Genomic DNA, 144,179 nt, shown 5'->3' on the forward strand with positions numbered 1-144,179 from the left:
TGGCGCGGGTCACGGTCGTCCCAGCGTCCGCCTCCATGTCCTCCTCCGTGGCCGTAGCCCCGGTCGCTGCGCTCGGGGCGTCGACCAAAGCGTCCTTCTCGTATGGCTCTGAGCTCTTGACAGTCGCTGGTGTTGTGGGTGTTCAGGTTGTGGAAGGCGCAGAACTGTCGACTATTCTTGGATGACTCGGGCTGATCTCTGCTCCGCTTGGCGTCGGGCTCCGCTGCTAGCACTGCTGCTTCCTTGCGCTTCACGTCCTTGGCCTTGGCTTTCTTCTCCTCTGTGCCCACGGCTGGCAGCTCAAGGAGAGGGAGGCGCCCCTCCTCAGCTCTTGCGCACTTGGTCGCCAGGTTGAACAGCTCCTGAGACGTGCAGAGCTCCTCATGGATGGCGAGCTCTTCCTTCATCTTGACGTCGCGGACGCCGTCAGAGAACACGGAGATGATGGCCTCGTCCGTGACCTTGGGGATCTTGAGGCGGGTGTTGTTGAAGCGCTGGATGTACTTCTGGAGGGTCTCTCCTGGTTGTTGCTTGATGCGGCGCAGGTCACCCGCGACCGGAGGGTGGTCGCGAGTGCCCTGGAAGTTGGCGACGAAGCGGTCGCGCATCTCATCCCAGGAGGAGATCGAGCCGTGCTGCAAGTTCAGGAGCCAGGAGCGGGCTCCATCCTTGAGAGCCATGGGAAACCAGTTCGCCATGACTTTCTCATCGCCGTTGGCTGCTTCGATGCTCAGCTCGTAGAGCTGCAGGAACTCCGCGGGGTCAGCGGCGCCGTCGTAGCGAGGAGGCAGGTCCGGCTTGAACTTGCCTGGCCAGGCGACGCTACGCTGCTCGGGGGTGAAGGCGCGGTAGCCAGCCGTGGTTGCTGGGGCCCGCTTTGGAGGGGGAGCTTGGTCTTGACGAGGTCCGTGCGGCGCCGCCGCTGGCCGCGCACGGTCTTGACGAGGCGCCGCGAGAAGCGTGGGTGCCGCTTCTCGCAGCCGCGGGATTTCTTGGCAGCTTCTCTCTTCGCGCGCGGGCATCAGGCGTGGCGGATCACGCCGCGGGGCCGCGCGCCTTGGTGCCAAGGCACCATCTTGGGGCAGAGGTGGTGGAGGCGCGCCATGAGCCTCATTGCCCGTGGCTGGCTGAGGGTGAGGTAGAGAGAGGGACGGCACCGGGGAGCCTCCTGCGGCGCGGACAAGCTCGGCTACGCGGTCGAGCCACTCCTCATAGAGGTCGTCGACGGGGCGGTAGCGCAGGAGTTCGTTTGCGGCGAGGAGTGCAGCCCGCGCCTCCATGGGAGCGCGGTGTGCGTGAGACGAGGAACCGGGTGGGGTCAGCGATGGAGTGGCGGTGCGGCCATCCTGCCGCACTGAAGGGTGCAGCGAGGACACCTGCTGCTCGTTCCCCGCCGGGCCGGTGGCAGCGTTGGCGGCAGGAGACATAGAACAACCAGGTGGCCCGCCGACGGGAGCCGTCTGAGCAATGCGGGCGGTGAGGGAAGCCCGACGCTCAGCTCGAGCACGGCAAGCGTCTGCCATGGAGACGACGGAGCGATGGAGCGATGAACTGATGGAAGGGAAGCTACGGCGCACCCCTACCTGGCGCGCCAAATGTCGGATGTGGGGTTCCGGCAAACCCTTAAGGTTCGAACACTGGGGTGCACGCGAAGTCTTTCCCTCCTACCGATCTACGCCCTAGCTCGCTAAGATCTCGCGGACGAACTCGTCGAACTTGCAACACAGAAAGACACGGGGTTTTTACTGGTTCGGGCCACCGTTGTGGTGTAATACCCTACTCCAGTGTGGTGGTGGTGGATTGCCTCTTGGGCTGATGAAGAACAGTACAAGGGAAAGAACAGCCTCCTGAGGTTGAGGTGTTCTTGTGCTTGGTGTCTTGGCGGGTGAGAGCTAGGTGAACTGCTCGATGCCCCTACTGTGGTGGCTAACTTCTACTTATATAGGCCCTGGTCCTCTTCCCAAATATTGAGCGGGAAGGGAGCCAACAACGGCAGGCAAATTTGAAGGGGGACAGCCAGTACAAGCTATCCTGACAAAAGTGGTCTTCGCCTGCGAAAGGTTATGGTGGTGACGCCGTCTTGGGCTCCACGATGACCTCCATCTTGCCGTCCTCCTGGTCTTGGTCTCGTTGCACCGATATAGCAACCTTTGCCTGATGCCTCGGTACTCCTCGCCTACGCTGGCCTCCTTAGCACCAAAGAGTAAACAAGGACGCTGCACGCGCTAGCGCTCGGCTGGTGTCGATCGTCATGGCTCACGTCACGAGAGCCTCATGAGGTTTTCCCCGCCTTGATATCTCCGCTCCTCGTGAGCCTGCCTGACTAGGCCACTCCCGAGGAGGTCTTGCGTCGTCCGCCTCGCGAGGGTCTTTGATGCCTTGTTGATGAAGATGGACCATACGGCCTGCTGACTTAGCCACGCCGCGGGCCGCAGGCAGGCAAGTCTGGGGACCCCCGTTCCCAGAACGCCGACAACCGTGAGCTCTGGCCAGGCACAGCAACATGAGCGGAAGTAGGGGCGGATGTAATTTTTTACATCCGCGCCCTACGCGGTAGAACCGCTCCAGGCTTGCGGTAGTACCGTGTCGGATTTTTGCATCGATCGGAACTCAGCGGAAGTAGCCACGGATGTATTTTTATATGTCCGTGCCTTCCCAGTCTAGACCAACCTTGCCTTGCGGTAGTACCGCAAGGGGGAGTGGTAGTACCGCGCCAGCGGTTCTACCGCCCTCGGCTTCTTTGCCGCAGGTCTGGGTTAGCTCCTGCCGCGCCAGCGGTAGTACCGCAGGGCCTTGCGGTAGTACCGTGGGCTCGTGCGGTAGTACGGCTTGTTGCGTGCGGTAGTACCGCTCGTCGCGGGCTGAGGATAATGGTTGGATTTGTTCTATCACTATATAAGGGCAGTCTTCTTCTCCGAGTTGACCACCTCTTCCACCCCCCAAGTTCTATTGTTGCTCTATGCTCCATTTTCGCCCGATCTCTCTGCCTAGCCAATCAAACTTGTTGATTTTCTAGGGATTGGTTGAGAAGGCCACGATCTACACTTCCACCAAGAGAAATTTGATTCCCCCCACTAATCCCTTGCGGATCTTGTTACTCTTGGGTGTTTGAGCACCCTAGACGGTTGAGGTCACCGCGGAGCCATATTCCATTGTGGTGAAGCTTCGTGGTGTTGTTGGGAGCCTCCAATTAAGTTGTGGAGATTGCCCCAACCTTGTTTCTAAAGGTCCGGTCGCCGCCTCCATGGGCACCAATAGTGGAATCAGGGCATCTCGCATTGTGTGAGGGCGTGAGGAGAATACGGTGGCCCTAGTGGTTTCTTGGGGAGCATTGTGCCTCCAGACCACTCCAACAGAGACGTACTTCCCCTCAAAAGGAAGGAACTTCGATAACACATCCTCGTCTTCACCGGCTCCACTCTTGGTTATCTCGTACCTTTACTTGTGCAAGCTTATATTGTGTGGTATCCCTTGCTTGGTTTTGTGCTTGTTGTTGTTGCATCATATAGGTTGCTCACCTAGTTGCATATCTAGACAACCTACTTGATGCAAAGTTTAAATTGGTAAAGAAAAGCTAAAAATTGTTAGTTGCCTATTCACCCCCCCTCTAGTCGACTATATCGATCCTTTCACCCGGTGATCGAGGCCACTTCAGAGGAGGAGGTGGAGGTGCCGCTGCAGAGGAGAAGGCGCTTAGTGAAGGGGAAGGATGTTGCACCGGCTAAGAGGGGGAAAGGAAGGAAATGATGCATGTGTCTTGAACTATGTAGGAAACTTTGTGGTGAACTACGTATGAGACTTGATGCATTTGTGGTGAACTATGTATGAAACTTGATGCATTTGTGATGGTTCTCTTCCACTTAATGTTCTTGAAGCATCAGCAAAACTCCAGCAACAACAGCAGCAGTACTCAGCAAATAGCCAGTAAAACCCCAGCAGCAGCACCAACAAATAGCCAGTTGACAGCATGACGCCCTGGGGCAGGGCGCCATGCCTGTTGACTGCAGAAACGGCTAAGGACCCAAATGTTTGCTCTCTGATGTTCAGGGCGTCATGCTAGTTAAGTCGGCGCGCCATGTATGGCGCCCCATGGTAGGGCGCTGTGCATACTCACATGACACCCTGGGTCCGGGCGCCATGCCTTTTGACTGCAGAAACGGCTAAGGACCCAAATTTTTGCTCTCTGAGGTTCAGGGCGTCATGCTAATTAAGTCGGCGCGCCATGCATGGCGCCTCAAGGTAGGGCGCTGTGCATACTTACATGACGCCCTTTCCCAGGGCGCCATGGTACTGCACATTTTTTTAATTTGGTTTCTCGCAGATTAAGAACTTAGTTTGATCCATATTATTCAACAGAAATAAGACATCAGATCATACATAAGTTCACACATAAATGCGGGGACATAGAAAGTTTCATGGACATACAAACGGTTCATGTCACACATAAATGCGGGACATACAAAAGGATCACGTCATACATAAGTTCACACATTCCACACACCTAACATGACCAACACATACATAAGATTCACGCCCCAAGCCAATAAGCAAAGCCACGTCCTCGAGCTCCACCTTCACCACGGCCACGTCCTCGACCTCCACCGTCACCACGGCCACGTCCTCGAGCTCCACCATCACCATGGCCACGTCCTCGACCTCCACCATCACCACGGCCACATCCTCGAGCTCCATCATCGCCATGGCCACGTCCTCAAGCTCCATCATCACCACGGCCTCGTACTCGACCTCCACCATCACCACGGCAACGTCCTCGAGCTCCATCATCACCACGGCCACGTCCTCGACCTCCACCGTCACCGTGGCTGACACCACCATCACCATCTCGTTTTGATCTCTTTCTTTTGCCCCGTGAGCTACAACCTCTACTATTGTGCCCCTCCTTGTTACATTCACCACAACGGCTGATATCACGAGGCTCTGCGAAATGTTGGCTCCCCCATTCCTTACAGAATCCACCACCCGAATCATCCATGTCACCCAAGAAACGCTTTGTCTTCCGTCTTCTACATGTCACCACCTTCATTTCCAAATCAGGGTATAGTGGGGGTCCATGGTATTCCGGCCATTTAGATTGGTCTAGATAGGGATGAAACCTCGCAGCCCATGTATTTTTGACCGCATCGATCGAATACTCCTCCACTCTTACACTGTTGGTCATGTTGACACTCATATTTCTAGTGTGAGATGTAGCCATCAAGGGAGAGCATGGGAGATGATACAATGTAGGCCTCTCGCATGAACACGCGCCCATCTTAAGATAAACCTTGAAGGAGCCACCTCCATATGGCACGCCGTCACGCGACATTCCACCGTGCTCATCAACTTGGTAAATCAATTCTATGTTATCAAAGGACTGGATTTTGTGTGAATCCACCTTCCTTGCTTGGTATTCCATCCAATCGTCGACCTTTGGTGGATACTTGTACATCTTTTTGGCCTTGTTTTTCCCGGACATCAAGTTGGATGTTTCTTCACTATACTTTTGAAATATACATTCAACTTCTGGAATGTATACTCTACTATTGCTGTCACCGGCAATGCACGGACACCCTTTAGCACCATATTGAAACATTCAGACATGTTGTTTGCCATGTCACCGTACCTCGCTCCATCGTTGTCAAAAAGCCCGTGCCCACTTTCCTTTATCGGCAAGATTCCTATTTAGGAAATCTTTGCCACCATTATTTGCTTTGGCATACACTTTGTCCCACAATTTCTCGAAATGTCTAGTGGTGAATGCGAGACAACAATCATGAAGAAGGTCAGACAATTCCTTGTCTCCACATGCCCAGTAAAAGTTAGACACAAAATGCCTCATGCACCACCTATGGTGCACGCGAGGATGTCCTGGAATGTCAATCTCCCCTGCATTGAGTATCCTGGGTGGCGGTCCGAGATGATGCAAACCTCTCTTTGAGGTCTAATTACCTTGGTCCTCACTAGACTAAGAAACCACTCCCAGTTGTCATTGTTCTCCGCCGACACCAAAGCGAAAACCAATGGAACCAATTTGTCACCACCATCATTAGCAACGGCGATCAACAATGTGCCCTTGAACTGGCCAGTCAGAAATGTGCCATCCACGGACATAACCATCCTTGAAGGCCCTAATGCATGGCACAAAAGTCCAGAATGCACGTCCAAATATTCGAACGGTTGCATCGTTGTATATCCTTGTGTTGGCGATTGTAGTAATAATTCAAAATATTTCCTACGTGTCACCAAGATCAATCTAGGAGATGCTAGCAACAAGAGAGAGGGAGTGCATCTTCATACCCTTGAAGATCGCTAAGCGGAAGTGTTACAAGAACTCGGTTGATGGAGTCGTACTCGCGGCGATTCAAATCGCGGAAGATCCGATCAAGCGCCGAACGGACAGCGCCACCGAGTTCAACACACGTACAGCCCGGGGACGTCTCCTCCTTCTTGATCCAGCAAGGGGAGAGGAGAAGTTGAGGGAGAACTCCGGCAGCACGACGGCGTGGTGGTGGAGCTTGCGGTTCTCCTGCAGGGCTTCGCCAAGCACTACGGAGAAGGATGAGGTGTTGGAGAGGGGGAGGGCTGCGCCAGGGGAAGGTGTATGGCTTCCCTCCCACCCCCTCACTATATATAGGGGGAAGGGGAGAGGGGGAGGTGCCCTAGGGTTTCCCCTAGGGGGCGGCGGCCAAGGTAGATTGGATCTCCCTAGGGAAACCCTAGGGAGACTTGCCCCCCAAGCTAAGCCAGGTGGTGGCTTGCCTCCCAAGTCAGGTGGAGGCGCCCCACATTCCAAAGCAACGTGGGAAAGGGTGTGGGGGTGCACAGCCCCTTAGTGGGCTGGTTTGCCCCCTCCCCTGCGCCCATGAGGCCCTGCAACACTTGCCGGGGCCCCCGAAACACCTTTCGGTCATGCTAGCCATAGCCTGGTACCTCCGGAACACTTCCGGACTACGATACCCTTCGTCCAATATATCAATCTTAACCTCCGGACCATTCCGGAGTTCCTCGTCACTTCCGGGATCTCATCCGGGACTCCGAACAACCTTCGGTAACCACATACTATTCCCATTACAACTCTAGCGTCACTGAACCTTAAGTGTGTAGACCCTACGGGTTCGGGAAACATGCAGACATGACCGAGACACCTCTCTGGTCAATAACCAATAGCGGGATCTGGATACCCATATTGGCTCCCACATGTTCCACGATGATCTCATCGAATGAACCAGGATGTCGGGGATTCAATCAATCCCATATACAATTCCCTTTGTCCATCGGTATGTTACTTGCCCGAGATTCGATCATCGGTATCCCCATACCTCGTTCAATCTTGTTACCGGCAAGTCTCTTTACTCGTTCCGTAACGCATGATTCCGTGGCTAACTCCTTAGTCACATTGAGCTCATTATGATGATGCATTACCGAGTGGGCCTAGAGATACCTCTCCGTCACACGGAGCGACAAAACCCAGTCTCCATTCGTACCAACCCAACAGACACTTTCAGATATAGCTGTAGTACACCTTTATAGCCACCCATTTACGTTGTGACGTTTGGTACAACCAAAGCATTCCTACGGTATCCGGGAGTTGCACAATCTCATGGTCTAAGGAAACGATACTTGACATTAGAAAAGCTCTAGCAAACGAACTACACGATCTTGTGCTATGCTTAGGATTGGGTCTTGTCCATCACATCATTCTCCTAATGATGTGATCCCGTTATCAACGACATCCAATGTCCATGGTCAGGAAACCATAACCATCTATTGATCAATGAGCTAGTCAACTAGAGGCTTGCTAGGGACATGTTGTGGTCTATGTATTCACACATGTATTACGATTTCCGATTAATACAATTATAGCATGAACAATAGACAATTATCATGAACAAGGAAATATAATAATGACCATTTTATTATTGCCTCTAGGGCATATTTCCAACAGTCTCCCACTTGCACTAGAGTCAATAATCTAGTTCACATCACCATGTGATTAACACTCATAGTTCACATCGCCATGTGACTAACACCCAAAGAGTTTACTAGAGTCAATAATCTAGTTCACATCGCCATGTGATTAACACCCAAGAGTTTACTAGAGTCAATAATCTAGTTCACATCACCATGTGATTAACACTCAATGAGTTCTAGGGTTTGATCATGTTATGCTTACGAGAGAGGTTTTAGTCAACGGGTCTGCAACATTCAAATCCGTGTGTTCTTCGCAAATATCTATTTCATATTGTAGATGTTGCTACTATGCTCCACTTGGAGCTATTCCAAATGGTTGCTCCACTATACGTATCCGGTTTGCTACTTAGAGTCTGCTACCTCTTGAGCACTGCGTTGGTTTTCCCTTGAAGAGGAAAGGGTGATGCAGTAAAGTAGCGTAAGTATTTCCCTCAGTTTTTGAGAACCAAGGAATCAATCCAGTAGGAGACCACGCTCAAGTCCCACGTACCTACACAAACAAATAAGAACCTTGCAACCAACACAATAAAGGGGTTATCAATCCCTTCACGGCCACTTGCAAAAGTGAGATCTGGTAGAGATGATAAGATAATATTTTTGGTATTTTTGTGATAAAGACTAAAAGTAAAGAAAGCAAAATAAACGGTAATAGAAATAATGGGTGATTAATATGATAGAGAATAGACCCGGGGGTCATAGGTTTCACTTGTGGCTTCTCTCAAGAGCATAAGTATTACGGTGGGTGAACAAATTACCGTCGAGCAATTGATAGAATTGAGCATAGTTATGAGAATATCTAGGTATGATCATGTATATAGGCATCACGTCTGTGACAAGTAGACCGACTCCTGCCTGCATCTACTACTATTACTCCACACATCGACCGCTATCCAGCATGCATCTAGAGTATTAAGTTCATAAGAACAGAGTAACGCTTAAAGCAAGATGACATGATGTAGAGGGATAAACTCAAGCAATATGATATAAACCCCATCTTTTTATCCTCGATGGTAACAATACAATACGTGTCGTTTCCCCTTCTGTCACTGGGATCGAGCACCGCAAGATTGAACCCAAAGCTAAGCACTTCTCCCATTGCAAGAAAGATCAATCTAGTCAGCCAAACCAAACTGATAATTCGAAGAGACTTGCAAAGATAACAAATCATACATAAAAGAATTCAGAGGAGATTCAAATATTGTTCATAGATAATCTTGATCATAAACCCACAATTCATCGGATCTCGACAAACACACTGCAAAAGAAGATTACATCGAATAGATCTCCAAGAAAATCAAGGAGAACTTTGTATTGAGATCCAAAGAGAGAGAAGAAGCCATCTAGCTAATAACTATGGACCCGAAGGTCTGAGGTAAACAACTCACACATCATCGGAGAGGCTATGGTGTTGGTGTAGAAGCCCTCCATGATCAATGCCCCCTCCGGCGGAGCGCCGGAAAAGGCCCCAAGATGGGATCTCACGGGTACAGAGAGTTTTGGCGGTGGAAATAGGGTTTCGGCTCCTGTTCTGATGTTTCCAGGGTATGTGAGTATATATAGGCGAAAGAGGTCGGTCAGGAAGCTACGAGGGGCCCACGAGGGTGGGGGCGCGCCCAGGTGGGCAGGCGCGCCTCCCTGCCTCGTGGCCTCCTCGTTGATTGCTTGACGTCCACTCCAAATCCTCTGGATCACGTTTGTTCCGAAAATCACGTTCCCGAAGGTTTCATTCCGTTTGGACTCCGTTTGATATTCCTTTCCTTCGAAACACTGAAATAGGCATAAAAACAACAATTTGGGCTGGGCTTCCGGTTAATAGGTTAGTCCCAAAAATAATATAAAAGTGTATAATGAAGTCCATTGAACATCCAAAACAGATAATATAATAGCATGGAACAATCAAAAATTATAGATACGTTGGAGACGTATCAAGCATCCCCAAGCTTAATTCCTGCTCGTCCTCAAGTAGGTAAAAGATAAAAACAGAATTTTTGATGTGGAATGCTACTTAGCATAATTTTCAATGTAATTCCTTTTATTGTGGCATGAATATTTAGGTCTGAAAGATTCAAGATAAAAGTTTAATGTTGACATAAAAACAATAATACTTCAAACATGCTAACCAAGAAATTATGTCTTATCAAAATAACATAGCCAAAGAAAGCTTATCCCTACAAAATCATATAGTTAGGCCATGCTTCTATTTCGTCACACAAAATGTTCTCATCATGCATAACCCCGATGACAAGCCGAGCAATTGGTTCATACTTTTTAACGCGCTTCAGCCTTTTCAACCCTTACGCAATACATGAGCGCAAGCCATGGATATAGCACCATGGGTGGAATAAAGTATAATGATGGGGGTTATGTGAGAAGATAAAAAGGTAGAAAGTCTCACATTGATGTGGCTAATCAATAGGCTATGGAGATGCCCATCAATTGATGTCAATGTGAGGAGTAGGGATTGCCATGCAACGGATGCACTAGAGCTATAAATATATGAAAGCTCAACAAAAGAAACTAAGTGGGTGTGCATCCAACTTGCTTGCTCATGAAGACCTAGGGCATTTTGAGGAAGCCCATCATTGGAATATACAAGCCAAGTTCTATAATGAAAAATTCCCACTAGTATATGAAAGTGACGACATAGGAGACTCTCTATCATGAAGATCACGGTGCTACTTTGAAGCACAAGTGTGGAAAAAGGATAGTAACATTGTCCCTTCTCTCTTTTTCTCTCATTTTTTTTGGGCCTTCTCTTTTTTTTTTTTTTGGCCTCTTTTTTCTTCTTTTTTTCTTAGTCCGGAATCTCATCCCGACTTGTGGGGGGATCATAGTCTCCATCACCCTTTCCTCACATGGGACAATGCTCTAATAATGATGATCATCACACTTTTAATTACTTACAACTCAAGAATTACAACTCAACACTTAGAACAAAATATGACTCTACGTGAATGCCTCCGGCGATGTACCGGGATATGCAATGAATCAAGAGTGACATGTATAAAAAATTATGAATGGTGGCTTCGCCACAAATACAATGTCAACTACATGATCATGCAAAGCAATATGACAATGATGAAGCGTGTCATAATAAACGAAACGATGGAAAGATGCATGGCAATATATCTCAGAATGGCTATGGAAATGCCATGATAGGTAGGTATGGTGGCTGTTTTGAGGAAGATATAAGGAGGTTTATGTGTGATAGAGCGTATCATATCACGGGGTTTGGATGCACCGGCAAAGTTTACACCAACTCTCAAGGTGAGAAAGGGCACTGCATGGTACCGTAGAGGCTAGAAAATTGTGGAAGGGTGAGAGTGAGTATAATCCATGGACTCACATTAGTCATAAAGAACTCATATACATATTGCAAAAGTTTATTAGCCCTCGAAGCAAAGTACTACTAGGCATGCCCCTAGAGGGATAGATTGGTAGGAAAATACCATCGCTCGTCCCCGACCGCCACTCATAAGGAAAGCAATAAAAGAACACCTTATGCGTCAAATTTGTCACACAACTTTTACCATACGTGCATGCTATGGGACTTGCCAACCTTAACACAAGTATTTCTCAATTTCACAATTACTCAACTAGCACACTCTAATATTACCACCTTTATATCTCAAAACACTTTTCAAGTATCAAACTTCTCACGATATTCAATGAACTCAATATGGAAGTTTTTATTATACTCATCTTGGATGCCTATCATATTAGGACTAATATCTCATTTAAAGCAAATTACCATCCTGTTTAAGACTCTAAAAATAATATAAGTGAAGCATGAGAGATCAATAATTTCTATAAAATAAAACCACCACCGTGCTCTAAAAGATATAAGTGAAGCACTAGAGCAAAAACTATATAGCTCAAAAGATATAAGTGAAGCACATAGAGTATTCTAATAAATTTCGAATCATGCGTGTCTCTCTCAAAAGGTGCGTACAGCAAGGATGATTGTGGTAAACTAAAAAGCAAAGACTCAAATCATACAAGACGCTCCAAGCAAAACACATATCATGTGATGACTTTTGGACTCACTTGATTATGAATCACTTGGTACTTGCGAACCATGCCTCATGGGCAAGATGACTAAAACGCCGTTCTCTGGAACAATGGAGCGAGCAACAGATTTGTTGGAGATCATACATACTGATGTATGTGGTCCGATGAATATTGAGGCTCGCGGCGGGTATCGTTATTTTCTCACCTTCACAGATGATTTGAGCAGATATTGGTATATCTACTTAATGAAACATAAGTCTAAAACATTTCAAAAGTTCAAAGAATTTCAAAGTGAAGTGGAAAATCATCGTAACAAGAAAATAAAGTTTCTACGATCTAATCGTGGAGGAGAATATTTGAGTTACAAGTTTGGTCTTCATTTGAAACAATGTGGAATAGTTCCGCAACTCACGCCACCTGGAACACCACAGCGTAATGGTGTGTCCGAATGTCGTAATCGTACTTTACTAGATATGGTGCGATCTATGATGTCTCTTACTGATTTACCGCTATCGTTTTGGGGTTATGCTCTAGAGACGACTGCATTCACGTTAAATAGGGCACCATCTAAATCCGTTGAGACGACGCCTTATGAACTGTGGTTTGGCAAGAAACCAAAGTTGTCATTTCTTAAAGTTTGGGCCTGCGATGCTTCAACCTGATAAGCTCGAACCCAAATCGGAGAAGTGTGTCTTCATAGGATACCCAAAGGAGACTGCTGGGTACACCTTCTATCACAGATCCGAAGGCAAAACATTCGTTGCTAAGAATGGATCTTTTCTAGAGAAGGAGTTTCTCTCGAAGAAGTGAGTGGGAGGAAAGTAGAACTTGATGAGGTAACTGTACCTGCTCCCTTATTGGAAAGTAGTTCATCACAGAAACCGGTTCCTGTGACACCTACACCAATCAGTGAGGAAGCTAATGATATTGATCATGAAACTTCAGATCAAGTTACTACCGAACGTCGTAGGTCAACTAGAGTAAGATCTGCACCAGAGTGGTATGGCAATCCTGTTCTGGAGGTCATGTTACTTGACCAAGGCGAACCTACGAATTATGAAGAAGCGATGGTGAGCCCAGATTCCGCAAAATGGCTTGAAGCCATGAAATCCGAGATGGGATCCATGTATGAGAACAAAGTGTGGACTTTGGTTGACTTGCCCGATGATCGGCGAGCCATAGAAAATAAATGGATCTTCAAGAAGAAGACTGACGCTGACGGTAATGTTACTGTCTACAAAGCTCGACTTGTTGTGAAAGGTTTTTGACAAGTTCAAGGAGTTGACTATGATGAGACTTTCTCGCCCATAGCGATGCTTAAGTCTATCCGAATCATGTTAGCAATTGCCGCATTTTATGATTATGAAATTTGGCAAATGGATGTCAAAACTGCATTCCTGAATGGATTTCTGGAAGAAGAGTTGTATATGATGCAACCGGAAGGTTTTGTCGATCCAAAGGGAGCTAACAAAGTGTGCAAGCTCCAGCTGTTGAGGATATAGACCTTAGAGTCACCCGCCAGGAGGGGCCGGGTTACTCATATGGTCATTGCCAGAAGCCCGGCGCCAAGCTTAAAGACGGTGGGCCAAAGATGGGCTTAAGACCCGGGTATGGCTTAAGGCCCGTAGTTACAATCATTGTTACGGTAGAACTTGTAGTGTAAGGCAAGAATAGTTGAGAGTCCGAGCCGGACACTCTTATGAGCCGGCCGGGACTCTGAGAGCTGCAGGGCGTCAGCCTCCCTACATAAAGGGACGACCCGGCAGCGGTTTAGGGGAGAGAACAATATCATCGAAAGCCGGGCATAGCAGTTTAGCTCCCTGGTGATCGTAACCCTAATCAATACCACCTCAAACTGGACGTAGGCTTTTACCTTCACCGTAAGGGGCCGAACCAGTATAAACCCTTGTGTTCCTTGTCCCGCATTAACCCCTTCAAGCTTCCTAGCTGCGATGGCTCCACGACTAAGTCCTAGCTCGAGGACATCTGCCGTGACAATTCCACGACAGTTGGCGCCCACCGTGGGGCCAGCGCACGGTGGATTTGAGTTCTTGAAGGGCAGCTTCGAAGGGCTCAAGGGATACGCTGTGGGCCGGATGACCAAGAGTCGTCGCGGCAAGCTCTATATCGACGATGCAAACTGGGGCCCCGACGCCGGCTCAATTGAGTACGGGTACCGGGTCCCCTTCGGCGGAATTCATGTTTTCATTGGCAAGATTGGTGAGCCGGGCCCTGAGTCGGGTCTCTGCGCCGATCTCGTCGAGACGGCTCAGCGTGCACGACCCGCCCGGGCCCGGCCTGCCTTACGGCATGCTTTTGTAGGATGTATCCATGGAGGGCCCTCTGATCGATCTGGATCTGGTGATGAGGCGGCCGCCGGCTCTGACGGCGAGTCGTCCACCGACGATTCAAACTCGTTGTATCAACTTCAAGATGGCAGGCTCATGGGTTGTTCCGATGGTGACAGTATTCCGGACCCATTTGAGCCGCCAAGTCAGGTTGGAGTCTTTATGGCTGGTGCACAGTCTGTTCAGAACCCCGCTGCGGGAGCGGGAAACCCGGTGCCCTCGCCGGCTCGGGTACTAATGGATCTCACGGACAAGATGACGGCTCTGTTAACCGCCACGGTTGACCCGGCAGATCAAGCTCAGCATGATGCGGAGGTGGCGCAGTTAAAATTGGACCTAGTGAAAGCCAAGGAGGATCTGGCAGCAGAGGGGATCAGGATGGCTGCAGAAAGGGCGGCTCTTGACGCCCAAACCCAGTTGATTCAAGCGCAGTCCTTCCGGCTCACGATGGATCAAAACGCGTCCAATGAGGTCCTGAGAAGGAGGCATCAAAAGGCCCAATCTCGACTCCCACCGGTTTACGATCCACGAAACCTCTTCAACACGCCAGGTGCAGGGTCTAGTAACCCGCCAGGGGTCATAGTGCCCAGGTCTGGGACCCCGATTCAGCCACAAGTGATGGGGCCTCCCCAGGTGCCCCAAGCCCCGCCTCAGTACGTGCCAATACCCCCGGGTCATTATAATAACCCGCTGGAGAACATGGTCGCTGCGGCGGCACGGCTGGCGGCTCTCCCAGTTGACGGCGACTCTCCGACGGCTATTGAAACCCGCCAGGTCAGGGAACTCCTTCAGACAGCGCTGGCGCAGCAAGAGGCGTACTCCTACAGCCGGGATAGGATCCACTCGACCCCTCGTCCGGGCCAGAGCCCGAGTTACAGCAGGCACATGGTTTCAGCGACCGGCTCAAGTAACGTCCGACGCCATGACCCGCCCCCCGGCCATGGCCTGGCTTACAACGGAGCCTTCCACGTAGCAGACCAAGAGAGAGCGCGGCAAGAGGCGGAGCAGGTGCCCCAGCTGACGGCTTACCAGACTCCCCCAGCTTATCCAACGGCTTCCGTCGACGTGGGTATCCCTACCAGGACTGGGGGTGTCCCTTGTTTAGTACCAGCTATCCGCAACGAACGTCTACCCAAGGACTTCAAGGGCCCTAGGAAGGTGCCTAATTACACAGCAGACTTACAACCCGCAGCCTGGATCGAGAGTTACGAGATGGCTATGGAACTGCTAGAGGTCAGTGAGGCGGCCATGGCTAAGTATTTCACCATGATGTTAGATGGGACTGCCCGCACTTGGTTGAAAGGGGTACCACCGAATTCCATTGGGTCTTGGGCTGAGCTGAAAGCCCGATTCATCCAAAACTTCAAAGATACTTGTAGGCAATCTATGTCAATTGTGGATTTAACTAACTGCAAGCAGCAGGAGGGTGAATCTACGACGCATTGGGTTCGCCGGGTTAAGGAGATAATACATTCCTCGGATAAGATGGATGCCGGCTCTGCGGTCTTAATGTTGGAACAGAATTGTCGTTTCGTGCCCCTGAAGATGAAACTCGGGCGGCTTAAGCGCGACTGCAGTGATATGGGTACGCTAATGGCGGCTCTTGTCAAGTACGCCGATTCCGATGGTACCAAGGATCCCCCTTCAGATGATGAAAGGGCAGGGAAGGGAAAGAAGAATGGCAATGGCAAGGGTCCTCAGCATAACCCGGGGAACCAAGGAGGAGGCAAGCGCAAGGCCGATGGCAGCCTAGAGTTTGTAGCCAACGCCAGCTCACGAGGTAATAACCAGCGACGCAAGGGGAGGCCCCCTCCCCGAGGCGGCGGGTCAGGCCCGGCGCTGGAGCAGCTGTTGAATGAGCCTTGTCCAAGGCATGGCTCTAGAGAGAAGCCAACGACTCATCTATGGAAGGACTGTGCAATCATGAAGGCCTTTAAGAATTACAATGGCCCGGGCGGCGGCTCAGGCACCGGCGGCTTTCATGGCCCGGGCGGCGGCTCAAATTCTAACCCTCGGAACGGTCAAGGGGGCTTTAATCAGCAGTCTGGCCAGGGTCACCAACAGCAGCAGGGGGGTTACCAGACCAATCCCAAGCAGCTTAGCGGTGGACAGTACATGTGTTTACCACCAGTCTGTGCAAGCGAGATCAGAAGCTCCATAAGAGGGCTGTGAATGCTGTTGAGCCGGCGGTTCCACGCTACTTGCGGTGGTCAGAGCAACCTATAGTGTGGAGTAGGGAGGATCACCCTCCCCGGGTGGATAATCCGGGTCACTTGGCCCTGGTGGTGGCTCCTCAGGTGGGAGGATATAAGTTCACTAAGGTACTCATGGATGGAGGTAGCAGCATCAACATCCTCTATTATGAGACATTTCGTCGTATGGGGTTGATCGATAAGAACCTCAGCCAGTCGAACACTATCTTCCATGGTGTGGTACCTGGTAAGTCGGCTTATCCAGTCAGCAAGATCGAGTTGGAAGTGGCCTTCGGAGATGAAAACAACTACAGGGTGGAAAAATTGACCTTTGAGGTGGTCAAAATAAGAAGTCCGTACCATGCTATATTTGGGCGGCCGGCTTACGCCAAATTCATGGCACTGCCGTGTTATGTTTACTTACAGCTCAAGATGCCGGGTCATAATGGGACCATTACGGTTCACGGCAGCCGGAGGGTGGCCTTGGAATGTGAGGAAGGCGATGCGGCTTATGCAGAAACTGTTTGTGCAACAGAAGAGTTGAAGTTTTACAAAGACAACTTTGACCCAACAGATATGACCTCTCTGAAAAAGCAGACTACGGAGGATGAGACGGCAATGATATTTAAGTCGGCTGATGAGACTAAACTTGTTGATTTTGTTCCGGGAGACTCATCTCAGCAATTCAGCATCAGTGCCAATCTGGATCCAATATAGGAAAGCGCGCTCATCGAGTTCATCCGTGAGAATAGGGACATCTTCGCATGGAAACCTTCTGACATGCCAGGTGTACCTAGAGAACTCGCTGAGCACACTCTCAATGTTGATCCGAAATTTAAGCCGGTCAGGCTGTTCCTTCGGCGGTTTAATGAAGAGAGGCGGAAAGCCATTGGCGAAGAGGTGGCCCGGTTCTTGGCGGCCGGGTTTATTGTGGAAGTTTTTCACCCAGAGTGGTTGGCTAACCCGGTGCTCGTGCTCAAGAAGAACGGCACTTGGCGGATGTGTGTGGATTATACTGACTTAAACAAGGCGTGTCCGGCTGATCCTTTTGCCCTCCCCCGTATTGATCAAATTATTGATGCTACGGCAGGTTGTGCGCGCTTAAGTTTCTTGGATGCTTATTCCGGATATCATCAGATTAAAATGGCAGTTAAGGACCAGGAGAAGACAGCGTTTATCACTCCCTTTGGAGCCTTCTGCTATGTGTCTATGCCCTTTGGACTCAAGTGTGCACAGGCGACTTACCAGCGTTGTGTACAGAACTGTCTTCATAAACAGATCGGGCGCAATGTTCACGCTTATGTGGACGATATTGTGGTTAAGTCCATAAAGGAGGAAACCTTGATAGATGATTTAAGGGAAACCTTTGATAATCTCCGGGTCTACAAGATGATGCTTAACCCGGCCAAGTGTGTTTTTGGTGTTCCTGGAGGCAAACTCTTGGGTTTCTTGGTTTCTAACAGAGGCATTGAAGCTAACCCGGAGAAGATCAAGGCCATCACCTCCCTAGCTAAGCCGGCGTGTATAAATGATGTTCAGCGTTTGGCGGGTCGCATTGCTGCTTTAAGTCGGTTTATGAGCCGTTTGGGTGAGAAGGCCATGCCATTATATCAGTTGATGAAGAAAACTGATAACTTTGTCTGGAATGATGCAGCTAATACTGCCTTTGAGGATTTGAAGAAGCAGCTGGCAGAGCCCCCAGTCCTTGCCGCTCCGGTTGATAGAGAGCCTTTACTGTTGTATGTGGCTGCTAACGCACGAGCCGTCAGTGTGGCCGTGGTGGTGGAACGCAAGGAAGAGGGTAAGGAGCATCCGGTTCAGCGGCCGGTTTATTATGTCAGCGAAGTGCTCATCGAGTCCAAGCAGCGGTATTCGCATTGGCAGAAGCTTGTTTACGGTGTGTTCATGGCAAGCCGGAAACTTAAGCATTATTTTCAGGGTCATCCCATCACTGTGGTCAGTTCTGCCCCTCTTGGTGATATCATTCAAAACAGAGAGGCCACAGGGAGAGTGGCTAAGTGGGCTATAGAGCTTGGACCTCATGGTCTCAAGTATGTGCCACGCACTGCTGTTAAATCTCAGGCTCTGGTGGATTTCATCAATGATTGGACAGAGTCACAAGTGCCCGAGCAAAAGCCGGATAACACGTATTGGACTATTCACTTCGATGGGTCCAGGCAGTTGGAGGGCTCAGGGGCTGTAGTTGTATTGGCTTCCCCTCAAGGTGACAAGTTCCATTATGTGCTACAATTGATGTTTCCTTGCACTAACAACGCGGCGGAGTACGAGGCCTTGCTCCACGGTCTTCGGATGGCTAAGGAGATGAGCTTGAGCCGGGTCAGGTGTTTCGGTGACTCAGACTTAGTGGCTCAACAAGTATCAGGTAAGTGGGACTCTAAGGACCCTCTCATGGCGGCTTATCGCCGCGAAGTTAACGCCATTGCTGGGCACTTTCAGGGCTACCAAGTAGAGCACATGGATCGCAGGAAGAACGAGGCTGCTGAGGCTTTAAGCTGGCTAGGCTCTTAGCGAAAGCCGGTGCCACCTAATACTTTCCTGGATGTCCTGTGTAATCCTTCTGTTAAGTTGCCTACAGAGGAAAACTTGGCTGTCCCCGACCCGGAGGCGCGGCTGGTGGCGGCTCTCCATATCGTACCAGACTGGACAATGCCCTATCTGGCTTACATGACCCGGGGCGAGTTGCCTGAGGATGAAACTTTGGCCAGGCAAATAACCCGGCGGGCTAAGTCAATGATTGTTATCAATGGTGAGTTGCACCACCGCAGTGTTACGGGAGCGTTTCAGCGTTGTGTTTCCCCTGAGGAAGGGCAAGAGATCTTGCGTGAAATCCATGAAGGGGATTGTGGCCATCACGCCGGCTCAAAGTCCCTTGTGGCCAAGGCTTTTCGTCATGGTTTTTATTGGTTGACGGCTCATGCTGATGCAGAGGACTTGGTCAGTAAGTGTGATGGTTGCCAAAGGTTCTCGCGACGGGCTCATGTACCGGCTCAGGAGCTGAGGATGATCCCAATTACTTGGCCCTTTGCGGTCTGGGGGCTGGATATGGTTGGGCCTTTCAAAAGATCCAAGGATAAGAAGACCCACCTTTTGGTGGCAGTTGACAAGTTTACCAAGTGGGTTGAAGCGGAGCCAGTCAGCAAGTGTGATGCAGCCACGGCGGTTCAGTTTCTGAAAAAGGTGATCTTTCGCTTTGGTTTTCCACACAACATTATAACTGACAATGGCACCAATCTTTCCAAAGGCGCCATGGAGGAGTTTTGTCAACGAGAGCATATCCGACTTGATGTCTCCTCAGTGGCTCATCCTCAATCCAATGGTCAAGCTAAGCGAGCTAATCAGGAGATTCTGAAGGGTATTAAGCCCCGGCTTTTGGTACCTTTGCAACGGATGCCGGGTTGTTGGGTGGAGGAGTTGCCCTCCGTGTTATGGAGCATCAACACTACTCCTAACAGGTCTACAGGTTTTACGCCTTTCTTCATGGTTTATGGGGCAGAAGCAGTCCTCCCCAGTGACATCCGTCATGACTCACATCGAGTGGCGGCTTACGTTGAGGCGGATAATGAACAGGCGCGCCAGGATGCTCTTGACTTGTTGGATGAACAGCATGATGTGGCAGCAGCCCGTTCAGCGATTTACCAGCAAGACCTGCGCCGTTATCATAGCCGTCGGGTTAAATCCCGGGTCTTCCAGGAAGGTGATCTCATGCTCCGGCTCATCCAAGATCAGACAGATGCACACAAGCTATCCCCACCTTGGGAAGGGCCCTTTGTGGTCAGCAAGAATTTGCACAACGGGTCATATTACCTCATGGACATTCGGGAGCACAAAGATTCACGTAAGTCGGAGGAAGAGACCCGACGGCCATGGAACATAGCTCAGCTTCGGCCTTACTACACTTGAGCCACCGGCTCTCATGATGTACATACTTCTCTAAACCATGTATATATTATGACAAGTAATAAAGCAGGACCTCTGTCCTTTTTTCTCCTCCAAATATGCACGTGTTGTTTTCATTGCCAGGTTACATGGTAACTTGAAGGAGGATCCGGCTTATGATCGTATTCGAATCTAGCCGTAGGTGATAAGGTCACTTGGGGGCTTCCTGTTCAAACATAGGTCGTATTCGAACCAAAGAGAACATAGCTGTCGATACCCATTTGATTGGCAAAGTGCCGAGCTCATTGGGGAGTTTTCTTTGATCATATTTGAATCTTAGTTTAACCCCTTTGAGAACCGACGTGGATCGTATTCGAATCAGCATCGTTAAACAATTCTTAAAATCATTTGGGGGCTTCCTGTTCAAACATGGGTCGTATTCGAACCAAAGAGAACATAGCTGTCGATACCCTCTTGATTAGCATCGCCACACCCACTGGGGGCTATATGATCGTATTCGAATCCTAGCATAACCCCTTTGGGCCGGGTCTCTGGTCGTATTCGAACCGGAAGCCCCTAAGTTCTCCTATTTCATAGCAAGTTTCTTCTGATTATTTCAAAGTGTGTACGGCCGGGTCTTACTTTGCCGGCTTAACTTTGTTTACAGTGTTAGTTGAACACAATGGGTGTCCTTAAGACAAGTAAATCGGAATTAAGGTACCAACCTTATTACCCGGGTTATCTAAACCAGAAGTATGCTTGCAGGCCGCTAAGTGTGTTATTATGGCTGTATTAAGGATATAATTGAGGACCATTCTTTTTTTATTCGTATTCCGGGTTATACATCTCAGACATATGATTCTCAGGGCGGTAAGCCGCCTGGAGACTTGTGATTCGTCTTTCTATGCAGGATAGTTAAAGACAATTATTTGAGGCTAAGGAGAATGAATGACCCGGAGAAACATAAAGGAGACAACTTCATCAAGACTTTAACATTCAAGGCATACACGATGGCATGGCAAGGATAAAAGTATTGGTCCTACTCTATTACAAAGACTCATTGAGTCCAAAAGGGTGGAGCATTGTTTGGTAAGCCGGCTGCAGAAGCTAAGACGCCTGCTGGGTGGAAGTCTCCGGCTCATCTCTTTCTTCTCCTCCGGCTGTCCCCAAGGTCTGGAAAGTCGACGACTTCCAGTCGATGCCGCTCAGCGCCTCGAATTGGGGTTCCTCGTCAATTAACCCGGCCGGGTCAATTTCTGGGGCAAAGGTGTGCTGACAAGCCGGCGGAATTAAACTCAGAGCTTCATAGCGTGGGGTTGGAATCTTCTGATTTTCTGCGTTATAACCCGGCTGGTACTTGGTCAGATCCGTGTCGTTGCCAATAAGAGTTGCCACCGGGTGCACGATCTTCACGCAGGCGGCGAAGTCTTTTTGGTCGTAAGCCGTGCCATCTTCCTTCAGACTTGGATAGCCGAGGGCAATGTCTGCCGGGTCTAGCTCCGGCAGGAAAGCCTTGGCCCGGCTCAGCGCGGCGATCGCTCCGGATCTCGCAGAGGCCCGTCGCAGCTCTAGGATACGTTGCGGCAGGACGGCGAGCCGACGAAGAACCTCCGCCAAGTGAGTCGGCACCTCGTTGGATAAGGCTACCACAGCTAAGGCACGTTGTGACCCGGTGTAGAGTTGCTCCACCAGGGTGTACACGGCCTTTAGCTTGGTTACCACGCTTTGGTTGAGGTTGGCACTTCTAGAACCTGTTTCATGGAGCAGGACAAGCCGCCGACCAGGGTGAGTTATGAGGCGTTAAGATTTTAAACTGAAAGAAAGCCGGCGGATGACTTACCGAAGATTGCAGCAACCATTTGAGACACTTGGCGCTTTAGGCCGGAGAGTTCGGCCGTCTTCTCTGACAGGGCCCTCTCCGCCTGATCAGCCCGGTTCACCAATGCGGTCTTTTCTTCGGCCCACGCTTTTCGTTCAGCGTCAAACTCTGTCTTTAGCTTCTCTTGTGAGGCGATGCTGGACACGAACTTGGCATTTGCCTTCCGGGTCTCCATCTCTTGCATCTTCAGCCGTTTTTTTAGATCGGCAAGGTCAGCCTCCAGCTTCTTGCCAACAGCCTGTATAAATGTCCGGGTTATGGCATGAACAGTTACTATACAAATTTCAAGTCCCAAGTGTTTTCCAAGCAAAGACTCTTGGCACTTGGGGGCTAATGCATGTTCAATGTTTCTATTTACAACTTTCCGGTTCATGCGAGTAAGCCGGAAGATAAGTCCCAAGTATTTTCCAAGCAAACACTTGGCACTTGGGGGCTAATGTGTATAGAAGGTTCTTATCTACAAATTACCGGTTTAATTGGCTAAGCCGGAACTTCAGTCTACAGCATATTCAATCCTAAGTCGTTGGCTTGAGGGCTAGCATGGAAACAGTAACTAAGAGGACAGAAGGATAATACCTCAGATTTCTGCTGGATCTGGGTCACCATGGCAACCTCCGCGTCCCGGCTCTTGTGCACTTGGTTGACGTAGCCGGAGACGAGCTCACCGATGCTTAGGTTGGCATAGTCAGTTAGATCCAGACTGACCCGGTGGGGCTGCAGTACTTCCCCCTTGGCAGAGCACTTGGCCAGTGTCGTAGGCCTCCCCGGCTCAACAAATGCGGTCCGGGTGATTTCCACGTCCGGGTCATTTGTTGGTTGAGCCGAGCCGGAGGCCTCCGGGTCAGCAGAAGCTTCTACAGGTGTCGTGTCCATTGGAGTGGTGGTTTCGGGGGCGGAGGCAGCTGGCGGTTCTTGGACTGTCACCTATGGTTCAGGCAAATCCGGCTCTCCGGCCGACTTAGTTTTCTTCGCCCTCTTGGTGAGCTTTGCGTGGGCACTGAAAGAACAACAAAGGTTAGTACGAAAAGTATGAGCAAAAGATCAGAACAAATATAAAAGGGTTATCATTACCCGGGAACGGTCTTGAAAGTTGGTAGATTCGACTGGATAGAATCGCCGGAAGAAGGGGAAGTCTCCTGGTAATTTGAATCGGAGGAATTAAGCGGTTGGCGTCTAACACCCGCAAAAGGATGAAAAGGGTACAATTTTGTGGTCACCTCGGTCCGACGTTTCCTTGATGCATCAGGTAACCCGGAGGAGAGGTCAGCGTCCTTGTTGGTCCGGGTATGCCGCCGGCTTTCATGAACCTGTTGCTTCAAAATAAATTGAGGATCTTGGTAAGCTAAAGGATGGGAAAAGCTTACTTTCCGGGTTACTCTTCGGGTTTTCAGCCGTGGCAAGGGCTCCGAGTCGGAGGAAAGTATTGTTACCTCTTCAACCACCGGGTTACTGGCTCCGGTGTCCTCCTGTTGATAAACACCATTGATGAGGCGGACAGAACTAAAGCAACAAGTATAACAAGAGCTTACAGGTTTAGGTATTACCTCAGACTCGGAGCTGTCACTCAGCTGCAACAGCTCCGAAGCAGTGGGCCTACTTCCCTTCTTACGGGGAGCGGCTTTCTTGGCGGCTTTCTTCGCCTTTCTGGCCTTTTTGGCGGCGTCATGGTCATACTTGACCCACCAGAACTTGTCATCAGCCTGAGAAATACAATGATGAATTCTTAAAACGGTTCAGATGAAAGTTATATGCAGGAGAAGATAAAATGTTAAGGTCAGCGGCTTACCGCTGGGGCTGGGTTGGTCTTGCAGAAGGGGGCTAACCTGGTCCTTCCGTAGTCTGCCAGGCTCTCGTTTAAAAGAGCCTTGGTCATCTCCTCTGCAACATCTTCAGGAAGATCATTGCGGTTGTGTCTCTGAGGGTCATCCTTTCGGCCTGTGTACTCGCACATTAAGCCGGGGCGGCGGCTCAATGGGATCACCCGCCATGATATCCAGACCCGGACCAGATCGATTCCATTCAGACCATTGCCCAGAAGAGCCTTGATCTTGTTGATGGTGGGGAGCAGAGGTTGGCGCTCCGCTTGAGTCAGCTTGTCTGATAGTGGGTGAGTCGGCTCCAGACGCGAGGGGCGAAAGCCGGGCAACGGACTCTCATCAGCCGGCGATGTGTCTTGACAGTAAAACCACGTCAGATTCCAGTCCTTGGGGTAGCTGGGCGGCTCTGCGTAAGGGAAGAGGCAGTCCCTACGCCGCTGGATGGAGATGCCACCTAACTCCAGACTTGGCCCATTGGCGCACTCATTCTGACGATTCAAGTAAAAAAGCTCTCTGAAGAGCAGCAGACTAGGTTCTTCTCCAAGATAAACCTCGCAGAATACTTGGAAGTTGCAGATGTTGGACACTGAGTTGGGTCCTATGTCCTGAGGCCGCAGGTCGAAGAAGTTTAAAACATCTCTAAAAAACTTTGAGCCGGGCGGTGCGAAGCCCGGTCTCATGTGATCCGCAAAAATCACTACCTCCCCGTCCTTTGGTTGTGGTCTCTCTTCTGACGGGTCGGGGGCACGGTAGGACATGACGTCCTTCTTGGGCAGATATCCAGACTTAACAAACTCCGCTAGGGTCTCATTGGTGACATTGGACCTCATCCAGTTGCAAGTAATGGAGGCTTTGGGAGCTTTGGGAGGCATGGTGAAAGTCGGCAGTCTATGATAAAAGGAAAAACGTCCGGGTTAATTATGAGCCGGAAGAAATCTACAGTTCAAATGTCAAGGTGGCGGCTTATGAAGGGGACTAATGGTATACATTTAAGTGCGTCGGGTTATTTAAGCCGCCGAGGGATTGAGAGTAATTTGATTGTCTACAGGCCTTATCACAGCCAAGCCGGAAGGTTCTATGGCGCGTGGTTTCTTTAAACCGGAATTGTAAACCGCCGAGATTCAATGATTGCAGTTTTTTACTAAGTGTGGTAAAACAGGTTTCACACATCGCAGTAAAAAAATTGGATCAAAACGGTCGGGTAAAAGAAAAGTTTCTAGACCTAGAAACAGAAGCGAGGGAGTTCTTGGGCTCGAACAAGGCTCCTATGCAGTAAAAGGAGGGCTGCTTGCATGTGAAATGGGTGCTAAACAGTCACCGCAATAGTTCTATGCAGGTCTAAGATCAAAAAGAGGCAGTAAAATTCAAATCTACTACGGGCTGCGAAGAACTACGAAGAACAGAGGAAGAACTATGGAGCCATAGTGCGGATCTGCCCTATGGGGTAAGCGAGGACTCACCGGAGCTGAAGAGGAGCGGAGGTTGCCGCCGTTTGTCTGGACCGAGTCAGGGTGATGCAGCGGCCAAGGTTGGCGAAGACCGGGGGCGCGACGGCGGCGGCAGAGTTCGAACTCGAGCAGAGGAACAGTGGCGCAAGGAGGAAGAAGGGTGGCGGAAAGGCCCGTCGGGCCGGCCTATTTATAAAGGCGAGCTCGTAAGGCGGGCGCGAGAATCAAGGAGACCACGGCGTGGTTATCTCCCCACGAAACGCCTCGATTTTTGGGATGACAGTAAAGGTAAAGATCCGTTGCGAATCTGGCGGAGTAAAAAACGGGCTCAATGGAAGATGACGTCACGGCGGATTATCCGGAGTCCAGAGGATGACGTCACACCGGGTTATGTCCTTCATACAATTGTAAGCCAGAGGTTTCCTGTCGAAGGAATGGAAGATTGATGTGAGCCGGCTCAAATCAATCTGGGGCCTAATGTTGAGGATATAGACCTTAGAGTCACCCGCCAGGAGGGGCCGGGTTACTCATATGGTCATTGCCAGAAGCCCGGCGCCAAGCTTAAAGACGGTGGGCCAAAGATGGACTTAAGACCCGGATATGGCTTAAGGCCCGTAGTTACAATCATTGTTATGGTAGAACTTGTAGTGTAAGGCAAGAATAGTTGAGAGTCCGAGCCGGACACTCTTATGAGCCGGCCGGGACACTGAGAGCTGCAGGGCATCAGCCTCCCTACATAAAGGGACGACCCGGCAGCGGTTTAGGGGAGAGAACAATATCATCGAAAGCCGGGCATAGCAGTTTAGCTCCCTGGTGATCGTAACCCTAATCAATACCACCTCAAACTGGACGTAGGCTTTTACCTTCACTGTAAGGGGCCGAACCAGTATAAACCCTCGTGTTCCTTGTCCCGCATTAACCCCTTCAAGCTTCCTAGCTGCGATGGCTCCACGACTAAGTCCTAGCTCGAGGACATCTGCCGTGACAATTCCACGACACCAGCGATCCATTTATGGACTGGTGCAAGCCTCTCGGAGTTGGAATAAACGTTTTGATAGTGTGATCAAAGCATATGGATTTATACAAACTTTTGGAGAAGCCTGTATTTACAAGAAAGTGAGTGGGAGTGATACGTCTCCAACGTATCTATAATTTTTTATTGTTCCATGCTATATTATATTCTGTTTTGGATGTTTAATGGGCTTTATTATACACTTCTATATTATTTTTGGGACTAACCTATTAACCGGAGGCCCAGCCCAAATTGTTGTCTTTTTGCCTATTTCAGTGTTTCGCAGAAAAAGAATATCAAACGGAGTCCGAACAGAATGAAACCTTCGGGAACGTGATTTCCAGAACAAACGTGATCGAGAGGACTTGGAGTCTACGTAAAGTAATCAACGAGGAGGGCACGAGGTAGGGGGGCGTGCCCATCTCCCCCACACGTGCCTTCCACCCTCGTGGGGCCCTCGTTGCTCCACCGACGTACTTCTTCCTCCTATATATACCCATATACCCTGGAAACATCATATATGGAGACAAAACCCTATTTCCACTGCCGCAACCTTCTGTACCCGTAAGATCCCATCTTGGGGCCTTTTTCGCCGCTCCGCCGGAGGGGGCATTGATCACGGAGGGCTTCTACATCAACACCATAGCCTCTCCGATGATGTGTGAGTAGTTTACCTCAGACCTTCGGGTCCATAGTTATTAGCTAGATGGCTTCTTCTCTATCTTTGGATCTCAATACAAAGTTCTCCTCGATCTTCTTGGAGATCTATTTGATGTAATCTTCTTTTGCGGTGTGTTTGTCGAGATCCGATGAATGGTGGGTTTATGATCAAGTTTATCTATGAACAATATTTGAATCTCCTCTGAATTCTTTTATGTATGATTGGTTATCTTTGCAAGTCTCTTCGAATTGTCAGTTTGGTTTGGCCTACTAGATTGGTCTTTCTTACAATGGGAGAAGTGCCTAGCTTTGGGTTCTATTTTGCGGTGTCCTTTCCCAGTGACAGCAGGGGCAGCAAGGCATGTACTGTATTGTTGTCATCGAGGATAAAAAGATGGGGTTTATATCATATTGCATGAGTTTATCCCTCTACATCATGTCATCTTGCTTAAAGCATTACTCTGTTCTTATGAACTTAATACTCTAGATGCATGCTAGATAGCGGTCGATGTGTGGAGTAATAAAAGTAGATGCAGAATCGTTTCGGTCTACTTGTCGCGGACGTGATGCCTATATACATGATCATACCTAGATATTCTCATAACTATGCTCAATTCTATCAATTGCTCGACAGTAATTCGTTTACCCACCGTAATACTTATGCTATCTTGAGAGAAGCCACTAATGAAACCTATGGCCCCCGGGTCTATTTTCCATCATATTAATCTTCCAACACTTAGCTATTTCTATTGTCGTTTATTTTACTTTGCATCTTTATTTACTCTTTGTCAAAAAAGTACCAAAATATTATCTTATCATATATATCAGATCTCACTCTCGTAAGTGACCGTGAAGGGATTGACAACCCCTTTATCGCGTTGGTTGCGAGGTTCTTATTTGTTTGTGTAGGTGCGTGGGACTCGAGCATGGTCTCCTACTAGATTGATACCTTGGTTCTCAAAAACTGAGGGAAATACTTACGCTACTTTACTGCATCACCCTTTCCTCTTCAAGGGAAAACCAACGCAGTGCTCAAGAGGTAGCAAGAAGGATTTCTGGTGCCATTGCCGGGGATACTTGCGCCAAGTCAAGTCAAGATTTGACTCCCGACAATGAGCCATTTCTGGCGCCGTTGCCGGGGAGTCTACGCACAAGTCAAGACATACCAAGTACCCATCACAAACTCTTATCCCTCGCATTACATTATTTGCCATTTGCCTCTAGTTTTCCTCTCCCCCACTTCACCCTTGCCATTTTATTCGCCCTCTCTTTTTCCGTTCGCCTCTTTTTCGCTTGCTTCTTGTTTGCTTGTGTGTTGGATTGCTTGCTTGTCACGATGGCTCAAGACAATACTAAATTGTGTGACTTTACCAATACCAACAACAATGATTTTCTTAGCACTCCGATTGCTCCTCTTACCGATGCTGAATCTTGTGAAATTAATGCTGCTTTGTTGAATCTTGTCATGAAAGATCAATTCGTCGGCCTTCCTAGTGAAGATGCCGCTACCCATCTAAATAGCTTCGTTGATTTGTGTGATATGCAAAAGAAGAAAGATGTGGACAATGATATTGTTAAATTTAAGCTATTTCCTTTTTCGCTTAGAGATCGTGCTAAAGCTTGGTTTTCGTCTTTGCCTAAAAATAGTATTGATTCATGGAATAAGTGCAAAGATGCTTTTATCTCTAAGTATTTTCCTCCCGCTAAAATCATCTCTCTTAGAAACAATATCATGAATTTTAAGCAACTTGATCATGAACATGTTTCACAAGCTTGGGAGAGGATGAAATTAATGATATGTAATTACCCTACACATGGTTTGAATCTTTGGATGATTATACAAAAAAATTATGCCGGATTGAATTTTGCTTCTAGAAACCTTTTAGATTCGGCCACGGGAGGCACTTTTATGGAAATCACTTTAGGAGAAGCTACTAAACTCCTAGATAATATTATGGTTAATTATTCTCAATGGCACACCGAAAGATCTACTAATAAAAAAGTGCATGCGATAGAAGAAATTAATGTTTTGAGTGGAAAGATGGATGAAGGTATCAAATTATTTGCTACTAAAAGTGTTTCTTCTGATCCTAATGATATGCCTTTGTCTACTTTGATTGAGAATAATAATGAATCTATGGATGTGAATTTTGTTGTTAGGAATAATTTCGGTAACAACACGTATAGAGGAAACTTTAATCCTAGGCCGTTTCCTAGTAATTCCTCTAATTATTATGGTAATTCCTACAAAAATTCTTATGGAAATTTTAATAAGATGCCCTCTGAATTTGAGACTAGTTTTAAGGAGTTTATGAATTCGCAAAAGAATTTCAACGCTTTGCTTGAAGAAAAATATCTTAAGGTTGATGAATTGGTTAGGAACGTGGATAGAATTTCTCTTGATGTTGATTCTTTGAAACTTAGATCTATTCCACCTAAGCATGATATCAGTGAGTCTCTCAAAGCCATGAGAATTTCCATTGATGAGTGCAAAGAAAGAACCGCTAGGATGCGTGCTAAGAAAGATTGCTTTGTAAAAGCGTGTTCTTCTAGTTTCTATGAGAATAAAGATGAAGATCTAAAATTTATTGATGTGCCTCCTATTAAATATTTATTTTGCAATATGAATCTTGATAATGATGGGACTAGATATGAGTCACCTTTACCTAGAAGGCGTCCCAAAAATTCGGAGTTTTTAGATCTTGATGCAAAAATTGCTAAAAGTGGGATTGAAGAGCTCAAAACTTTAGATATCAATGAACCCACTATTTTGGATTTCAAGGAATTTAATTATGACAATTACTCTTTGATATATTGTATTTCCTTGTTGCAAGCCGTGCTAAATTCTCCTCATGCTTATAGTCAAAATAAAGCTTTTACTAAACATATCGTTGATGCCTTGATGCAATCTTATGAAGAAAAACTTGAGTTGGAAGTTTCTATCCCTAGAAAACTTTATGATGAGTGGGAACCTACTATTAAAATTAAAATTAAAGATCATGAATGCTATGCTTTGTGTGATTTGGGTGCTAGTGTTTCCATGATTCCAAAAACTTTATGTGATTTGCTAGGTTTCCGTGAATTTGATGATTGTTCTTTAAACTTGCACCTTGCGGATTCCACTATTAAGAAACCTATGGGAAGACTTAACGATGTCCTTATTGTTGCAAATAGGAAATATGTGCCCGTAGATTTCATTGTCCTTGACATAGATTGCAATACTTCGTGTCCTATTATTCTTGGTAGACCTTTCCTTAAAACGATTGGTGCAATTATTGATATGAAGGAAGGAAATATTAGATTCCAATTTCCGTTAAGGAAAGGCATGGAACACTTCCCTAGAAAGAAAATAAAATTACCTTATGAATCTATTATGAGAGCCACTTATGGATTGCCTACCAAAGATGGCAATACTTAGATCTATCCTTGCTTTTATGCCTAGCTAGGGGCGTTAAACGATAGCGCTTGTTGGGAGGCAACCCAATTTTATTTTAGTTTTTTGCTTTTTGCTTCTTTTTAGGAATAAATATTTGATGTATCCTCTGGTTAGATTTGTTTTTATGTTTTAATTAGTGTTTGTGCCAAGTGAAACCTATAGGATCTTTTTGGATGATAGTTATTTGACCTTGCTGAAAATTCCAGAAACTTTCTGTTGACGAAAACAATTGTTAAAAATCACCAGAACGTGATAAAATATTGATTCCAATTGCAGTAGATCAATAAACTAATTATCTAGGTCGTCCTATTTTGGTAGATGTTTCTGAGTTCCAGAAGTTTGCGTTAGTTACAGATTACTACAGACTGTTCTGTTTTTGACAGATTCTGTTTTTCGTGTGTTGTTTGCTTATTTTGATGAATCTATGGCTAGTAAAAGAGTTTATAAACCATATAGAAGTTGGAATACAGTAGGTTCAACACCAATATAAAAAAATAATGAGTACAATACAGTACCTTGAAGTGGTGTTTTGTTTCTTTCTCTAACGGAGCTCACGAGATTTTCTGTTGAGTTTTGTGTTGTGAAGTTTTCAAGTTTTGGGTAAGGATTTGATGGATTATGGAACAAGGAGTGGCAAGAGCCTAAGATTGGGGATGCCCATGGCACCCCAAGATAATCTAAGGACACCAAAAAGCCAAAGCTTGGGGATGCCCCGGAAGGCATCCCCTCTTTCGTCTTCGTCCATCGGTAACTTTACTTGGAGCTATATTTTTATTCACCACATGATATGTGTTTTGCTTGGAGCGTCTTGTATGATTTGAGTCTTTGCTTTTTAGTTTACCACAATCATCCTTGCTGTACACACCTTTTTAGAGAGACACACATGATTCGGAATTTATTAGAATACTCTATGTGCTTCACTTATATCTTTTGAGCTATATAGTTTTTGCTCTAGTGCTTCACTTATATCTTTTAGAGAACGGCGGTGGTTTTGTTTTATAGAAACTATTGTTCTCTCATGATTCACTTATATTATTTTGAGATTACTACAAAATATCATGGTAATTTTCTTAAATTGAGAAATTAGTCCTAAAGTGACAGGCATCCAAGATTAGTAAAAACTTTCTTATAAGTGCGTTGAATACTATGAGAAGTTTGATGCTTGATAATTGTTTTGAGATATGAAGATGGTGATATTAGAGTCATGCTAGTTGAGTAGTTGTGTATTTGAGAAATACTTGTGTTAAAGTTTGTGATTCCCGTAGCATCCACGTATGGTGAACCGTTATGTGATGAAGTCGGAGCATGATTTATTTATTGATTTTCTTCCTTATGAGTGGCGGTCGGGGACGAGCGATGGTCTTTTCCTACCAATCTATCCCCCTAGGAGCATGCGCGTAATAATTTGTTTCGATAACTAATAGATTTTTGCAACAAGTATATGAGTTCTTTATGACTAATGTTGAGTCCATGTATTATACGCACTCGCACCTTTCCACCATTGCTAGCCTCTCTAATATCGCACACTTTTCGCCGGTATCATACACCCACCATATGCATTCCTCAAAACAGCCACCATACCTACCTATTATGGCATTTCCATAGCCATTCTGAGATATATTGCCATGCAACTTACCATCGTTCCGTTTGCTATGACACGCTTCATCATTGTCATATTGCTTTGTATGATCATGTAGTTGACATCGTACGTGTGGCAAAGCCACCGTTCATAATTTTTATACATGTCACTCTTGATTCATTGCATATCCCGGTACTCCGCCGGAGGCATTCATATAGAGTCATATTTTTGTTCTAAGTATTGAGTTGTAATTCTTGAGTAAAAGTGTGATGATCATCATTATTAGAGCATTGTCCCAAGTGAGGAAAGGATGATGGAGACTATTATTCCCCCACAAGTCGGGATGAGACTCCGGACGAAAAATAGAAAAAAAAGAAGAAAAAAAAGAAAAAAAAGAGGCCATAAAAAAAGAAGAGAAAAGGCCTAAATAAAAAAATGAGAGAAAAAGAGAGAAGGGACAATGTTACTATCCTTTTATCACACTTCTGCTTCAAAAGTAGCACCATGATCTTCATGATAGAGATTCTCCTATGTTGTCACTTTCATATACTAGTGGGAATTTTACATTATAGAACTTGGCTTGTATATTCTAATGATGGGCTTCCTCAAAATGCCCTAGGTCTTCGCGAGCAAGCGAGTTGGATGCACACCCACTTAGTTTCTTTTGTTGAGCTTTCATACACTTATAAGCTCTAGTGCATCCATTGCATGGCAATCCCTACTCACTCACATTAATATCTATTGATGGGCATCTCCATAGCCCGTTGATACGCCTAGTTGATGTGAGACTATCTTCTCCTTTTTTGTATTCTCCACAACCACCATTCTATTCCACATATAGTGCTATGTCCATGCCTCACGCTCATGTATTGCGTGAAGATTGAAAAAGTTTGAGAACATCAAAAGTATGAAACAATTGTTTGGCTTGTCATCGGGGTTGTGCATGATTAAATACTTTGCGTGATGAAGATAGAGCATACCCAGAATATATGATTTTGTAAGGATAACTTTCTTTGGCCATGTTATTTTGAGATGACATGATTCCTTAGTTAGTATGCTTGAAGTATTATTATTTTTATGTCAATATTAGACTTTTATCTTGAATCTTTCGGATCTGAATATTCATACCACAAATAAGAGAATTACATTGAAAATTATGCTAAGTAGAATTCCACATCAAAAATTCTGTTTTTATCATTTACCTACTCGAGGACGAGCAGGAATTAAGCTTGGGGATGCTTGATACGTCTCCAACGTATCTATAATTTTTTATTGTTCCATGCTATATTATATTCTGTCTTGGATGTTTAATGGGCTTTATTATACACTTTTATATTATTTTTGGGACTAACCTATTAACCGGAGGCCCAGCCCAAATTGCTATTTTTTTTCCTATTTTAGTGTTTCGCAGAAAAAGAATATCAAACGGAGTCCAAACGGAGTCCAAACGGAATGAAACCTTCGCGAACGTGATTTTTGGAACAAATGTGATCCAGAGGACTTGGAGTCTACGTAAAGTAATCAACGAGGAGGGCACGAGGTAGGGGGCACGCCCACCTCCCCCAGGCGCGCCCTCCACCCTCGTGGGGCCCTCGTTGCTCCACCGACGTACTTCTTCCTCCTAAATATACCCATATACCCTGGAAACATCATATACGGAGCCAAAACCCTATTTCCACCGCCGCAACCTTCTGTACCCGTGAGATCCCATCTTGGGGCCTTTTTTGACGCCCCGCCGGAGGGGGCATTGATCACGGAGGGCTTCTACATCAACACCATAGCCTCTCCGATGATGTGTGAGTAGTTTACCTCAGACCTTCGGGTCCATAGTTATTAGCTAGATGGCTTCTTATCTCTCTTTGGATCTCAATACAAAGTTCTCCTCGATCTTCTTGGAGATCTATTCGATGTAATCTTCTTTTGCGGTGTGTTTGTCGAGATCCGATGAATTGTGGGTTTATGATCAAGTTTATCTATGAACAATATTTGAATCTCCTCTGAATTCTTTTATGTATGATTGGTTATCTTTGCAAGTCTCTTCGAATTATCAGTTTGGTTTGGCCTACTAGATTGATCTTTCTTGCAATGGGAGAAGTGCTTAGCTTTGGGTTCAATCTTGCGGTGTCCTTTCCTAGTGACAAAAGGGGCAACAAGGCACGTATTGTATTGTTGCCATCGAGGATAAAAAGATGGGGTTGATATCATATTGCATGAGTTTATCCCTCTACATCATGTCATCTTGCTTAATGCATTACTTTGTTCTTATGAACTTAATAATCTAGATACATGCTGGATAGCGGTCGATGTGTGGAGTAATAGTAGTAGATGCAGAATCATTTCGGTCTACTTGTCGCGGACGTGATGCCTATATACATGATCATACCTAGATATTCTCATAACTATGCTCAATTCTATCAATTGCTCGACAGTAATTCGTTTACCCACCATAATACTTATGCTATCTTGAGAGAAGCCACTAGTGAAACCTATGGCCCCCGGGTCTATTTTCCATCATATTAATCTTCCAACACTTAGCTATTTCTATTGCCGTTTATTTTACTTTGCATCTTTATTTACTCTTTATCATAAAAATACCAAAAATATTATCTTATCATATCTATCAGATCTCACTCTCGTAAGTGACCGTGAAGGGATTGACAACCCCTTTATCACGTTGGCTGCGAGGTTCTTATTTGTTTGTGCAGGTGCGTGGGACTCGAGCGTGGTCTCCTACTGGATTGATACCTTGGTTCTCAAAAACTGAGGGAAATACTTACGCTACTTTACTGCATCACCCTTTCTTCTTCAAGGGAAAACCAACGCAGTGCTCAAGAGGTAGCAGGGAGCTCTGTAGCATTTCTAATATTATATGTGGATGACATATTGTTAATTGGAAATGATATAGAATTTCTGGATAGCATAAAAGGATACTTGAATAAGAGTTTTTCAATGAAAGACCTCGGTGAAGCTGCTTACATATTGGGCATCAAGATCTATAGAGATAGATCAAGACGCTTGATAGGACTTTCACAAAGCACATACCTTGACAAAGTTTTGAAAAATTTCAAAATGGATCAAGCAAAGAAAGGGTTCTTGCCTGTGTTACAAGGTGTGAAGTTGAGTCAGACTCAATGCCCGACCACTGCAGAAGATAGAGAGAAAATGAAAGATGTTCTCTATGCTTTAGCCATAGGCTCTATCATGTATGCAATGCTGTGTACCAGACCTGATGTGTGCCTTGCTATTAGCTTAGCAGGGAGGTACCAAAGTAATCCAGGACTGGATCACTGGACAGCGGTCAAGAACATCCGGAAATACCTGAAAAGGACTAAGGATATGTTTCTCGTTTATGGAGGTGACAAAGAGCTCTTCGTAAATGGTTACGCCGATGCAAGCTTTGATACTGATCCGGACGATTCTAAATTGCAAACCGGTTACGTGTTTACATTGAACGGTGGAGCTGTCAGTTGGTGCAGTTCTAACCAAAGCGTTGTGGCGGGATCTACGTGTGAAGCGGAGTACATAGCTGCTTCGGAAGCAGCAAATGAAGGAGTCTGGATGAAGGAGTTCATATCCGATCTATGTGTCATACCTAGTGCATTGGGACCAATGAAAATCTTTTTTGACAATACTGGTGCAATTGCCTTGGCAAACGAGTCCAGATTTCACAAGAGAACCAAGCACATTCAAGAGACGCTTCAATTCCATCCGGGGTCAAGTCCGGGTGGGAGACCTAGAGATTTGCAAGATACATACGGATCTGAATGTTGCAGACCCGTTGACTAAGCCTCTTCCACGAGCAAAACATGATCAGCACCAAAACTCCATGGGTGTTAGAATCATTACTGTGTAATCTAGATTATTGACTCTAGTGCAAGTGGGAGACTGAAGGAAATATGCCCTAGAGGCAATAATAAAGTTATTATTTATTTCCTCATATCATGGTAAAAGTTTATTATTCATGCTAGAATTGTATTAACCGGAAACATAATACGTGTGTGAATACATAGACAAACATAGTGTCACTAGTATGCCTCTACTTGACTAGCTCGTTGATCAAAGATGGTTGAGTTTCCTAGCCATAGACATGAGTTATCATTTGATTAACGGGATCACATCATTAGGAGAATGATGTGATTGACTTGACCCATTCCGTTAGCTTAGCACTTGATCGTTTAGTTTACTACTATTGCTTTCTTCATGACTTATCATGTTCCTATGACTATGAGATTATGCAACTCCCGATTACCGGAGGAACACTTTGTGTGCTACCAAACGTCACAACATAACTGGGTGATTATAAAGGTGCTCTACAGGTGTCTCCGATGGTACTTGTTGAGTTGGCGTAGATCGAGACTAGGATTTGTCACTCCGATTGTCGGAGAGGTATCTCTGGGCCCTCTCGGTAATGCACATCACAATAAGCCTTGCAAGCAATGTGAATAATGAGTTAGTTACGAGATGATGCATTACGTAATGAGTAAAGCGACTTGCCGGTAACGAGATTGAGCTAGGTATTGAGATACCGACGATCGAATCTCGGGCAAGTAACATACCGATGACAAAGGGAACAGCGTATGTTATGCGGTTTGACCGATAAAGATCTTCGTAGAATATGTAGGAGCCAATATGAGCATCCAGGTTCCGCTATTGGTTATTGACCGGAGATGTGTCTCGGTCATGTCTACATAGTTCTCGAACCCGTAGGGTCCGCACGCTTAAAGTTCGGTGACGATCGGTATTATGAGTTTTTGTGTTTTGATGTACCAAAGATAGTTCGGAGTCCCAGATGTCATCACGGACATGACGAGGAGTCTCGAAATGGTCGAGACGTAAAGATCGATATATTGGACGACTATATTCGGACACCGGAAGTGTTCCGGGTGGTTTCATAGGAAACTGGAGTGCCGGAGGGTTACCGGAACCCCCCGGGAGAAATAGTGGGCCTTATGGGCCTTAGTGGAGAGAGAGAGGGCTGGCCTAGGGCAGGCCGCGCACCCCTCCCCCTCTGATCCGAATTGGACTAGGAGAGGGGGGCGGCGCCCCCCTTTCCTTCTCCCTCTCCCCCTTCCTTTCCCCCTCCTAGTAGGAGTAGGAAAGAGGGGAGTCCTACTCCTACTAGGAGGAGGACTCCTCCTCCTGGCGCACCCACAAGGGGCCGGCCGGCCTCCCCCTTGCTCCTTTATATACGGGGGTAGGGGGCACCTCTAGACACACAATTTGATCGGTTGATCTCTCCCAGGCGTGTGCGGTGCCCCCCTCCACCATATTCCACCTCGATCATATCGTAGTGGTGCTTAGGCGAAGCCCTGCGTCGGTAGCATCATCATCACCGTCATCACGCCGTCGTGCTGACGAAACTCTCCGGCGAAGCTTTGCTGGATCGAAGCTCGCGGGACGTCATCGAGCTGAACGTGTGCTGAACTCGGAGGTGCCATGCATTCAGTACTTGGATCGGTCGGATCGTGAAGACGTACAACTACATCAACCGCGTTGTGCTAACGCGTCCGCTTTCGGTCTACGAGGGTACGTGGACAACACTCTCCCCTGTCGTTGCTATACATCACCATGATCTTGCATGTGCGTAGGATTTTTTTTTAAATTACTATGTTCCCCAACAGTGGCATCCGAGCCTAGTTTATGCGTAGATGTTATATGCACGAGTAGAACACAAGTGAGTTGTGGGCGATACAAGTCATACTGCTTACCAGCATGTCATACTTTGGTTCGGCGGTATTGTTGGATGAAGCGGCCCGGACCGACATTACGCGTACGGTTACGCGAGACTAGTTCTACCGACGTGCTTTGCACACAGGTGGCTGGCGGGTGTCAGTTTCTCCAACTTTAGTTGAACCGAGTGTGACTACGCCCGGTCCTTGAGAAGGTTAAAACAGCACTAACTTGACGAACTATCGTTGTGGTTTTGATGTGTAGGTAAGAACGGTTCTTGCCCAGCCCGTAGCAGCCACGTAAAACTTGCAACAACCAAGTAGAGGACGTCTAACTTGTTTTTGCAGGGCATGTTGTGATGTGATATGGTCAAGGCATGATGCTATATTTTATTGTATGAGATGCTCATGTTTTGTAACCGAGTTATCGGCAACTGGCAGGAGCCATATGGTTGTCGCTTTATTTTATGCAATGCAATCGCCCTGTAATTGTTTTACTTTATCACTAAGCAGTAGCGATAGTCATAGAAGCAATAGTTGGCGAGACGACAACGATGCTATGATGGAGATCAAGGTGTCGCGCCGGTGACGATGGTGATCATGACTGTGCTTTGGAGATGGAGATCAAAGGCACAAGATGATGATGGCCATATCATATCAGTTATATTGATTGCATGTGATGTTTATCCTTTATGCATCTTATTCTTCTTTGATTGACGGTAGCATTATAAGATGATCTCTCACTAAATTTCAAGGTATAAGTGTTCTCCCTCACTATGCACCGTTGCGAAAGTTCATCGTGCCGAGACACCACGTGATGATCGGGTGTGATAAGCTCTACATTCAAATACAACGGTGTAAGCCAGTTTTACACACGCAGAATACTCGGGTTAAACTTGACGAGCCTAGCATATGCAGATATGGCCTCGGAACACTGAGACCGAAAGGTCGAGCGTGAATCATATAGTAGGTATGATCAACATAGTGATGTTCACCATTGAAAACTACTCCATCTCACGTAATGATCGGACATGGTTTAGTTGAGATGGATCACGTTATCACTTAGATGATTCGAGGGATGTCTATCTAAGTGGGAGTTCTTAAGTAATATGATTAATTGAACTTTAATTTATCATGAACTTAGTACCTGATAGTATTTTTCTTGTCTATGTTGTTGTAGATAGATGGCCCGTGCTGTTGTTCCATTGAATTTTAATGCGTTCCTTGAGAAAGCAAAGTTGAAAGATGATGGTAGCAATTACACGGACTGGGTCCGTAACTTGAGGATTATCCTCATTGCTGTACAGAAGAATTACGTCCTGGAAGCACCGCTGGGTGCCAGGCCTGCTGCAGATGCAACTGACGACGTTAAGAACGTCTGGCAGAGCAAAGCTGATGACTACTCGATAGTTCAATGTGCCATGCTTTACGGCTTAGAACCGGGACTTCAACGATGTTTTGAATGTCATGGAGCATATGAGATGTTCCAGGAGTTGAAGTTAATATTTCAAGCAAATGCTCGGATTGAGAGATATGAAGTCTCCAATAAATTCTACAGCTGCAGGATGGAGGAGAATAGTTCTGTCAGTGAACATATACTCAAAATGTCTGGGTATAACAATCACTTGATTCAACTGGGAGTTAATCTTCCGGATGATAGTGTCATTGACAGAATTCTTCAATCACTGCCACCAAGCTAAAAGAGCTTTGTGATGAACTATAATATGCAAGGGATGGATAAGATAATTCCCGAGCTCTTCGCAATGCTAAAGGCCGCGGAGGTAGAAATCAAGAAGGAGCATCAAGTGTTGATGGTCAACAAGACCACCAGTTTCAAGAAAAAGGGTAAAGGGAAAAAGAAGGGGAACTTTAAGAAGAATGGCAAACAAGTTGCTGCTCAGGAGAAGAAACCCAAGTCTGGACCTAAGCCTGAGACTGAGTGCTTCTACTGCAAACAGACTGGTCACTGGAAGTGGAACTGCCCCAAGTATTTGGCGGATAAGAAGGATGGCAAGGTGAACAAAGGTATATGTGATATACATGTTATTGATGTGTACCTTACTAATGCTCGTAGTAGCACCTGGGTATTTGATACTGGTTTTGTTGCTAATATTTGCAACTCGAAACAGGGACTACGGATTAAGCGAAGATTGGCTAAGGACGAGGTGACGATGCGCATGGGAAATGGTTCCATATTTGATGTGATCTCAGTCGGCACGCTACCTCTACATCTACCTTCGGGATTAGTTTTAGACCTGAATAATTGTTATTTGGTGCCAACGTTAAGCATGAACATTATATCTGGATCTTGTTTGATGCGAGACGGTTATTCATTTAAATCAGAGAATAATGGTTGTTCTATTTATATGAGTAATATCTTTTATGGTCATGCACCCTTGAAGAGTGGTCTATTTTTATTAAATCTCGATAGTAGTGATACACATATTCATAATATTGAAGCCAAAAGATGCAGAGTTGATAATAATAGTGCAACTTATTTGTGGCACTGCCGTTTAGGTCATATTGGTGTAAAGCGCATGAAGAAACTCCATACTGATGGACTTTTGGAATCACTTGATTATGAATCACTTGGTACTTGCGAACCATGCCTCATGGGCAAGATGACTAAAATACCGTTCTCCGGAACAATGGAGCGAGCAACAGATTTGTTGGAGATCATACATACTGATGTATGTGGTCCGATGAATATTGAGGCTCGCGGCGGGAATCGTTATTTTCTCACCTTCACAGATGATTTGAGCAGATATGGGTATATCTACTTAATGAAACATAAGTCTGAAACATTTGAAAAGGTCAAAGAATTTCAGAGTGAAGTGGAAAATCATCGTAACAAGAAAATAAAGTTTCTATGATCTGATCATGGAGGAGAATATTTGAGTTACGAGTTTGGTCTTCATTTGAAACAATGTGGAATAGTTTTGCAACTCACGCCACCTGGAACACCACAGCGTAATGGTGTGTCCGAATGTCGTAATCGTACTTTACTAGATATGGTGCGATCTATGATGTCTCTTACTGATTTACCGCTATCGTTTTGGGGTTATGCTCTAGAGATGACTGCATTCACATTAAATAGGGCACCATCTAAATCCGTTGAGACAACGCCTTATGAACTGTGGTTTGGCAAGAAACCAAAGTTGTCATTTCTTAAAGTTTGGGGCTGCGATGCTTTAACCTGATAAGCTCGAACCCAAATCGGAGAAGTGTGTCTTCATAGGATACCCAAAGGAGACTGTTGGGTACACCTTCTATCACAGATTCGAAGGCAAAACATTCGTTGCTAAGAATGGATCTTTTCTAGAGAAGGAGTTTCTCTCGAAAGAAGTGAGTGGGAGGAAAGTAGAACTTGATGAGGTAACAGTACCTGCTCCCTTATTTGAAAGTAGTTCATCACAGAAACCGGTTCCTGTGACACCTACACCAATCAGTGAGGAAGCTAATGATATTGATCATGAAACTTCAGATCAAGTTACTACCAAACCTCGTAGGTCAACCAGAGTAAGATCCGCACAAGAGTGGTACGGTAATCCTGTTCTAGAGGTCATGTTACTTGACCAAGGCGAACCTACGAATTATGAAGAAGCGATGGTGAGCCCAGATTCCGCAAAATGGAGCCATGAAATATGAGATGGGATCCATGTATGAGAACAAAGTGTGGACTCTGGTTGACTTGCCCGATGATCGGCAAGCCATAGAGAATAAAGGGATCTTCAAGAAGAAGATTGACGCTGATGGTAATGCTACTGTCTACAAAGCTCGACTTGTTGCGAAAGGTTTTCGACAAGTTCAAGGAGTTGACTATGATGAGACTTTCTCACCCGTAGCGATGCTTAAGTCTGTCTGAATCATGTTAGCAATTGCCGCATTTTATGATTATGAAATTTGGCAAATTGATGTCAAAACTGCATTCCTGAATGGATTTCTGGAAGAAGAGTTGTATATGATGCAAACAGAAGGCTTTGTCGATCCAAAGGGAGCTAACAAAGTGTGCTAGCTCCAGCGATCCATTTATGGACTGGTGCAAGCCTCTCGGAGTTGGAATAAATGTTTTGATAGTGTGATCAAAGCATATGGATTTATACAGACTTTTGGAGAAGCCTGTATTTACAAGAAAGTGAGTGGGAGCTCTGTAGCATTTCTAATATTATATGTGGATGACATATTGTTAATTGGAAATGATATAGAATTTCTGGATAACATAATAGGATACTTGAATAACAGTTTTTCAATGAAAGACCTCGGTGAAGCTGCTTACATATTGGGCATCAAGATCTATAGAGATAGATCAAGACGCTTGATAGGATTCTCACAAAGCACATACCTTGACAAAGTTTTGAAAATTTTCAAAATGGATCAAGCAAAGAAAGGGTTCTTGCCTGTGTTACAAGGTGTGAAGTTGAGGAGACTCAATGCCCGACCACTGCAGAAGATAGAGAGAAAATGGAAGATGTTCCCTATGCTTCAGCCATAGGCTTTATCATGTATGCAATGCTGTGTACCAGACCTGATGTGTGCCTTGCTATTAGATTAGCAGGGAGGTACCAAAGTAATCCAGGAGTGGATCACTGGACAGCGGTCAAGAACATCCTGAAATACCTGAAAAGGACTAAGGATATGTTTCTCGTTTATGGAGGTGACAAAGAGCTCGTCGTAAATGGTTACGTCGATGCAAGCTTTGACACTGATCCGGACGATTCTAAATTGCAAACCGGATACGTGTTTACATTGAACGGTGGAGCTCTCAGTTGGTGTAGTTCTAAACAAAGCATCATGGCGGGATCTACGTGTGAAGCGGAGTACATAGCTGTTTCGGAAGCAGCAAATGAAGGAGTCTGGATGAAGGAGTTCATATCCGATCTAGGTGTCATACCTAGTGCATCGGGACCAATGAAAATCTTTTGTGACAATACTGGTGCAATTGCCTTGGCAAACGAATCCAGATTTCACAAGAGAACCAAGCACATCAAGAGACGCTTCAATTCCATCTGGGATCAAGTCCAGGTGGGAGACATAGAGATTTGCAAGATACATACGGATCTGAATGTTGCAGACCCGTTGACTAAGCCTCTTCCATGAGCAAAACATGATCAGCACCAAAACTCCATGGGTGTTAGATTCATTACTGTGTAATCTAGATTATTGACTCTAGTGCAAGTGGGAGACTGAAGGAAATATGCCCTAGAGGCAATAATAAAGTTATTATTTATTTCCTCATATCATGATAAATGTTTATTATTCATGCTAGAATTGTATTAACCGGAAACATAATACGTGTGTGAATACATAGACAAACATAGTGTCACTAGTATGCCTCTACTTGACTTGCTCGTTGATCAAAGATGGTTGAGTTTCCTAGCCATAGACATGAGTTGTCATTTGATTAACGGGATCACATCATACGAGAATGATGTGATTGACTTAACCCATTCCGTTAGCTTAGCACTTGATCGTTTAGTTTACTGCTATTGATTTCTTCATGACTTATACATGTTCCTATGACTATGAGATTATGCAACTCCCGATTATAGGAGGAACACTTTGTGTGCTACCAAACGTCACAACGTAACTGGGTGATTATAAAGGTGCTCTACAGGTGTCTCCGATGGTACTTGTCGAGTTGGCGTAGATCGAGACTAGGATTTGTCACTCCGATTGTCGAAGAGGTATCTCTGGGCCCTCTCGGTAATGCAAATCACAATAAGCCTTGCAAGCAATATGACTAATGAGTTAGTTATGGGATGATGCATTACGTAACGAGTAAAGAGACTTGCTGGTAACGAGATTGTGCTAGGTATTGAGATACCGACGATCGAATCTCGGGCAAGTAACATACCGATGACAAAGGGAACAACATATGTTGTTATGCGGTTTGACCGATAAAGATCTTCGCAGAATATGTAGGAGCCAATATGCGCATCCAGGTTTCACTATTGGTTATTGACCGGAGACGTGTCTCGGTCATGTCTACATAGTTCTCGAACCCATAGGGTCCGCACGCTTAAAGTTCGGTGACGATCGGTATTATGAGTTTTTGTGTTTTGATGTACCAAAGATAGTTCGGAGTCCCGGATGTGATCACGGACATGACAAGGAGTCTCAAAATGGTCAAGATGTAAAGATTGATATATTGTACGACTATATTCAGACACTGGAAGTGTTCCGGGTGGTTTCGGAGAAAACCGGAGTGCCGGAGGGTTACCGGAACCCCCCGGGAGAAATAGTGGGCCTTATGGGCCTTAGTGTAGAGAGAGAGGGCTGGCCTAGGGCAGGCCGCGCGCCCCTCCCCCTCTGGTCCGAATTGGACTAGGAGAGGGAGGTGGCGTTGATATGTCTCCGTCGTATCTATAATTTTTGATTGTTCCATGCCAATATTATTCAACTTTCATATACTTTTTGGCAACTTTTATACTATTTTTGGGACTAAAGTATTGATCCAGTGCCGAGTGCCAGTTCCTGTTTGTTGCATGTTTTATGTTTCACAGAATATCCATATCAAACGGAATCCAAACGGGATAAAAATGGACGGAGCTTATTTTTGGAATATTTGGAAAATTCCGGAAGAAAAATCCACGCGAGACGGTGCCCGAGGTGGCCACGAGGCAGGGGGCGCCCCTGCCCCCCCTGGGCGTGCCCCTGACCCTCGTGGGCCACCCATAAGGCGATTGATGCCCTTCTTCGGCCGCAAGAAAGCTAATTTTTGGTAAAAAAAATCACGGCGAAGGTTTCAGTCCAATCGGAGTTACGAATCTCTATATATATATATGAAACGGTGAAAGTGCAGCAGAGGAGGACGCGGAAACAGAGAGAAACAGAGAGACAGATCCAATCTCGGAGGGGCTCTCGCCCCTCCCACGCCATGGAGGCCAAGGACTAGAGGGGAAACCCTTCTCCCATCTAGGGAGGAGGTCAAGGAAGAAGAAGACGAAGGGGCCCCCTCTCCCCTTCTCTTGCAGTGGCGCCGGAACGCTGCCGTGGCCATCATCATCACCGCAATCTTCACCAACAACTTCACCGCCATCATCACCAACTCTTCCCCCCTCTATGCAGTGGTGTAACCTCTCTCTTACCCGTTGTAATCTCTACTTAAACATGGTGCTCAACGCTATATATTATTTCCCAATGATGTATGGCTATCCTATGATGTTTGAGTAGATCCGTTTTGTCCTATGGGCTATTTGATGATCAAGATTGGTTTGAGTTGCATGTTTTATTATTGGTGCTGTCCTATGGTGCTCTCCTTGTCGCGCAAGCGTGAGGGATTCTCGCTGTAGGGTTTGCAATATGTTCATGATTTGCTTATGGTGGGTGGCGTGAGTGACAAAAGCACAGACCCGAGTAAGTAGGTTGTTTGCGTATGGGATAAAGGGGACTTGATGCTTTAATGCTATGGTTGGGTTTTACCTTAATGATCTTTAGTAGTTTCGGATGCTTGCTAGAGTTCCAATCATAAGTGCATATGATCCAAGTAGAGAAAGTATGTTAGCTTATGCCTCTCCCTCAAATAAAATTGCAATAATGATTACCGGTCTAGTTATCGATTGCCTAGGGACAAATAACTTTCTCGTGACAACAAGCTCTTTACTAAAACTAACTTAGTTGTGTCTTCATCTAAACAACCCCTAGCGTTTATTTACGTGCTCTTTATTTTCTTGCAAGCCTATCCAACAACACCTACAAAGTACTTCTAGATTCATACTTGTTCTAGGTAAAGCGAACGTTAAGCGTGCGTAGAGTTGTATCGGTGGTCGATAGAACTTAAGCGAATATTTGTTCTACCTTTAGCTCCTCGTTGGGTTCGACACTCTTACTTATCGAAAGAGGCTACAATTGATCCCCTATACTTGTGGGTTATCAGGCGCCCCCTTTCCTTCTCCCTCTCCCCCTTCCTTTCCCCTCCTAGTAGGAGTAGGAAAGAGGGGAGTCCTACTCCTACTAGGAGGAGGACTCCTCCTGGCGCGCCCACAAGGGGCCGGCCGGCCTCCCCCTTGCTCCTTTATATACGGGGGCAGGGGGCACCTCTAGACACACAAGTTGATCTATTGATCTCTCCCAGCCGTGTGCAGTGCCCCCCTCCACCATAATCCACCTCGATCATATCGTAGCGGTGCTTAGGCGAAGCCCTGCGTCGACAGCATCATCATCACCATCATCACGCCGTCGTGCTGACGAAACTCTCCGGCGAAGCTTTGCTAGATCGAAGCTCATCGGACGTCATTGAGCTGAACGTGTGCTGAACTCGGAGGTGCCGTGCGTTCGGTACTTTGATCGGTCGGATCGTGAAGACGTACGACTACATTAACCGCGTTGTGCTAACGCTTCCGCTTTCGGTCTACGAGGGTACATGGACAACACACTCCCCTCTCGTTGCTATACATCACCATGATCTTGCATGTGCGTAGGATTTTTTTGAAATTACTACGTTCCCCAACAATTCCAAGAATCAATACTATTTTTAGGCAAAGATGAAAACCAAGTTTTAGCATGATCTCTAAGAGAAAACGGAAATAGCTTCAATTTAACAATATCATTGTCCACATCTTTCTCCTTTTGCATGTCACACAAATCAACAAAGCTATTTAGATGGGTAGCGGCATCTTCACTAGGAAGGCTGGCGAATTGATCTTTCATGACAAGATTCAACAAAGTAGCATTAATTTCACAAGATTCAGCTTTGGTAAGAGGGGCAATCGGAGTGCTAAGAAAATCATTGTTGTTCATATTGGTAAAGTCACACAATTTAGTATTGTCTTGAGCCATCGTGACAAGTAAGCAATCCAACACACGAGCAAACAAGAAGCACGCGAAAAAGAGGCGAACAGAAAAGAGGGCGAATAAAACGGCAAGGGTGAAGTGGGGGAGAGGAAAACGAGAGGCAAATGGAAAATAATGTAATGCGAGGGATAAGAGTTTGTGATGGATACATGGTATGTCTTGACTTGGGCGTAGACTCCCCGGCAACGGCGCCAGAAATCCTTCTTGCTACCTCTTGAGCATTGCGTTGGTTTTCCATTGAAGAGGAAAGGGTGATGCAGTAAAGTAGCGTAAGTATTTCCCTCAGTTTTTGAGAACCAAGGTATCAATCCAGTAGGAGACCACGCTCAAGTCCCACGTACCTACACAAACAAATAAGAACCTTGCAACCAACGCGATAAAGGGGTTGTCAATCCCTTCACGGCCACTTGCAAAAGTGAGATCTGATAGAGATGATAAGATAATATTTTTGGTATTTTTGTGATAAAGACTAAAAGTAAAGAAAGCAAAATAAATGGTAATAGAAATAATGGTAGATTAATATGATAGAGAATAGACCCGGGGGCCATAGGTTTCACTAGTGGCTTCTCTCAAGAACATAAGTATTACAGTGGGTGAACAAATTACTGTCGAGAAATTGATAGAATTGAGCATAGTTATGAGAATATCTAGGTATGATCATGTATATAGGCATCACGTCCGTGACAAGTAGACCGACTCCTGCCTGCATCTACTACTATTCCTCCACACATCGAACGCTATCCAGCATGCATCTAGAGTATTAAGTTCATAAGAACAGAGTAACGCTTTAAGCAAGATGACATGGTGTAGAGGGATAAACTCATGCAATATGATATAAACCCCATCTTTTTATCCTTGATGGCAACAATACAATACGTGTCGTTTCCCCTTCTGTCACTGGGATCGAGCACCGCAAGATAGAACCCAAAGCTAAGCACTTCTCCCATTGCAAGAAAGATCAATCTAGTAGGCCAAACCAAACTGATAATTCGAAGAGACTTGCAAAGATAACAAATCATACATAAAAGAATTCAGAGGAGATTTAAATATTGTTCATAGATAATCTTGATCATAAACCCACAATTCATCGGATCTCGACAAACACACCGCAAAAGAATATTACATCGAATAGATCTCCAAGAGAATCAAGGAGAACTTTGTATTGAGATCCAAAGAGAGAGAAGAAGCCATTTAGCTAATAACTATTGACCCGAAGGTCTGAGGTAAACTACTCACACATCATCGGAGAGGCTATGGTGTTGGTGTAGAAGCCCTCCGTGATCAATGCCCCCTCCGGCGGAGCGCCGAAAAAGGCCCCAAGGTGGGATCTCACGGGTACAGAGAGTTGCGGCGGCGGAAATAGGGTTTCGGCTCCTGTTCTGATGTTTCCAGGGTATATGAGTATATATAGGCGAAAGAGGTCGGTCAGGAGAGCTACGAGGGGCCCACGAGGGTGGGGCGCGCCCAGGGGGCAGGCGCGCCTCCCTGCCTCGTGGCCTCCTCATTGATTTCTTGACGTCCACTCCAAGTCCTCTGGATCACGTTTGTTCCGAAAATCACATTCCCGAAGGTTCCATTCCGTTTGGACTCCGTTTGATATTCCTTTCCTTCGAAACACTGAAATAGGCAAAAAAAACAGCAATTTGGGCTGAGCCTCCGGTTAATAGGTTAGTCCAAAAAATAATATAAAAGTGTATAATAAAGCCCATTGAACATCCAAAATAGATAATATAATAGCATGGAACAACCAAAATTATAGATACGTTGGAAACGTATCAGAGTCATCCGGACAGGTGTTAAAGCTTGCATCGACGTAACCCTTTACGCCGAACTCTTCATCTCCTCCATAATCGAGAAACATTTCCTTATCCCTAAGGACAATTTTGACCGTTGTCCAATGATCCACTCCTGGATCACTCTTATACCCCCTTGCCAGACACGTGGCAAGGCACATCGCGGTACACAGCATGGCATATCGTATAGAGCCTATGGCTAAGGCATAGTGGACGACTTTTGTCCTTTCTCTTTCTTCTACCGTAGTCGAGCTTCAAGTCTTAACCTCACACCTTACAACTCAGGCAAGAACTCCTTCTTTGACTGATCCATCTTGAACTCCTTTAAGATCATGTCAAGGTATGTGCTCTGTGAAAGTCTTATCAGGCGTCTTGATCTATCTCTTATAGATCTTGATACCCAATATGTAAGCAGTTTTACACAGGTCTTCCTTTAAAAAATCCATTCAAACAACTTTATGCTTTCCAGAAATTCTACATCATTTCCGATCAACAATATGTCATCCACATATACTTATCAAAAATGTTGTGGTGCTCCCACTCATTTTCTTGTAAATACAAGTTTCTTGCAAACTTTGTATAAACCCAAAAACTTTGATCACCTCATCAAAGCGTATGTTCCAACTCCGAGATGCTTGCTCTAGTCCATAGAAGGATCACTGGAGTTTGCATACCTTTTAGCATCCTTAGGATCGACAAAACCTTTTGGTTGTATCACATACAGCCTTTCCTCACGGAAACCGTCAAGGAAACTTTGTTTTGACATCCATCTGCCAGATTTCATAAATGAAAATGCAGCAACTGCTAACATAATTCTAACAGACTTTAGCATCGCTATGATTGAGAGAGTCTCATCACAGTCAACTCCTTGAACTTGTCGGAAACTTCTTTGAGACAAGTCGAGCTTCATAAATGGTGACATTACCATCAGCGTTTGTCTTCTTCGTAAAGATCCATTTATTCTCAATGGCTTGCCGATCATCGGGCAAGTCCACCAAAGTCCATACTTTGTTCTCATACATGGATCCTATCTCGGATTTCATGGCTCCTAGCCATTTGTTGGAATCCGGGCCCACCATCGCTTCGCCATAGCTCATAGGTTCATCGTTGTCCAACAACACCTTTAAGACAGGGTTACTACTCAGAAGTTGTACACACCCTTGTCGACCTACGAGGTTTGATAGTAACTTGATCTGAAGCTTCATGATCATCATCATTAGCTTTCTCTTCAACTGACGTAGGTGCCACAGAAATATCTTTCTGTGATGCGCTACTCTCTGGTTGAAGTGAAGGTTCAACAACTTCATCAAGTTCTATCTTCCTCCCACTCAATTCTTTCGAGAGAAACTCTTTCTCGAGAAAGGACCTGTTCATAGCGACGAACACTTTGCCCTCAGATCTGAGATAGAAGGTATATCCAGTCGTCCTATTTGGGTATTCTATGAAGACACAATATTCCGCTTTGGGTTCGAGCTTTTCTGGCTGAAGCCTATCGACATAAGCATCGTAGCCCCAAACCTTAAGAAACAACAACTTAGGTTTCTTGCCAAACCATAGTTCCTACGGTGTTGTCTCCACAGACTTAGATGGTGCCCTATTTAAAGTAAATGTAATTGTCTCTAATGCATAACCCCAAAATGATAGCGGTAGATCGGTAAGAGACATCACAGATCGCACCATATCCCATAGGGTGCGATTACGACGTTCGGACACACCATTACGCTATGGTGTTCCAGGTGGCGTCAATTGTGAAACGATTCCACTTTGTCTTTAGTGATTGCCAAACTCATAACTCAGATACTCTCCCTTGATCAGATCGCAGGAACTTGATCTTCTTGTTATGATGATTCTCAACTTCACTCTGAAATTGCTTTGAACTTTTCAAACGTTTCAGATTTATGCTTTATTAAGTAAATATACCCATATCTACTCAATTCATCGGTGAAGGTGAGAAAATAACGATATCCACTGCATGCGTCAACACTCATCGGACTGCACACATCAGCATGTGTGATTTGCAACAAGTCACTTGCCCGTTCCATTGTTCTAGAAAACAGGGTGTTAGTCATCTTGCCTATGACGCATGGTTCGCATGTGTCAGGTGATTCAAAATCAAGTGACTCCAAAAGTCCATTAGCATTGAGGTTCTTCATGCGCTTTACACCAATATGACCTAAGCGGCAGTGCCACAAGAAAGTGGTACTATCATTATCAACTCTACATCTTTTGGCATCAATGTTATGAACATGTGTATCACTACGACCGAGATTCAATAAACCATTCACATTGGGTGCATGACCATAGAAGGTATTATTCCTGTAAACAGAATAACCATTATTCTCTGACTTAAATGAATAACCATATTGCAATAAACATGATCTAATCATGTTCATGCTCAATGCAAACACCAATGCAAACAACATTTATCTGGGTTCAACACTAATCCTGAAGGTAGAGGGAGCGTCCGTAGGTGATCACATCAACCTTGGAAACACTTCCAACACACATCATCACCTCGCCCTTAGCTAGTCTTCGTTTATTCCGTAGCTTTTGTTTCGAGTTACCAATATTAGCAACTGAACCGGTATCTAATACCCATGTGCTACTAGGAGTACTAGTAAGGTACACATCAATAACACATATATCAAATATACTTTTGTTGAAGTTGCCAGCCTTCTTATCCACCAAGTATTTGAGGCAGTTCCGCTACCAGTGACTGTTCCCCTAATAGAAGCACTTCGTCTCGGGTTTGGGTTCTTGGGTTTCTTCACTAGAGCAGCAACTGGCTTGCCATTCATGAAGTTTCCCTTCTTGCCCTTGCCCTTCTTTGAAACCAGTGGTCTTGTTAACCATCAACACTTGATGCTCCTTCATGATTTCTACCTTTACGGCCTTAAGGACGACGAACAGCTCCGGATCAACTTCCCTTGCACGTTATAGTTCATCACGAAACTCTAGCAGCTTGGTGATAGTGACTGGAGAACTTTTTTCAATCACTCTCTTATCTGGAAGATTAACTCCCACTTGATTCAAGTGATTGAAGTACCCAGACATTCTGAGCACATGCTCACCGGCTGAGCTATTCTCCCTATCTTGTAGGCAAAGATCTTGTCAGAGGTCTCAAACCTCTCAACACAGGCATGAGCCTGAAATACCAATTTCAGCTCTTGGAACATCTCATATGTTCCATGGCGTTCAAAACGCTTTTGGAGCCCCGACTCTAAGCCGTAAAGCATGGTGCACTAAACTATCAGGTAGTCATCAGAACGTGTCTGCCAGATGTTCACAACATCCATAGACGACACCAAAGGGGTTGGCACACTGAGTGGTGCATCAAGGACAGAAGCCTTCTGTGTAGCAGTGAGGACAATCCTCAGACTACGGCCCTAGTCCGCACAATTGCTTACAATATCTTTCAACTTAGTCTTTCTCTAGGAACATATTAAAAAAAGGGAGCTAAAGCGCAAGCTATTTATCTAAAACATAATTTGCAAAGACAATTTAGACTATGTTCATGATAATTAAGTTCATCTAATCAAATTATTTAATGAACTCCCACTCAGATAGACATCCCTCTAGTCATCTAAGTGATACATGATCCGAATAGACTAGGCCGTGTCCGATCATCACGTGAGACGGACTAGTCATCAACGGTGAACATCTCCATGTTGATCGCATCTACTATACGACTAATGTTTGACCTTTTGGTCTCTCGTGTTCCGAGGCCATGTCTGTACATGCTAGGCTCATCAAGACAACCTAAGTGTTTCACATGTGTAAATCTGGCTTACACCCATTGTATGCGAATGTTAGAATCTATCATACCTGATCATCACGTGGTGCTTCGAAACAACGAACCTTCGCAATGGTGCACAGTTAGGGGGAACACATTTCTTGAAATTTTAGTGAGGGATCATCTTATTGATGCTACCGTCGTTCTAAGCAAATAAGATGCAACCATGACAAGCATCACATGCAAATCATAAAGTGACATGATATGGCCAATATCATCTTGCGCCTTTGATCTCCATCTTCGAGGCGCGGCATGATCACCTTCGTCACCGGCATGACACCATGATATCCATCATCGTGTCTTCATGAAGTTGTCTTGCCAACTATTACTTCGACTACTATGGCTAACGGTTAGCAATAAAGTAAAGTAATTACATGGCATTTTTCATTGACACGCAGGTCATCCAATAAATTAAGACAACTCCTATGGCTCCTGTCGGTTGTCATACTCATCGACATGCAAGTCGTGATTCCTATTACCAGAACATGATCAATCTCATACATCACATATATATATAATTCATCACATCCTTTTGGCCATATCACATCACATAGCATACCCTGCAAAAACAAGTTAGACATCCTCTAATTGTTGTTGCATATTTTACGTGGCTGCTATGGGTTTCTAGCAAGAACGTTTCTTACCTACGCAAAAGCCACAACGGTGATATGCCAATTGCTATTTCCCCTTCATAAGGACCCTCTTCATCGAATCCGATCCGACTAAAGTGGGAGAAACAGACACCCGCTAGCCATCTTATGCATCAAGTGCATGTCTGATGGTGGAACCAGTCTCACGTAAGAGTACGTGTAAGGTCGGTCCGGGCCGCTTCATCCCACAATGCGGCTGAATCAAGATAAGACTAGTAACGGTAAGAAAATTGACCAAATCATCGCCCACAACTACTTTGTGTTCTACTCGTGCATAGAATCTACGCATAGATCTAGCTTTGATACCACTGATGGGGATCGTAGTAATAATTCAAAAAAAATCCTACGTGTCACCAAGATCAATCTAGGAGATTCTAGCAACGAGAGAGAGGGAGTGCATCTTCATACCCTTGAAGATCGCTAAGCGGAAGCATTACAAGAACGCGGTTGATGGAGTCGTACTCGCGGCCATTCAAATCGCGGAAGATCCTATCAAGCGCCGAACGGACGGCGCCTCCGCTTTCAACACACGTACAGCACGGGGACGTCTCCTCCTTCTTTATCCAGCAAGGGGAGAGGAGAAGTTGAGGGAGAACTCTGGCAGCACGACGGCGTGGTGGTGGAGCTTGTTGTTCTCCTGCTGGGGTTCGCCAAGCACTACGGAGGAGGAGGAGGTGTTGGGGAGGGGGAGGGCTGCGCCAGGGAAAGGTGTACGGCTGCCTTCCCACCCCCTCACTATATATAGGGGGAAGGCGAGAGGGGGAGGCACCCTAGAGTTCCCCTAGGGGGCGGCAACCAAGGCAGATTGGATCTCCCTAGGGAAACCCTAGGGAGACTTGCCCCCCAAGCTAAGCCAGGTGGAGGCTTGCCTCCCAAGTCAGGTGGAGGCGCCCCACCTCCCAAAGCAACGTGGGAAAGGGTGTGGGGGCGCACAGCCCCTTAGTGGGCTGGTTTGCCTCCCCCCCTTGGCCCATGAGGCCCTGCAACACTTGTCGAGGCCCCCGAAACACCTTTTGGTCATGCTGGCCATAGCCTGGTACCTCCGGAACACTTTCGGACTCCGATACCCTTCGTCCAATATATCGATCTTCACCTCCGGACCATTCCGAAGTTCCTCGTCACGTCTGGGATCTCATCCGGGACTCCGAACAACCTTCGGTAACCACATACTATCACTACAAAAAAGAAGACACATCCGTGACATTTTGGGCCGAACGAAATTTTTTTCTGTTATACTTATGACACTTCTATGACGATAATTGTGACGAAACCCAGTATCATCATAGATGTGGTGGGCTCCTACTTCTATGACAAAAGATCATGACAGAAAATGGGCTTTTCGTCCTGGGCGGGCCGGAGACGCAGCTGCATGACATTCTTTGGGCCATCCATGACGGAAAAAACCTTGGTAGAAGCGAGGGCGAGGAAAATATCGGGGTGTTCCCGGTTACGGTGGGTGGTCGGGGCCGAGCGATGCGCGTTTCTCTCGTACACGCACGTGCGTGGGTGTGAGGCATTGGGCTCTAACTGAACCCGAGCAAGGCGTTGGGCTCTAACTGAACCCGAGCAATTGCACTGCAGGCTACGCGTTACTGAACCCGAGCGATCGATCGATGGCTGTTAACTGAACCCGATCGAGCGATTCCTTCGCTACTGCTGCTAACTGAAGCCGATCGATGCTGCCTCTGGATGAACAGTGAGCGTTGCTGGGGGGTTTGGATGAACAGTTCCTGGTGGGAGTGGATGAACAGGACCCCGTGGTGTTGCCTTTGGATGAATAGGACCCTGATCGATCGAGCCAATTGGGGCTGGATGAACAGGACCCCGTGGAGGGCTGGATGAACAGTAGACGGTGGAGGGCTGGATGAACAGTGGCTCGTGGAGGGGTGGTTGAACAGGAGCCCGTGGAGAGGGCTGGTTGAACAGTAGCCGGTGGAGTAGCGTGCGGTGGAGGCGGGATGAACAGGAGCCCGTGGATGAACAGTCGTAGGTGGAGGCTGGAGGAGGTCGACGGTGGATGAACAGTAACCTGTGGAGGCTGGAGGGGGTCGACGGTGGAGATGAACAGTATCCCGTGGAGTCCCGTTTTGCGGTACGCCACACCCCTCCCGATGAACAGGACCCCCATTTCGACCGTAGCGCTCCAACACAAGTTCATTTCCTCCGTTTTGCGGTACGCCACACCCCTCCCGATCAACAGGACCCCCGTTTCAACCGTAGGAGGTCCGTTTCCTCCGTTTTGTGGTACGCCACACCCCTCCCGATGAACAGGATTCTATTTTGAACGTGGCCGGTCGAACACAAGGCCGTTTCCTCCATTCTGCGGTACGCCATGCCTCGTTTCCATCGGCTGTTCCGTCCAAGCCCTCCCGATGAACACGACGACGCATTCCGTTCTGACCCAGCCGGTTGGCTCCCCATGAACACGACGACGACGCCGTTTCTCCGTTCCGACCCAGCAATGTACACGAGCCCTGGCCGTACATACGCGCGAGTAGGCGTTCGAGACCCCGCCCATATGTACGTATGTGGCCATATTTTCTACATGCGCGCCTCTACTACGACACATGCACACTCTACATCGACCAGTATGTACGTACACGTTCGCGACCAGAATGACAACGCTACGTACGCTTCGACCGGGTGGGTCCCGACTGTCAGGCACTTCCTTGCGTGCGAAGATATAGCTGGTGGGTCCCAGCAGTCAGGGGGGTGAATCGTTTTTTTGCCCGAACGCACTTCCTTGCGTGCGAAGATGTAGCTGGTGGGTCCCAGCAATCAGGGGGGAAACGTTTTTTTCACGAAATACGGTGGCCCGTCCGGTGGGTCCCTGCTGTCAAGTGCAGGAATAATTATTTCACGCGTAATAAGGAGGCACTTCCTTGCGGCCTCCATGGACCCAGCTGTCAGCCTCTCCACGTACAGTACTCTTCCGATGGAAGTCGTTCCTTGACCACGTTGACCACGCCGCGCCGAGAGCACCAGGGTGGTGGATGACAGCGAGGCCTAGGAAGGGGACGACGCGGAGCGGGGGAAGACGCGACAGTGGAAGCCCGCGCGGAGAGGAGTACGAGGGTTCACTGGTTCGGCTACGGTGTGAGGCTGCCGTTGCCGCAGAATAACAGGGGGTGTGGGTGAGTGGAGGGACGGCCTGGCCAGCGGTGGGAGTAGTAGGAAGCGGTGAGGCCTCCACAGCAGCACAGCCGGCCATGGGAGGCAGGAGCAGGCGGCACGACCGGCGCTGCTTTGGGCGGCTGGAGCAAGAAGACCAGAGGTTGAAGAAGCACTACGGCCGTTGGATAGACATCGTATGGTCACTGCAGCTAGAATCGTTTATATTGACTAAGTTGACAAAGCCCTTGGTACGCGTCAACTTAGTAGGCCCACAGGTCAGCTTCTGAAACGGTGCGCCCCAGACGTCAGGGGGAGGAATCATTTTTTGGGCGGGTGAAGCTAGAATATCCGAGGTTGAAGAAGAAGCACGGCATCCGTTGGATGGACATCCAACGGCCACTGCTGCTAGAACCGTGTGTTGACTATAGTAAGTTGACAAAGCCTTGCATACGCGTCAACTTCTTTTTTTAGGGGACGCGTCAACTTAGTAGGCCCACAAGTGTGTGCCAGAGAACTTATAGCCCATTTGCAATTTGTAAGAATGTACAACCCATTTTTGAATTCTAATGGAATTTACTACAGCCCATTTACAGTTTGAAGTACAGCCCATTTTCTAGCTAGGACAACGATTAATAATTTCAACCAACCATTCAAGACAGAATTCAGTAAAATTTCCCACATTTTGATGGGATCCGAAATATTTTTATCACGAAATTTCTAGTCAGATTAAATATAAATTTGTATTACGTAAAAATCTAACAAAACATTGCGCGCGCAACAATTAAAAAATAAGATTTTCAAAATCCATAAATAATATTTTATAAACTAATTTTGTGTTTGGTGCATTTTTTATAGTTACTGCCCAGTTTTTATAATTACATCCCATTTATTATTTTTTAAAGCCCATTTTCCTGTTAAGCCTAATGCATCCCTCCTAGGAAAGATTTGCAGCCCAGCGGGGCGGAGAATAACAATTTGACCTTGCCTGGGTATTCCTCAAAAAAACGTATAGCAGGGCTAGCCATTTTCATCTTGAAAAAACTTAATATCTGGGCTGGATATCTGTCCTGGGCTAGACGGGCCACAGCCCGCCTAGTTAATACCCTGCTCTCCTCTGAACAACAACAAAAACATTGCCAAGAAAAACTCTGCAGTGCTCACGCCTCAAAAACACAAATACTGCTCGAGCTGCTTGGTCCCAGCTGTCGGCCGCACCTTGTGCAATTCTCTCGTTTATATTGACTACATAGGTTGACAATGGTGTGGGACCGTGATGTCAGGAAACCAGGAGGAAGCAAAAAAAATATAATTGTACATAATAAGGAGGAACTTACGTACGTATGGCTATGGCCCTAGTGGGTCCCTACTGTCATCCGGTCAAAATAAAGTCATCTCCTGAATCCTCATGTTCATTGACCATGTTAATAATGCTCGGTGCCACGGCGAGCGCAACAAGTCGAAGGACGATGGAGAGGGCCTCGCGGGCCCTACGGATGGTCTGATACAGCGCCCGCTGCTCATTCAGGAAGCCAGGATCATCGCACACCTATGAGCACCTTCGAGAGACGGAGACGGCATGAAACAGTAAGGCCGCGCTTGGGAGCTCTAGTTTATTTCACACCTGTATTAAGATACAAGTGTAATTTACTCGTCATCGGAAACAACGCGTAAAATACAGGCGTAATGAAACTGAGGGCCCGAGGTCTGTAAGTGAAACTGGCGGGTTACGCGTGTAATTTGAGAGACCAGTGTATATTTTACTAGTCGAAATCGACCAACCAAGCGCTTCGCCCGAGACCATCTGCTTTTATTTACAAGTGTCAGTTTTACAAGCGGTTTTGGTTGGAAAACAACGACCCAATCACGGCCTAAGATGATGAGTTGGTCGGAAGATCATATGGTTTCATGTCTAACCTACCCGACTTGTCGTATAGGCTATGAATCAAACATAAGACGATGAACTTCTTAAGCACGGAAACAATAGAAGAGGATGATCTTCCTAACAAACAAATCACTGGCATTAGATCGACATGCAAAACAATACGAATTATTATTCTCAGGAGGCACGGTGAACAGCTTGTGATGCCGCATGCCACAACATTCCAAGCTCAACTTTGCAATCAAACACAAGGCCTGGCATTACATAGACAATATTCAGAACAAACTCTTAAAATATCTTACATAAGTCAACATTCATGTGACTATGCATCTCAGCAGAGTAAATATTTTCTTCTGAACTGAAGATAGGAATAGGGAAAAATGATCGACGTTGCTCACAGCAAAGGGCGTCCCACTCAAAAATATCAAATGCATGTCTTCTGGCTAACATCAATGAGCAAAAATTGACAAGGTTTTCCAATTCCAATATATTAAACTAATGTCAACTTTGACAAGCTTTTCCCATTCAAAATATGTAATGCCTATGATTGTGGAACGGGCAGGGTTTGTCATCAGTTTGTCATCTGATAGTCCGGTGGCTCAAGGTGACGACGAATGATTAGAGAACCTTTCGATGTATTGTGCATGATGAAGTATTATGGAGGACACGAACCATCTGAACATTTTGTGCAGTTCCACTAAAATCAAGCTGAGCATCCCTGTGGATTTCGTATTTATATGCTGCCAGAAAACAAAGACACATCAGCACACACATGAATATTGGCCCCAGTGTCAACCCACCAATCAGTGGACTAACAAACTGAAAGTACGGTAAACAGATTACCATACCCAGATGCCCCATCATTGTTGCTTAGAGTGACATTGACAGACTTGGAGTCCTATCCTGGCTTGTTGGTACTTGTTTGGGCACTTGTTTGCCCAGTGTTCCTCTGAACCACAAGTAAAGCAGCCATCTCTCTTTTTGTCTTTCTTCTTACCCTTCTTAATGGTCGACGCTGGTAGCACCATTCAAACATATAGTTTGGTGGCTCAAGGTGACGACGAATGATTAGAGAACCATTCGATGTATTGTGCATGATGAAGTATTATGGAGGACACAACCATCTGGACATTTTGTGCAGTTTCACTAAAATCAAGCTGAGCATCCCTGTGGATATCGTATTTATATGCTGCAAGAAAACAAAGACACAGCAGCAGACACATGAATATTGGCCCCAGTGTCAACCCACCAATCGGTGGACTAACAAGCTGAAAGTATGGTAAACAGATTACCATACCCAGATGCCCCATCATTGTTGCTTAGAATGACATTGACAGATTTGGAGTCCTGTCCTGGCTTCCTGTACTTGTTTGGGCACTTTTTGCCCAGTGCACTCCACGTGTTGTAGAGTTTCCTATGCTCTCTGCAGACTAGTCATGTCACCAGCGTCTACTAATACTCTGTAAAGCTTCTCGATCATTCCTTGTGTAATGTAGCGCAAACAGTGACTGCTTCTTTCTGCAAAGTGGTAAGACCAACTGGACCCACTAATGCAGCAGTTTGCCTTAGACACATTGGCTCCTTTTGTGCAGTTCAAGTAAAATCAAAGTCGGAATAAAACCGAGCTTTAATTTTGATATCCCTGTAAGCAACAATAGGTATAAGGGAAACAATTACTGAGAAATAACGGTTGATGACTTGTACTCCCAGAAGAAAAACATCTACTGATCTACCTTATCTTAATGGGAAACAAAGCCGGAGAGTAGCAATTCTCAATCAGTGTGATTTATTCATATTAACTGAGACATTATCTTAACAATGCCTTGTTTCAACATGTATAAAGAACGACAAAGCAGAAAAGTATCATTCCTAAAACAATGCGACTGATTCATTTTAACAGAGACATTATCTTAACAATACCTTGGTTAAACATGTAGAAAGAACTACAAAGCAGGATAGTACCATTTGTAAAACACTGTAACTGATATATAATAACAGAGACATTATCTGAACAATACATTTCTTAAACATGTACTCCGGCCGATCCCTAACAGAAATGGTACTCCCGCCGATCCCTAACAAGTGTTGCAGTTTTGAACTAAGATTCAGTAGTTAATTCTGAGGAAAGTATGTACTGACCTTTCAAGACCAAGATTTGAAACAACTCCTGAGGAAGATCTAAAAGAGATCTCAACACATATATGGAAATCCGGTCTCATTTTGTGCAGTTCCACCAAAATTAAGCGAAGCAAAATGTTGCAATAGCAACAAGTTGAATAGATATCCCTGTTTTGATAGAGGCAAAAAAGGAATCAATTACTGGCCAACAAAGGAGGATGAAACATGCGGCCACAAAAATGGTAATCCCGCCAATCCATAACAAGTGTTGCAGTTTTGAAATAAGATTCAGTAGTTAATTCTGAGAGTGGCATTGCTTAATTTTACCAGCGGCATTAGATTAACAAAAAGCATAAACAGTTCCAGGGAGAGTGGGCGCAACAACAACATGTGCTTCCATCTACTTATAAAGGGGGTGATGCAGAGTTTGTTGTAACAAAGCAACAAGCATAATGTCTGGGTTGGTCCCATTTTTGTTCACTAGTTAATGGGAAAAGACAGCAATACAATAGCTTCAATTCAACATTTATTTAAAACAGTACCAATACAAGTAGCACAGCATCTCAAAACACACTGCACGATCATGTGGATGAAGGCAAGTACCAACCTGTCATGACGCACACAAGATCAAGTATGAATCTTCCAACACGAATAGGAAATCCAATCTCGTTTTGTGCAATTGCACTGAAATCAAGTAAAGTCGCCGGTGTGACATTTAAGTTTGCTATAGCAACAAGTTGAATAGATATCCCTGATTTAACAAAGGCAAAAAAGCAAACAATTACTGCCAATAAAGGAGGATGAAACATGCGGCCACAAAAAGAAGCATCTACCTTATCTTGATGGAAAACAAAGTATAGGACAGTAGCATTTCTAAAACGGTTGCATTGACTCATATTAACAGATAAATTCTCTTAAAATAGTTCAGTAGTTAATTCTGAGAGTGGCATTGCTTAATTTTACCATCGGCATTAGATTAAAGCATAAACAGTTCCAGGGGCGAGTGGGCGCAACAACACCATGTGCTTCCATCTACTTATAAAGGGGGTGATGCAGAGTTTGTTGTAACAAAGCAACAAGCATCATGTCTGGGTTAGTACCATTTTGTTCCGTACTTAATGGCAAAAGAGAGCAATACAATAGCTTCAATTCAACATTTATTTAAAACAATACCAATACAAGTAGCACAACATCTCAAAACACACTGCACGATCATGTGGATGGGACATGGGACATGCCAGCACCATGTGCGTCCACACGTATAAATGGGTGATGCAGAGTATGTAGCCAAGCAGCATATCTGCGTTGGTCCCATATTTGTTCTCTTTGAAACTTTTTCCTATGTGAGGGCAGCAAATCTAGTCCTGCACAAACTACCCGACCCCCCAGTTTCTTTCCCTTTTCAACAAAGAGTTCGGTTCCTTACAGATGTGTGTACTGGGTTACCCCCTTTTTCCCTTTTCAACCAACAAAGCGGCTGGATAGCTAGTCTATACTACTTTCCCTCCCTCCTTTCCCCATTGAACCATGTCCGAGATTCATGCTCCACCCCACCGCACCCTTCTTTCCTCTTTGAACCAAGACCTAGATTCGAATACAAAATAGAAAAAGATCTGCATGCAGCTAGACCAATGACGGTTTCAAAGAAACTTATACCTTAGGGTCGTCAGGATGTGGCAAGGCGTGCGGCGGGAGGTCGGATCTGCCCACACTACGTACGTCAGTGAGGAAGAAGGGGTCGGTGGCCCTCCCACACAGGCGCTGGGTGAAAGCGAGCACAGGCGCTGGGTGAAAGCGAAAAGCGCAGCCAGCAGTGGATTGCCTCCCTCACCGAAGGCGATAGAGTGAACGCTGCACCTCCTCCACTTCCCGGTGCGACGGGATCCGGACGCCTCCTTCGCCAGTTGTGAGGGGTGAGAGAGACAGAGGCCACAACACGGTCTTGTTTAGATCTAGTGAAGAGGGTGAGAGACTGTGAATATAGCAAACCCCAGCAAAGGAACGCTGAGCCTCCAGTGTGTATATATATATGTAGTGCGGCGAGAGTGTGGAGAGTGCAAACCCTAGCGAACAAGCGCTGAGGCTCCAGCTTATATATATACTGTAGTACGGACTAAGCTCCGGTGCCTTAACTGCACCTAATTTTGGCTGTATGACAGGTGGGCCAGCCACATTTTGGGCCCACCTGTCATAAACCCAAAGGCAGGTGCACTAAAGTCAATGAAGCTGCGTCCATATAGTACTCGTGTATACGACTAATATATAGTGGAGTGGTTTTCTTATTCTCTCCATAACAATCATTTTAAATTGTGTAAGTACGAAACGAAACTCTTTATTTAACGTACCAGTCAAGAAAACTACTACTACTTCCGATGAACTAAAGATCCACGCGTCCTGGTCGCACTTCCTGTCCTTCATGTGTGGTACACTACCCTCCCTTAAGTGAACAACCACACATGCGCCAAATTATTGGAAACGTGTGAGAGTGTGTACAAATAAAGAATTTTAATTTCAATTATCGGAAAGGTTTGAGAGTATGTACAGTTTGCCCTCTCTAATAATTATGGTTTGTTGTGTTCGGCCTAAACTTGGTCAAACTTTACAAAGTTTGACTTCGGTCAACTCTAATATGCGGAGTAAATAAAAATGGAGGGCTACTACGTCCATTCGGGTTTTTAGTCCACACCATTTTTTTAATCAAAGTTAATAGCTGGACAAATAAAGTTACAGGGGAGCTGGAGACAAAGTTGTGAGAAGGCTTTGAAATCAATACAAAACTTATGCTCTTAGTACCAACGTCGATCCTTCTTCGAGGAAACATTTGGTTCATAGCCAATTGTGTGATAAAATTGCACCAACATGAAAGACGTCTGCGTCTCCAATGCAACCAAGGTGAACTGACGAAGGATATCATCTTTGTGGGTAACAAGCAAAGAGCACTGATGGAAGACAACTTGTTTTTCATTGAAAATCAATTAGCTTCACCAGCCGACGCAACCATGAGGCGCAACCATGAGCATCGATAGGTCATCATGGTGATGCATCATCCATTTGGCATCAAGTTTGGGTGAGGCACCTATGAAGTTCGACAAATCCTCACTGTGGTCTGTTTCTTCTCAGTAATCAAGCTCGAGGAAGGAAGAACCACGTGGCAGAGGACAGTGAGGCGGAACAACAATGGCCATACAATTTTGTGCAGTTCCACTAAAATTGAGGAAGACATGCCCGGGTATGGAGATACACATCGCTGTTTCCAAAAATACAAAAAAGGGATATAGTGTTGTTACTTTGTTTTACAAGATTAACAACGACATCTCAATTGTCAATAAGAATTATGAAAATTACACCAACAAACAGAAGCATCATGATTATCTTGATGGGAACTAAACTAGGATACCCGAGAAAAAAAAGCATTTCTTCATTTAACCAGTGATAGTATTAGATTAGCAGCAGCAATAGGAGCATATGGACAATGACCGCACAACCACCATGTACTTTTTGTTAAAACAACATGTATACCTCCACCGAGGCATAAATGTAGCGACCAGACCTCAAATGGTCTGTGCTGCTGTGCACCAGTGTCATCCCTGGATCAGTAATGCTGACACGCACAGTACAAATGGAGGATTTATAACAGAGTAGCAATCACACACTTATTACATCGAATATCTCCAAAGAGATTAAGTATGATAAACATGGCTTAAGGCCATCTAATAACGATAACAGCGGAAGACTTGGAAGATAAGTGAGTCCATCAACTCCAGCGGCATCACTGAGTATAAGACCACGACCTAAGGCACCTTACTCGTCGTCTGAAAAGTCTGCAACATGAAACGTTGCAGCCCGAAAACGGGTCAGCACATAGAATATGCTGGCAATGTAACACATAGAGAATAATGAATAATAACAATGCTATACTACATGCATATATGGCTGGTGGAAAGCTCTATGGTTACGGTTTTTGCGAAAAGCCAATTTTATCCTACTTCAAAGGAATAAATTTTATTTAACTATCATGGTGGTTGTGAAACATTGAGATGGTTGACAGCATCTCAATCCCAATTAAAATGTCATCAATAACCCAACAAAATTAATTAGAAGTAATATAGTGTTGAGACTCACATGATAATCCAAGTACTAGATACTCAAGTTGTCCATAACCGGGGACACGGCTAATCATGATTAGTTTATACACTCTGCAGAGGTTTGCGCACTTTTCCCCACAAGACTTGATCTCCTCCGTTGGATTACTCGCACTACATGGTGTTTGAGTAACGGATGACCAAGACACAGTCTTTCAGAAGTGTTTGCACCTTACGTATGGGTAGACAGTTACACCTACTTCCCCTACATCTGCTAGTCTACCACTGTAAGAGTTCACACAACTTAGTCAACTATGCTAGAGCCCATAATAGCTTGCGGCTGCACACGGAAGTTTCTAGCATGAATAATCTCATGATCCCTTTGAACCTGGGTGGCGGTCCAAAAGAAAAACAGGCAATCCTGGAATACCCAGGTACCTCAATCCACCCAGATGTGAGTTTAAGTTGCCACCTTAAGTAAACCATTAATTAACAATCTCACATCTGTCATGAATTTCACTCAAACCCAATCCACGTCTACGAGCATAGCATGGCAATAATAAAAGCAACGTAGAAGTAACTCCCAAGGGTTTGATAATAGAACAGGTAATAGGTACTACCTTAACTACTTCCCAATACCCACAATTTAATTAGATCCTAATCATGCAAGTGTTTGAGGAAAACAGATCTAATGCAATAAAAACTGGGTATGAACGGGATATGATCAAAGTGTTACTTGCCTTGCTGATGATCCGCAAAACCTAGCGATTCGAAGTAACAAGCGGCACACTCCGGGTACTCTATCGCAAACAAACAAGCATACAATCAGTACTCATCTAATGCACAGGTAAAACTCGAATGAAAGATTCAACTAGAAAGTTCAACTTAAGAACTCCGGTTTGCAAAAAGAATCAACTCGAAAGAAGCAACGAAAGTCAAACGGCGAAAGAAAGAAACTTCGTTTGCTAATCTGGATCTAGGTCAAATTTTACTGTAGCAAAACTTGTTTGAGTAGATTAAACGGAAAGAGAATTTCGAGACGAAACTCTAGGCGCTTGAATCACCTGATTCCGATAAACGAGCGAGAAGTTAAACAGATTCGAAAATTCGATCAGAAATCGAATCTGAGAAAATCGCAGAAAAATCCGACGAAAAAGAAAAACGAACGAACGGTTAAATAACGGACGTTCGTTAACAGAGAAAAATCCGACGAACACGTTCGTTAAAACGAACGGTTCAGTGAACGCTCGTAAAATAATAAAACCAAAAAAACCGATCTAGGGTTTTTTTTTAAAACGAAGGGGTTTTTTTTGACGAAAACCGGCAAGTCAACGGGCGGCGGGCATACCTCGTCGGGGCTACTCCGGCGAGGGCTCCGGCGGGGCTCCGGCTCGGGCGCGAGGGGCGCGGGGTGCGGGGCTCGGGGGGGCGCGAGGGGGCGGGGAGGGGCGGCGGCGGGCGCGACTCCGGCGGCGGCGATGATGTGAGGAAAGAGAGGGGGGAGGGGTATATAAAGAGGGGGGTCCGGCGGCTTGGGGGAGGGGGCAACCCGAGGCGGCGGCGGTCCCGTGTCCATGGCGGACTCCGGCGGCGGCGATCCCGTGCGGGAAGAGGAGAGGCGCGAGGCGGGCCGTCGGCTGGGCCTTTGGCCCAGTCGGCGCGCGGGCGGTTTTTTTTTAAAATAAGTTCCGCAGAAGATAATTCGTAGAAAAATAAATAAAAATCAGAAAAATATGAAATAAATTTTCCCCGTCTAGTTAGAAAATCTAGAATAGGGTGAACATTTTTATAATCCAAAATAAATATTTTGAAAACATGCAATATTTTTAATGCAATAAAAATTGCAAATAAAATCCAAATAAATTCCAAATAATGATTTTAACATTTTTCCTCCAGTCTTCAATTGTTTTGGAGAAGTCATATTTTCTCCTCTCGTTTATTTAAAAATGAAATATTTTTCTGGAGAGAAAAATAATTAAAACCACAATCCTCGTTTGAAAATCAAATTTGAAAATTCGAGAAAATCCCCAACTCTCTCCGAGGGTCCTTGAGTTGCTTAGGATTTATCGAGGATTTGTCAAAATGCAACAAAACATGATATGCAATGATGATCTATGTATAACATTCCAAATTGAAAATTTGGGATGTTACAAACCTACCCCCCTTAAGATGAATCTCGCCCTCGAGATTCGGGTTGGCTAGAAAACAGGTGGGAGTGGTCTTTCCGTAGATCTTCCTCTCGCTCCCAGGTGGCTTCATCCTCCGTGTGGTGACTCCACTGAACTTTGCAAAACTTGATAACCTTGCTGCGGGTAACTCGGCTGGCATACTCGAGAATCTTAACTGGTTTCTCCTCATAAGTCAAATCACTTTCCAACTGAATCGCTTCCAGTGGCACAGCATCTCTCAGTGGTATCTCAGCCATCTCTGCGTGGCACTTCTTCAATTGCGAAACGTGAAATACATCATGAACTCCAGACAATCCTTCGGGCAATTCCAGCTTGTAAGCAACTTCTCCCATACGTTCCAACACTCTGTATGGTCCGATAAAACGGGGCGCTAACTTTCCTTTAACTCCAAAGCGCTTCACTCCTCGAAGTGGTGATACTCGAAGATACACTCTGTCTCCGACTTCGTGAACTGTCTCCTTTCGTTTAGAATCGGCATAACTCTTCTGCCTGGACTGGGCTACCTTGAGCCTATCGCGAATCAACCTCACTTTCTGTTCAGACTCCTTAATCAAATCTGGTCCAAACAACTGACAATATCCAACTTCGTCCCATAACAACGGTGTTCTGCACCTCCTTCCGTACAAAGCTTCGAAAGGGGCCATCTTCAAACTGGTCTGATAACTGTTGTTATACGAAAACTCCGCATATGGCAAATTGTCGTCCCAACTAGATCCATAATCTAGTGCACATGCTCTCAACATGTCCTCCAAAATCTGGTTGACTCTTTCGGTCTGTCCATCTGTCTGCGGGTGAAATGTTGTACTAAATTCCAGCCTGGTTCCCAACGTTTCATGTAACTGCTTCCAAAACTTCGAGGTAAATTGGGTTCCTCTGTCTGATACAATGGTCCTCGAAACTCCATGCAAACATACGATCCTGGTCATGTATATCTTTGCCAACTTAGCACTGGTGTAAGTGGTCTTCACTGGAATGAAATGAGCCACTTTCGTCAAACAGTCGACTACAACCCATATCTGGTGGTAAATGCCGTCTTGGGTATATCCTGCTCTCGAATCTTTAACTGATGGTATCCTGATCGTAGATCGATCTTGGAAAATACTTTAGCTCCTTGTAGGCGGTCAAACAAATCATTGATCATCGGCAGTGGGTACTTGTTTTTGATGGTCACTTCATTCAATCCTCGGTAATCAACAACCATCCTTAGTGATCCATCTTTCTTCTCCACTAGAAGTACTGCTGATCCCCAAGGTGACGAACTTGGGCGAATATAGCCTTTATCCAGTAACTCCTTGATCTGCTTCTTAATTTCCTCCAAATCCTTTGCGGGCATCCTGTACGGTCTCTTAGATATTGGCCCTGTGCCTGGCAAAAGTTCAATCAAAAACTCAATGTCTCTATCCGGTGGCATGCCTGGCAACTCTTCTGGAAATACATCCGGATAATCTTTCACCACTGGTACTTCCTCCTGTACAACTCCTGATAAGGAATTTACTTGAGTCCTCTTCGGCATATGCCGGGATACATACCTGATCCTTTTTCCTTCTGGGGTGGTAAGCAAAATCGTCTTGCTGGCACAATCGATGTTTCCTCCATACAACGATAGCCAATCCATTCCCAAAATCACATCCAAACCTTGCGATTCCAAAACAATGAGGTCTGAGGGGAAAACATGCCTACCAATGGCCAATGGTATCTGAAAACATCCTTGGGTGGACATATACTCTGCTCCTGGCGAGGTTACTAACATAGGGTTTCTGAGAACTTTGGTGGACATCTTAAACTTGTTCACGAATCCCCTTGATATGTATGAATGCGATGCACCAGTATCGAAAAGAACAGTTGCAGTAAATGACTTAACCAAAAACTTACCTATTACTGCATCAGGCTGAGCTTCAACCTCCTCCACGCTCACGTGGTTCACATGTCCTTTGTTGAACGGGTTCGGCTTCTTCCCAGAGCTTCCATTGCCATTTCCATTTTGGGCTTCAGGGCATTCATTGGCATAATGTCCATTCTTCTGGCACTTAAAACAAGTGACTTGGCTCAGGTCCCTCTTGGCTGGGGTAGATGGGTTGGTGCGGTTCTGTCCGTTGCTTCCTCCATTCTCATTACCATTCTTGGAGCCATTATGGTTGTGCGAACTACCTCCTCCATGGGTATGCTGAAACTGTCCTCCCGGCTTCGGGGTAAATCGAGGCTTCTGCCGAGCTCCTGAGTTATACTTCCCTTGTCCATACTTCCTCTTACGGTTTTCAATCTGCTGTTGCTTCCCTTCAATCATGAGAGCTCTATCTACCAGCTCCTGGTAGTTGTTGAAAGTTGCTACCATCAACTGCATGCTCAGTTCATCATTCAGTCCTTCCAAAACTTCTCCTGCTTGGCAGCATCTGTAGCAACGTCATCTGGTGCATAACGTGCTAACTTACTGAATTCCTCCACATACTGGCCTACGGTGCGTCCTCCTTGGCGTAGGTTGCGAAACTCACGCTTCTTCATAGCCATAGCTCCTGCTGAAACATGAGCTGTACGGAAAGCTTGCTGAAACTGGTCCCATGTGACAGTGTCAATAGGGTGCGTGGCTGTATAATTCTCCCACCATGATGCTGCGGGTCCATCAAGCTGATGTGCGGCAAAACGCACTCTTTCCGCATCCGTGCATCCTGCAGTGGTCAACTCCCTTCCAACTTTGCGGAGCCAATCATCTGCTACAATCGGCTCGGTGCTACTAGAAAACACCGGCGGGTTTAGCCTTAAGAAACGGGCTAAGTGATCAACAGGTGGTGGTGGCGGTGGGTTGTTGTTGTTGTTGTTGCCTTGGTTCTGAACTAACACTTGCATCAGGGCATTCTGTTGCTGAATCAACTGGGTGATCTCTGGCGGAAAAACAAATCCGGTGTCGCGTCTCGGAGGCATCTGATAGGTTTAGAAAAGATGAGAGTTAAGAACATAATGAGGTCTAGAGAGAAAACACTACCCATATGCTCATGAGACAAATTCAATCAATATCACTCAATCAATTCAAACAAGGCAAAACAATCGATCTAACTAGCGTTACAAAGTGCTTGAACTATACTATTGAATGGGGGAAAACTACTACTGATATGGTGGTCTACTAAAAATTCTGATCCGTTGAAGACTCCATGATGTCTGCTCCAGCTTCATCAATCCATTCGTCTTCACTTGGTTCCGAGTCGGTGTCGTCGATGATGATGTAGTTATCCGGACAAGTGCATTCGTCGACTTCTGCTTTTGGCACTGGATTTCCCACGAATGCTCCAATCTTCTTCTCCAGGTCGTCAATCTTCCCTACTAGTGCGTTGATTTCCTCCAAGTAATCTTCGCGTGTAGTCTTAAGCTCTTCTTGGAGTTCCTTGATCTTCGTGAATGCCTTCTTCAGTTCTTCCTTGTCCGTGCACATCTGATTCTCCTGGCGTCGAATATGTTGGTTCTGCTCCTGGATGAAAGCTGCAATTGATCCATCCTTCTTGGTCTTGATCATCTCCCATTGCGCGTCTCGACGTCCACAAATCTGATAAATTGTATCCTTAAGCTCCTGGTGGTAGACTTCTCCGATGCGTCCCATGGCGATGTGTGCGGCCATGCTCTTCCCTAAACTCCAAGTTGGTTCTTCGAAAACTAATCTCATGGGTTCAGTAAGTGGCTCAAACGTCCTTCCTGGAATGATAACTTGAATCTTCCAGCTCTCCTCTTCAGGTAATGTGGCGTTGTAGGTTCCGGTGATGCTTGGTATTCCTATGTTCAAGTACTTGGTGACTTCCTTCAAATGTCGTCCAAACGGCGTGTCTTCATCTGGTTGCATGAACTTGCTCCTTGCATTCGCCATTCCTAAAAGAGTAGAAAGTGGAGAGGGGTCAGAAATGAGAAGAGAGAAGCTTTCTAGGGCTTAAGCTTAGTGGTCGTGTCCTACAGTCAGCGTGTGCTCTGATACCAACTTTGTAGCGACCAGACCTCAAATGGTCTGTGCTGCTGTGCACCAGTGTCATCCCTGGATCAGTAATGCTGACACACACAGTACAAATGGAGGATTTATAACAGAGTAGCAATCACACACTTATTACATCGAATATCTCCAAAGAGATTAAGTATGATAAACATGGCTTAAGGCCATCTAATAATGATAACAGCGGAAGACTTGGAAGATAAGTGAGTCCATCAACTCCAGCGGCATCACTGAGTATAAGACCACGACCTAAGGCACCTTACTCGTCGTCTGAAAAGTCTGCAACATGAAACGTTGCAGCCCAAAAACGGGTCAGCACATAGAATATGCTGGCAATGTAACACATAGAGAATAATGAATAATAACAATGCTATACTACATGCATATATGGCTGGTGGAAAGCTCTATGGTTACGGTTTTTGCGAAAAGCCAATTTTATCCTACTTCAAAGGAATAAATTTTATTTACCTATAATGGTGGTTGTGAAACATTGAGATGGTTGACAGCATCTCAATCCCAATTAAAATGTCATCAATAACCCAACAAAATTAATTAGAAGTAACATAGTGTTGAGACTCACATGATAATCCAAGTACTAGATACTCAAGTTGTCCATAACCGGGGACACGGCTAATCATGATTAGTTTATACACTCTGCAGAGGTTTGCGCACTTTTCCCCACAAGACTTGATCTCCTCCGTTGGATTACTCGCACTACATGGTGTTTGAGTAACGGATGACCAAGACACAGTCTTTCAGAAGTGTTTGCACCTTACGTATGGGTAGACAGTTACACCTACTTTCCCCTACATCTGCTAGTCTACCACTGTAAGAGTTCACACAACTTAGTCAACTATGCTAGAGCCCATAATAGCTTGCGGCTGCACACGGAAGTTTCTAGCATGAATAATCTCATGATCCCTTTGAACCTGGGTGGCGGTCCAAAAGAAAAACAGGCAATCCTGGAATACCCAGGTACCTCAATCCACCAAGATGTGAGTTTAAGTTGCCACCTTAAGTAAACCATTAATTAACAATCTCATATCTGTCATGAATTTCACTCAAACCCAATCCACGTCTACGAGCATAGCATGGCAATAATAAAAGCAACGTAGAAGTAACTCCCAAGGGTTTGATAATAGAACAGGTAATAGGTACTACCTCAACTACTTCCCAATACCCACAATTTAATTAGATCCTAATCATGCAAGTGTTTGAGGAAAACAGATCTAATGCAATAAAAACTGGGTATGAACGGGATATGATCAAAGTGTTACTTGCCTTGCTGATGATCCGCAAAACCTAGCGATTCGAAGTAACAAGCGGCACACTCCGGGTACTCTATCGCAAACAAACAAGCATACAATCAGTACTCATCTAATGCATAGGTAAAACTCGAATGAAAGATTCAACCAGAAAGTTCAACTTAAGAACTCCGGTTTGCAAAAAGAATCAACTCGAAAGAAGCAATGAAAGTCAAACGGCGAAAGAAAGAAACTTCGTTTGCTAATCTGGATCTAGGTCAAATTTTACTGTAGAAAAAACTTGTTTGAGTAGATTAAACCGAAAGAGAATTTCGAGACGAAACTCTAGGCGCTTGAATCACCTGATTCCGATAAACGAGCGAGAAGTTAAACAGATTCGAAAATTCGATCAGAAATCGAATCTGAGAAAATCGCAGAAAAATCCGACGAAAAAGAAAAACGGACGAACGGTTAAATAACGGACGTTCGTTAACAGAGAAAAATCCGACGAACACGTTCGTTAAAACAAACGGTTCAGTGAACGCTCGTAAAATAATAAAACCGAAAAAAACCGATCTAGGGTTTTTTTTTAAACGAAGGGGTTTTTTTTAAACGAAAACCGGCAAGTCAACGGGCGGCGGGCATACCTCGTCGGGGCTACTCCGGCGAGGGCTCCGGCTCGGGCGCGAGGGGCGCGGGGTGCGGGGCTCGGGGGGGCGCGAGGGGGCGGCGAGGGGCGGCGGCTCCGGCGACGAACGGGCGGCGGCGGGCGCGACTCCGGCGGCGGCGGCGGTGAGTGCGGGCGGCGGCGGCGATGTGAGGAAAGAGAGGGGGGTCCGGCGGCTTGGGGGAGGGGGCAACCCGAGGCGGCGGCGGTCCCGTGTCCATGGCGGACTCCGGCGGCGGCGATCCCGTGCGGGAAGAGGAGAGGCGCGAGGCGGGCCGTCGGCTGGGCCTTTGGCCCAGTCGGCGCGCGGGCGGTTTTTTTTTAAATAAGTTCCGCGGAAGATAATTCTTAGAAAAATAAATAAAAATCAGAAAAATATTAGATAAATTTTCCCCGTCTAGTTAGAAAATCTAGAATAGGGTGAACATTTTTATAATCCAAAATAAATATTTTGAAAACATGCAATATTTTTAATGCAATAAAAATTGCAAATAAAATCCAAATAAATTCCAAATAATGATTTTAACATTTTTCCTCCAGTCTTCAATTGTTTTGGAGAAGTCATATTTTCTCCTCTCGTTTATTTAAAAATGAAATATTTTTCCGGAGAGAAAAATAATTAAAACCACAATCCTCGTTTGAAAATCAAATTTGAAAATTCGAGAAAATCCCCAACTCTCTCTGAGGGTCCTTGAGTTGCTTAGGATTTATCGAGGATTTGTCAAAATGCAACAAAACATGATATGCAATGATGATCTATGTATAACATTCCAAATTGAAAATTTGGGATGTTACAATAAATCAGGAAAACTTTTCGAGTGGCATTTCCACTATAATAGTGGGTGATGTTGGACCAGCCGACGAACCCTAGCTACTATACATGGGGAGCTAGGGAGTAGTCGCATAGAAGAAAACCCGCATGCAGCGACCTGGGGAGCTAGACCAGTACAAGAAGTTATACCTCAGGTGGGCGAGATGTCGCTTAGGCGGGCGGGCGGGATCTGCCCACACAACGGCAGCGAACAAGGGCGCAGAGGACCTTCATCCGCGCCATCGCCGGCTCTGAGAGGACTGTGCACATCGGCTTCCTCCATCGCTGATGGCGACAACATCAACGCTGCACCTCCTCACCTCCCGCAGCGGACGGGATTCGGCCGGATCTGTGACCACCGTGAGGAGAGAGATAGTGTAGACACTGTCATCTTGTTTTGATATGGAGAGGGTGAGAGAGCGAGACGCGAGAAACTCTATCAAACAAGAGGCTATGATGGAGTAAAACAATCTCTCCATAGCAGTGGTTTTAAATAGAATACGCGCGTTCCCGGAAAAAAGAAATGAAAACTGGCGGACAATTTTTTAATGTACCAAGAAAGAAAACTCGATCAAAAACACGCCCCCGCTTCCAGGTCGCGAGAGTCATCGCGCACACACACATAGACATAGACATGCATATCCGTGTTTACGTAAAATTCCATTTCCATCTCCATCTCCAATCATATTTGTCCAACTGGCACATTATTTACGTTGTTAATTATATACGCGGCAATATTAACGTACATCATCTCTTGTTTGCGGGCGTCCGGACCGCTGCCACGGCCGCTCCTGACCAACTCGAACCCTCTTCATCACCCGCGCGTGCTTCCCGCTCGAAACGGTCAGTGCCGCATTCATGCCCGGCCAGAGCGGACGCGACCTCTCACCGGTGCCGGCATTGAAGCGGCGCGCCAGCCCAGAGAGCGTCGCCCGCGCCGCTTCCTGGTGCACGCGACTGCTCCACGTTCAAAGGTCGCAATAGCCGGTCACAACATGCATGTAAAAAGTTCTTGGGAGTCTGTGCTACCGCTAGCTGTCCTCCCCCAACTCGTCAATCTCTTCCAATAGTACTAGTACTCCATGGCGCGATCCATCGACAAGCAGGCGGGAAAGTAATCGTATACTCGGTTTGCGGTGAGTGGCATGCCGAGCGACCGTGTGGGGTCGAGCCATGGAGGAGGGTGAGACACGAACGCGACAGACGTGATTTAAACGTTGGTTTTGCTCGATGGCGCGATCCAACGAAACGAAACGTTAGTTTCTCTCCGTTCCCATTTTTTCTCCGGAAAAACGGAAATTTTCCACTCCATTTTCATTCCTACTCCAAGGTTTCCCCATTACAACATTCCATCAAATACAAAGGAAAACTAACACGCATGCTGATGCATCTCAATGATTCACAGATCATAGCCAATATTTACTTCACAACTAAAGACAAAAGTTGTGAGAGCGTGTACGAAAGAAAAACTACTGATGGGGTCACTACGACTTAAACCCTAAACCCTAAACAGGATTTAATTTTCTGGCCAGGTAGAACCTGTCGAAGGAAAGACAGCTGGCGCCCTCGGATCATACGATGCTTTTGTGCAGTTCCACTAAAATCGAGCTGAGCATCCCTGATGGCAAAGATATTGAAGAAGTGTGATTGGAATAATAGTACTGGCACTAGTTCATGAGACATAAACTCATCACAAGTAGAAGCCGGTAGAAGTAGAGAAAGATCGACATGGAGATGGAGCTACGTGGGGAGCTGCGGCAGTGGAGCAAGCCAGCTCCAAAAGGAAGATGGACTACCTGGGACATCGGGCTGTAGCTAGAAGGGCGGTTGGGACGCGGCATCAGCCCATACCGTGGTGACCCCCGATTGGGACGCACCGACTGTGGATTTTCTCCCTCGCCGATGTCGACCGTGTCTACGCAGAACATTGTTCCCTTCCCCCAGCTGTGGGATCAGGCCGGATATGTGACCAGCGGTGTGGCCACCGTCGTTCTATGCTTGTGAAGAGAGCAACCCAAGCAAGCAGGCTTGTAGCTTAGGCTCCTGCTAGTGTATATATAGTGGTTTTCTTTTTCTCTCCATATCAACCATTTTATATTGCGTACGTGTCATTGAAGAGTGAAATGATGGTTGCTTCTTCTGACTAACTTACTCTGTGATTTGACTGCTCCTTTAGTGGCCCCTACACGTACTCCCCCTACGTGTATGCAACAGTCACACGTACACATGGACGCAAAAACGCGCGTGACGCCCTAATGCATGCATGACCGAGCACACGGTGGAACACACACGGTCACGCTCAAGTGCTCAACCTACACGTGCATGCACACACATACTCAGCCAGGGTAAGCTAGTGACCGTATAAACACCAGAAAATGTATATATTGAGCGCAATGAGCGTATTATGAAGTCCACTGACCGTATTTTTACAAATATACAGTGACAGACAGTGTATTTATCTCGTTTGAAATTAAGCCATATTAACCGGAGAGGAGGCAATATGGACTAGCATTACTTTGTTGTGTCCCATCAACTTGCCGAACGAGGAGAAGCTTGCAGTATGGGAGAAGCTTGCGCGCGGTGGCTCGCAGGACAAGGAGAAACTTTTGACTAATGCAAGCTCTCCCTCGCTCAGGCGGTGGACGTGCAATAGTTAATTCGGTGTCAGATTGCCACAAGCATACACTATACTAGTACTATTATTGTTTGACTTCCCGAAGAGGCGAACAGCCAAGCGCAAAGTTTACTAGTACTAGTACTACTACTATAGTCTATAGATGTATGTACTATACTAGCACTAGGAACTGGATGGAGGAGCGTCTGCACTCTTATTATATTTTTAAAATGTGATAAAGCAATCTTCAACACATTTGGTTCTCTTCGAGGGTTCTCGCATGTGATAATGGAAGTTGATTGCATGGAACACTCGCCACAATTCTCGCTTAATTCTGGCTCATATCCTGTTACAAATAGGAGCGCTCGGTAATATTTCCTCTTTTTTGTTATTCAGCATGTAAACAGGCCAGCAAACCTTGCGGCGCATCTTTGTGCGAACCGTGCTTGCTGCACTTTGAATGTGGCCGAGAGCTGGCTTGATGAAACACCTCGCTTCCTACTTCTTTTTTTGCGGGGTACCTTGCTTCCTAGAGACCAGTGTCTTGGCCGATCATCCTAAGAATGCTTATATATGAATAAAGCTCTCCCATTTACCCGCAAAAAAGATTAAGCCATATTAACCGGAAAGGAGGGAGTATGGACTAGCACTACTTTTTGGTGTGTCCCGTCAACTCGCAGAACGAGGAGAAGCTTGCTGGACAAGGTGAAGCTCGCTTACGCCTTTTGACTAATGCAACGTACCCTCGCCCAGGCGGTGGACATGCATCAGTTCATTCGGTGTCAGATTGCCAGAGGCATACACTGTAGTACCGAACATGCGGAGTACCATCATTGTTCGACTTCACGAAGAGGCGAAGAGCCAAGCGCAAGGTTTAGTAGTACGAGTAGTACTACTACTAGAACCGCATGGTGGAGCCTTTGTACTCTCTTTTTTTAATCTCTGGTAAAATACACATTTATTCCGGAGAAGGGCGGAAAACGGCAGCCCAACATGTAATGATGATATCGATCAACCATGCTCGAATATATCTTGGCCTCCGTGCGAGCCCGTCTGTGTGTTCTCGCTCCTTGTCTCTCTCAAGGAACGACGGGTGATACGTCTCCAACGTATCTATAATTTTTTATTGTTCCATGCTATATTATATTCTGTTTTGGACATTATTGGGCTTTATTATACACTTTTATATTATTTTTGGGACTAACCTATTAACCGGAGGCCCAGCCCAGAATTGCTGTTTTTTGCCTATTTCAGAGTTTCGCAGAAGAAGAATATCAAACGGAGTCCAAACGGAATGAAACCTTCGGGAACGTGATTTTCGGAATGAACGTGATCCAGAGGACTTGGAACCTACGTCAAGACATCAACCAGGAGGGCACGAGGTAGGGGCGTGCCTACCTCCCTGGGCGCGCCCTCCACCCTCATGGGCCCCCTGTTGCTCCACTAACGTACTCCTTCCTCCTATATATACCTACGTACCCCCAAACTACCAGATACGGAGCCAAAAACCTAATTCCAACGCCGCAACCTTCTTTACCCATGAGATCCCATCTTGGGGCCTGTTCCGGAGCTCCGCCGGAGGGGGCATCGATCACGGAGGGCTTCTACATCAACACCATAGCCTCTCCGATGATGTGTGAGTAGTTTACCTCAGACCTTCGGGTCCATAGTTATTAGCTAGATGGCTTCTTCTCTCTTTTTGGATCTCAATACAATGTTCTCCCCCTCTCTCGTGGAGATCTATTCGATGTAATCTTCTTTTGCGGTGTGTTTGTTGAGACCGATGAATTGTGGGTTTATGATCAAGTTTATCTGTGAACAATATTTGAATCTTCTCTGAATTCTTTTATGTATGATTGGTTATCTTTGCAAGTCACTTCGAATTATCAGTTTGGTTTGGCCTACTAGATTGATCTTTCTTGGAATGGGAGAAGTGCTTAGCTTTGGGTTCAATCTTGCGGTGTCCTTTCCCAGTGACAGTAGGGGCAGCAAGGCACGTATTGTATTGTTGCCATCGAGGATAACAAGATGGGGTTTATATCATATTGCATGAGTTTATCCCTCTACATCATGTCATCTTGCTTAAAGCGTTACTCTGTTCTTATGAACTTAATACTCTAGATGCATGCTGGATAGCGGTCGATGTGTGGAGTAATAGTAGTAGATGCAGGCAGGAGTCGTCTACTTGTCTCGGACGTGATGCCTATATACATGATCATACCTAGATATTTTCATAACTATGCTCAATTCTGTCAATTGCTCAACAGTAATTTGTTCACCCACCGTAAATACTTATGCTCTCGAGAGAAGCCACTAGTGAAACCTATGGCCCCCGGGTCTATTTTCCATCATATTTAATCTCCCGACAACAAGTTATTTCTGGCGCCGTTTTTATTTTGTTTTCTTTACTTTGCATCTTTATCATAAAAATACCAAAAATATTATCATATCATATCTATCAGATCTCACTCTCGTAAGTGACCGTGTAGGGATTGCCAACCCCTTATCGCGTTTGTTGCGAGGATTTATTTGTTTGTGTAGGTGCGAGGGACTCGTGCGTGGCCTCCTACTGGATTGATACCTTGGTTCTCAAAAACTGAGGGAAATACTTACGCTACTTTGCAGCATCACCCTTTCCTCTTCGAGGGAAAACCAACGTAGTGCTCAAGAGGTAGCAGCGGGTTCGCCATTTTGCCGTCAATTGAGATCGGTTTGCTCACACTTCAGTCCCACATGTCAGTGATATGCCAAGAGGAGGTGCGTTGACCGACTGGCCATACACGTACTTGGTTTTGCACCTTCATACTACTCCTCCCTCCGTCACAGTTTACAGGGCGCGCTTCATTATGATGCATTTCTCTCAATGCATTTCCACCACCAGAGAGACTTTAGACGCGTTTGGTTTAATGCTCAATTAATTAGGGCGTGGCAACCGCAATAAAGTCCACAATTTTCTCTCGATGTACTATGGAGTGGAGTAAGTGCATGCATGTGTGTACCCGGGGTGGAAGCACTGCATGCATGTGTGTACGCATTATTTCCTCTAGTAATAGATGCCGTGCTATAACTACCAATGCTATTTTTCAGGCCGATCGCTAGTCGCCTTGGTCCCATAGATTTTTTCTTTTTCTGAAGCGCGCTCTATAAACAGTGACGGATGGAGTAGTATGAGCGGATTCAAAGAAGAGCGTATTGATGGTTGCTTCCTCCGAGCAACTTACAGTGGGAAAGGTGGGGCTTATGATTTGACTGCTCATTACTCACTATTAATGCGGCGCAACGACCGGGATGAGTCTCCCATGCGGCTATGCACTACCCCCTCGGTTCTTAAATATACTCCGGAGTATTTGTCTTTCTAGAGATTTCAACGAGTGACTACTCAAATATTTGTCTTTTTAGATATTCAAATGGACTACTACATACGGATGTATATAGACATATTTTAGAGTGTAGATTCACTCATTTTGCTCCGTATGTAGTCACTTGTTGAAATCTCAAGAAAGACAAATATTTAGGAACGGAGGGAGTACACATAGGAAGCAAAATGAGTGAATCTACACTCTAAAATATGCCCATTTGAAATTTGTAAAAAGACAAATATTTAGGAACGAAGGAGTATAATTTTGTGCATGGCACATGGACCCGGATGCCGAAGAGGCTTCTAGCAATGCTATCAAGCTTCCAGCATTTGTTTACATAATTGACGTACTATACAAATGATTTTCCAGCGACATGAAATTGTACAATGGTGTGAGCTTTCAGCTTTTGTTTCGTGTGTCTTGCCATCGATGCTCTTTTGGAAACAATAAAAAAACTAACTTCCTTGCTAATGCATCTCAATTATTAGCAGATCAGAGCTAATATTTACATCACAACTGAAGACAAAGTTGTGAGAAGGTGTTAAATTAAAATTGATCCATGCTTTCATTGGCAGCAACGTCTCCCCAGCTCTGTAAATCAACAAGGCATGTTGGGAAAAAAGTAGTTGTCTAGAGCATGCAACATTCCGATCATTTTGTGCAGTTCCACTAAAATAGAGTTGAGCGTCCCTGTTCCAAAGATATTAAGTGTGATTACGATAACAGAGGACTGCTGATGAAACAATAAACACACAAATAGAAGCCGGTCACCTTTGCAGTCTCTCTTAAGACTAACTAGTTGGAGAATATTAGGCTCGGAGTTGGATGAGGAGGATAGAGAAAAACCAATCTCCCTTTGTGCAGTCGCACTGAAATGTAGAGACGTTGCCCGTGTGACATTTTGGTAGAACTGCACAAAACACTCTTAAGAAAAAGTGATTTGTGCAGTTCAACAAAAGGTCGCAATAGCAACGAGGTGAAATGGATAGCCCTGTTTGCAAAAAAGAGGTAGAAAGGAAAAAATTACTGGCCAATAAAAGTTGATGACACATGCGATGACAAAAAAGATGCATATTCCTTGTCCTAAGGGAAGATAACAACACGGTTGTGTTTGTCTAAAACGGTGTGAGGACGAGATTGCAATATGGAAAGTACGCCGGACGAGCTACGTTTTGGGCAAAGAACTATGGAAGATCCACATGCAGCGACGTGGGAAGACAGGTGGTGGAGCAAGGCCGGAGGGGATACCTGGAGGTCGTCGGGATGTAACTAGGTGAGCGGCGGCGGGCGGAATCTGCCCATACTACGGCAGCGAGCAAGTGGCGTAGGCCCTACCGCGCCGGAGCTTGGTCTGAGAGAACGGCGTGTACCGCAGATCGGGACGTGCTGCCTCGGCGCTATCGAACGGAGAAACGATGCACGTCCTCCCTTTCCGCCGGCGGACGGGATGCGGCCGGATCAGTGACCAACGGTGAGAGAGAGAGAGAGAGGCCACCGCAGCCTTGTGTGAGATACTCTGAAGAGAGACAAACCAGGCAGGCAGGCTCCATTGTATAATAGTGGAGCGGACTACCTTTTTCTCCATAAAAATCGTTTTATATTCTGTGTACGTGCCATTGAGCGATGTAACTTTATTTAAAAATAACGCGCCAACGCATCAAATCGAACTTTGTTTCGTGCACGCGTGGTACACGACCTCCGTAGGTAAACAACCGCTACACGCGTTCAAATTAGCACGTGGGCTGCCATTTCATACAGAAATGAGCTCCACCGTGTACCCACGCGGGTGTGGCTGGGCACGAAGCGTGAGTACGTGCACGGTGCACCTATTCTCTTCTTGTATACGTACACCACCTATGTGGGGTTGTGTGAGAGAGATACAAACATAGAAGATATAGTGTGTGGGTTCGTGAGAGTTTTTTTGGGGGGGGGGGGTCAATCAAAAAATGTAACATATGCAATGTGTGTGAAATAGAGTCCTGGATATATCATATATATAGAGGGGGTGATCCACGAGAAGAGAGTGGAGGTATCATCGGCTTGAGGTGTCCATAGAATCGAAGAGAGGGATGATGTGTGTGTGTGCGCGCGCGCGATCGATAAAGAGTGCCATCGAATTTGTGTGTGCCCACGTCAAAGATATAGAGTGGCTGGCCTACTGGAACGTGAGAGGGGACAGGTGCAGTTTGTCTCTGTGGCATGGATACCTACCTACAGCGCTCGACTATCGGTGTGTGGTGGGGGGGAGGGAGGCCTAATTAACTATAGAGGTACAATGGCTGGTATATGTGTGGAGGAGGAGAGAGGCCTACCTCATGTATTAAGGGAGATCGATCTGCCTCATGTATTAAGGGAGATCGATCGGCATCCATGCATATGTGTAGGAGAGGAATAAGGTTGGGGAGAGACAGAGCTAGAGTGTTGGAGGGGGTGGTAGTGGAGTTGCTTCTAACAAATGGTGGGATAGGCTTGCTAGACAATCGGAGGGCACGCCTGCAATATCAATAAGAGAGGGGATGGCTGCCTGTCTATGCACGTGCGTGTGAGAGACGGGTCAGGAGGCATGCACGAATGATGAGGGGGGACGATATGGCTGTGGTAAGCAGACATAACTACATAGGAAGATCAATCGTCCTTTGTCAGAGAAAGAAGAGAGATAACTTGTGAGGTACATCGATCGATGGGGGGGTAGTTAAAGTCGACCTAGGTATATGTTGGGAGATCAATCGGTATACAAGTATGTGTGTGTTAGAAGCAAATGAGGCACGGGGAGAAGGATAGAGAGAGAGGGATGCATCTAGGAGGTGGTGTGAGAGTCATACTATATCGAGGGGGAAGGAGTGTGCGAGTACGAGATCGATGAAAAGAGTGGTGGGAGTGAGGCATGGACGGTGATAAGAGAAGAGGGGAAGCTTGTGTTTGTGCTAGGCACACCTAGCTAGAGAGGCATATCGATCGATGTGTGCCTTAAAGAAGGAGCTGGGGGGCTACACACACCGTGGGTGAACGACCTAAAGTGAAAAGACGAATTTGCGCGATGGAGCTAGAGAATGCTGAGGGAGGGTGAGAGGGATGCGGGCGTGTGCATGCATGAGAGAAAGTTAGCGCTAGCTACAAAGATAAGATGATTGTGTGGGTGTAAAAGACGAATAGAGATCATACTTCATTATAAAAAGCGAATTCTGATATTTGAAGAATTTTATCATAGTGTTTTAAACCGACGCATGTGTGAATATATATAACGGTGATACACATGGTGTGGTTATGAACATGTTATAAAAAACGGAGTTGTCGATGATGGTGTGCCTGCCATCCTGCAATATAGGCCGTCCGATTTATATCTGACGGATAGGAAGGAAACTATGGCAATTTTGAAAAAAGATACCCACACCCCTCTCCATATTTTCTAATTAGGCCTCCCCTTGATCATGTTGATGTTCTGTGGAATGCATGGGCATCTTGCTAGTACTACGTATAATATATAGAACATTGATCATAATTTGGGCTAATGTGTGGCTTTTGCAGCTCAGGTCTAAATACTCGTCATAATGTAGGGGCGGGGCACTATACTATGTGTGATAAACACGGTGTACGTATGGAACATGGTTTAGATTATGAATATATAGTTAGTACATGAAATGTACTATTATTTCGAATCAACATCAAGTGTATTCAAAAAATAGAATTCGAGTTCATGTAGTACACATAGTTCATATCTATCTCTATAGTAATCATGTGGTGTGTTATTAAGGTAATACACGAATGATGGTTGAAGTTGGCAACAATCATGATTGTAGATTCTTATTGAAATAGAGAAACGAATTCAAATTCAGTTCGAATTGCAGCGGTAGTATAGACATTTGGAATGCACTAAAATGTTGGTATGAGTAGGTTACATGCATTATACAGCAAGCGAAAAAATTTAATTGGACATAACATGGATTCATACTCCCTCCTTCCATCTATATAGGGCGTAATGCGTTTTTTAAGACCGCCTTTGACTATTGACAAGATTAATAGTACATGACATGCACAATGTGAAAATTATATCATTGAAAGAACCTTTCACAGACGAATTTAACGGTGTGCTTTGTGTAAGTTGCATGTCATATGTTATTGCTCTAATATTTGGTCAAAGTTAGCATCGAAAAAAGCATTAGGCCCTATATAGATGGAAGGAGGGAGTAGCTTTGAATAGCATTTTTATAGTAAAACAGGGCAAGACTCTCTCTTTGTGTGGTGTGAATAGTTTTATTTTTTTCATTTTCTTTTTGGTTGAGGGAAGTGCGAATTGATTTGGTACGTACAAGTACAATATTACACGTTAGGCTTGTCCCTAAAATTCAATCCGCGCCTTGTTATATCCCGAAAATCAGATACCGTGCTCCCAAAACCGGCGCCTTCACAACCCGCGCCTTGCTATCCCGAAATTACAACGCGCGCGAAAACTCCCTCCAACTGCCAAATCCCGACACGTGAAATCCCCCTTCTAACCCTGAGCCAAAAGGGCCGCTAGTTCAAATCGGTGGGGGTACTTTTGTAACACACCCTACATTTTGGACAAGCGCGTCCCTAAGTCATGGTTCACCCCCTCCCATTGCCTCCTTTTTGCCATTCGAAATCCCAGGCCGCCATAACCTCTCCGCTCCACCCGCGAAACCCCATGATAATCCCCAAGTGCCGGGAATCATCGTAGCAATTCCCAAAGGTGGAAGTGATAAGTATGGAGTGTCGAACACACAAGGAGCTAAAGGTAAGATCAATATTCTCTCAAGCCCTATCTGCCACTGATACGACTCTACGTGCACCGAACGTTTGCTTCCAACTAGAAACAAGAAATAAAACTACGTTGTGGGTATGAAGAGGATAACTTTGCATGGTATCGGAGAGCTAAAATATAAAAGTAGGTGTTGTTATCATAAAGTTAGAATATATTACTAAATATTATAAATAGCGAGTGTGGAATAATAGTGGATCGGTGTGCGGAATTGTCCTAGGCAATTGTTAACAAGACCGATAGTCGTCATTGCAATTTCATATCAGGGAGAGGCATAAGCTAACATACTTTCTCTTCTTGGATCATATGCACTTATGATTGGAACTCTAGGAAGCATCCGCAACTACTAAAGATCATTAAGGTAAAACCCAACCATAGCATTAAAGCATCAAGTCCCCTTTATCCCATACGCAACAACCCCCTTACTCGGGTTTATGCTTCTGTCACTCAAGCAACCCACTATAAGCGAATCATAAACGTATTGCAACACCCTACAACGGGAATCCCTCACGCTTGCGCGACACGGAGGGCACAATAGGACAGCACCAAAATAAAGCATACAACTCGTACCAATCTAGATCTTCAATCAACCCAAAGACAAAGGATATCTACTCAAAACATCATAAGATGGCAACACATCATTGGATCATAATATGTGGCATAAAGCACCATGTTCAAGTAGGGATTACAGCGGGGTGCGGGAGAGTGGACCGCGTAAAATAGATGAGGATGGTGATGATGATGGTGATGTTGATGAAGACGATCACCGCGGCGATGATTCCCGTCCCGATGGCACTCCGGCGCCACCGAGAGAGAGGAGGAGAGGTTCTCCCCCTTGTGCTTCCTCCTCCATGGCCTCCCCCTATATGGGGAAAGGTTCTCCCTCTGGTCCTTGGCCTTCATGGCGATGATGGCCCCTCCGGGATCCTCCTCCATGGCCACCGGTGATGATGGCCCCCTCCGGCAAGGTGCCGGAGAGGGCCTAGATTGATTTCTCGTGGCTACAGAGGCTTGCGGTGGCAGAACTTCTGATCTAGGTTAATTTTCCGAGGTTTCTGTATTTATAGGAATTTTTGGCGTCGGTCTCATGTCAAGGAGGTGCCCGAGCTGTCCACGAGGCAGGCCCATGCGCCCAGGGGGGTGGGCGCGCCCCCCACCCTCGTGGGCAGCCCGGGACTCTTCTGGCCCAACTCCGATGCTCCGTGGTCTTCTTTTGGTCCATAAAAAATCATCAAAAATTGGCACATCAATTGGACTGCGTTTGGTATTCCTTTTCTGCAAAATTCAAAAACAAGGAGAAAACAGAAACTGGCACTGGGCTCTAAGTTAATAGGTTAGTCCCAAAAATCATATAAAATAGCATATAAATGCATATAAAACATATAATATGGATAATATAATAGCATGAATACTTCATAAATTATAGATACGTTGGAGACTTATCAGCATCCCCAAACTTAATTCCTGCTCGTCCTCGAGTAGGTAAATGATAAAAGAAATAATTTATGAAGTGTGAATGCTAGCAGGTGCACAAGTTTGATCAATGATAATTTCAATTACCTTTTCTAGCATCATTATATTTCATAACAGTAGCTCATTTCATAAAACTTCTCATGATAAAGTAACAAGCTATGCACATGTTAAAGTATAGATCATAAACTTTCATGAAAACTAACAAACCGTGTTATCAGTCATCAAACGATTACAATTCATCTTATTTCCAGGAAGAGTCTATGTCAGAGCTTTGATTTAGCAAACTCCACATACTCAACTATAATTTAGTCTTTCACAATTGCTAACACTCACGCGATATTTATGGGTTCAAAGTTTTAATCAGACACAGAGAAAGATAGGGGCTTATAGATTCGCCTCCCAACCTTTTACCTCAAGGGTAATGTCAACAATAATAGTTCATGATGCCTTACATCCAATTGGATATATATATCAGAATCTTTCCAACACAATGTGCTTGCCAAAGGATAAAATGTAAAAAGGAAAGGTGAAAAATCACCATGACTCTTGCATAAGGGTAAGGGATAAAAGTGAAAGATAGGCCCTTCGCGGAGGGAAGCAGAGGTTGCCATGCGCTTTCAGGGTTGGATGCACGAAATCTTAATGCGAAAGAACGTCACTTTATATTGCCACTTGTGATATGGACCTTTATTATGCAGTCCGTCGCTTTTATTTCTTCCACATCACAAGATCGTATAAAGCTTATTTCCTCCACACTAATCAATCATACATATTTAGAGAGCAATTTTTATTGCTTGCACCGATGACAACTTACTTGAAGGATTTTACTCAATCCATAGGTAGGTATGGTGGACTCTCATGGCAAAACCAGGTTTAAGGGTATTGGGAAGCACAAGTAGTATCTCTACTTAGTGCAAAGAATTTGGCTAGCATAAGGGGGAAAGGCAAGCTCAATGTGTTGGGCGATCCATGACAATATACTTTATTTCAGATATAAGAAAACATAACCCATTACGTTGTCTTCCTTGTCCAACATCAACCTTTTAGCATGTCATATTTTAATGAGTGCTCACAATTACAAAAGATGTCTAAGATAGTATATTTATATGTGAAATCCCTCTTCCTTCAATATTCTTTCATGAATTGTTCAAGTGACCAATTCTACGTTTGCTAACTTTCAATAAGTTTACTACCTATACTTATTATGTGTGAAGTCATTACTCACCATGTTATAAGCATATGAAACATATATAAATTCATATTTATGACATGCAATTCATTCAACCATTTACTCATAGGATATACGTGAAGCACATGAGTGAATGACAAACTACTCCAAAAGATATGAGTGAAGAACACTGAGTAGTCAAATAATTAACTAGCCATGGGAGGATTCTTTTTCATTCAATATTTCAGATCCAATGATTTTATTCAAACATCAAGTAAAATTGAAAACACGCTCCAAGCAAAACACATATCATGTGACGAATAAAAATATAGCTCCGAGTAAGGTATACCAATAGTTTTGTAGACGAAAGAGGGGATGCCTTCCGGGGCATCCCCAAGCTTAGGTACTTGAGTCTTCCTTGAATATTACCTTGGGGTGCCTTGGGCATCACCAAGCTTAGGGTCTTTCCACTCATTATTCTCCTCATATCGATATCTCACCCAAAGCTTGAAAACTTCAATCACACAAAACTTAACAAAACTTCGTGAGATAGGTTAGTATGATAAAGAGTAAACCATCCACTTTGGTACTGTATAAGACAAGGTTCATAATTGTTCCCACACAATGTCTACTTTACCATATCATTTCTACAATTTATATTGAGACATATAAGCCATAGAAACTAGAAAACAAGCAAACTATGCAATGAAAACAGAATCTGTCAGAAACAGAACAGTCTGTAATGATCTGAACATAAACCATACTTCTGCTACTCCAAAAATTATTAAATAAATTGGTGGACGTGAGGAATTTGTCTATTAATCTTCTGCAAAAATAATGAACTCAAAATCACTCTTCTGTAAAAAATGACAGCTAATCTCGTGAGCGCAAAGTTTCTGTTTTTTACAGCAAGATCACATTAACTTTCACCCAAGTCTTCCCAAAGGTCTTACTTGGCACTTTATTGAAACAAAAGCTATAAAATATGATTACTACAGTAGATTAATCATGTAGACACACAAAAACAGTAAGGGTAAATATTGGATTGTCTCCCAACAAGCGCTTTTCTTTAATACCTTTTAGCTAGGCATGATGATTTCAATGATGCTCACATAAAAGATAAGAACTGAAACATAAAGAGAGCATCATGAAGAATATGACTAGCACAATTGATTCTAACCAACTTCCTATGCCTAGGGATTTTGTGAGCACACAACTTATGGGAACAAGAATCAACTAGCATAGGAAGGCAAAACAAGTATAACTTCAAAACTTTAAGCACATAGAGAGGAAACTTGATATTATTGCAACTCCTACAAGCATGTATTCCTCCCTCATAATAATTTTCAGTAGCATCATGGATAGCAACTTTGTTCTCATACTCAATTGGAACCTCTTCCGAAATAGTGGAATCATTATTAGCTAAAGTTGACACTCTTCCAAATCCACTTTCATAAATATCACACTAAGATTCAACACCCTCCAAAATAGTGGGATCACTAATTCCTAAAGTTGACACTCTTCCAAACCCACTTTAAATTATAGTATTATTCATACTCCAAAAGATATAAGTGAAGTTCATGGAGCATTCTACAATTATTATAGACTAACCAATATCCAAGCTCAAAATATGTAAGTGAAGCACACGAAGCATTCTATAAAATCATACTCAAAAGATTTAAATGAAGCACATAAAATATTATATAAATCAATGAAGGGCTATCTCATGCTAGCATGGTTCTTAAAGTAAAAACAAAAACACAAAGGACACAAATCATGTGAACAAAACAAAAACCAAGGTATACCGATATTTGTTGAAGAAGAAAGATGGGATGCCAACCGGGGCATCCCCAAGCTTAGATGCTTGAGTATCCTTTGAAATATTTACTTGGGGTGCCTTGGGAATCCCCAAGCTTGAACTCTTGCCTCTCTTTATTCTTCTCATATTGATAACTCCTCGTTCTTCGAACACTTCATCCACAAAAACTTTGTCAGATCCGTTAGTGTAATAAAGAAAATCACTACCTTTAGGTACTGTAATGAACTCATTCTTTATTTATATTGGTGTTAAACCTACTGTATTACAACTTCTCTATGGTTCATACCCCCCGATACTAGCCATAGATTCATCGAAATAAGCAAACAACACACGCAAAACAGAATCTGTTAAAAACAATAGTCTGTAGTAATCTGGAAGTTTGGTAAACTTCTGTAACTCCTAAAATTATGAAATAAATTTGAAAATTTGAAAAATTTGTACAGAAGTAATGTGCAAAAAGTTTCAGACCCATTTGACTCTCCAGTAAAAAATGTAAAATCACGCACTCTAGCCAAAGTTTCTGTTTTTGTTCTGCACATAGTAAACAAGCAATCTAATCATCCTAAAACCAAAGCTTGGCACATTATTTTTATAATACAATGGGTATATACAAGGGGATAATTATTTACGGAGAAACTTCCATGAAAAATTCTACATTGTTTCCATGAGCATGAACACAAGTGCTCAAGGTCGACCCTCACTTCTTCAATGCATAACTTTCCAATCACTTCTCTTTTTGAAAAACTTTTTAGGCATGAAAGGCAAGTAAAATTTTTGGTATTTTCATTCTTTAATTTTTTTTGTATGTTTCACCCACAACTAAACAGAAACAAAAGGAAAAAAAACAAAATCTACTTAGTGAAGAAAGCAAACAAGCACACACGAGAATATCAACCCCACGCTATTGCTCCCCGGCAACGGCGCCAGAAAAGAGCTTGATAATCCCCAAGTGCAGGGAATCATCGTAGCAATTCCCAAAGGTGGAAGTGATAAGTATGGAGTGTCGAAACCACAAGGAGCTAAAGGTAAGATCAATATTCTCTCAAGCCCTATATGCCACTGATACGACTCTACGTGCACCGAACGTTTGCTTCCAACTAGAAACAAGAAATAAAACTACGTTGTGGGTATGAAGAGGATAACTTTGCATGGTATCGGAGAGCTAAAATATAAAAGTAGGTGCTGTTATCATAAAGTTAGAATATATTACTAAATATTATAAATAGCAAGTGTGGAATAATAGTGGATCGGTGTGCGGAATTGTCCTAGGCAATTGTTAACAAGACCGATAGTCGTCATTGCAATTTCATATGAGGGAGAGGCATAAGCTAACATACTTTCTCTTCTTGGGTCATATGCACTTATGATTGGAACTCTAGCAAGCATCCGCAACTACTAAAGATCATTAAGGTAAAACCCAACCATAGTAGTAAAGCATCAAGTCCCCTTTATCCCATACGCAACAACCCCCTTACTCGGGTTTATGCTTCTGTCACTCAAGCAATCCACTATAAGCGAATCATAAACGTATTGCAACACCCTACAGCGGGAATACCTCACGCTTGCGCGACACGGAGGGCACAATAGGACAGCACCAAAATAAAACATACAACTCATACCAATCTAGATCATCAATCAACCCAAAGACAAAGGATATCTACTCAAAACATCATAAGATGGCAACACATCATTGGATCATAATATGTGGCATAAAGCACCATGTTCAAGTAGGGATTACAGCGGGGTGCGGGAGAGTGGACCGCGTAAAATAGATGAGGATGGTGATGATGGTGGTGATGTTGATGAAGACGATCACCGCGGCGATGATTCCCCTCCCGATGGCACTCCGGCGCCACCGAGAGAGAGGAGGAGAGGTTCTCCCCCTTGTGCTTCCTCCTCCATGGCCTCCCCCTATATGGGGAAAGGTTCTCCCTCTGGTCCTCGGCCTTCATGGCGATGATGGCCCCTCCGGGATCCTCCTCCATGGCCACCGGTGATGATGACCCCCTCTGGTAGGGTGCCGGAGAGGGCCTAGATTGATTTCTCGTGGCTACAGAGGCTTGTGGCGGCGGGACTTCCGATCTAGGTTAATTTTCCAAGGTTTCTGTATTTATAGGAATTTTTGGCGTCGGTCTCACGTCAAGGAGGTGCCCGAGCTGTCCACGAGGCAGGCCCATGAGCCCAGGGGGGTGGGCGCGCCCACCCTCGTGGGCAGCCCGGTACTCTTCTGGCCCAACTCCGATGCTCCGTGGTCTTCTTTTGGTCCATAAAAAATCATCAAAAATTGGCATGTCAATTGGACTCCGTTTGGTATTCTTTTTCTGCAAAATTCAAAAACAAGGAGAAAACTGAAACTGGCACTGGGCTCTAGGTTAATAGGTTAGTCCCAAAAATCATATAAAATAGCATATAAATGCATATAAAACATCTAAGATGGATAATATAATAGCATGCATACTTCATAAATTATAGATACGTTGGAGACGTATCACCCCACCCTCCTTCGTCCGCCACCTCACCACTGCCCAGCCGGAGCCTCTTCCCCGACGATGTCGTCCACCGCAACAGCTCGACGTCCCTCGTCCACCTCCCCGGGTGAGGATCCGTCGTCCATGTCGTCGTCCCGCCGGTTCAGCCGCCCCATCCTCCACCTCCAAGGAGCTGCTCCGACGATCGCCTCGTCTATCGCGGGTGCTCCATCCCCACAGCACCGCCTTAACCTGCTCCACCGGAACTGCAGCATCCTCACCAACTCCTCGGACGAAGCCGAGGCCTACTCGAATCCAGCAAAGAGGTTGTACACTCATCGCATCACACCTTCTCCTTAACTCGACCTCCCGGCGCCGACGGTGCTCCATCCCGCACCCCCATGGACCGGCTACCTTGAAGCCGGTGTTGCGGGTGACATCTCCACGGCGGCTCTCCCCAGTGCGAGGCCCCTTCGGCGGCGGCGTCCATACCAGCCGGATCTGCTGCTGCTGCTCCGGCTCTCGCTCGCTCACGCTGCTGCTGCTGCTCCGGCTCTCGCTCGATTGCTCGCTCGCCCATCTGCTGGTGCTCCAGCTCTCGCTCGCTCGCTCGCGCTGCTGCTGCTGCTCTCCCCCTCGCTCGTGCTACTGCTCTGCTCCAATTTAGCTACACTTCAGTCGACTGAATCGACTTTTGGGTCAGTCGATTTTCAGGGGGTGGGGGGCTCGCCGGAGTTAAGGAAGCACCACCCGCAGCGGGGACGGGGGCCCGCCGGAGAGGTACCCCACTATCTATCTGAGGGCTCAGGGTGGGGGCGGGAGGGCTAGAGGGCTGGCCGGGGCGGTGGCGGACCTGCGGTGGGGAGTTGTTTCGGGGCGGCGAGGCGGCGCTGGGGCCGGCGGTTCGGCCGGTGGTGGCTGGCGGCTCAGGGGGGTGCAGGTTGAAGATGAATTGCAGACCCTCCCTAAAGTACATGTCAAGTGCCTCTCTGCTACCATTGCGTTCAGTTTCGACAGTAACATTCAGATTCCACAGTAAATTTCAGTTTCGACAGTTAAGTTCAGAGTCAACAGTTTTTACCTCATCTGTTGTAGTCAGGTGGTTTTTGGTGATGTAAATTTTACATCTATTTTACATCATCTATTGGAGATGCTATTAGAATCCCACTTGAGATTGACGATGTCTGTCTTGTGCTGCTTCAGCCTTGACGTCTTACGGCTCACCGGAGCTGCTCCAGCGATAGAACGATCCATCACAACAGAGCAGTGCCCTGGACGCCATCTACAGATTCCTCAAATCTTCCTCCACACCTCCGACAGCCACCTCTGCCTCAACTGCTTCAGCGACCAACCCAATGATGCTAAGGTCGACACGGCTACGAGAAAGAGGTTGTACACTTGGTGCATCACTTACTATACATTCATGTCGATCCATTAGGGCTATCTTGGTTCAACGGAAAAGCATAGCAATAGGGAATTTTCCAATGACACTCTACTATTCAATTATTCATGCATTTTGTTGAAAGGAATGAAGCAAAACATCCACCTGGACCTACTTTTCAAAACCCTATGCATGAAAACAAGACCAAGTGCATTAGTGGCAGAATAACATTCTAACTGTACACGCTTTCATATGGTTTCACTTTATTTTGGCCATGTTTCTTTGCATTCCTCTGCTCTTCCAATTCCTGTAAACCAAACACCCAAGTTGACAGAAATCCTGTGTTTACAAATGCTCTGTTTACCATGTGCATTCCTATCCTATTCCGGTGTTTTTCCTATCCTTGCATTTTTAGAATCATGCAAGCCAAATGAGCCCTTACAGAATTACTTCAGTTACAGGTAGGTGTGGAAGGGAACTTTGTGTGGTTTGTCCTGCTCCTGCCGCGACGTCGTCCACCTCACCTGAGCTGCTCCATCGACAGAAACATCCACCAAACCAGACATCACGACTCCTGACCGTCTTTCGCCGCCTCAGATCTCCTTCCCTGCCGCCGGCACCCACCGCAACGGCATCACCATCATCGACTCAGCAGATAAACCTGAGGAGTACACGGGTCCACAAGAGAGGTCGCACTCTTTTGTTCTGCTTATGTTATGCATTGCTTAAAATTACCTGCTACTTTATCATCCTGTTCACCTCTTGGACTCCAAGTCAGGTCCAAATTAATGTTCAAACTTGAGTTCTAAATTAGTTGTGGGGCACATATCGAGGAAGCAATGAATAGTATCTCTGTCTAATATCTAGTTCACCTAGGGTATGCCTATGTTGTTCATCTTGGGTGGGAAACAAATAGTAAATCAATCATCATCTGTCTTTTTATTAAATTAAAGCAATCATCAGCCTGCTATCATTATTTTTGGATCCATCCACTGGTTGTTACCATCACTCTAAATTTCGGCATGCTCTCCTTACATAACCTCACCATATTTTTTTCGTATGCATGTCAGATAATGTACACAGTCATGCTGAACATGTAGAGAAAAAGAGAAGAGTTTTGCGCGGCAATACAATGTCATGCAGACATCACTCCATGGTGGGTTCAATGGCAAACCCTCCCCACCCCTCTCCAGATTGTAATCCAGAGGAAGATATCTGTTCTGAGGCAGATTCAGACGCCGCTGACCACTCCTTTACCCCCCAAGGTGTTTGCTCTACCTTGGCATGATGATGTTAGTCATATCATGCATATGTTGCCTTGCAGTGCCTACTTTTGACATCATATATGTCATCTGCTTAGTCTAGACATGTTCTGTAATGCCACCTGTTTAGTTTCTATATCATATATGGGAATTATGCAGTCTCATGTCTTTTAGCCAGCCATAATATATGTGAAATGTGTAATGCCATCCTGTTTAACCGGGCATCATATATTTGAATTATATCTTTCCCATCATTTTCTTCATTACATTTCCATTTGTCGACAATGTTTGTACATTAAACTACTCTTCCTGTGAATCAGCCATTTGGGTGGGAGATTGAAAAATCTGGAGTGAAAACAAGGCCTTCAGAGCAGACAATGCTACCTGTCGAAGCAGATCTCTTGTTGGGTCCCGATAGCTCCTCAGAGATGGATTCAGAGACAGATGACTAGTCCTATTCCCCCACCGAGGTGTATGCTCTAACTTGGCACAGTTATACTGCTCATATCATGCATATGGTGTCTTGCATTGCATAGTTTAGACATCATATACACAATATTCAACACCATGTTCTTAGTTCAGACATCATATCTAATGCCCTCTGTTTAGCATATAAATCACATATGTGAATTAAATGATGCGATCCTGATTACTTAGATAACATGTAGGTGAATTATGTCATGCGATCCTGTTTAGTTATTCATCATATCTTTGAATTACGTTATGCTATGCTATCCAGTTTAGATAGACATCATATATGTGAAAGTATGTCATGCTATCCGTTTTAGTTAAACAATATACATGTCAACTATTTCATGTCCTCTTTTTTCCACACGCTATCTATTGCATCTGTCTCTCATACAATGTCTGTACATTCAACTATGTTTCCTGTTTATCAGCCATTTGAATTGGAGCGGGTGATGCCAGTATCTAGCAGACTAAAAACACGGTCTTCAAATAAAACAGTGCTACCTCTTGGTGGAGATAGCACCTCGGTTGTACAAGCACGAGAACCAGCCCTACCACACATAACCCAAACTCTCGCAGATTGTACCCCTACTGCGATGGACAGAGAACCAGCTTCACCCAATCTAATCCCAACCCCAGCAGATAGTAACCCAGTTCCTGTTGACACAACACCATCTCCACCACAGAGCTCCCAAACAAGAGCAGTTAGTAAGGCAGCTCCAGTGCCCAAAGGGCCAGTACTACCATGGCGAACCCCAACTCCACCAGTTAGTACGCCTATTCCTGTGGAGGAAGCACAACCAGCTAGTCGTAGTTTAGCATCTATCGCATTTGATGTTAAATCGTATGTGCGTATCTTCCCATCTTGGAAATATTATACTGAAGATGAAGGAAAATGTCAGTTGTAGGTGTTTGTCCAGGAGTTATGTGTAACTAATATTATTCATGGCAATTACTTTGCTTTGTCCCATACATCCTACCTCCATGATGGTTATAATGCAACAAATTTTCCCATTTTTCTCTATAGAGAAGGACCAATTTGGAAACTCAGGATGAGGTAACCTGTGCTAATACCTCTGCTATCTTCAAGAATGCTTGGTGGCAGTATCGGAATTACCTGAAGAAAACGTACTTCACCGGCAAATAAACTCATCAAATTCCCTTACGTTCTCCTAAGACACATTTACTGGACGATGACTGGGGGTCCCGAACCAAGAATGTGGTAAGGTCTATGAGCTCATTTTCTATTTTTAAGTACTATATTCTTGCGTCTTATTGTACTCTGTTCATGTAGAACAAGTGCCTAAACCTGAAGAATAACTGTTCTAATTTAAGATTCCATTGCTATCATAGTTCAAAAAAGCGCTAGGCGTTAATTGTGCGTTTTGCCACCGCCTTGCGCTTTACTGACCAAAGCGCATGCTTATGCGTAGTTATGCACAGATTAAGCGTAGCTATGCGCAATGCGTTTTGCCAATGCCTAGAGCCTAGGCGCGCCTTTTTTAACTATGATTGCTATCATGCATACTGCTTTGCTCTTGTATAACTGTATTTACTCATACAAACTTATTTTTAAATTGAAGGATCCAATCGAAACTCCAATGGCACAGCAGGTATGTTCACGCATATTTCTTTAACAGGCTTGCTCTTATTAATAGCTCTGTTGATTTCAATTTCAATTGTGTATACAGTTGACTTCTCATATCATGCACATTACTAGCATCACAACAGAGCCAATAGTGTTGTTGTACATGTAGACCCGTGGTACCCATCTGAAATCTTATTGTGCCGTGTAGTTTCCCACGCTTTGTATTCTTTCACTACTGCTTTGTCTTGAACTGATATGATTTGAACCGTGTCTCTATTTTGATTTGGCAAGACAATGCAGTGACCATAGGACATAGATATATGTTTGTTTGATGCTTTTATTATGTACTAGTACTTGGCAATAGAAGACTTGGTAGTTTAATCATGTCCACCTTACTAATGAACTGGTTCACCAAAATGAGTTTCATATACTAGTACATGCTAAACTTGTTATGTGTCTGCTTGTTTCTTCTTTTAGAATGCTGACAGAATATTGGGGAAGAGTGCCTTATTAAGCAATGGTAAAGGAAGTAATGCACATAAGGTTCAGGATAGTGACACATCCTTGTTGGTCTCCAACAAAGTTGATAAAACAGCTAAGGAAGACTATCTCGAAGACAGTGAGACAACCCCAAAGTCCTGTCTTGGTTTAGTGTTCGAGTTACTGGCCACTACCGCTTGCACAAGCTATTCAAACTCACTGTCTGAATCAGTTCGGTTTCTTGAGTCTCAACTACAAGCTGAAAGACATCGATCAGCTGTGCTGTGATAAGAAGCGGAAGGACTGCGGAAGTCCTGGAGCATTCAGATGCATACTTTCTGGTGCAACAACAAGCGTTGGAGGATTTTAGCGCCAAACAGGACAAAGCTAATAAGCTTGCTAAGCTTATTGCCAGCATGGTGGATACCCAGGATAACGTTTCTTGAGCTCTTCTGAAGTTGTTTTAGTTATGCTCTTGTTTTGCTGCTGCGTTATTCGCACTGGTGGCCAATTTTGACGGCCAGTGTATGTAATATGCTACTTTGTTCCCTATATTTTCACTGCTGGCGAACTTTGATGCCCAGTGGATGTAATATGTGTAATAGCGGTAATAGGCTAGCGTTAATTGCTTGCTTATTTATTTCCTTATTGTCTTGTTTAGTTGTTTGCTTGTAGTCACTGCAGTTCTTTTTCTGTGTTTTTCTAGTGGCCACAATAACCTATTTTTGGAAACTAGGCCAAAATAATCATGGCAACACATGGACTGTTGTAACCATGGGCCTCCTGCGGGCCGTATGATCCATGGGCCTTCTACGGGACGTAGGATCCATTGGCCTTCTATACGGGCCGTAGGATCCATGGGCCTTCTATGGGCCATACGATCCATGGGCCTTTTACGGTCCGTAGGATCCATGGGCCTTCTATGGGGCGTATCATCATTTCGCCAATCATGGGTCGTACTATTCATGGACAATAACGGGCCGTTAATAGGCCGTATTTGATAACTCTATGAAAACAGCCCAATGGGTTTTTTTGACATGAAAATGGCCCAACATATTAACGGGCCACAAACGGGCCGACTGTAACCACGGGCTGAATTTGTCCCACAAGAAGAAAATGACAGTAACGGGCCGTAAGTAACCGAATGCTGGAAATGAGCCCAAGATAAATGGGCCCTGAGAAGGCCGAAAGATAACATGGGCTGGAAACGGCCCAATGGAATAATGGGCCGTTAATGGGTATGAAGTGATACACTGTTCATTACGGGCCAGTTTCACCACGTGCTGTTAATGGGTATAAAGTGATACACTGTTCATTACGGGCCAGTTTTACCACGGGCCGTTAATGGGCCGAGAGTTACAAATGGCCTCGTATGGGCCGAAAGACGTCATGAGCCATACATGGGCCGGAAGTTAAAACGGGCTGGAATTATATTGGACGGCCCAGATGATGCTACTGGGCCTAATTCGGATAGGCCGTAAACGGGCCCTGGGTTAGCGGGCTGTAAATGGGCTATATGCAAACAGGCCGTTAACAGGCTTGCCGTGGGGCGGCCCGCCACCTTTTGACCAAGTCAAACGGGCTGGCCATTTCACAGGAATGGGCCTCTGTCGGGCCGTGCCACGTGTCCACGTATCATAGGCGCTTTGGGTCCAATGAGTGGATGACATCTGTCCCAATGGTGAGCCGACACGTGTTTCCTCCAGCCAATGATGATTTTACACGTGGAAAATCCCCATTGGTCGGGGCTGTTAACAGGTTATCGGATCCAAAACCGGACCCGATAGCTTAACGGCGTTCCGTTACGGTGGATGCCACGTGTCGGTCACCCTTGACGAAAGCACTTCTGTGACGCGCGATTTATCGTCATGGAAGTGGACACTTCCATGATGATAATTTTGGTAATGTCATGGAACACTTCTACGACAGCACAGGTATGACTATCTTGATTCTGTCATAAAATCGTCATGGATGTACATGCATGACAGAAAACGTGACCTATTGTGACAAACACGTATCATCACGGAAGTGTATTTTTTTTGTAGTGTATTCCCATTACAACTCTAGCGTCACCGAATCTTAAGTGTGTAGACCCTACGGGTTCGGGAATCATGCAGACATGACCGAGACACCTCTCTGGTCAATAACCAATGGAGGGATCTGGATACCCATATTGGCTCCCACATGTTCCACGATGATCTCATCGGATGAACCACGATGTCGGGGATTCAATCAATCCCGTATACAATTCCCTTTGTCCATCGGTATGTTACTTGCCGAGATTCGATCATCGGTATCCCCATACCTCGTTCAATCTCGTTACCGGCAAGTCTCTTTACTCGTTCTGTAACGCATGATTCCGTGGCTAACTCCTTAGTCACATTGAGCTCATTATGATGATGCATTACCGAGTGGGCCCAGAGATACCTCTCCGTCACACGGAGCGACAAATCCCAGTGTCGATTCGTGCCAACCCAACAGACACTTTCGGGGATACCTGTAGTGCACCTTTCTAGCCACCTATTTACGTTGTGACGTTTGGTACACCCAAAGCATTCCTACGGTATCTGGGAGTTGCACAATCTCATGGTCTAAGAAAATGATACTTGACATTAGAAAAGCTCTAGCAAACGAACTACATGATCTTGTGCTATGCTTAGGATTGGGTCTTGTCCATCACATCATTCTCCTAATGATGTGATCCCGTTATCAACGACATCCAATGTCCATGGTCAGGAAACCATAACCATCTATTGATCAACGAGCTAGTCAACTAGAGGCTTGTTAGGGACATGTTGTGGTCTATGTATTCACACATGTATTATGGTTTCCAGTTAATACAATTATAGCATGAGCAATAGACAATTATCATGAACAAGGAAATATAATAATGACCATTTTATTATTGCCTCTAGGGCATATTTCCAACACCTTGTTCTCACGCCATCTGGCTCTAACATATAGTACATGCCAGGATTTTCTACCGCCATCGCTTTCAACACCATCGCGAGGCGGTTGTATGATTCTTCCCAACCACCATACAATATCTCAAAGGCAGCTTGCTTGGCCTTCCATGCCTTCCCATACTTCACCTCGTACCCAGAAACCTCCTTCACCATCTCCATCAACGCCCGAATGGGATATGTTGGGAGTATCTTCATGGAGGATGAAAATCGATATGCAATGAATTTAGAGGTCAATTGACGGTGATCATCCTTTACATTAGCATCATCAATATCCTTGCCACTACATCGATGGTGAAACATGGAACCTGTAATCTTCCATTGTGGTCCGCCTTTGACACATCTTGCATGGATAACCCAAGGGCAATGATTCTTGTGCTCCTCACATTTCACCACATAACGCACTTTGGAGTTTGACTTCTCCACAAAGAATGGCCGATGAAACTTAACCGCGTAGTCCTTGGCCCAATTTTGAAGTCCTACCAAGCTTTCAAAGATTGTTCCTTCACTAACACCATACACACTTGCTTTGGTATCTCGCTTTGAAGTTAACCTTGGTGCAAGAATTTTACTTGTGCCACCAACAACAATCGCCTTATCGGCTAGGCTTAGATCACGAAACAATGATGTCTTGTGACTACGGCCTATTACCTTCTTGAAAGCATTGGCTTCTTTGGCCGTCAAACCATCCTCATCTATTTCTTCATCCGGGCCTTCATCCTCCGAGTCCCACGCATAGGACCTATTGTATGGAATCTCGTGGTCCATGTCCTCTTCCATGCAATTTGCCTCAACATCGCCAACATAATGGTCATGAAGATAAACCTCCGATTCATCACCCTCAAACTCACCACCATCCATGTGCAAGTCTTCATTATCAACTTGGTCATTCCTGACGGGGCTGAAAGGTTGGGTCATTGGAGGTTGGCTCATTGTTGTGTCATGCACATCCGGAGTGACATGTGTTGAATCTCGAACCGTGCTTCTAATAACATATGAAGATGCACACCGATTCAAATCAATGTGCAACCGAGCACGAACAACCTTTGTGGCAAATAACTCAAATGATTTATCTTGTGAGGCCAACACACTCTCTTTATATGCTTCCCAATGAAACTCGGAATCAAGAGGCATTATCTTCCAACGAATATGTTGCCCATACCCAACATTATACCTTCCGATTAAGTCTACTCCATCACTTTCTTCCATCCAATTCAACCTTCTTTGAAGCTCAACCACAACCTCCTCAAGGCTAGGACTTGTGGGAAACACCATCACTACCAGCTTCTTCTTCGGGTCACCATACTCCGTGTCTCCCTTCTCAAAGGAGACAAAGTCCACATGCTGCACATTGATGATCCTCGCCATCTAGAATCATAAACACCAAAATGCATCAACAAAAATAGCAAAATTGGATGACCTAGGGTTTCCCAAAATCCCCACAATATGGAGATTTCAACCAACAAAAAGAGGAGGAATGATGGAGAATACCTTGAGGGGTCGAAGGGAAGGATAAATCACCGAGTTGGAGCTTCGATCCATGAAATTTTGTGAGCATTAGGGAGGGGCTTGAGTGGGGCGGCCGGGGTGGAGAAGGGGAAAAGTGAGGGTTTGTGGAGGGAAAAACAGGGGCGCTCTCTGTTTTGTTGGCCAAGGGGCATGGCGCCCTGGGCAGGGGCGTTATGGCCATGAGCATGGCGCCCAGTCCTGGGGCGCCATGGTGCCATGCCCTGCCAACGTGGCAAGTCACCGCTGACAGGTATGGCGCCCTTGACCAGGGCGTAGTGTATATTGGCATGGCGCCCCAGGTGCGGGCGTCATGCTGTTAGGGCCATTTTATGAAATATTTTCAAAAGAGGGCCATTTTGTGCTGAACTTTAGCCAAAGGGCAAGTTTTGTGATTTTTCACACGAAACCACTTGATAGATCAACTGATTTCGTCCCTCCATTGCGAAATCAACGGTTGGGATGCAAGCGATTGTTTTCCTTGATATACACTCTGTTTTTTTTGCGAGGGCTATTTATTTTATATTATTAATTAAATAAAGACCTATTTGGTTCACTGTGAAAGAAGACCCTTTGATTACAAGTGTGGCATGAAATAATACTGCCATGACATTTTTACAACTAAAGCCATAAAAACCCCAAACAAGCTGAAACTTGTCATCCAAACAGAAAGTTAACATACTTCACGACTAAAATTGCCGAAGCACGTGGCGAGTATCATTATTTTCTGACCTTCACAGATGATTTGAGTAGGTATGGATATATCTACTTAATGAAACACAAGTCTGAAACATTTGAAAAGTTTAAAGATTTTCAGAGTGAAATGGAGAATCATCGTAATAAGAAAATAAAGTTTCTACATCTGATCGCGGAGGCGAATATTTGAGTTACGAGTTTGGCCTTCATTTAAAACAATGTGGAAAAGTTGTCGTAAAAAAAGTCAGGGCGGAATTGCTTCATGCCACACGTGTGGCACTTATCAGGGTCCTTGATTTAAAGTACTTTCACATTATTTCTGAACCACCAGATTTCTTCATGGGTTTTTATTTTATGGGAAATCTTTCGATCTATAGTACAATGAAAGCCAAAATAAAAAAATTACATCCAGGTCCATAGGCCACCTAACGATGGCTAGAAGCATTGGAGCAAAGTCGTCGTCATCGTTTGCCGAGCCATACAAATCTTGTTGTAGTAGACAATCATAAGCCGTCGTCATCGTTCGCCGGAGCCACACAAATCTTGTTGTAGTACACAATTGTAAGTCGTCGTGGTAAGGACCAGCGCACCGGAGTAACAACCATCGCTGATGAACGAACGAAGACTAGATCCAAAGGGGATTCATTGAAGACAAAGACGCACCGCTGGGACAGGGTTAGGCGGAAAGAACCTTATTCCACCTTCAAGGAACCGCCGCTACCTCGTCTTTCTGGGCAGGGCACAAGCATTAATCAAAGCTAAGAAAAAACATGTAAAAAAGGAGCAGGAGCCCTAGCGTCGCTAAAGTTGGGGATTCGACTTCCTCGCCCCACGGCTTTTCTCATCCCATTGGACACTATCAAGTGTTTTGATCTCAAACATTTCAATCTTGTTCTTGGATGAAATGTGTAGAATCCATTAAAACGAAGCCACCTTGCCCGCCTCCGGTTCGTTTTAGTCTTAGACCCTGTTCGGCAACCCTTCAGTCCTCCTCTACAGAGTGGAGCGCGCAAAGCGTTGTCTTAGCCACTCCTCAAATTGTAACTGTGGGCCACTCCGCTTCAGCATGAAGTTGCTGAATGGAGGTGTCGTTAGGTGGTTTATAGATCTGAATGTAACTTTTATTATTTTTGATTGATATTCGTTGTACTATCATGATTAAAAAAATGAGACCAACCCAAGGGCTAACCCTCGTTGGTTTTTTGTATAGAAGAAACTCCGCAAGCACCGCGCGTCAAAACCAAGGTTTGAACTCAGGTGGGCTGGCAGCTAACCTCAGCTGCCCAGCCAACGGGTCGACGCCCCGTCCTTAAAATGAGATCAACCCAAGAGCTAACCCTCGTTGAAATTTTTTTATACGAGAAACTCCGCGAGCACCATGCGTCAAAGCCGGGGCTTGAACTCGGGTGGGATGGCAGCTACCCCAGCTGCCCAGCCAACGGGTCGACGCCCGTCCTCATGATAATGATGAGCAGATTGAAAGTTTTTTTTAAAAATGGAAGCCCGAAGCAGCACGTGTATGCGTGCCATTCGGGAGAACCTGCAATGCACGAAACGGAGCCACATTCGTGCAGCCCAGCCAAGACATCCATCCCGTGCACAGCACACAAGTCGCAAGTGGGACCATCGCCTCCCCACGGGCCCACCCGCAAGCGAAAGCAACCCCCACTCCCCCACGAAGAAAGCACACGCGATTCCACGACAACGGCCCCGCCCCCGCCCCCCGACCAACCGGATCCAAATCGCCGCCCGCCATGGATTTCCTCTTCAACTCGCTCGCCGCGCCCGACCCGGCCTCCCCGCCGCCGGAGCCGGAGGCCGCCGCGGGGTCCTCCTCGTCCTCCCCGCCCGCCGACTCCGGCGACGGGGGCGGGTGGGGCGGCTTCGGCGGGCTGCTCAAGACCCTCACCTCCCAGTCCGAGACCGTGCTGGACGCCTACCGCCGCGACCTCGCCGAGTTCAGCACCGGCCTGCGCCGCGAGACCGACGCGCTCCGCGAGGCCGCCGCCCAGGCGGCCCGGGACCTCCCCTCCTCGGCCCTCGCGCTCGACGGCCTCGCCGACATCGTCGCCCAGGGCAAGGGCGCCATCGCCCAGGTCGCCGCCACCGCCGCCGCCTCCGCAGCCTCCCCGCCCGCGCCCTCCGACGCCGGCGGCCCCGACTCCGACCCCGGCCCCGCCTCGGGCCACCTGCGGTACTACAGCCGCTTCGAGGCGCAGCTGCGCGCGCTCCAGTCGGATCCGGCCACCTTCACAGCCGATCCCGAGGACGCCGAGGACTTCGCGGCCTGGGGCGCGGGGTTTAGCCTCCAGGAGAGGCAGGACGAGATCGAGGCGCTCTGCTACGAGAGCGACGCCGTGGAAGGGATGGTGGACAGGCTCGTCCCCGACGCCGTGGACGGCGAGGTGTTCTGGGCCAGGTACTTCTACCGCGTCCACAAGCTCAAGCAGCAGGAGGACGCCAGGGCCAAGCTCGTCAAGCGGGTCATCGCGCAGGAGGAAGAGGAGGATTTGAGCTGGGAGGTGGATGACGAGGTTGAGGAGGAGGAGCCGGCAAAAGAGGAGGCGATCAAGCAAGCACCGATCAAAGAAGAACCGAAACCTGAAGTACAGGAAAGAGAAAATGAGAAACTGGAGGCAGAAGGCAGAGTCAATGCAGTTGAAGAGGCCGGTGCTCTGGATAAGGAATGGAAGAAGGCTGATTCACCGCAGCCGGATGTTTTCGGTAGCTCTATGGTGGTAGTCGACAAGGAGGAGAAAGAAGATGCATCGAAATTGAATGTTGAAGAATCAAGTGACAAGAAAACTGCTGCTGAGGAACCACATTCTACCACTGGAGATGCTGCGGTGAAAGAAGGGACAAAGCATGAGACAAGTGACTCGAGCAAGGATAGCGACTACTCCATGGTGTCTAGACAGCGAACAGCGACCGAGGAGGATCTCGAATGGGACGAGATTGAGGATCTCGGGGAGCATGAGGAGAAGAAGGGGAGCGCTCATGGCTCAAGCTCTGCTCCAAAGGAGGAGCTACGTAAGAGGCTCAGTGTCGCAGAAGACGACGAGGATTTGAGTTGGGACATTGAGGATGATGATGATGATAAGGCCTGAAAAGCCATTCTGGTATGGTAGTGTCGATTGTATTGTCTACATTTTTTATATACCATTACTGTGCAAGATACTATCATGTGACCAATAAACATTGGTTTAGCTGCGCTGCTTATGTTATGGATACGTGTGTAAACTCAAGTTTGATGTTATCAAGTGGCATTTGGCAATGCGTCAATTTGCTAGTAATATGTTTGTGTTACGGTAGATACGTTGTTTCACTTGACCATTACTGCATTTAATGTACATGTACATTGATCACAAAAGAAATTTGTATCAAGTGTTTGAACAATTTCTTTCAGAACATCCTTTCACCTGGGATATACTAATATACCGTTAGCGAGGTTCCTTGATTTGTATCCTCTTGGCTTTTGGTAGTCAATAATGTGCATGAGTTTGTACAACATAAATTGGTATTTCCTATCACTGATCTATGTTTCATGCATTAGATGTCAAGCTTTCTCCAATAGTAGCGGATACAAATTAGTGCCTTGAGAGTTGAGACAACTGTGACAGCTCAATAATATTATTTGGAAGAGAAAAAAAACTATCGACATCTTCAGGCTGAATAAATTTAACCTTGTGAATCAGCCATGAGTAGTTCTAACTTCTAACTTTAACTTGTACTCCACATTAGACAAGAGCTTGTTCCGTATGCTCTTGACAATGCCAAAGACTAGTTCAGTTCATCTAGTTTGATAACAGTAATAGAAGAGGCTACGGTATTCTTTTCCACCACATTTTTAATAGTAGAGGTTTGTAATCATAATGAAGTAATGTTAGTAGTCATGCTGGCATTTTTTCTTGAGTCATGTTGGCAATTGGAATTGCATTTCTGGACAGTTTTATGAGGTCTGTTTATTATCAACCTCTTTTAAAAGGGCATGTTTTCAGCATGTCACTATGAAAATGCTGACGTAGCTCGTCTGTACGATTGTACTAATGATGTACTATTACATGGCGGATCAACATCTTTGATCCTATCCCCTGCAAAAGAGAACTGTTTGGTCTCATGATCCGTGTTTTGATGTGTGACGCCTTTTGATAAGTTACATAGTGAAATCTGTTGGCATGTGCTGAACTAGTGTCATACATTCGTTTGAAGCTCCAAATTTGCCTTGCGTTACAGTCGCACGCACCAAACGCAGAAATGAAATCTGACTTGTTCCTCCGGAACGGAACCATCCCATTGGGTTACAGTCGGTTCCCCCAACCAAGCACAAGCAAACCGAATGGGGTTGTGTAGGAAGAACGGGGAGAGGCTCGAGAAAACAACCTATTTTTTTTTCAGCGCTGAAATAGCGTTTTAGCGCGCAGGAGGGTGGTTGCTTTACCAACCGCTGCAAAATTTAGCGCGCCGCTATAGTGCTTCACCAGGCAAAATCCAGCACGCGAGACCAGCTGACGCTTGGAAAAATAAATACAAACAACACATATGGAAAAATATGAAACAACACATAGTTCAAATTCATAGCATAGTTCAAGCCCCAAACCACAAGCAAGTTCATACCATGCTAAATAAAAATAGATAACACGATGCTAGACTACTCCTCGTCCTCCTCGGTGGTGTAGTCTGACGACGTAAACGCGTCGAGCCACAGAGGATCTTCATCGTCCCAGGTCGACGCAGGTCCTAGCTCGATTTGGGCTTCCGCCAGTTTCTTCCGCGCACGCTTGTCCGCTCGACGCACGGCTCGCTCCACCCTCCTCTGCGCCCAGAACTCGTTCTCGGCGGCGACATCCTACGGGGCCACCCGAGGCGCCACGCCGCCGCGTCGTACACGCGGGGGGCCTAGTGGGTGGTGTTGAATGTTCCGAGCCCAAGGCGTGTATCGCCGGATCGGATCTCGGCGTAATACACGCTAGAGGGGCAAGGCGGACGCCGCGGTAGCCCGAGCTGCTCCGGGGGCGCGGCGACATGGCGGGTGCTACCTCTAGAGCTTGCGTTGGTTTTTCCCTTGAAGAGGAAATGGTGATGCAACAAAGTAGAGTAAGTATTTCCCTCAGCTTTTGAGAACTAAGGTATCAATCCAGTAGGAGACAACGCACAAGCCACCGAATACCTGCACAAACAAACACCAACTTGCACCCAACGCAATAAAGGGGTTGTCAATCCCTTCACGGTTATTTGCAAAGTGAGATCTGATATAGATGGATAAATGGTAAAGTAATATTTTTTGTATTTTTGGTTTATGGAACGGAAAGTAAAAGATTGCAAAGAAAGTAAATAGGAAACTAAAATTGTAGATCAGAAACTTGTATAATGGAAAGTAGACCCGGGGGCCATAGGTTTCACTAGAGGCTTCTCTCAAGATAGAAAAAATTACGATCGGTGAACAAATTACTGCCGAACAATTGATAGAAAAGAGCAAAGTTATGACAATATCTAAGACAATGATCATGAATATAGGCATCATGTTCGTATCAAGTAGACCGACTCCTGCCTGCATCTACTACTATTACTCCACACATCGTCCGACTCCTGGCTGCATCTAGAGTATTAAGTTCATAAGAACAGAGTAACGCATTAAAAAGTAAGATGACATGATGTAGCGGGATAAACTCAAGCAATATGATGAAAACCCCATCTTGTTATCCTCGATGGCAACAATACAATACGTGTCGGTTCCCCTTCTGTCACTAGGATCGAGCACCGCAAGATTGAACCCAAAGTTAAGCACTTCTCCCATTGCAAGAAAAACCAATCTAGTTGGCCAAACCAAATCGATAGTTCGAAGAGACTTGCAAAGATATCAAATCATGCATATAAGAATTCTGAGAAGATTCAAATAATATTCATAGATAAGCTGATCATAAATCCACAATTCATCTGATCTTGGCAAACACACCGCAAAAGAGTATTACATCGAATAGATCTCCAAGAACATTGAGGAGAACATGGTATTGAGAATCACAGAGAGAAGATGCCATCTAGCTACTAGCTATGGACCCGTAGGTCTGTGGTAAACTACTCACGCTTCATCGGAGAGGCAATGGTGTTGATGTAGAAGCCCTCCGTGATCGAATCCCCCTCCGGCAGGACGCCGGAAATGGCCCCTAGATGGGATCTCACGGGTACAGAAGGTTGCGGCGGTGGAAAAGTGGAGGAAATATGCCCTAGAGGTAATAATAAAGTTGTTATTTATATTTCTTTAAATCATGATAAATGTTTATTATTCATGCTAGAAATTATATTAACCGGAAACTTAGTACAAGTGTGAATACATAGACAAATAGAGTGTCCCTAGTATGCCTCTACTAGACTAGCTCGTTAATCAAAGATGGTTAAGTTTCCTGACCATAGGCATGTGTTGTCATTTGATCAACGAGATCACATCAGTAGAGAATGATGTGATGGACAAGACCCATCCGTTAGCTTAGCATAATGATCATTTAGTTTTATTGTTATTGCTTTCTTCATAACTTATACATATTCCTCTGACTATGAGATTATGCAACTCCTGAATACCGGAGGAACACCTTGTGTGCTATCAAACGTCACAACATAACTGGGTGATTATAAAGATGCTCTACTGATGACCCACAAGTATTCTATCGTAGTCCTTCCGATAAGTAAGAGTGTCGAACCCAATGAGGAGCAGAAGGAAATGACAAGCAGTTTTCAGTAAGGTATTTTCTGCAAGCACTGAAATTATCGGTAACAGATAGTTTTGTGATCAGGTAATTCTTAATGGGTAACAAGTAACAAAAGTAAACAAGGTGCAGCAAGGTGGCCCAATCCTTTTTGTAGCAAAGGACAAGCCTGGACAAACTCTTATATAAAGGAAAGCGCTCCCGAGGACACATGGGAATTATCGTCAAGCTAGTTTTCATCATGCTCATATGATTCGCGTTCGTTACTTTGATAATTTGATATGTGGGTGGACCGGTGCTTGGGTACTTCCCTTCCTTGGACAAGCATCCCACTTATGATTAACCCCCCTCGCAAGCATCCACAACTACGAAAGAAAAATTAAGGTAAACCTAACCATAGCATGAAACATATGGATCCAAATCAGCCCCTTACAAAGCAACGCATAAACTAGGGTTTAAGCTTCTGTCACTCTAGCACCCATCATCTACTTATTACTTCCCAATGCCTCCCCCTAGGCCCAAACAATGGTGAAGTGTCATGTAGTCGACGTTCACATAACACCACTAGAGGAAAGACAACATACATCTCATCAAAATATCGAACGAATACCAAATTCACATGACTACTTATAACAAGACTTCTCCCATGTCCTCAGGAACAAACGTAACTACTCACAAATCATATTCATGTTCATAATCAGAGGGGTATTAATGTGCATAAAGGATCTGAACATATAATCTTCCACCGAATAAACAAACTAGCATCAACTACAAGGAGTAATCAACACTACTAGCAACCCACAGGTACCAATATGAGGTTTTGAGACAAAGATCGGATACAAGAGATGAACTAGGGTTTTAGAGGGGACGGTGCTGGTGAAGATGTTGATGGAGATTGACCCTCTCCCGATGAGAGGATCGATGGTGATGACGATGGTGACGATTTCCCCCTCCCGGAGGGATGTTTCCCCGGCAGAACAGCTCCGCCGGAGCCCTAGATTGGTTCCGCCAAGGTTCCGCCTCGAGACGGCGGCGCTTCGTCCTGAAAGCTTCCTTCTTATTTTTTTTTCAAGGCAAAAGACACCTTATATTAGAAGATGGGCATCGGGGGGCTTCTAGGTGGCCCACGAGGCATGGGGCGCGCCCAGGGGGTAGGGCGCGCCCTCCACCCTCATGGACAGTGGGTGGCCCCCTCTGGTGCTTTCTTCGCCCAATATTTTTAATATATTCCAAAACTAACTTTCGTGGAGTTTCAAGACTTTCGGAGTTGTGCAGAATAGGTCTCTAATATTTGCTCCTTTTCCAGCCTAGAATTCCAGCTGCCGGCATTCTCCCTCTTCATGTAAACCTTGTAAAATAAGAGAGAAAAGGCATAAGTATTGTGACATAATGTGTAATAATAGCCCATAATGCAATAAATATCGATATAAAAGCATGATACAAAATGGACGTATCATCTACAGGTGTCTCTGATGGTGTTTGTTGAGTTGGCATAGATCGAGATTAGGATTTGTCACTCCAAGTATCGGAGAGGTATCTCTGGGCCCTCTCGGTTATGCACATCTGTCGGATCTCGGGTTCCGGCAAAACCCTTAAGGTTCGAACTCTGGGGTGCGCGCGAAGATCTCCCCCTCGCAGATCACGCCCTCTCACGCTTCGCGATTCCTAGGCTAGCTCGACGAACTCGCAACACAAGGGACACAAGATTTATACTGGTTCGGGCCACCGTTGTGGTGTAATACCCTACTCCAGTGTGTGGTGGTGGATTGCGTCTTGGGCTGAGGATGAACAGTACAAGGGGAAGAATAGCCTCCTGAGGAGAGGTGTTCTTGTGCTTGGTGAACTTGTGTGGGTGAGGATGATCTGAACCCGTTGCCTCCTATGGTGGTGGCTAGTCCTATTTATAGAGGCCCCGGTCCTCTTCCCAAATATTGAGCGGGAAGGGATCCCACAACGGCCAATTTGAAAGGGGACAGCTAGTACAGCTTATCCTGACAAAAGTAGTCTTCGCCTGCCAAAGGCTCTGGAGGTGACGCCGTCTTGGGCTCCACGGTGACCTCCGTCCTGCCGTCCTGCTGGTCTTGGTCTCGTTGCACAGATAGGGAAACCTTTGCTTGATGCCTCGATACTCCTCGCCAGCGCTTGCCCCCTTAGCACCAAAGAGGAAACAAGGACACTGTGCGCGCTGGCGCCCGCCTGGTCTCGTTCGTCATGGCTCATGTCACTGGAACCTCGCGAGGTTTGTCTTGCCTTGATCTCTCCGCCCCTCGCGAGCTAGCCTGGTGAGGCCGCTCCCGAGGAGGTCTTGTATCGTCCGCCTCGCGAGGCTTGGCCCCTCGCGAGGGCCTTGAAAGCTTGTTGGTGAAGATGGGCCATACAGGCCCGCTCGCAGAGCCACGCCGTGGGCCGCAGGCAGGCAAGTCTGGGGACCCCCGTTCCCAGAACACCGACAACATCACTATAAGCCTTACAAGCAATGTGACTAATGAGTTAGTTACGGGATGATGTATTACGGAATGAGTAAAGAGACTTGCCGGTAACGAGATTGAACTAGGTACGATGATACCGACGATCGAATCTCGGGCAAGTAACATACCGATGACAAAGGGAATGACGTATGTTGTTATGCGGTTTGACCGATAAAGATCTTCGTAGAATATGTAGGAGCCAATATGAGCTTCCAGGTTCTGCTATTGGTTATTGACCGGAGATGTGTCTCGGTCATGTCTACATAGTTCTCGAACCCGTAGGGTCTGCATGCTTAACGTTCGATGACGATTTGTATTATGAGTTATGTGTTTTGGTGACCAAAGGATGTTCAGAGTCCCGGATGAGATCACGGACATGACGAGGAGTCTCGAAATGGTCGAGAGGTAAAGATTGTTATACTGGAAGGTTATATACGGACACCAGAATGGTTTCGAAAAAGATCGGGGATTTTTCGGAGTACCGGGAGGTTACTGGAACCCCCCGGGAAAGTTAAAGGGCCTATTGGGCCATAGTGGACAGAGGGAGGCTGCCACAGTCCTTGATCTTTAAAGGTGCTCTGCATTTATGTTTTGCGGTCTCAGAAAGGGCTAGCGAGATACCATCTTGTTATATCATATTACGATTGTTTTGAGAAAGTGTTGTCATCCGAGATTTATTATTATTGCTCGCTAGTTGATTGTGCCATTGATACGAGTAAATATGGTACCTAAATGTTATTGTGAATATGGTTAGTTCATAATCTTTGTTGAAAACTTGAATGCTGGCTTTACATATTTGCAACAACAAGAGCAAACAGAGTTTGTAAATGTTTTTCTTTATCACTTTCAGTTTGTCAACTGAATTGCTTGAGGACAAGCAAAGGTTTAAGCTTGGGGGAGTTGATACGTCTCCATCGTATCTACTTTTCCAAACACTTTTGCCCTTGTTTTGGACTCTAACTTGCATGATTTGGATGGAACTAACCCGGACTGACGCTGTTTTCAGCAGAATTGCCATGATGTTATTTTTGTGGAGAAATAAAAGTTCTCGGAATGACCTGGAACTTCACAGAGATTATTTTTGGAATTAATAAAAAATACTGGCGAAAGAATCAAGGCCAGGGGGCCCATACCCTGTCCACGAGGGTGGGGGGCGTGCCCCCTGCCTCGTGGGCCCCCTGGTGCTCCACCGACCTCAACTCCAACTCCATATATTCACGTCCGGGGAGAAAAAAATCAGAGAGAAGGATTCATTGCGTTTTACGATAAGGAGCCGCCGCCAAGCCCTAAACTCTCTTGGGAGGGCTGATCTGGAGTCTGTTCGGGGCTCCGGAGAGGGGAATCCGTCGCCATCGCCATCGTCATCATCAACCTTCCTCCATCGCCAATTTCATGGTGCTCACCACCGTGCGTGAGTAATTCCATCATAGGCTTGCTAGACGGTGATGGGTTGGATGAGATTTATCATGTAATCGAGTTAGTTTTGTTAGGGTTTGATCCCTAGTATCCATTATGTTCTGAGATTGATGTTGCTATGACTTTGCTATGCTTAATGCTTGTCACTAGGACCCGAGTGCCATGATTTCAGATCTGAACCTATTATGTTTTCATGAATATATGTGAGTTCTTGATCCTATCTTGCAAGTCAATAGTCACCTACTATGTGTTATGATCCGGTAACACCGAAGTGATAATAATCGGGACCACTCCCGGCGATGACCGTAGTTTGAGGAGTTCATGTATTCACTATGTGTTAATGCTTTGGTCTGGTACTCTATTAAAAGGAGGCCTTAATATCCCTTAGTTTCCAATAGGACCCCGCTGCCACGGGAGGGTAGGACAAAAGATGTCATGCAAGTTCATTCCCATAAGCATGTATGACTATATTCGGAATACATGCCTACATTACATTGATGAATTGGAGCTAGTCCAGTGTCACTCTATGTTATAACTGTTGCATGAATAATCGCATCCGGCATAATTCTCCATCACCGATCCAATGCCTACGAGCTTTTCACATATTGCTCTTTGCTTAGTTACTTTACCGTTGCCACTGTTACAATTACTACAAAACTGCTACTGTTACTTTTGCCACCATTACCGCTACTTCCATACTACTTTGCTACTAAATACTTTGCTGCAGATATTAAGTTATCCAAGTGTGGTTGAATTGACAACTCAACTGCTAATACTTGAGAATATTCTTTGGCTCCCCTTGTGTCGAATCAATAAATTTGGGTTGAATACTCTACCCTCGAAAACTGTTGTGATCCCCTATACTTGTGGGTTATCAAGACTATTTTCTGGCGCCGTTGCCGGGGAGCATAGCTCTATTCTTTGAGTCACTTGGTATTTATATCTACTGATCACTACGAGGAACTTGAAAGATGAGAAAACCAAGATTTATCCCTCAACTACGAGGGGAGGTAAGGAACTGCCATCTAGCTCTGCACTTGATTCACCTTCTGTTTTGAGTAAACTTGCGACACCTAAACCTGCTTCTGCTATTAATTCTGATATGTCGCATGTTATTGATGATGCCACTTCTGCTATGCATGATACTTATGATGAAACTACTTCTATGCTTGATAATACTGTGACACTAGGTGAATTTCTTGATGAACAACTTGCTAGGGCTAGAGAGAATGAAATTATTGAAACCGATAATATTGATGAAAGTGATGATGAAGATTCTCCCCCTAGATATGAATTGCCTGTTGTGCCTGAGGGTTATGTTATGGATGAAGAAATTGCTAGAGACTTTCTTGCTTGCAATGATAGAAATGATCTTAAGAAATTATTAGCCAAGCCGAAAGAAAAATCTTTGAATACTAGAATGCAATATGACCCTGCTTTTGCTACTTCACCTATCTGTGTTACTGATAAGGATTATGATTTCTCTATTGATCCTGAGATAATTAATTTGGTTGAATCTGATCCTTTTTATGGCTATGAATCTGAAACTGTTGTGGCACATCTTACTAAATTAAATGATATAGCCACCCTATTCACTAATGATGAGAAAACTTGCTACTACTATATCCTTAAGTTATTTTCGTTCTCATTAAAGGGTGATGCTAAAACATGGTTTAATTCTCTTGATCCTGGTTGTGTGCGTAGTCCCCAGGATATGATTTATTACTTCTCTGCTAAATATTTCCCCGCTCATAAGAAACAAGCTGCTTTAAGGGAAATATATAATTTTGTGCAAATTGAAGAAGAGAGTCTCCCACAAGCTTGGGGGAGGCTTCTCCAATTACTTAATGCTTTGCCTGATCATCCACTCAAGAAAAATGAAATACTTGATATATTTTATAATGGACTAACCGATGCTTCCAGAGACCACCTGGATAGTTGTGCTGGTTGTGTTTTTAGGGAAAGAACAGTTGATCAAGCTGAATTGCTATTGAATAATATGTTGACTAATGAAAATAATTGGACACTTCCTGAACCAACTCCTAAGCCAACTCTGAAGAAAAGGGGTATTCTATTTCTCAGTCCTGAAGATATGCAAGAGGCAAAGAAATCTATGAAGGAAAAAGGTATTAAAGCAGATGATATTAAGAATTTACCTCCTATTGAAGAAATACATGGTCTTAATTTGCCGCCTGTTGAAGAAATACATGGTCTTGATAACCCGACACAGGTAGTAAAGGTAAATTCTCTCTATAGATTTGATGAAGGTGATATTCCTCGTTATAAGTCTGCTAGCCAATGCTTAGATGAGTTTGATAATTTTATTGTTAAACAAGAAAACTTCAATGCTTATGTTGGTAGACAGTTGAAACGAAATGCTTATATGATTGAACATTTGAGTGATTATATGTCTAGAGTTAAAGGTGAACTTAAACTCATTAGTAAACATGCTTCTATGGTTACCACTCAAGTAGAACAAGTGCTTAAAGCTCAAAATGATTTGCTCAATGAATTAAATAATAAGAAGAATGATAATGCTATTAGAGTTGTGACTAGAGGGGGTAAAATGACTCAGGAACCTTTGTATCCTGAGGGCCGCCCTAAGAGAATTGAGCAAGATTCTCAGAGAACTAATGTTGATGCACCTAGTCCTTCTAAAAAGAAGAAGAAGAAGAAAAATGATAGGACTTTGCATGCTTCTAGTGAACCTGTTGTTCACACACCTGAGAATCCTAATGATATTTCTATTTCTGATGCTGAAACACAATCTGGTAATGAACATGAACCTAGCGATAATATTAATGATGATGTTCATGTTGATGCTCGACCTAGTAATGATAATGTTGTAGAGATTGAACCTACTGTTGATCTTGATAACCCACAATCAAAGGATCAGCGTTATGATAAGAGAGACTTTGTTGCTAGGAAGCACGGTAAAGAAAGAGAACCATGGGTTCAGAAACCCATGCCCTTTCCTCCCAAACCATCCAAGAAAAAGGATGATGAGGATTTTGAGCACTTTGCTGAAATGATTAGACCTATCTTTTTGCGTATGCGTTTTACTGATATGCTTAAAATGAATCCTTATGCCAAGTATATGAAGGATATCGTTACAAATAAGATAAAGATACCGGAAGCTGAAATTTCCACCATGCTTGCTAATTATACTTTTAAGGGTGGAATACCAAAGAAATTAGGAGATCCAGGAGTACCAACTATACCATGCTCCATTAAAAGAAACTATGTTAGAACTGCTTTATGTGATCTTGGAGCCGGTGTTAGTGTTATGCCTCTCTCTTTATATCGTAGACTTGATTTGAATAAGTTGACACCTACTGAAATATCTTTGCAAATGGCCGATAAATCAACTGCTATACCTGTCGGTATTTGTGAGGATCTGCCTGTTGTGGTTGCAAACGTTACTATTCTAACGGACTTTGTTATTCTTGATATTCCCGAGGATGATAGTATGTCGATTATCCTTGGTAGACCCTTTTTGAATACTGCAGGGGCTGTTATTGATTGCAACAAAGGCAATGTCACTTTTCATGTTAGTGGTAATGAGCATACGGTACACTTTCCGAGGAAACAACCTCAAGTCCACAGTATCAATTCTATTGGAAAAATTCCATCTACTACTATTGGAGGTTTTGAATTTCCTCTTCCTACTATCAAGAAGAGATATGATATTCTTATTGTTGGGGATGTGCATATCCCCGTTGAGGTAACATAGTGTTATTCGAAATTTCTCCGGTTCCATGTTATTCGGAATGAGTTTGTTAACAAGACTTGATCAACCTTGTTAGTGGATTCCTTTTGATGAGCATGAGATGGATGAAGTTAGAAAGCACAACATTCTGTACCCCCCTTTTACTTTCTGTTATTTAGATTAAACAAAGCAACAAAGTATATTCTGCCTGTTTTCTGAATTATCCGCGCAATAAAAAATATCCTGAAAATAAAAGTTCTCCAAATCCCTAAAATTGAAATATGTTTTTTTTTCTAAAATATTTGACAATATTAGGCACTGAGAACACAGCAGGGGGAGCAAGCACCTGGCCACGAGGGTCCAGGGCGCGCCCACCCCCTGGGCGCGCCCCCTGCCTCGTGGGCCCCTGGTGCCCCCCCTCCACTTATTCCAGCCACCACACACTCCTTCTTCCTCCCAAAAAAATCACCAACCAGCTCAAGCACGAGTTCTAGCTCATCTTGCTACCATTTTCGATCTCCTTGCTCAAAGCTTCACTCACAAAACTGCTTTGGGGGATTGTTCTTCGGTATGTGACTCCTCCAATGGTCCAATTAGTTTTTCTTCTAGTGCTTTATTCATTGCAAATTTTAGCTGCCTAGGTGACCCTGTTCTTGAGCTTTCATGTCAAATTTATATGGTCCCAAGTAGTTCTAATGCATGATATAGTCTCTAGGCACTTGTGGGAGTAGTTGCTATCAATTTTGTTGAGTTTGGTTCACTTTTATTTTGAGTTACTAAAATTTTCAGAAATTTTTCAGAGAAAGAAATATGTTTAAGAAAATATACCAAGGTGGTTCTTCAAGAAAGCAAGGACCCAGGCCCGCAATATGTGAGCCGGACCATGAACCACCAAGAGAAGCTCAAGTGCGGCCTTGTGAATGGCGGTCAGAGGATTTCATGGTTCGAGCAGGAATTAAGGAGGAATTTGACGCATATGTGTGTAATGCTGAACTTGAGGGCTTCATGCTAGATAAGTGCCCTCAGTATTATCACCTAACTGATTCCTTTGTGAGAAGGTTCAAATTTTCATCTTCACGCAATTCTCACATCGTCCTATTTGATATCTATGGTAAATCTTATACTATGGACTTAGAGGATTTTAATACTGCCTGTAAACTTATACTATTTGTAAAAAAATTTCTTTATCACTTTCAGTTTGTCAACTGAATTGCTTGAGGACAAGCAAAGGTTTAAGCTTGGGGGAGTTGATACGTCTCCATCGTATCTACTTTTCCAAACACTTTTGCCCTTGTTTTGGACTCTAACTTGCATGATTTGGATGGAACTAACCCGGACAGACGCTGTTTTCAGCAGAATTGCCATGATGTTATTTTTGTGCAGAAATAAAAGTTCTCAGAATGACCTGAAACTTCACGGAGATTATTTTTGGAATTAATAAAAAATAATGGCGAAAGAATCAAGGCCAGGGGCCCATACCCTGTCCACGAGGGTGGGGGCGCGCCTACCCCCTGGGCGCGCCCCCTGCCTCGTGGGCCCCTGGTGCTCCACCGACCTCAACTCCAACTCCATATATTCACGTTCGGGGAGAAAAAATCAGAGAGAAGGATTCATCGCGTTTTACGATACGGAGCCGCTGCCAAGCCCTAAACTCTCTTGGGAGGGCTGATCTGGAGTCCGTTCGGGGCTCCGGAGAGGGGAATCCGTCGCCATCGCCATCGTCATCATCAACCTTCCTCCATCACCAATTTCATGATGCTCACCGCCGTGTGTGAGTAATTCCATCATAGGCTTGCTGGACGGTGATGAGTTGGATGAGATTTATCATGTTGCCCCGGTCCTCTTCCCAAATATTGAGCGGGAAGGGATCCCACAACGGCCAATTTGAAAGGGGACAACTAGTACAGCTTATCCTGACAAAACTAGTCTTCGCCTGCCAAAGGCTCTGGTGGTGATGCGTCTTGGGATCCATGGTGACCTCCGTCCTACCGTCCTGCTGGTCTTGGTCTTGTTGCACCGATAGGGAAACCTTTGCTTGATGCCTCGGTACTCGTTGCCTGCGCTTGCCCCCTTAGCACCAAAGAGGAAACAAGGACACTATGCGCGCTGGCACCCGCCTCGTCTTGTTTGTCATGGCTCACGTCACTGGAATCTCGCGAGGTTTGTCTTGCCTTGATCTCTCCGCCCCTCGGGAGCCAGCCTGGTGAGGCCGCTCCCGAGGAGGTCTTGTGTCGTCCGCCTCGCGAGGATCTTGAAAGCTTGTTGGTGAAGATGGGCCGTACAGGCCCACTCGCAGAGCCACGCCGTGGGCCGCAGGCAGGCAAGTCTAGGGACCGCCGTTCCCAGAACGCCGACAGTAGCCCCCGGGCCCAAGGCACGCTCGGGCTTGGCTTCGAGGCGAAGCCAAAGGGCAAGTGCGGAGCGCCGCGGGCCCCAACAGCCTGCGGCCTTGGTCGACGCATGGCGGATGATTGGACTTGGGCGTCTCCACTTCCCCACGCTGCCTTGACAACTGCCCGACTATCAAAAGGTTGGCACAGACAGTGCTTGCCTTCATTGCTCCCTTCCGTCTTGCTCCAGATCCCCTTTCTTGCTCCTTGATGACGAAATATCCAAATCTGCTCCCGTCCCCTTCCGCATCAGCGACCAATGGCGCCCCGGAAGGTCAAGCCTGCCTCGTCGCCGGCCTGGTACGAGCCGGCTCTCGATGTTCCCAACGTCTCGGAGAAGAGCCTCGCCGCCACTCGCCTGCTGGTGGCGGGGGAGAGCAACGAGAGGGGGAAGACTGAGCTCCGGGCCGGTTCCGCCGTGCCGGAGCCCGAGGGAAGCACCTTCTTCCCCTTCTTCACGAGCAGCATCATGGCGGGGCTGGTTCCCCCTTCTCTGACTTCTTCTATGAGGTCCTCGGCCACTATGGGCTGCAGGCGCTGCATCTTCATCCCAACTCCATCCTTCTCTTGTCGATCTTCGCCTACTACTGCGAGGCGTATCTCGACGTGATGCTGTCCGTGGCTCTTCTGCGCCACTTCTTCTTCCTCCGCGTCAATGAGGGTCATACTTCCGGGTGTGCCAACTTCATCGCGGCCGGCAAGGCCAACTCGATCTCGAAGACCGAGAAGAAGGCCGACAACTTCAGGGCCAAGTGGGTTATGATGGACGCTAAGTGCGTCCATCCGCGCTTGGTGCTGCCGACAGGGATGCCCCAGTCCGATAAGGGGTGGTCTTGCGTGAAGCTTACTGATGAGCGGGCGATGTTGGTGTTGGAGCAGATGAACGTCGACCTGAAGCCGGGCAACGCGAAGGCGGCAAAAGTGACAGGGGCCATGCTCTTGAGGGAATTCTTGATGCTGCGCGTTGCCCCGCTTCAGGCGCGTACGCGTCCCCTGTGGTGGCTCGGGGATGAAGGGGACAAGGTTCGCCTGTGCTCGGAAGCCTTGCCTGACGATGAGGTGGCTGCAGCTCTGCGTCTCTTGGTCGGGGACGACCAAGAGTACCCGCCGGGCGCCTTCGTTCCCTTGTTCCGCCGCAAGGACTGGGAGCAGGTCGTGGACGCTAGGCCTACCTTCGACGGGCGCGGGCTGGTGCCGCCTGCGCTCTCCGGAGCCCCTGCGCCGCCGTCGCCGGTGGAACTGTCTTCTGATGAGTCCCATGAGGAGGAAGAAGGGGAGGGAGAGGAGCATGACTCGGAGGTGACCCCCGAGGGGATGGGGGAGACCTCCCCCTTGAGCAAGGCCGACATCCTCCACACCCTGCCGGATGATGACGAGGTCGGCGCCCGCCAGGAGAAGGGGGAGCTGCCCGTTATCCCGACGAGGGGCAGGTCGTCGCTGGTCTCTTGATATGTTACTCCCGCCTTGACGCCGCCTGAAGCTGCTTCTGGCCCCTCTGCTGCGCCGTCTTTTGCTCCCGGAGTCCGCGCGCCCACTCCTCAGGCTTCGAAGCTCTCAGGCTTCAAGCTTACCAAGAGGAGGGTGGACTACGCTGCGGTGGACCAGTAAGTGCTCGAGATTTGTCTTGTTCTTGCTTATACTGCTGCTTCCTGACGTTCGTCCTTGGTTGAACAGGCCGCCGCCTGCGGCGAAGAAGAGGAAGGAGGATGCAGCGGCCACGCCTAGGACTGAACCATCTGCGGCGGCCGCACCCCCCTCCGCGAAGAAGGGAAGCGACAACACTCGCACCTCCCCGGCCTGGTCGCCCTTGCGAGGCCAGGAGAGGCGTCGTCGGGAGGAGTCAGCCCTCGAGGCCCCGCCGGCTCCGGAAGTGCTGATGTCCGGCTCGGCTGGTGAGGTCCCAAAGGCTCAAGAGCCCTTAGTTTACCAGGCCCTGGTGACGACGTTGCCTCCTCCTGCTGCGCCAGTGCTTCCAGGTCCCTCTGTTTTTTTTTGAATATTTACTGTGATTCAAAGCCCCACAACCCTTTATTGAAGAAAGCACAACTGTACAAACAAATTACAGACTATACAAGGAAGAAAAAAGGAAAAGAGTCTACCTACGGCTAACCAACTGTACCTGCTTTACAACAAAGAAGCAACCCAAGCCAAGAGTTTTGGTTTTGTACAATCCTTCACCGTATGAGCAAGCAAAGAAATATCATGGATGAATTTACACTTCCAAGCACTGAAAGTAGCTCTCTCAGCTCTGAAGGTTCTGCCATTTCTCAAAATCCAAATATTCCATGCTGCTGTTAGCATAACTTCAACGAAGAAAGGGTGCGTGAAGCTGGACCTGGCATGCAGGATACATTGCAGAATATCTGAGCCTCTAGACCAATCAATACCCAAGTAGCTCCAGACTCTACAGCTGAAGGTGCAGTTAAAAACAGATGGATTCTATCCTCGCACGCCAGCTCACTGCAAATGAGGCATAGACTGTCATCCTGGTTTGAGCGTCAGTGTCTCCTAACCAGCATATCCTTGGTGTTAAGTCTGTCAAAGAATAATAGCCAGCCGAACACCTTGATCTTCATGGTGCACTTACTCTGCCATAGCCATTTGCAAGGGTGTATTGTAGGTAAGTGTGAGTGCATGATCATGTAAAAACTTTTGGCAGTGTATCCTCCTGATTGACCAGGCCATATCCAAACATCAGGTAAGGTGGGGTCTCTGTCTAACTGCATGATCCAAGCTTCCAGCATGTGTAACTCAGCAGCAGCCTCATGAGAAAGAGGCAAATAAAACATAGAGTAAAGATCCTGGGATTGAAGAAATTCCCGCACAGAGATCCTATCATTATTGACAAAAGAAAACAACCTTGGCAATCTCCAACATAGGGGTCTAGCAGAGCCCCCAATGTGCCAAGAGTCTGTCCAGAATAGAGCAGAATCACCCATGTTGATATGAGCTGAGGCAATAGCAGTGTAAGCCTCATGCAGCTTCAGAACATCCCTCCACCAGAAAGATCCAGCATTAGCTATTGCCTGTGGAACCCCATGATCATAGTAGCTATTCCATATCAGGGTCACTCTATTTCTCCTGATGTCTTGGAGCACGCCCTTTTGGAGATGGCCCAGCTGCGAGAAGATCTCCAGGGCGCCAACTCCCACATGGTAGCCGGGCGCCTGGAGCTGGTCTTCGGCTGGCTTCATTCTGACATGTCCGTACGAGCGACGCTGAGCCAAGCCGTGGCGGCCTCCAAAAAGGAGAAGCAAGCCACCGCCCAAGCTGCAGCCTCTCATGAAGTAGCGCTGAAGGATGCCGAAGCCGCCCAGGATCGCTGCTGGGCGCTGGAGGGCGAACTGAAGAATCTGCGCGATCTGCGCGCGGAAGAAGCTCATGGCCGCCAGGCGGAGGAGGAGAAGATGAGGGCCCGGGAGGACACCATCAAGGATCGCGATGCTGAGCTGGGGGAGCTGGCGAAGGCGTAGCCCGCAGAACGCAGCCGGCTGGAGGAGCTGGAGCGGAAGGTGGAGGCGAGGGAGGTCGATATTGACGCCAAGGCGAAGGTCCTGGCTAAAGACCGTGAGGCCTTCGCGCTTCTCGAGAAGAGGTCCCGCACGGTGCTGAAGGCGCTCTACGAGAAGGGCTTGGAGAGGCCGCTGACCACTAACGAGGACGGCCCCGCCAAGCTGCTTCCCTACTTGGTTGACGCGCTCGAGGAGGCGTGATCGGCATGGGTCCCATGGCAGAGGAAGAGGCCTGCGTTCTTTCCTCAGCCGCGCTGACGCGGGTCTTTAGCCACCTCCATCTTTGTAACCCCTCCGCCCGCCTTGACGAGCTGCTGGAGCCTGTGGATGAGGAGCGTTGTGCGGCCGCTGCCGCCACCGTGAAGGGCCAGGTGGAGGCCCTGCTGAAGAAGTTCCGCGGCTTCGCTCTCGCGCCTTCGACCGGCGGTGCAGGTGGAGGCGATGCCACCAAGGAAGGAGCACCTCTTGTGTGCGACGGCGGTGTCCAGGGGTGACCTGCAGCTGCTTTCCTGTTTTATTCCTGCAACATGCATCATGCCTCGTGGAGGCAGTTAAACTTGTGTTTGGTATTTGGGAGAACAGTATGGCTTGCAATATTTTCTTTGAGATTTTGCGATTTTCTTCCTATTTGCTTTACGTTCTACGTCGGTAGAGCCCGGCCCCGCGCATACCTCAACCACCGTTGGGCCGACCGGAGACCAGGACGGAACCAAGGAGTGAGGGGCTACGTGACCAGTTAGGCTCCTGAGTCGCGATGCTCAGGAGTCCCCCTTGACGCACAAACAGCTTATAGAAAGGAGACGCGAGGATAGGTTTAGTGTTCTACGTCGGCAGAGCCCGGTCCCGCGCATATGTCAACTGCTGTTGGGCCGACCGGAGACCAGGACAGACCCAAGGAGTGAGGGGCTACGTGACCAGTTAGGCTCCTGAGTCGCGATGCTCAGGAGTCCCCCTTGACGTGCAAACACCTTTCATACCTTTTCCCTCGCAGAGGCTCGGCTCGGGAGGGGCGCGCGACGACCAGGTCCGGGGAACCTGGTTGGGTGGCGTACGCTTGGGCGTGACCCGAGTGCAGCCCCCATGCCCGGCCCCCTCGCGCGACTTTCCTGAGGGGAGGTGTTGCGGTGAGGCCAGACACTGAGCTTAGGGGCTCCTTGAGATTGATGCGGCCGTGGGGCCACCCTCAGTTGTTTATCACCAGCGCGGAGCATAGCGCTTCCGCACTTGCACGGGCATATCCGCTCCTCAGAAGTGTCGACGGCCAGTGCAGAGCATGGTGCTTCCACTAGTACATGGGAGGGGACTCCCTACTGCGGAGAGCCCCCGGGGCGTGTACAGCCCCGCCGTGACACGTGGCTTGCACGACAGGGCTAGACGAGGTGTGTCTGGGCACTCGTGAGCCAGCGCGGGACTCACGAGGCCCTACCTCAAGGCGGGTTGCGCCTGGTCTTGGTTCTTGTTCGCTGTGTTGGTCCCGCGAGGTGGTCAGACAACCTGCGCCGAACAAATCTCCTAAGGTTATCGCGTGAGAAGGCCAAGCACCAACGGCCCCAGGAGGTGATGTGAACGGGGTCGTCCCGCTAGACAGAGCTCAGCCGTTGGATTTATCGATCCTGCAGGGACGGGCCCGAGCATAGACGCCGTGCCTGAAAAGCAAACTGGCTCAAGTAAATGCAGGGAAGCTACATGCCACTGGGTCAGGCCCGAGCAGCTTGGGGATGATGTAGCCCGAGGGGCGCCCCCAGCAAGGTAAGCTAACGACATAAAAAAAGGATACATGCCACAGGGACAGACCCACACGGCCTGGGAATGATGCAGCCCGAGGGGCGCTCCCAGCTAAATAAACTTGGGAAATGTCACCTGGTTTTGTTGTTGAAGAAATGTTGAGGCAGCTGAAGAGGCGTGGCGAAGGGGTTGCTCCTCACGAGCCACCGGGACCCTGAGCCTCAGGAGGCTCCGGGGGTCCAGGCGGTTCCTTGAGGACTGTCTCCATATCCGTTAGGACGGCGTGGTGCCTGGCCTCCTGAGACGCCAGGACACACCGCAGGTTGCGCTGATAGGCGGATGCCACGCTCGGCAGGCCAAAAGGCATGCGAACGTAGCTGTGCGGTGGGCCCTCGCAGCATCCCACGCGCGAAGGCCAGAAGAGCTCCTGAGACGCGGCCCGGTTGAGCCCTGGGACGTCGACGCAGACGTGCAGCCCGGCAGCCTCGCCTGGATGGGGAGCTGCGCCCGGTGAGCGGCGGTCACCGCGCATGTCTCTCGCGTCCTGCAGTTCCTGAGTGGTCTTGGTAATGAATTCCAGAGCGGTGGGCGCTCCTCGCCTTGTGTCCTCCAGAGGGAGACGTGCCGCGAAGCACGCCTCCAAGTGGTGCCCGAGCGCCTCCCTCGTGACGTTGGCAAGGTCCGAGGCCCTCCAGAAGAGAGCCCCCGAGCCCTGCCCAAGGAGGGCGCCGGGCGCACCTTCCTATGCGAGGGAGGGAGGCGCCCCAGGTGCGGGCGCTGATCCTGACGAGGTACCTTTCGCGACGCCACCCTCCTGAGGTCCTGCACGAAGTAGCTGCTTCTTCTTCTCGGGGACAACCTCAGGAGGGTATCGATCTGCACTGTTGTCGGGGTCTTCGATTGACGCTGCTTGGAAGGCGCGCTCGAGGGAGAACACCACATCTCTTTCTTCGCAGGGGACTGTGATGATCCCGCCGCTCCCTGGCATCTTGAGGATGTTGTAGCCATGGTGCGTCACCGCCATGAACTTGGCCAGGGCTGGATACCTGAGGATGGCATTGTACGGCAGACGGATGTGTGCGGCGTCAAAGTCGATGAGTTCGGTGTGGTAGTTGTTGCGTTCTCCGAAGGTGACAGGGAGGCGGACCTGCCCTATCGGTGTGCTGGAACCGTCGGTCACTCCCGAGAAAGGCTTGGTAGGCTGAAGCTGGTCGTAGGGCACTTGAAGGTTGCCGAACGTGTCGACGAACAAGACGTTAAGCCCTGCGCCGCCGTCGATGAGGGTCTTGGTGACTTGTACATTGCTGATGACGGGGAACAAAGCATCAGGAGAACGCCAGCAGTGGCCGCACACTTAAGCTGATCTGCCGAACTGAAAGTGATGGCGCACTTGGACCACCTGAGCGGGCGTGTGGCCTCGAGCTTGGGGAGGACTGCGTTCACCTCGCGGGCAAACTTCTTGAAGATTCGCTGTGAGGCTGGGGCTTGAGCCCTGCCCAAGATGCAGGCGATAGCACGCGGCTCCTGGAAGCCCCCAGCCCCCTCGTCTTGATGGTGGTCGTCGTTCCTTCTTGGTGGCGGCGGCAGCGGAGGAAGCCCAGCATTGCCCTGAGGACGGTCCTCGCGAGGCTGATCCCTCAAGGCGCCCTCGCGAGGCTGATCCTGCCAGCGGTCCTCACGAGGCCAGTCGCGCCACTCCTGGCATGGGCCACGGTCGTCCCAGCGTCCTCTGCCACGTCCTCCTCCGCGTCCGTAGCCCCGGTCATTGCGCTCGGGGCGTCGATCGAAGCGTCCATCGCGAATGGCCCTGAGATCCTAACAATCGTTGGTGTTGTGGCTGTGCACGTTGTGTAAGGCCATAACTGTCGGCTGCTCTTGGATGACTCAGGCTGGTTCCTGCCGCGCTTCGAGTCCGGTTGCTCCCTTGCGCTTCACGTCCTTGGCCTTGGCTTTCTTCTTCTCCAGGTCGGTAGCTGGGAGCTCGAGAAGGGAAAGGTGCCCTTCCTCAGCCCTTGCGCACTTGGTCGCCAGGTTGAACAGCTCCAGGGATGTGCACAGCTCCTCATGGGTGGCGAGCTCCTCCTTCATTTTGACGTCGCGGATGCCATCGGAGAACGCTGAGATGATGGCCTCATCCGTCACCTTGGGGATCTTGAGACGAACGTTGTTGAAGCGCTGGATGTACTTCTGGAGGGTCTCTCCTGGTTGTTGCTTGATGCGGCGCAGATCACCCGCGGCCGGGAGGCGGTTGCGAGTGCCCTGGAAGTTGGCGACGAAGCGGTCGCGCATCTCATCCCAGGAGGAGAACGAGCCTGGACGCAGGTTCAGGAGCCACGAACGAGCGCCGTCTTTGAGGACCATGGGGAACCAGTTCGCCATGGCTTTCTCATCGCCGTTGGCCGCCTCGATGCTCAGCACGTAGGGCTGCAGGAACTCCACGGGGTCGGGGGCGCCGTCGTAGCACGGAGGCAGGTCTGGCTTGAACTTGCCCGGCCAGGAGACGCTACGCAGCTCGGGGTGAAGGCGCGGCAACCGACCGTGGTCACCGGGGCCCGTCATGGAGGTGGAGCTTGGTCTTGGCGCCCGCGCGCCGCCACGGCAAGCAGCGCGGGGCCCTGCCGCAGCAAGCGATCCTGAAACGGCAGTGCGGGGAGCGGTGGAGCGTTCTCTTGCGGGTGAGGGACGTCTTGGCAGCTTCCTTCTTCGCGCACGGGCACCGGACGCGGTGGGTCGCGCCGCGGAGCCGCGCGCCTTGGCGCCAGGGCGCCGTCTTGGTGCATAGGTGGTGGAGGTGCTCCGTGAGCTACGTCGCCCGTAGCTGGCGGTGGACGAGGCAGCGAGAGGGACGACGCGGGGGAGCCCCCTGCGGCGCGGACAAGCAGGACGATGCGGTCCAGCCAGTCCTCGTAGAGGTCATCGATGGGGCGGTGGCGCAGGAGTTCGCGCGCCATGCACAACGCGGCCTGCGCGTCCGTGGGAGCGCGACGGGCGTGAGACGACGAGCCGGCCGGTGTCAAGGATGGAGTGGCAGTGTGGCCGTCCCGCCGCACCGAGGGGTGCAGCGAGGAGGCTTGGTGCTCGTTCCCCGTCGGGCCGGTGGCAGCGTTGGCGGCAGGCGACGGAGAACGACGAGGTGGCCCGCCGACGGGAGCCGTCTGGGCGACGCGGGTGGCGAGGGCAGCCCTGCGCTCAGCGCGGGCTCGGCGGGCGTCCGCCATGGAGATGACGAAGCAACGGGGCACGGAGCGACGGAAGGAAAGCTTCGGCGCACCCCTACGTGGCGCGCCAAATGTCGGATCTCGGGTTCCGGCAAAACCCTTAAGGTTCAAACTCTGGGGTGCGCGCGAAGATCTCCCCCTCGCAGATCACGCCCTCTCACGCTTCGCGATTCCTAGGCTAGCTCGACGAACTCGCAACACAAGGGACACAAGATTTATACTAGTTCGGGCCACTGTTGTGGTGTAATACCCTATTCCAGTGTGTGGTAGTGGATTGCCTCTTGGGCTGAGGATGAACAGTACAAGGGGAAGAATAGCCTCCTAAGGAGAGGTGTTCTTGTGCTTGGTTAACTTGTGTGGGTGAGGATGATCTGAACCCGTTGCCTCCTATGGTGGTGGCTAGTCCTATTTATAGAGGCCCCGGTCCTCTTCCCAAATATTGAGCGGGAAGGGATCCCACAACGGCCAATTTGAAAGGGGACAGCTAGTACAGCTTATCCTGACAAAAGTAGTCTTCGCCTGCCAAAGGCTCTGGAGGTGACGCCGTCTTGGGCTCCACGGTGACCTCCGTCCTGCCATCGTGCTGGTCTTGGTCTCATTGCACCGATAGGGAAACCTTTGCTTGATGCTGTCGGTGTCAAAACCGGCGGATCTTGGGTAGGGGGTCCCGAACTGTGTGTCTAAGGCGGATGGTAACAGGAGGCGGGGGACACAATGTTTACCCAGGTTCAGGCCCTCTCGATGGAGGTAATACCCTACTTCCTGCTTGATTGATCTTGATGATATGAGTATTACGAGAGTTGATCTACCACGAGATCGTAGAGGCTAAACCCTAGAAGCTAGCCTATGGTCTGATTGTTGTTGTCCTACGGACTAAACCCTCCGGTTTATATAGACATCGGAGGGGGCTAGGGTTACACAAATTCGGTTACAAGGGAGGAGATCTACATATCCGTATTGCCAAGCTTGCCTTCCACGCCAAGGAGAGTCCCATCCGGACACGGGACGAAGTCTTCAATCTTGTATCTTCATAGTCCAACAGTCCGGCCAAAGGATATAGTCCGGCTGTCCGAGGACCCCCTAATCCAGGACTCCCTCAGTAGCCCCCGAACCAGGCTTCAATGGCGATGAGTCCGGCGCGCAGATTGTCTTCAGCATTGCAAGGCAGGTTCTTCTCCAAATTCTCAATACCTGTTTGAGTAGTGTACGGCTTCCCATAAATGTTGCACTCCTTGGCTTTCGCATCTAATAATGGATATCCTCCACGCGTCGAGCAAATGCGAGAAGTCGGGGCATTTTTACATTTGCCACCCTAGCCATGTGGGCAAATCGCCTATTAAAGAGACGGGGATTCTCAGATCCAGATCACACCATCCTCCCACAGCGAGTATCCATCGGAGCGCGCCCGAAAAAAATCCATTCCAACATGGCCGGCCATCGCAACTCCTCATCTCACTCCCGTAGCCCTAAGCCCGGCAATTGGAAGAAGTGTTCCATCCCGCACAGTCAATTAGTAGAGTTACAGACCCAGGGATTTCTCCCTCCAGCGTATATGGTCCCCGTTTGAGCCGGGCTTGCCACCTACAATGGCGGGGAGCAAGCGGAGAGCTTTCCCGTCCCATCCAAAGGGGACCGGGTATGCCTTGTCCCTTACTTATTAAGAGGGCTTGGATTTCCAATTCATCCATTCCTCTGCGGGCTCCTGGAGTTCTACGGCCTCCAGCTGCACAATTTTACTCCCGCCTCCATATTACACATCGCTGGCTATGTCGCCTTTTGCGAGCTGTTTCTGGGCTGCGAAGCTCATTTCGAGCTATGGAAGAGGCTGTTCTGCCTCGTACCCCGTACACAAGAGGGGTCAATATACCAAGTGGGCGGAGCCGAAATATGGCGCATCGCTGGGACCGGATACCTATCCGGTACTCCGAAGAAGACATCCGAGGACTGGCCTTCGGAGTGGTTTTATATGGAGGACGTTCCCCTTTGGGACCCTATTCGGATGAGCCTTCCTTAGTTCGACAATGCTCCCTTGAAGAAACGCCGCAGCTGGCGCCCTCGGAGCCCTCAGGAGGAAGATAACGGGAAAGTCCTTTACCAGATGAGTCGGATACGAACGCTGGCCCAGTCAGGATTGACAGTAATTGAAGTTATGTCAATATGTATAATGCGGGGGGTGCAGCCACTTCAATATCGCGGACACCCTATGTGGCACTTCAATGGAGAAGACGATGCCACCCGCTGCGGTCATAAAGGTCCGGACTCCATCGCTGCTCTAGCGAAAATACTGTCCAGTTTATACAAAGGAGAGGAAGAGGAGTTCATCCGTATCAAGCCACGGGATGGGTTCTCCATGTACAACCCCCCAAGCTGGGTGAGCTGCTACTTTTTACTCCAGACCTTCCCGCATTCTTTGTCATGAATATTTACCTTGCTATTTCATATATGGAGCTGCGAAAAGCTGTGAGGGAGGTCCACAGCCCGCCTCCACAACCAGAGGACCCTGACCGGGCCCTCGACCCCGGACTCGAAGAGGATCCGGACATATTTGTGGAGCTGATTGACAGGACGTTCTATCAATTGAGCTGCGATGATGCCATGGTGGCCATCATAGCCGATTATCCTGGACTACTCCCTGCGTCGCATGTAAGTAAAATCGGAGTCCCAACTTCCGAGAAGGATCCCCTTTTCTGCACTTCACCTATTGCACAGATATGGTGTCTTACAGGGAAGGCCCTCGGGATGCCATGCCGAACCCGCAGTGACTCACCAACAAGGGGCACCGAAGCCGGGTAGGCTTAAAAGGAAGGCGGTCAGGACTGAGACGCCGTTGCAGAGGTATGAAACAAGACCCCACTCCGTGGTTGTTGTCTTTTAAAATATAATAACGTCCATGTTTCCTAGTAGGAAAAACACTCGCCGGACTATATGCGGAAGGGCTGCCGGTCACGCCTCCACCAGTCAGGCTCCAGAGCCGAACATAGAGGCGGACACTAAAATGGGGCAACGCCGGATGTTCCTCCTACAGAGGATGCGGATAGGCTATCCGCTACAAATTCCGAAGTGGAGAGCGCTATGAATCACAGGCGTCGCCGGGCCGTACTCCGTGACGCTTGTTTCTCCCAAGAGGCGTTTGATGCCTTCAACTCAGGAGATGCATACATCCGAGCTGCTCAAAATGGTCTTGCCGGAGCCACGGACCAGTATGTAAAGGATATACGGGTAAGAAAATCTGATAATTATATATGTCAGTAGCCCCTGAGACTTGAAATAGTTGACACAACTGATTTAAGGATCATTATTTGTGCAGGTTCTTGCAGAGAAGAATACCCAATTGTCTCAAGAGCTAGAAGAGTGCAAAGCCCAGCTATGGGCCGCAGTTGCCGCGCTGAAGGAGTCCGAGAAGGCCCCCTCTGGTAACACTTGTCTCTATTGCAAAGAATGACAGGTACCAGATAGTATGCGGCATGCATGCAAATCTAACAATAGATTCTGCAGATGACTCCGGAGTGAATCCGGAGGTCGTGATAGGGAATGAGCCGTATGCCCAATAACAGCTAAAGGCTGGTGAGCGCGTGCTTAAAAAGGTTAGGCAGGAGAAAAACAATCTCCAAGATGCCAATATCCAGCTGGGCGTGGAACTGAAAGATGTTTGGGCCCAGCTTGCTGACTCCGTAAAGGAGAATAAGAGGCTTCGACGCGGCATTTTCAGTAAGTGCTTGAACGAACTTTTAAAGAGTTCGGCGAAGAAACCGGCTAACAAAGTTACATATGCAGGTATGCTGACGGGTCGTCCCGAGGAGGAGATGCCCGGGTCTGCGGTGATCTTCTGCCAGAGCTCTCACAACTGCACGAACAAGTTCGGCAGGTGATGCAGGGCATTGCCCAAGCCTTGTGGCCATCCGTCACCCTGCCAAGAGGCATGGGGGAGCTTGTAGAGAAGCTCAAGGGAGCGCGGCGGCGCTTCCGATTATGGAAGATATTAGCCTGCCGACAAGGTGCGAGGGAAGCCTGGGCCATGGTGAAGACGCGGTATACCAAGGCTGACCCTAACCACATGGCCGAGGTCGGACCTATGGGGCCTAATGGGAAAGAGATCCCCGTCAGTTTGGTGTATGACCAAGTAGAATTAGCCGCAAAGTATTCCCAACAGGATTGTAGGCTAGACAGCCTGTTGGATGGTATAGAAGAAGAATCTAGTCAGTCTAAGCGACTGTGTACTTCAAGTGACATATATTGTCCCTAGCCGGATTGTAAATCATTTGTCAAGGCGGACCTTTTCGCTTCGACCTCTGGACTCGATAGTCCGGAGTGTATCCGAATACCCGCTCAGTTATGTAAAAATTGGGGTACGCGTGGAAACTAGGCGTAGGGGTCATAAGTGCTTGAACAGACAAGTACCCAACTAGCTATGTTATATTACATGGATAGTAAGAAACATCTTCCAGGGAGAATAGTTCCGTTAAGGGTTCCTTTCCCTGGGTACGCATTCCCTAATGTGCATGTTCGAACTGCGAAAAGAGACGCAGGCTATAAACATTTGGGGCATGTATGAAAATAAATAAAAGTCATCTTTTGTTCACCGACCGAGTATTCCCTTAAGAACGCTAGCTTTCGGCTTCACCTAGTCTGAGGTACACATCCGGCTGACCTGGCAGTAACAATCGCAGAGGTGCTCCCCTTATGCCCTAGCTGAATTAACGGGAACGTAGGGCATAAACACAAGAGCCAGGGAACCCAGCTTGGCCAAAACTTAAGTCATATCGATGCATATAATGGCGAAAAAAGGTACATGTGGAAGAATAACACATGTGTGGGGCATAGAGCCCGGAAAATAGTTATATTAAGCTTCTGTATAAGAAGCCCCCAGGTATAATGAGCGCGGTTAGCGCGTCAAGATTGTGTAGTCAAGACACAATTTAGCCTTTTAAGGCCTCGAAGAAAAAGGAAAAAAGAAAGAGATAAAAGACAGATAACGGATATGTAAAAAATTGACGGAGGTAAGGAGACGAACATAGAGTCCGGCACTAGGCGTAGAACCTTCGGAGTCTGGCTGCATTCCATGGGTTTGGCTCGAGTCGATTGTCCGATGCATCCTGCACACGGTACGCTCCACCGGTCAGAACTTGGTCAATAATGAAGGGACCTTCCCATTTGGGCTTGAGCTTGTTCTTTTTCTTCTCCGGTAGGCGTAGAACGAGTTCGCCAACATTATAGGTTTTGGCCCGTACTTCTCTGCTTTGGTACCTTCGAGCCTATTGCTGATAGAATGCGGAACGGGCTTTTGCCATGTCACGCTCCTCCTCCAGGGCGTCCAAACTGTCCTGCCGATCAAGCTCGGCTTCTTTCTCTTCATACATGAGCACTCGAGGTGAGTCACGAATTATGTCGCAGGGCAGTACCGCCTCTGCGCCGTACACCATAAAAAACGGTGTGTATCCGGTAGTGCGATTCGGCGTGGTCTGCAGCCCCCATAGTACGGAGTCGAGCTCCTCTACCCAGTGCGTGTCCGATTCCTTGAAGGACCACACTAATCTGGGTTTAATGCCGCTCATGATATGACCATTTGCTCGCTCGACTTGACCATTAGTTTGCGGGTGATAGACAGAAGCATAATCGAGCTTGATGCCCATGTTGCTGCACCAAAGTTTTACCTCGTCGGCTGTAAAGTTCGAGCCGTTATCGGTGATGATGCTGTGGGGGACGCCATAACGGTGTACAACCCCAGATATGAAGTCTATCACTGGTCCGGATTCGGCCGTTTTAACTGGTTTGGCTTCTATCCATTTGGTGAATTTATCCACCATGACCAATAAGTATTTTTTCTTATGGCTCCCACCTTTGAGGGGTCCGACCATATCAAGCCCCCAAACCGCAAAGGGCCAAGTAATGGGGATTGTTTGGAGAGCGGTGGGCGGCATATGGCTTTGGTTTGCAAAAAGCTGGCAACCGACGCAACATTGGACAAGGTCCCGTGCGTCTGCTCGGGCCGTCGGCCAGAAGTAACCTGTAAGGAAGGCCTTGCTTACAAGGGCCCGAGGTGCGGCGTGGTGGCCACCAAGTCCAGCATGAATTTCTACCAAAAGTTTCCGCCCTTCCTCTTCGAAGATGCACCTTTGAAGGACTCCGGTAGCGCTTTTCTTATAAAGCTCTCCCTCGTGGACCTTGTAGGCTTTAGACCGCCGCACAATGCAATGTGCCTCGTTTGGGTCCTCAAGTAGTTCCTGCCTAGTTAGGTAGGCCAGGAAGGGTTCTGTCCACGGGGCGATGACAGCCATAATCACGTGGGCAGAAGGTGTTATTTCGGTGGCGGAGCCTCCGATTACGTCAGAGTGTTCGGTATCTGGTGTTGTGGCCAAGTCCGGACTGTTGTTGCCGGTCTCTCCTTCCCATACCACGGATGGCTTAAACAGCCTTTCCAAGAAGATATTGGGTGGGACAGGGTCGCGCTTAGCGCCGATGCGGGCGAGGATGTCCGCCGCTTGATTGTTGTCTCAGACCACATGGTGGAATTCGAGCCCCTCGAACCGAGCTGACATTTTGAGGACGGCGTTGCGATAAGCCGCCATTTTTGGATCTTTGGCGTCGAAATCTCCATTTATTTGAGATATCACGAGGTTCGAGTCCCCACGCACCTCCAGGCGTTGAATGCCCATGGAGACTGCCATCCGGAGACCATGTAACAGGGCCTCATATTCTGCTGCGTTGTTGGAGTCTGTGTATAGTATTTGGAGTACGTATTGGACTGTATCTCTGGTGGGGGATGTCAGGACGACGCCAGCCCCCAGACCAGCCAACATTTTAGAGCCGTCAAAGTGCATAATCCAATTGGAGTATGCGCCGTACTCTTGAGGGAGTTCGGCTTCTGTCCATTCGGCGATAAAATCAGCCAGTACTTGTGACTTAATGGCTCGCCGTGGTTTGTATGTTATGTCGAACGGGAGGAGCTCAATAGCCCATTTGGTAATCCGGCCGGTGGCATCGCGGTTGTTTATTATGTCGTTGAGTGGTACTTCAGAGGCCACCGTGATTGAACACTCTTGAAAGTAGTGTCGTAGTTTCCGGGATGCCATAAAGACCGCGTATGCTATCTTTTGATAATGTGGGTACCGTGATTTGCATGGAGTGAGGACAGTGGATACGTAGTCTACCGACTTTTGAAGTGGTAACTTATGTCCGTCCGTCTCTCGTTCGACGACGAGCACTGAGCTTACAACTTGGTGAGTTGCCGCTATATATAATAGCATTGGTTCGCCGACATTTGGCGCAGCCAAGATTGGGTTGGTGGCCAGGATGGCTTTTATTTCTTCCAATCCGGCTGTGGCAGCATCCGTCCACTCGAAGTGTTCGGTGCGCCGAAGAAGGCGATAAAGGGGCAGTGCCTTTTCTCCTAATCGGGAGATAAAGCGGCTTAAGGCAGCCATGCATCCAGTTAGTTTCTGGATTTGCTTGAGGTCTGTTGGGATAGCCAACTGTGACAAAGCTCGAATTTTAGCCGGGTTTGCTTCAATTCCTCTATTAGAGACGATGAAGCCTAAGAGTTTTCTGGCGGGCACGCCGAAGACGCATTTTTCCGGATTGAGCTTGATGTCGTATGTTCAGAGATTGTCGAACGTGAGCCTCAAGTCGTCTATTAAGGATTCGACGTGTTTGGTTTTAATGACCACATCATCTACGTATGCCTCCACTGTTTTGCCGATCTATGTTTCCAGGCATGTCTGAATCATGCGTTGATAGGTTGCACCGGCGTTCTTAAGCCCGAAAGGCATGGTGTTAAAACAGAAGGGGCCGTATGGGGTGATAAATGTCGTTGCGGCTTGATCGGACTCCGCCATCTTGATTTGATGGTACCCGGAGTATGCGTTGAGGAAACACAATGAGTCATGTCCTGCAGTAGCGTCGATAATTTGATCGATGCGGGGGAGGGGGAAGGGATCCTTGGGGCAAGCCTTGTTAAGGTCCTTGAAATCGACACATAGGCGCCAGGATTTATCTTTCTTTGGTACCATCACCAGGTTTGCTAGCCAGTCCGGATGTTTTATTTCTCTAATGAATCCGGCCTCCAGTAACTTGGCTACCTCCTCTCCCATGGCTTGTCGCTTAGGCTTAGAGAAACGCCGAAGAGTCTGCTTGACCGGCTTGAACCCCTTTAGAATGTTAAGGCTATGCTCGGCCAGCCGGCGTGGGACTCCTGGCATGTCAGAAGGATGCCAGGCGAATATGTCCCAATTCTCGTGCAAGAACTCCCGTAGTGCGGCGTCTACTGTGGGGTTTAACTGTGCCCCGATGGATGCTGTTTTTGTAGGGTCCGTTGGGTGGACTTGGAATTTTACTATCTCATCCGCTGGTTTAAAAGAGGTGGACATGGATCTTTTGTCGAGTATCACGTCGTCCCTGTCCACTATGGAGTGCAGCGCAGTTAATTCCTCGGCCGCAAGGGCTTCGGATAACGCCTCGAGGGCCAGTGCGGCTGTTTTGTTTTCAGCACGGAGTGCTATGTCCGGATCACTAGCTAGAGTGATGATTCCATTGGGCCCGAGCATTTTGAGCTTCATGTACACGTAATGGGGTATGGCTTGGAAGATCGTGAATGCCTCCCGCCCTAGAAGGGCGTGGTATCCGATGTTGAACGGGTCCACTTGGAATGTGATTTCTTTGGACCTATAATTCTCCAGCGTGCCGTATACCACATCTAGTGTGATTTTCCCAGCACATCATGCCTCCCGACTAGGGATGATTCCTCTGAAGGTTGTGCTACTTTGCTCAATGCGGTTTCTGTCTATTTCCATTTTTGAAGAGTCTCCTCATAGATGAGGTTTAATCCGCCGCCGCCGTCCATGAGCACTTTAGTAAGCCGGAAGCCGTCCACAATTGGACTAAGGACCAAGGCGGCTGGTGCTCGGGCTGTTTGGAATTTAGGTTCATCACTGGCATTGAAGGTGATAGCTGTATCGCTCCATGGATTTATTGCTGCCACGTGGCAGACTTCGGCAAGGCTGCGGAGTGCTTGCTTACGCCTATTATTTGAGGCGAAGGTCTCGAAGACTGTCAGTACTGTATTGTTGTTCTCCACGGGATGGTGCTCTGCGGTATTGTTAATGAGGAGATCCTCACCGCTCTTGGCCACCTGCCGGAGTACCCAACATGCTCTAAGGCTGTGTGTTGGTATGGTATCCGCTGTACTGTGAATTTTGCATGGCCCATTAAGCCATCCCTCCAATACGGTTCCACGCCCTGCAGTGGGCTTATGTTTCTTTGTAATTGGATCGGGTGACTTACGAGAGTGCACCCTTTTAGTTCGGACTGGGGGTTTTGTCAGAGCCGGAGGATCCCAAAATTTTGTTTGGGTTTTCCAGGCGCTTTCCATCGCACAGTACTTCCGTACTATGGCTGCCAAGTCAGCGAAGTGTGCTATGTCACGCCGACTTATGGCGTTGAGGATTCCCTTGTCCGTGCAATTATTGCAAAAGAATGAAATTGCGTCTTCCTCGCGACAGTCCTTAGCCTTGTTCATTACAAGGAGGAATCTGGCCCAATAGTGGTGTACTGTCTCCTGGGGCTCTTGTCTAATGTGGGAAAGATCGTTTATATCTGGGTGGGTGGGTGGATTTAAGTCCAAACCTTGACCCGATCTGAGACCCAGGGGCGGAGGAGCTTCCGATCTTGGCAGTTCGGGCTCTGGGATGTTGCCCAATAGGTCTGGCCCGCTACCTGATTCTAGGTTCAGGGTTTGGGCGATGTCCTCCCGTAGACGGGTATCCGGCTCGGAGAGCTCGGGAATCCGGACATAGTTTGTCCTCAAGATAGAGGAAGAATCGCCACATTGCTCCTCCACCACCGCTATCTGATGGGTGACCGGCGGGGAGTTAATCTCCCTTTGGTCGGGTTTAAGCCCGATCTGATCATAGTTCGTAGCGACTCCCAAAGCGGCGATGCGATCCAAGAGCTCGTTCAAGGAAGAGAGCTCTATTGGATCCAACTGCTCGGCGAGTCCCGAGCCGACGTGGAGGCTGTTTTCGATGACCCGAGAAGTCATCGTCGGCGCAGCGGCCGAGCAGGCGGTCATGACGAAACCGCCTAGTCGGAGAGTTTGGCCTACAACCAGGGCTCCCCCAGAGGTGATGTTGTCCTTGACAACAAGGCAAGCCATCCAGCCTTATGATGACGACACAGTGGAACTCTCAATGAAAGCACCAATGTCGGTGTCAAAACCGGCGGATCTCGGTAGGGGATCCCGAACTGTGCGTCTAAGGCGGATGGTAACAGGAGGCGGGGGACACGATGTTTACCCAGGTTCGGGCCCTCTCGATGGAGGTAATGCCCTACTTCCTTCTTGATTGATCTTGATGATATGAGTACTACAAGAGTTGATCTACCACGAGATCGTAGAGGCTAACACTAGTAGAAAAAGGGGCTTTCGTTCGGGCCTGGCCAGCCCATTAGTCCCGGTTCTGCCACGAACTGGGACCAATGGAGGCATTTGTCCCGGTTCGTGAGCCCAGGGGGCCGGCCGGGGCCTCGTGGGCATTGGTCCCGGTTCGTCTGGGCCCATTTGTCCTGGTTCTTGGCACGAACCGCGACCAATGGGCCTCGCTCCTGGCCCACAACCATTGGTCCCGGTTCGTGGCAGGAACCGGGACAGAAGGATGGCCTTTAGTCCCGGTTCCAGCCACGAACCGGGACAAATGAGTTGCCTATATATACCCCATCGCCGGCGAGCAGAGCACTCCACAGTGCTCTGTTTTTTGCTGGCCGGCGAGGGGGAGGGCATTGGGTGCTCTACCTCACCTCCTATGCACATGAGGTGTTCGATGAAATGCCTGAGCCAAACTAGTTAAGCTTTCTCCTCTCGAAGCTCGACCTCCAAGCTCCATTTTTTCCGAGATTTGTCTAGGTTTAGCGGTCCGTCACGCCCCGTCCTCGTCTTCACCGCCGTCGATCGCCCGCGCCGATCTCGTCGCCGGCACCACCGTGGTGAGCCTCTTGTTCTTATCTTCTTTCTGAAAAAAATCTTACTTTAGATAGATACTTGTCTAATTTTCTTACTTTTGACACACATAATTATATATAATGCACACAGATGAACCGGCAATGGATGTACGGTGACAGACACACCTCTGAGTACATTAAGGGCGTGCATAATTTTCTCGAAGTGGCCGAGGCAAACAAGCAGAATGGTTTTATGTGTTGTCCATGCCCTAATTGTGGGAATACGAGGTCTTACTCTGACAAGAAAATCCTTCACACCCACCTGCTTTATAAGGGTTTCATGCCACACTATAATGTTTAGACGAAGCACGGAGAAATAGGGGTTATGATGGAAGACAGCGAAGAAGAGGAGGACGATGACAACTATGTGCCCCCTGAATACGGTGATGCTGCAACGGGGGAAGCTGAAGATCAAGAGGAAGCTGAAGATCCAGAGGAACCAGACGATGTGCCCGATGATGATCTCCGCTGGGTCATTGTTTATGCAAGGGAAAAGTGCAAAAGTGAAAAGGAGAAGCTGAAGTTCGATCGCATGTTAGAGGATCACAAAAAAGGGTTGTACCCCAATTGCGAAGATGGCAACACAAAGCTCGGTACCGTACTGGAATTGCTGCAGTGGAAGGCAGAGAATGCTGTGCTTGACAAAGGATTTGAGAAGCTACTGAAAATATTGAAGAAGAAGCTTCCAAAGGATAACGAATTGCCCGAGAGTACGTACGCAGCAAAGAAGGTCGTATGCCCTCTAGGATTGGAGGTGGAGAAGATACATGCATGCCCTAATGACTGCATCCTCTACCGTGGTGCGTACAAGGATTTGAACGCATGCCCGGTATGCTGTGCATTGCGGTATAAGATTAGACGAGATGACCCTGGTGATGTTGAGGGCGAGCCCCGCAGGAAGAGGGTTCCTGCGAAGGTGATGTGGTATGCTCCTATAATACCACGGTTGAAACGACTGTTCAGAAACAAAGAGCATGCCAAGTTGATGCGATGGCACAGTGAGGACCGTAAGAAAGACGGGAAGTTGAGAGCACCCGCTGACGGGTCGCAGTGGAGAAAAATCGAGAGAAAGTTCTGGGCTGAGTTTGCAAGTGACCCAAGGAATGTATGGTTTGCTTTAAGCGCGGATGGCATTAATCCTTTCGGGGAGCAGAGCAGCAATCACAGCACCTGGCCCGTGACTCTATGTATGTATAACCTTCCTCCTTGGATGTGCATGAAGCGGAAGTTCATTATGATGCCAATTCTCATCCAAGGCCCTAAGCAACCCGGCAACGACATTGATGTGTACCTAAGGCCATTAGTTGAAGAACTCTTACAGCTGTGGAATGGAACAGGTGTACGTGCGTGGGATGAGCACATGGGGGAAGAATTTGACCTAAAGGCGTTGCTGTTCGTGACCATCAATGATTGGCCCGCTCTCAGTAACCTTTCAGGACGGACAAACAAGGGATACCACGCATGCACGCACTGTTTAGCTGACACCGAAAGTATATACCTGGACAGATGCAGGAAGAATGTGTACCTGGGCCATCGTCGATTTCTCCCGACCAACCATCAATGTCGAAAGAAAGGCAAGCATTTCAAAGGCGAGGCAGATCACCGGAAGAAGCCCGCCATGCGTACCGGTGATCACGTACTTGCTATGGTCTCTAATTTACACGTAATATTTGGAAAGGGTCCCGGCGGACTAGCTGTTCCGAATGACGCTGAGGGACGTGCACCCATGTGGAAGAAGAAATCTATATTTTGGGACCTACCCTACTAGAAAGAGCTAGAGGTACGCTCTTCAATCGACGTGATGCACGTGACGAAGAACATTTGCGTGAACCTGTTAGGCTTCTTGGCGTGTATGGGAAGACAAAAGATACACCTGAGGCACGGGAGGACCTGCAACGTTTGCACAAAAAAGATGGCATGCCTCCAAAGCAGTACAAAGGTCTTGCCAGCTACGCTCTTACCAAAGAAGAGAAGGAAATCTTTTTTGAATGCCTGCTCAGTATGAAGGTCCCGACTGGCTTCTCGTCGAATATAAAGGGAATAATAAATATTCCAGAGAAAAAGTTCCAGAACCTAAAGTCTCATGACTGCCACATGATTATGACGCAACTGCTTCCGGTTGCATTGAGGGGGCTTCTACCGGAAAACGTCCGATTAGCCATTGTGAAGCTATGTGCATTCCTCAATGCAATCTCTCAGAAGGTGATCGATCCAGAAATCATACCAAGGCTAAGGAGTGATGTGGCGCAATGTCTTGTCAGTTTCGAGCTGGTGTTCCCACCATCCTTCTTCAATATCATGATGCACGTCCTAGTTCATCTAGTCGTCGAGATTGTCATTCTGGGCCCCGTATTTCTACAGAATATGTTCCCCTTTGAGAGGTTCATGGGAGTCCTAAAGAAATATGTCTGTAACCGTGCTAGGCCAGAAGGAAGCATCTCCATGGGCCATCAAACAGAGGATGTCATTGGGTTTTGTGTTGACTTTATTCCTGGCCTTAAGAAGATAGGTCTCCCTAAATCGCGGTATGATGGGAGACTGACTGGAAAAGGCACGCTAGGAGGGGCAGCAATAATATGCTGGGACGGGAATTCTTGGTCTGAAGCACACTACACAGTTCTACAGAACTCTACCTTGGTGACCCCGTATGTCGATGAACACAAGAACAGTCTGCTCTCCAAACACCCGGAGCAGTGTGACGACTCGATTACATGTGAACACATCAGGACTTTCAGCAGTTGGTTGGAAACACGTGTCAGAGGTGACACCACTGTTTGTGATGAGCTGTACTCGTTGTCCAGGGGACCATCTTCGACTGTATTGACTTACAAAGGATACGAGATAAATGGGAATACATTTTACATGATCGCCCAAGATCAAAAGAGCACCAACCAAAACAGCGGTGTCCGCTTTGATGCAGCAACCGAGAGGGGAAAGGACACATATTATGGTTACATAATGGACATATGGGAACTTGACTACGGTCATGATTTTAAGGTCCCTTTGTTTAAGTGCAAATGGGTCAATCTGTCAGGAGGCGGGGTACAGGTAGACCCACAGTACGGAATGACAACATTGGATTTGAACAATCTTGGGTACACTGACGAACCGTTCGTCCTAGCCAATGATGTGGCACAGGTTATCTATGTGAAGGACATGTCTACCAAACCGAGAAAAAGAAAAGATAAGGAAGCGAATACATCATATGATGAGCCAAAGCGCCACATAGTTCTTTCAGGAAAAAGGGACATAGTGGGAGTGGAGGGCAAGACAGACATGTCTGAAGATTATGAAAAGTTTCAAGAAATTCCTCCCTTCAAAGTCAAGGCTGACCCAAGCATCCTGATAAACGATGAAGATTATCCATGGTTATGGCGCAATAAGCAAAGCACACAAGCGAAAAAAGTGAAGACTTTCTCTCCACAACTATTATGATGATACCATGCCAACTCTCAACCTTTTCGTAGTTCATTTGAAATGCCTGTTGTAACAAACAAGTTTCCGTATGAAATCCTGATACTTCGAAACAGATTGTCCGTTTTGTACATGAAGTGCATCCATGTCCGTATGAAATCCTGATACCGGGCATGCTATGTGGGTGAAATGATGATACCATGCCAACTTTCAACCTTTTCAGAGTTCATTTGTAGTGCTTTTCAATTTCATGGTGTTATAACTCAAAAAAGCAGTAAATGCATGAAAAATAATAAAATGCATAAAACTATAATATTTGTTATGATCAACTAAAAAACTAAAATCAATTAAAATATTCTGTTATGATGAACTAAAATAAACTATAATATTCTTCAATAGCAAAAAGAATCAACTAAAAAGCTTTTATAAAACTATAATAGCAGAAGGAATCAACTAAAAAGCTTATATAAACCTCTAGTATTTTTGAAACTAAAATTTTATAAAATTTATGCAACTTATATTAACAAAATATTTTTTGTTCAAAACATTAATAGAATTTATTTTTATAGTAAATTTATTCATAAAACTAGTGATTCACATACATTTAAAAAAATTCAAATTTTAAAACTAATGGCACTAACAGAAAGTTTATAATTTTGTGACCTAAAAGCAAAAAGAAATCACTAAAAAACTATAAGTATTTAGTTTTAAGTAGAAATAAAAAAAATAAAAAGAAAAAAGGAAAAAATGCCACCTACTGGACATCCACGGCCTGAATACGACTAGAAACCCTATAATGGGCCAGGATTCAGGCCCGCAGAAGGCCCAATAGGCCCAACAGCCATGGCAAAGTATAGATTAGGCCCGTAAGCCTGCAATAGAGAGGAGCTCGAGTGGGTGGCGGCAGCGAAGCTTATAAACCACTCCGAGCCCCTCCCAACTAGCGAGTTGGGACTAAACTTCCCACCGCACCATGCCAGCACAAGGCCTATGGTCCCGGTTTGTGCCACCAACCGGTACCATAGGTAGGCATTCGTACCGGTTCGTGGCACCAACCGGTACCAATGCCCACCTATGGTCCCGGTTGGTGGCACCAACCGGGACCATAGGCCTCAGTTTCCCGCCCTTTGGGCTGCCGAAAAGAGACCTTTGGTCCCGGTTGGTGCCACGAACCGGGACCATTGGTTTTGCTATATAAGGTAGCAATTGTGAAAATTTCACCAACTGCTCCCATTCCCCCCGACGCCGCCAGGCCGTTCCTCGTCATCGTCGCCGTCGCCGCCCCGAGCCCCTGCCCCGACGCCGTCGCCGCCCCGAGCCCCTGCCCCGACGCCGTCGCCGCGCCCCTGACCTGCCGTCGACGTCGTCCTTGCCGTCGCCGTCACCGCCCCCGAGCCGCTCCTCCTCGAGGCATCGCCGCGCGCGCGTAACCCCTCCCCCACGAGCCCGCCGTCCTCGTCGCCGTCATTGTCGCCGGCCTCGTCTTCGTCCTCGTCACCGGCCTCGTCGCCGTCCTGCCTCGAGCCCCCAGTGAGCCCCTTCCCATCCCGATCCGTTAGTGCATTTTTAGCATTTTTGGTTCATAGTCTTTTTTTCATAGTTTTTTGTTCATAGCATTTTTAGGCTGTATAGTTTTTTTTGTTCATAGTTTTTTGTTCATAGCATTTTTAGGCTGTATAGTTTTATTTTAGGTTATTAGTTCTACTGTTAGTGCATTTAAAGTTAGTTTATTTTTAGTTCAACTAGTTGATTAATTAATAAAACTACTTTATTTTACTATATATAGAAGTAGTTTATTTTTAGTAAGTACTACTTTATTTTATTTATAGTAAGTGCTTAATTAGTAGTTGAACTAGTTGATTTAACAAAACTAGTTTATTTTACTATAGAATTTATTTTTAGCAAGGAAATTAATAGAACTAGTTTGTTTTTTAGTTAAAGCAATTATTCCCGCATCGACGTCGACGATGCCTATCCCGCATCCTCGTCGTCGACTCGGCGGAGGAGGCTGGCTTGATCAGCGGGGCCATGTCCGGGACTGGGCTCCGCGGGGCTGGTTTTGGGAGGTGCTACCTTCCGGGGGGCGTAGGTTGGTGAGGAGCCAGCCATCGTGGACACGATCCTTGTATGGTGGCGGTCGCGTGGGCCAGTGACGGTGCCGAGGCTTCCGAACACCGCGGAGGTGGTACGTCACCGTGTCAACGAGGAGGACCAGCACGTCTGTCGCTACATGGTTGCATTGGAGGGAAGGTTCGACAATACCTTGCAGGTTCTTCAGGGATCTCACTGGAGCTATGATCCTGTGATGGTTCCTTCCCTTTGGGTGTCCACCGCCCGCGCCGATACCCGTCGGGCGCTACGGTTCTAGCTGTACTGGCGATGCTATATGTATGATAGTATTCGAGGTGTATTAGTGATAATATTCGACGATGTACGGACGCATGGAGATGATGTAGTTTTGCTTATAATTGAATGCATCCTAATTTGAATACTACTTTATTTTGCGATTTGATTTTGCTTATTGAATGCTCAAATTGGAAAACTACTCCTACTTTGAATGCTAAAATTGGAGAGCACTATGCAAGGCATATGCATATGATTAGTTGATAGCTTATAGGGTTTTTGTTTTCGCAGAAATCTAGGAGCCCCCGGCCCCTCCATCATCCCCGCCGTCATCCCCGTCACTGACCCCCTTCGACATCGAGGTGAGACCAGCCAAATCCTCTTTTAGAAAGATAATTAAACGATATTTCGGGTTGACTTTAAGTCTGTCGAGTCTCCACCATATATGAGAGGACGAAGAATCCCGACTGTTGTCGTGGGGGTAGCTTCTCCTTCGTTCCCATGCGATAGACAATTTGGTGTAATGCACTCGGGAACGAAAGGAGGAGCTACCATCACCGACGGGCGCAAATGTCAAAGAGGAATCAGTGAGGGAGAGTTCCACCATATATATATGAGAGGACGAAGAATCCCGACTGTTGTCGTGGGGGTCACTTCTCCTTCGTTCCCGTGTGCTAGACATTTTGGTGTAATGCACTCGGGGACAAATGGAGGAGCGACCATCACCAACGTTCGAATGTATACACCACGTGAGCTGAGAGTTTTCAAGAAAAGACTCGACAAACTGATAGTCAACCCGTGATGAATAATAATGATCTAATTTAGTTTTTGTAGTACATATATTTAATTGTACAAGTTTAATATTTGAATTATGAACGTAGGAAATGTCATCATCGGACGACGAAAGTCTCCCGGGGGAGTGTGGGTGGTGCCACGACGATCGAGGTTTGTGTGACAGGCCTCACCTGGACGATGATCGGCGCTTCAGCATTAAGCTCGAGGAGACCTTCGATGTTGAAATGGTACGCAACGGCGACAAGTGTTTTTTTCGTAATTAAGCATGACTTCAACTATTTCAACGTGTAATTTTCATCTTTTACAATTCGAGTATAGCTTATCCCATGCCATGCAAGACGCTATGTCTTGGAGAGGATGGATTTTGAAGACCATGAAAATTTTGAAACGAAGAAAATTCACCTAAGGACCCATCATGATGTGGATTTTGAAGTATATCTGTATAATGCTGAGAGCGTAACCCATTT

At 46.7% G+C, this 144,179-nt stretch overlaps 1 protein-coding gene across 1 annotated transcript; it reads left to right on the forward strand.

Moving 5' to 3' along the window:
* Positions 1 to 102,679: 102,679 nt before the first annotated feature.
* LOC109774428 (uncharacterized) lies at positions 102,680 to 104,349 on the forward strand. Its single transcript, XM_020333144.4, has one exon. It carries the CDS (start codon positions 102,793 to 102,795, stop codon positions 104,143 to 104,145), a length of 1,353 nt encoding a protein of 450 aa, XP_020188733.1. The 5' UTR covers positions 102,680 to 102,792; the 3' UTR covers positions 104,146 to 104,349.
* The last annotated feature ends 39,830 nt before the right edge of the window (positions 104,350 to 144,179 follow it).

This window comes from Aegilops tauschii, chromosome 2 (genome assembly GCF_002575655.3).
Source record: "Aegilops tauschii subsp. strangulata cultivar AL8/78 chromosome 2, Aet v6.0, whole genome shotgun sequence".
Taxonomy (NCBI): Eukaryota; Viridiplantae; Streptophyta; class Magnoliopsida; order Poales; family Poaceae; genus Aegilops; species Aegilops tauschii.

Coding starts and splice junctions, on each gene's coding strand:
- LOC109774428 (XM_020333144.4), top strand. CDS start 102,793: ATGGATTTCCTCTTCAACTCGCTCGCCGCGCCCGACCCGGCCTCCCCG.